Raw genomic sequence first — 144179 nt, forward strand, 5'->3', positions numbered from 1 at the left:
TTCATTCTGCTTCAGCCTGTGTCTATGGTACTACTGCTGTACTACCTCTCTCTCTATGCCATCCAGGGCTTCCCTGAGCTCTAGACGTCCCTGGGTCCCATGGCACCGTCTTGGTTGACTCCCTCATTTTACTGAGGCTGTTTCCCACCCTCAATTACCAGTGTGGCTGCGTAAAGAATTCTAATTTCCTTCACAACTTTAAAGGCATTTCTTCTTTGTCTCCTAATTTCTCAAGTTCTTGCAGAGAAGTCCATTGCCACCGGCATCCAGTCTTTCGTACAGGACTTGTGCTTCTCTCTCTGGAGGCTCTTAAGGTCTTTCCCTTCTCCCTTAAATCCTGAGATTCTATAATGATGTGTCTTCACGTGGAGGTTTTGGTTTTGTTTTTGTTTGTTTGTTTTTTTTTTCATTCGTTGTGCTGCAAATTTTCATCTGAAAATTCATTATCTTGGATAGTGGAGAATTCTCTTTGTTCTCCCTCTGGATCTCCAGTACTCAGATGTTGCAGATCCTGGGTTAATCTTCATTTTCCTCTTTATAGTCTACTTTTATCTTCCGGTTCTTCTCAATATTAAAATATTTTTGCCATCGTATTTATTTCCAGGATCTTCTTCTTGTTTTCCATTTTCTTAGCATCCTATTCTTTCACAACATAGTACCATCTCTCATCTTTGCGAAGATTTTATCATGAGTTTTTTTAAGTTTTCATCTTTCCTTGCATTGCCTCTGTTCCTCCCAAATTCCTCTTTTCTCTTTGTTTCGGTGTGTTTCTTTAAAAGTTTTTCTTCAAAGGTCTCATAATCCTTGCCTGGCCTTCCTGAAATGTGAGATACTATATAGGAAACTGAAGCTCCATGTGAGGGGAGTCTGATGGTTGGCAGGACTTGTGTAGGGGCTCTAGGGACAGGTTTTGAGGGGCCCGAGATAACAGAATCTGTATACATATATGGACATTCCCTTAATCCCCATTTTCAGGATGCTCCCTTACCCCCACCGTCAGCTGGGCCTAGTGTTCCCAATACTAAGCCTCTTGCTAAGCCCCTCTGGGCAGTAACCCACCCATCCTCTGCTGGGCAGAGGGGAGAAGGGGTCTCTGCTCCCAGTACAGAATTTCATCCTCTCCTCTCTGCTCCTACTGTTTTTCGCACCTATGGCCCACGAGTCTGGAGCTTCTCTGATATTCTGGGCACAAGTTGGCTAGCTTCTCGCTGGCTTCTGACCATATAGGGACAAAGGTTTCTGGTTTCTCCAGGCCGCTAAGTCAGTTGCCACTCGTTTGCGTTTTCTATCTTCCAGAATTTTATTGCCCTTTCCCATCTTTTGTCTTTCTAGGACATTGGAGTGGCATTTAGCAGGGAAAGAAGTGGTGGTTCAGGAGCTTCTTGCCTCTTTAGAGGAATGTCAAGAGGAGTTTATGAGGGTACAGTTGACTTGAGTGTGGTTTAGGTCACCAGGAGAAAGCTGGTTAAGGTAGCAACAGCACATACTGGAGAGGGCTGGAGTGGGCTGAAGGGGTCAGGCAGAGGGTGGGGGACATAGAGGAGTACGCTTGCAGAAGGAGACTCCCTTCTGCCAGGCAGGAGCGGAAGGGTGAAACCAGGCAGCAATTCCAGGAGAAGAAAAGCCCAGTGGTGAGAACAGGGTACACAAGGAATGAGACATCCCCCTGCCGTCTGTGAAGGTTAAAGAGAGACAGACTCATCAACCAGTGGCTTCAAACAAATGTGGAGTAAGGAAAGAGTGGGCGAGAGTTCACCAAGACCATGGTACAGGGGACCTGCCTTAGAAGGGACAGAAGGTATGTTCATGTTGGACTGCCTGGCCTTTCCCTAAAATAGGGTGATGTCATCAGTTTGGGATGGGGGGAATGCCACCAGGGGTAAAGACTTGCAAAATGGAAAGAGGTTTAAAACAGGCCTACTGGGAAAAGCCTGGGCTTTGGCGTAAGAGCTGTAGGGTGACAGTATAGAGCAGGTTCTCAGCAAAGGATGCTTGCTTTTACTACTCGAGGGATTCAGTTGCAAAGCCAGAGAAGAAATATTTTGTCTAAGCACGATAGCGGGCTTAGGGAAAGAGGTAGGAGGACAAGAAATTGTGATCAGAGAGGCTTGTGGAGGATGGCATTTCTGAAGTGGGCTGATTAATTCCCAGCCATGACCAGGTTCAAGGGCAGTGGCGCTTAGCAGCAGCTTTGGGTCCCCTGGGGGCTCTGTCACAGCACCACTGAGTGTTACCTGAGTGCCCCTGGCTATGCTAAGTGCTATGTGTCACCTCAGCTCACCGAATCCTTGACACTCTGTAAGAGAGGTGGTGCTAGTTTCCTTATCCGTTAAATGGGGATAAATCAGGTGGCTTAGGTGAGGGTACCAGGCACAGAGCTCCCGTGGGACAGCACCAAGAACTGGACCTAGGTGTGTTGAACTCCGAAAGCCTCTGTGGCTCTGCTATAAAGTCCGACCCCAAGACCAAGTGGAGGCGACCCTATCAAGTACAGCCTAGAATTCAGATTCTGTAGTGGCAGCAATGGTTTGTTTGTAAAGGACCCTACCTCCCTATACTCTTTTTTTTCCCTACTTCATGTCACATTCCCTTCTCGCAGAATTCAAATAAAAATGAATTTTATTTGATAAACCGATTCCTTCTCTATATTCTTTTATTTTTGGATTAAAATTTCGTGATGAAATACACAAAACATGAAATTTACCATCTTAAACATTTTCCATTAAAAAAATTTTTTCAATTACAGTCGACATACAATATTATTAGTTTCAGGAATATAACATAGTGATTAGACATTTATATACCTTATATAGCAATCACCCCAATAAGTCTAGTACCCATCTGACACCATCCGTAGTTACTACAATATTATTGACTATATTCCCTTTGGTGTACTTTACTTCCCCATGACTGTTTTTATAACTGACAATGGGCATATCTTGATCCCTTCCCTTTAGCATTTCTTGTAATACTGGTTTGGTGGTGATGAACTCTAGCGTTTTCTTGTCTGTGAAACTCTCTCTCTCCTACAATTTTAAATGATATCTTCGCTGGGTAATTTTGGTTGTAGGTCTTTGCTTTCCATTAATTTGGATGTTTTGTGCCAATCCCTTCTGGCCTGCATCGTTTCCTTTGAAAAATCAGCTGACAGTCTTATGGAAGCTCCCTTGTAGGTAACTGCTTTTCTCTTGCGACTTTTAAAATTTTTTTGCTTTCAACCTTTGGCATTTTAATTATGATGTATGGTGTGGGCCTCTTTGGGTTCACCTTGTTTGGGACTCTGCATTTCCGGGACAATGTCTATTTCCTTCTCCAGGTAAGGGAAGTTTTCAGTCCCTTACTTCCTCTTTTTCCTTCTTGTACCCCTACGATGTTGTCCCAGAGATCTCATAAAGTATCCTCATTTAAATTTTTTGTTGCTATTTCTGATTGGGTGTTTTCTGCTACCTTGTCTTCCAGATCACTGATTTGATCCTCTGCTTCATCTAATCTCTTGATGATTCCCTCTAACGTGTTCATTTTAGTTATTGTACTCTTCAATTCTGACTGGTTCTTTTTTTATGGTTTCCATCTCTTTGTAGAGGTTTTCACTAAGTTAATCTATTCTTCCCCTAAGTTCACTGAGCATTCTTATAACCATTGTTTCGAACTCTGTATCTGGTAGACTGCTTGCCTCCATTTCATTTAGTTCTTTAGCTGGAGTTTTCTCTCATTCTTTCATTTGTGACATGTTTCTTTCTCATTTTGGCTGCCTCTCTGTGTTTGCTTTCTATGTATTAGGTAGATCTGCTACATCTCCTAGTCTTGGTAGAGTGGCCTTATGTAGTAGGTACTCTGTGAGGCCCACTGATAGTGTCTCCCTGTTCACCTGAGCCAGGTGCTCCAGGAGTTTCCCTTGTGTGGGTTGTGTGTGCTTTTCTGTTGTAGCTGAGCTTTGATTTTTGTTGGCATATCGGTGGATAGGACTGACTCAGGCTAACTGGCCATGAAGGCTGGTTGTGACTACAGCAGAAAAGCTGTTGTGCAGGGGCTGACCCTATGGAGCAACAGTTGCTTTAGTGGAGCTCTGGGGTCAGCCAGGTCTGCTCTTCAGGTATGCTGTTTATGGAGCTGGTTGGTTGGTGCTCTGCTGCGGTCTGAAGCTGGCCACTAGGTGTGTTGGTTCTGGAGCCTCTTGGGAGGGGCTCTGGTGTAGGCCAAGGTTAGCAACCATTTGTCCCTGGCTTGGAGCCACAAAATGAACTGCAGTTGGTTGCCACTTGTACTGGACTTGTGGTCCTTTGGTGGGCACCAAAAGGGGTGCTGAGGCCAGCCACCACTTGTGCCAGGTTTGTTGCTGCTTAGTTGAAGCTAAGCCAACACTGGCTGCAGCTTATGACAGGCTTGGGGCTACCTGATGTGAGTTACAATGCAAGTTGAGACTGGTCATGACTTGTGCCAGGCTTAGGACCATTTAGTAAGAGGTACAAGGCACACTGAAGCCAGCCGCTACTTGTTTGGGGTTTGTGGACCTTTGCAAGAGTTTAGCAAAGTCCACAGTGTAAGCCAAGGCAGGCCACTTGTGTGGAGAAGCCACTGGAAGTGGCTCAGCCTGGGTGGGGTCTCAAAGGAATCACCAGGGCATGGCGAATGGTTAGGTGGTTTAAAGGAGAGTTCAGATTTGGTGCCTACCTGCACCTACCAGTGCTTCTATCCCTGGAGACTGCTGCTCTGACCTCTGCCCCTCCAGCCCTCACCTTGAAGGTAGTTAATTCAGTTCCTCCCCATTATGTCCTTGACACTTTTTCAGCTGCTGCCTCTGTGCTGCGGCCCAGAGTGAATGAGTTTGTGAGCAAGCGAGTCCCTGCACAGGCCCCTAAGGAAAACAGCTGGGATTCCAGCAGTCCTCCGTCTCACTCGGACACAATCCTCACAGAATTTTACAGCCAGATATTATGGGACTCCTCTTTTCTGGCACTGGGCCCCAGTTGGGGAGCCAGGTGTGGGGCTGGGACCTCTTCCTCAGGGGAAACCTCCACAGCCAAGATTGCCCTCCTGATTCTTAATTGTGGGTGTCGGACTTGCTCATTCCATGTCTCCACCTTCCTACCAGTCTCGTCCTGACTTTCTTTATACCCTTGGTTATAGGACTTCTATTCAGCTAGTCTTCAGATGGTACTCAATGATGGTGGTTCTATAATTTAGTAGTAACTCTGATGTAGTCATAGGAGGAGGCAAGCACAGGATTCACCTGCTTTGTGACTTTGACTAGAAGTCTCTATCTTAACCATTTTTAAGTATATACTTATGTAGAATTTCAGAAATTCAGACAACTTTTTTTCAGTAATGTTAAGTTTATTCACATTGTTATGTAACCATCACCACCATCCATCTCCAGAACTCTTTTCATTCTGCAAAACTGAAACTCTGTACCCATTAAATAGTAACTCCCCATTTCCTCCTCCCCAGGCAACCCATTATACTGTTTCTATGAGTTTGACTACTTCAGTACCTCACATAAGTGAAATTATACAGATTTGTCTTTTTGTGGCTAGCTTATTTCATTTAGCATAATATCCTTGAGGTTCATCCATGTTGTAGCATGTGACAGTTTCTTTCCTAAATTATTTAAGGCTAAGTAATATTCCATTGTATGTATATACTACATTTTGTTCATCTATCCATCAATGGACATTTGGGTTGCTTCCATCTATTACACATAATGCTACCATGAACATGAATGTAGAAATAATCTTCAGTCCCCTGCTTTCAATTATTTTTTGGGGTTTACCCAGAAATGGGGTTGCTAGATCATATATTTAATGTTTCTATACTGTTTTTCCATAGTGGCTGCACATTCTTACCTTACATTCTTACCTACAGTGCACAAGGGTTAGAATTTCTCCACATCCTTGACAGCATATATTTCTTGTCTCGCTTTGAAAATGGCTATCCTAACTGGTGTGAGGGGATAATATATCATTGTGGTTTTAATTTGCATTTCTATAATGATTAATGATGGTGAGCATGTGCTTACTGGCCATTTGTATATCTTCTTTGGAGAAATGTCTATTCAAGTTCTTTGCTCCCTTTTTGATTAGATTGTTTTTTCATTGATGAGCTTTAGGTGTTCTCTATATCTTCTGGATATTAACCTCTTATCAGGTATACGATTTAAAATATTTCTTCCCATGCTGTAGGTTGCCTTTTTACTCTACTGATTGTATTCTTTGATGCATGGAAGTTTATAATTTTGATGTCATTAGATTTTCTTTCTTTTGTTGCTAATGGTTTGGTGTCATACTAAGAAATCAGTGCCAAATCTAATGCCATGAAGCTTTTGCCCAGTGTTTTCTCTTAAGCTTTATAGCCTTAGCTGTTAATGTTTAGGTCTTTGTTCTGTTTTGAGTTAATATTTGTACTTGGTGTAAAGTAAGGGTTCAACTTCATTCTTTTGCATATGGACACTGAGTTTTCCAAATGTTGAAAAGACTCTTTCCCCCTATTGTCCTTGGCACCTTAGTTAGAAATCATTTGACCATATGTCCAAGGGTTTATTTCTGGGCCATTGTCTTCTATTGATCTATTTATGTCTTTATGTCAGTACCGCACTGTTGTGATTGCTGTAGTTTTGAAATTAGGAAGTATGAGACCTCCAACTTTGTTTTCAAGATTGCTTTGCTTATTTGAGGTCCCTTAAAATTCAATATGAATTTCAGGATGGATTTTTTTTTTTTCTATTTCTGCTCATTTGGGAATTATAAGAATTGCATTAAATCTGTAGATTGCTTTCGGTAGTATTGACATCTTAAGTCTTCCAAACCATGAACACGAAATGTGTTTCCACTTATTTAATTTCTTTCAACAATGTTTTGTAGTTTTCAATGTACAAGTCTTTCACTTCCTTGGTTAAGTTTATTCCTAAATATTTTATTCTTCTTGGAGTGTTCATTGTTAGTGTATAGAAATAAAATTGCTTTCGGATCCTGCAACTTTGCTGAATTCATTTATTAGTTCTAACAGTTTTCTTGTGGAAATGTTTGTTAGGGTTTCTATATATGAGATCATGTGAACAGAAATTTTACTTTCTCCTTTCCAATTTGGATCTTTTATTTTTCTTGCCTGATTTTTCCAGGTATGACTTCTAGAACTGTATTGAATTAAAGTGGTAAAAGCAAACATCCTTGTTTTGTTCCTGATCTTAGAGGAAAAGATCTGTCCCTCACCATTGAGTATGATGCTAACTGTGGGCTTTTTCTATATGGACTTTATGTTGAGGTATTTACCATGAAATGGTGCTGAATCTCGTCATATTTTTTCTGTATCATTTGTGATGACTGTGTGCTTTTCCCCTTCATCCTGTTAATGCAGTGTGTTACACTATTTTCCTATGTCGAACCATTCTTGCATCCAAAGAATAAATCTTACTTGGTCATGGCACGTAATCCTTTTTGTTAAATTTTGCTAGTATTTTATTTAAATTTTTACATCAATTTTCATCAGTGTTATGAGTCTATAGTGTTCTTATAGTGTTTTTGTCTGGCTTTTGTATAAGGGTAATGCTGGCCTCATTTAATGAGTTTGGAAGTGTTCCCTCATCAAGTTTTGAGAAGAATCTGAGGAAGATTGGTGTTGATTCTCTTGTTTGGTAGAATTCACCAGTGAAGCCATCTAGTTTTGGGGTTTTCTTCATTGGGGGGTTTTTGATTACTGAGTCAATCTATTTACTAGTTATAGATCTGTTGAGATTTTCTATTTCATCATGATTGAGTCTTGGAAATTTGTATGTTTCTAGGAATTTATCCATTTCATCTAGGTTATCCAATTTGTTGGCATTCAGTTGTTTGAAGTATTCTCTTATCCTTTTTATTGCTGTAAACTGGGTTTTCAGCATTTTATAAATGGACGTGTAAAGACACAATGCATAAGTGTAAAATGCATTGTGGCACAAAGAATGGCCTGAATCAAATTCCCATCTCCACTTAGCAACTGTGGGTCAGGCCTCAGCAACCCATGAATATCAATTCCCTCTTCCCCTTGACTCTGTTCCCTACCCCAACTACTTTATCAAGACCTTATAAAAATATCTGCTAACTTATATTCTTCTCAATAAAGCCCCTTAAATAAAAGGAATATTCTCCATAATAAATAGAAGAGGGAATCAAACTGTTGTGGCCGTAATGATTTTTCAGAGCTAAGAATACCTGGGAAGGTGATATTACATAGAAATGATCATGGTTAGGCCATAGGATGTTAATTCCAAGTCCGTAAAAAAAATAAGTTCAGTAACTTTCTTCTACAGAAGAGGATAGCTTGTTTCCATAAAAGAAAACCAACAATAAACTTTCTAGCAAATAATGGAGCCTGCTAGAATGACCAAATTATATTTTACATTTTATCTGCTGAACTGTATCCTTTATAAAATTAGTTTGAGAATAATATTTATGTAATAAAAATTAACATTCTGCATTTCTGGCTCCTTTCACAAGAAAAATATTACCTTTCTGATTGTGTTTTGAACAACACACACAGATCCTTCAGGAAGAAACTCATCCCTGTGGGGATTGAGAAAGGATCAGAGTTAAGCACTGAAACAAGCAATTAATTCCCATTAGAGGATTAAGGCACTCATGTTCACTTTGAATCAGAAAAATGAATTGTGAATAAAATCATGTACAACCAAGAGGTTACTTGTCAAAGTTAATAAATTAGAGAACTGAAGGGCAAACTGGAATGCACAGAAGTTGAGCAGCAAAGAAACTGGTGGTGTTTGTATTCATGGGACAAGATCTGCTGTTCTCAAGACGCCTTAGCAGTGTGCTGAGGGGCACGGCTTCTGCTACAGGATGCTGTCCTTACTCCAACAGATGTACTCTGTGAACAGAAGTCTAAAAGCATTTTCTGTTTTGTCACCATCCCCATGCATGGATTTCCCTACAGTATCTTACTATTAATATACAGAATCAATGAAAGAGACACATGAGTTATTAACATGCAATTTGTTGCATTTTACTTTTGGGTTTTAGAGCCAATTCTAAATGAACTCAAGCAACATCTCTGTTAACCTATAAAGAATTGAGGGGGTGATCACTGCTGTGGTCTGGACTTAGTAACCCTCCACTTGGGAAACAAAAAGCCGAACCCTCGTCCCAAACCCAAATGGCTGAGAATAATGTGGCCATCAGGGGTCAGCAAGGAGCTGGAACAAGCTCAGTTTCAAAAAAAGTTTTACTTCAGCAAAATTTGGCTAGTTTAACACTATCGACATTTAAGAAAACAAAAACACTCATAGAAATGTCCATCTGGCCTGACACTGCTTGCAATGCCTGTCACTTATTCAGCAGTTTTCTTTCTTGAAACACTATAGTTTCATATTTCATCACTTAAGCAAAAATTGAAAGTGCTCATGAGTCCTACACATATTTGTTAGATTTTTCCTGTTTGATATTTTTCTTAGCCACCTGGTGGTAAGAGTATAAAAAGTAGGATTTAAGAGTTTATTATGCTGGTTTACAAATTAGAACTAATACACATGCCTAGACCACATTTAGAAACACACACACCAGGTAAACCAAACAAAACACGAACATTTAACTCTTCTTAAACTTATTTGCAAAAGGATTTAAATTGACACAAGCTTCTAACATGAAAACCTTTTAAAAAAAGATGTCTCCATAAAATTATTCATTCTGTATTAAACTTTAATGATACAAAGAAATGTTAGTAAAATCTGTATGCCATCCCTACAAACTGTTTTCTCTGAGTGATAAAACATCAAGCCACTAACAATGCTTACTGCCTGTTAAGACTGCTTTAGAAGAGACAGGTGAAATGACTGGATTTGGGTCGCACGAAATGAATGCCTCTGGGGAGCTGAGCTGGCTCTGCCATGTGATCAGCGCTGGTTGGACAATGAACTTTTTCAGAACCAGAAACGCCTGCCCCAAAGAACTGCCAGGGAAACTCCTCCTTTCCATTTGCAGTATAAATTAGCATTCATTGTTCAACTTCTTATATCAAGGTTGGCTCCAGTGGAACTAAGGCCCCAATAAATTCATGAGGGGCACCCTGTCACAATCAAGGACCAGTTTCAGTGAAGCCAACTTCTGTCCTAGTCCTTACTTGGCCACCAGTAGCCACAATGGGCAGCGGCCTTTTAGCAAATGCAGACGTTAGTAAGCGTGGACAAATATTAGTAAAAAGCATATGTAATCTTGTACATGACTACTCTAAAGAGGATTTTTCTTATTTTAATAGAAACTTCTCATCTCGAGTAGCCACTTCTCTCCCTACTGTAACATTATTTTCCCTTGAGAAAATGCCTGAGTGTCTGATATAGTTACACATTAATTCCTCAGAAGTTTCTTAGAACTGTAGGAAACAGGTGAAAAAACAAAATCCCTTGAACTTTAAACTGGAGCTCGGCCTGCGAGCATGAAGTGCTTTAAGGTCATGTCACTCTCTCCTCAGAGTGGCTGGTGGGCAATGTGCCAGGAAGGTCTCGGGCGCATCCTGTGGGCTCTTTGATGCTTTTATTCCCTCACTAGTTTCTTTATAGCAATGACAAGGGCTTCCTGCCCAGCCAACCCCACTGAATACCCCGCGAACATTTATGGCAAAATATCTTTCTTACTTTAACCAAGCAGCTCGGGTGAAATGACCGTGCCTTTGAAATCAAGATGTTAGGGTCTCCACTCACAGTCACTCCCTCAAACAGGCACTCCACGGTCCCTGATGTCACACTAGATCCTCTGAAAGCTGCCTTAGCAGACATTCTGTGGGGTTTTGCTCTTTGGCCGACCACTTTAATGACAACTATGTTGCCATCTTTAAAACATACAGTGACCAACAAGGGAAACATGACCGAACTCCTAGTCCTACTCGAAGTCTGGAAAGAACAGCAGGAAAATCCCCAAACACAGACTCAGGGAAAGGGCTTTATGGAAATGGGAGAGAGGTAAACTGGCCAAGCCTGCCGAGGCCGTGGCCCCAAATACCAAGCGCAGCTGGGAGCGGAGGTGCTACCAGCCCCCCAGAGCTCCCAACAGGAGGCACAGAAAGCTCAGGAGGGGCCTGGAACTGCCAGCCAGAGCAGAATGTGGTGGAGACAGTACTCAGTGCCTGCCAATAGGTCTGATACCCAGGAAGAAGGTGCCAAAAGTCATCACAAAGAGCCCACCTGCCCTGTGGGCCTGGCTTTAGGCTCTACCTGTGAGCCCAACTGTGGCTCAGAGGGGAAAATATTGTATGTCCCACTCCATGTTAAATGCTTCACTTACATTTTCAAGTTAACACTGAGCACAAAAAGATCTCCTCACTCCCTAGCATCTCCCCATTTTACAGACAGGGAAATTGAGGCAGAGATAATGTGATTTCCACAGATGGCCCAGTTAAAAGCAGCAGAGCAGATGTGCCTACCTTCATATCTCCTTCCTGTCCTGCAAAGGCTCCCCCCAGCTCTAGGAGCAGGGCACTCCTCACATTGCCTCCTGCCCTGAAACTAGAGAATGGAAACAACTTCTAGCTACCAAAGGGCCCCAGGCAGCTGGTGGCTTAGGCCACTGCCCCACACCAGGTTCCATTTACATCCTCATCTGTAAAATACCCACAGGCATTTTGTGAGCACACACCACTGCAGCCAGACTGGGGAGTCGGCACTCAAAAGCAGACACTGTCCTGGAATTCTTAATAATTTTATCTGAACTTGTGTAAGTGAAGTCTGATAGGACACCAGAGCATACTCGTGAGCAGAGGAGATCCATTCGGCCTCACTGGCACACACGGTTCTTGACGCTGCAGGAGCATGGAATCCTGGTGGACCCATGATGGGTGAGACTCAGCGAGATTCAGTGAGGACAAGGTAATGAGTTACATCTATGACTGGGTCAGCCAGGAGAGGCCACACTTTCCATTCCAAGCAGAACTTGCTACGAATGCAGGGCAAGGCAATGGAGTTCTAAGAAGAAACACTAACAAACAAGAAACTGTCTCTATCCTTCCTCATTTGGGGTACTTCCCCATTCCAGCCAACCACATACAGTGATAGTGATGACAGACGGCAAGGGCAACCCACAGAGGACCCTGGAGTTCCGTTCCTCTTAGTCCTTGCTCCATCATCAGGAGCTGAGGGTGGGAAGTGTTGGTAGAATGTGCACATGTCAAGAAGTGCAACAAATACAGTTGAAACAATTTTAAACAGTTTCCAGTTCTGGTAAGAACAAAATACATATGCATGTATAAGTTATGAGATATCATTTCTATGATTCCACATAGGAGTTAAATGCTATATTTGCATGCAACTCTTATCTGAGTTGCATTTAAATTTAAAATGGACACAGCACAATATAAAGATGAATGATAAACTAACTCAATGTTGAGAATTAAATATAACAGTAAAATATGTATAGTTAAAATAATAAAATAGCAACTAAAAACACCATGACAAATCAAGACAGAGAGACTGCAGAAGAAAAGGAAAAGCTTCATATTTTAGTGCCTTTTAACAGCAATCTTCTCCTGCTTTCTGAACAAGAGAGGCTGCATTTTCATTTTGCACTGTGTCCTGCCTAGAATCATTCTTTCTAAATTGTTTCTCAGACCATAAGCTCAAGTTCACATCTTCCATGCTATCCGGCACAGCTCAGTGCATACAGCAGACACTTAATACTTGCTGCAGTAAAGCAAGTGGTTATCCCCTCTCAGTCCAATTCCCAAAGAGGCCCTGAAGCCCTTCAGTCTTTTTGGAATTTCTCAACTCCTCATCATTACGAAACACAGGTTCAAATACTGCTCTGGGTGCAAATCTACAGGAATCACATCCAGTCCTGTGGCTCTGCCACCATCTCCTTCAGACATCCAGTCAGAAGCAAGGTCTAGGGAGAGCAAAGTGCCCTGGACTGTGAGACTGAGCTGGGACCAGTAGCTCCCTCCCTGCCCCCAGGCTCCCTGGGAGCAGGGCAGTGGTGGGCATCCATACACACTTACAGACATGAAATGTCATCTAGAACCTGCAGAACTAATCTTTAGGGACAGCAGTCAGGTCAGCGGGGGCAGAGGTGGGGGGTACTTTCTGAGAAGATAAAAATGTTATCTTTTGGGGGCAGTAGTTCCACGGGTGTATATGTTTGTCAAAATCACCAACCTGTGCACTTAATGTGTGAATTTTCTTGTAAATTATACCTCAAAGAAAGTTAATCTAAAATAAAGATTAAGTGAGATCATGGGAGGAAAGCAATTTGCAGGCCACTTGGTCTGTAATTATCATCACCAGTTTATAGTCTTATCTGAGTTCAACATACTTCATAGTCCCTATCAACAGGAGCTTATTTTTATTTTTTATTTAAGATTTCCGCAAACATCCAAGTGTTTTTAAAGCATTTCTAAAACTGATTTGTTTTAATCACTTTCTGGAACCCAACATGCAATGACACCAGACAGACTTCTCCGTAAATGCTACCTGGGTTCCTGGAAGAGAAGCAACAGAAAGATAAAGCACCCCTCAGTGTGGTCAAGGGTGGAGCCACCTCGGAGGGACAGGGTCTATGATTAAGGATGGGCCTCATCAGCTGTCATTACCCACGCGGGGCCTGTCTGCACTGGCTGCTGACCAAGACTTCCAGACTCGGATACTAAGAAATGCAGCAAATGCTTTGCTTTCTAGAATATTTTCATAAGCCTGCTCGAGGATAATGCAACTTTTTAACTCACTTGCTGGCAGTTGCTCAAAATATATTTTTTCTGCTTGGAGCGAGCCCGCTGGTTAAGGAGGAAGAGGCAAGAATCTTCGTCTTATCCCAATCTATAGTCCATTCTGCAGGGCATGGAAAGGGCCATTAGGTCTGGTTGAAGGCAGGTTACTCTACCTTGCATGCCTCCAAAAGGTAATGTTTTTTCTCTTGGCAACAACTCAGTTAAGTAATGAAGGGAAAGGGAATGACTATCCATCAGTGTATTGTTTAAAAGGTTTTGGGGTTTTTTTGGAAATATTTTAAGGCTACATTAACTTAAAATGGTTTTTATTTGACTGTTTAGCTTTCTTAGGTGAGAATGGGGAGTTTGGGAACACTAAGTTAGAAGCAGCACAGAATAATTACAAAATATCACACACCTTCTAGGTGGTCTAAAAAATATCCTAGAAAGAGAACATTATCTGTTTAAGCAACTCTTAGATAACCATTTTAGAAGTCAGGCCTACCCAAAAGTGATAAATAACATAGTTACAAATGCAGGTAAAGCCCCTGGCTAGGTCTGGGCCCATGGACCCAATATCTATCATGGCATTTCATAGCTTTGGGGGAACAAGTCTCCCAGAAGGAGCACTAGACAGAGAGCCAAGGGATCCGGGGTCAAAGTGAAGCTACTGCTGACCTCAGAGGGGTTGCCTTGCCCCGGAGAGACGCAGGTGTGCTGGGCTCAGCTCCCCCGGGACCCAGGATACACAAGAGAGCCAACCACGGGCCTCCTCCAGTGACTTTGGAAAGAACGAATTAGCAAGAAGACTCTAGAAGATGACCGCCAAATACAGCTGCTAGATGTCAAATCTAAAAGCTTGCTGGACCACCACCTACACTACTACAAAAGGAACCCTGAGCACTACTCAGAAACCAGGGCACAGGCGGCCTCACCCACTGGTCTGTCTACTGCTCCCAGCCCAGCTCCCCTGCCGGCCCTACAGCCAGTTAAACACAATCAGGAACAATCCAAACTCCATTTCCCATGGGCTCGCGGGCTCTTGAATTCAGGACTCAACTCTTTGTTAACAATGACAGATTTACCTTCAGAATTACTTTTTGCCAAGAATATTAAACAGTTTAAATTTTCTAAAAGAAGTTAGCTATCAGGTAGGTAGGAGGAATGCAAACCTAGAAAGTTAATTGCCTCCACTAGCACAACTAAAGAATCACCCCAAAACATGCACATGTATAACTCCATTTTTAAATGTTTTTTAAAAGAAGACTTTTTAAAAATAAAAACACAGAACTTAAAATTAGCCTGATGAGTTTTTTAATTACTTGTCCTAAAGTATTCAACTCCTTTCAGTGCTTTTCTAATTACTCCCAAGTAAAATTCAATTAAAATAACTGAGAAATACGTGAAAATTCCGAATTACGAGAAGAGGAGTAGGAAAGGAAATTAAGGGCGTGTTACTGAACATGCCTTTAAATACCTTACATAAAGTGGGTCCATTTACTCACATTCCTAAACACACAGCTGCTCACTGCTGACAGCAATCAGAATCGAGTCCAAAACTTCTAGAAAACTGTGTTGGAGTGACAGGGGCTTTGAAGGAACTGGATGCACTGAACTAATTGAATCCAACCCTTTTATAGACTATACTCCCCCCCGCCCCCCCCAAAAAAATTTTCTCATTTTAAAAGCTACATTATGGCTGGGAGTGGCTGAAAGAAGCCAGAGGCTTGGAGGCCAAGCACACCAATCTTCCTCAGGGTTCTCTAGTGTTTGGGGGTGGATCCTAGGACCTTAAGTATTACTAAAAAGCACAATTTGGTCTATACTTGGCTCTTAAAAAGCACTTAAAAGCCAACACACCATCCACTCAGGGAGAGCAAAATCTCTGTTAAAATGTAAAAATCTCTTTATTTGTAGTTACTGCTTTGTGGTTATCAGAGATGCTGCTATATTCAGTTTAAACAATTTTTCAAACTTATTCCAAAATCAACAGAATAGCTTTGTTTTCCAATTTGGGGCTTTTTTTTTTTTTTAAGTTTACAGTGTTCTTTCAAACATGATAAAGAGCTGGTATTAACAGTCTGTTAATATCACAGGAGTTCCCCAAACGAGGAAAAAAGCGATTCTCCCCCGTCCCCACCCCAGAGGGCTATGCTTCACAAACCACCCGATATCTAAAGGTTAACTAAAGTCCTAGTTAAAACTCCGCAGCTCTTTACTGTCCTTCGAATGGGCCCCTAGGCTGTTGTCCAGTGTGAACCTGGTGCGGAGGCAGCAGCGGAGGAGGAAGAGGAGAAGGAGGAGGAGGAAGGCACGTATGAGAGACCAGCCTGGACCCCACCAGGCCACAGTCGCTCAAAGGATTTGCTCCTTAAAAATTCACACAAATTCACCATTCTTTTTATATAACGATGATGTCAATGATTTTTGAGTTAAGGGATTTATCTCTGTCCTCGTCCTGGAACAAAGACAGTTCTCCAGAGAGCTGGTCCATGTCTCATGGAAGGAACAAGACCAACATAGGCCAGGTGGACTATACCTTCTCCCCAGACATTAGCACCCAAGTAAGAAAGGAGAGGTTCCCCAGACCCGTGTCACCCTATGGGCGGGAGAGCAAGCTCTGCAGCTGCGGAGATCTTTTCTCCCTAGAAGGGAGAGGCCCTTGTCCTGTCTGCTCGCCCTCTGGGCTGCAGGGCTGTACCCTTTCTCCAGTGCAGGGAGAGCTGAGAATGCAACCCAGCCCCAACCCAGAGAGTTTGGGAGGACCGATACAGAGCCATGTGGAAACTGACTTGAGCCTAGTTTATTAATTACACCTATTTCTCCAGGAGAGAGGAAGAAAATTCATTGAAGGGGGGCTGTCAGTGGATCTCTAGGAATTGATATGTTCTCTCCAATCTTCCAGCAGCTCTGCAAGGCAGGTGTTACTGTCCCAGTTCACATATGGGAAACAGGCTCAGGAGTTATCTAACTAAAACAGCACAGCTATTAAAAATAGAATGGCCTGGATTTAAAGCTAAAGCTTAAACCAAAATCCAAGTACTTTTGCCCAACGTGCATTGCTATTGACGAGGGGGAAAACAAAGGAGGTTCTGGGTGGTAGAAAATACTGAAGCTCTCACTGGTTTTCATAGCAAATTACCATTGTTTAGTGTGAAATTACTGTTGCTATTGTCCACCGGTCATGCCTGCAGGAGGGGCTGTGCTTCAAGGCCTTCCCTTTTCAACTTTAAAAATCAGAGCCAGATTTAAAGTTTTTGTAAAGCAAAAAGTGATCCACCAGCCATAAATTTCTGTTACTATTATCTGCCAAGTGTTCAGTACTTCCAGGCAAGTTGAAAGGTCATTCATTCACCCATTCAGTATATTTTGAGCATCTAGGATGGGCCTAGTACATGAAGATAAACAAGACAACAGTCCTTGTCTGAAGGAGCTGCAGTCTAACTAGGGAGACAGATACAGTAAGGTGATTATAACACTGTGGAGAGGCCAATGAGAGACATGCATGGGGAAGCAGGGCATCCTGTGTCTCGAGAGAGAGTACTACCTGAGCAGCAGAGTCTTTGAGAAGAAACAGGAAATAGGCAGGCACAGGTGAGGGGATGGCCAGGGAAAAGCAGGCTGGTCTGAGCACAGGGGAAGGGCTGGGCATGCCTGGGAGCGGGAGCATGATCATGAGCCCAGGAGAAGCACTTGGAGGCTGAGCCCAGGTCACCAGGGACTCTGGATTTCAGCTCTATGTGATGGGGGTAATTAAGAGGTATTAAGTAAGCCTGGGAAGTGACATGGTAAGATGTGTTTTTAAAAATTATCTACTGCAACCCCAATGGAAGACTGTTTGACAGGATCAATGAAAGCTGAGCCTACCTACGTATACCCAATATTCCAGCAACTCCACACCAGGCAGATGCTTCATAGAAATGTAAACACAGGGTCACCAAAAAGACACATATAAGAATATTCCCATCAGTACCATATGTAATAGCCCCAAACTAGATACTACCCAAATGTCCATCAACAGTAAAACAGGCTAATAAACTGTTATACTATGGAAAACACCACAGCAAGGAGAACAAATGGACAGCTACACGAAACATGGATGAATCTAGCAATGCTGAGTAAAAGAAGTCAGACAAAAACAGCGCATATTATGTGACTGTATTTATATGAAAGTAATAGCCAAACTAATCTCTGCTGCTGGAGGTCAGGGTAGTGATTACCCCTGGGAGGAAAGCAATGACTGGAAAAGACATAATGATACCTGATCTAGGTGCTGGTTACATGAGTGTGTTCCTATCATGAAAATCCATCAAGCCACATAATTTCTACACTTTTCTGATATACATTCATAAAATGTACATTAAATTTTAAAAATACAGTAACTTTTGTGAGAACAAGGCTTACAAATATGAAATCACAGTGAATAAGAGAAAGACACATAATTAAGTGCTACATATAATTTAGTGAGATTCAGAGGTGAGGAATGCAAAGGCTTCATAGAATTAGACTGGCCTGAGCTGGACAGAGAAGCAGGATATTCCCTGACTTTGAAATGGGAAGTGGCTCACCCTCTTACTGGTTCCCCCGGGGCATGAGAGCTAAAGGCAGATTCTCCAGGGCTGCAGAAGGCTCCAAGTCATAACACAGTCATTCTCAGACTGAAGAACCTCCTATCAAAGAAGAAACAGTTAAATAATATCAACTGAAAGCAAAGAGACAAACTCAGAATGTGGGGCATTCTACGGGAGAAAAGTAATGGTGACTTGCCCTAGATTAAGAGACCTAACTTCAACAGCCCTGGGTATTATGCGGACCTTGTTTGGATTCTGATAATCAGGAAAATCTTATAGGTATATCTAACTAAAAGATGAAACTACAGAATCACAATTAAATTTTTTTAGGTATGGCTAATGGCATTATAGTTCTATAAGAAAATAGCCATATTTTTTAGAGATGCATATGGAGTTATCTAGAGTTCATGAAATATAATGTCTGAGAGTTTAAAATACTTCAGTAAAAATTAATGAGGCATGTGTGGCAAAATTTTGACAATCTGGATTATAGATAGATGGGGATGGGAATCATTGAACTATTCTCTTTTATAGATCCTCATACTCCTACCAAAAATGGTAACAAGAGACAAAGAAAGCCATTAGTTAAAGATGAAGGGGTCGATTCATCAAGAAGATATAACAATTATAAATATATGCACCCCACATCAGAGCATATAAATACATTAAGCAAATACTAATAGATCTGAATAGGGAAACAGACAACAATACAATAATAGCAGAGAACTTCAATACCCCAAATTCATCAACAGATAGATTGTGAAGACAGAAAACCAACAAGGAAACATTGGACTTGAACCACACTTTAGGCCAGATGAACGTAACAGCCATATATAGTACATTCCACCCAACAGCAGGAGAAAACACATTCTTCTCAAGTGCACATGGAACTTTTTTTAGGATAGATTGTATGTTAGGTCACAAAACAAGTCTTAGCAAATTTAAAAAGACTGAAATAAAACCAAGTGCCTTTTCTGATCATACTGGTATGAAATTAGAAATCAACAAGAGGAAAGCTGGAAAACTTATAAATATGTGGAAATTAAACAACATACTCCTGAATAACCAATTAGTCAAAGAAGAAATCAAAAGAAAAATAAAAAATATCTCCAAACAGATGAAATAAAAACACAACATATCAAAACCTATAGGATGCTACGAAAGCAGTTTTAAGAGGAAAATTTATAGCAATAAAATACCTATATTAAAAAAAAAAAAAGATTTCAAATAAGCAACTAGCTCTAGACTTCAAAGAACAAATTAAGCCTAAAATCAGCAGAAGGAAGGATATAACAAAGATCAGGGCAGAAATAAACAGACCAGAAAAAAATAGAAAAGATCAACAAAACTAAAAGGTGTTTTTTTGTTTTTTTTTTTGTTTTTTAAAGATAGATCTGACAAACCTTTAGCTAGACTAAGGAAAAAGAAGACTCAAGTAAATTCAGAAATGAAAGAGACCTTATAACTGACATGGCAGAAATACAAAGGATCATAAGAAACTACTATAAATAATTATATGCCAACAAATTGGATAACCTAGAAAAAATACATTCCTAGAGACATACAACTTACCAAGACAGAATCATGAAGAAACAGAAAATATGAACAGACCAATAATGAATAAGAAGATTGAATCAGTAACCAAAAACCTCCCAATGAAGAAAAGTCCAGGACCATATGTTTTCACTGATGATTTTTACCAAACACTTAAAGAAGAATTAATGCCAATCCTCCTCATACTCAGCCAAAAACCTGAAGAGGCAGGAACACGCTCAAATTCATTTTACAGGGCCAGCCTCTACCTATATCTGTCTCTAAACAGTTATAATCTCAATCACGGCTCTCCCTTCCAGGATCCCACCACCCACCACCTTCCCCCCTAAGCCATACTGAGCTTCCTGAGGCTGAGTTCCAAACCCTGCAGGGGCTCCCAGCGACGCTCAGGATGCCCATGTCCTGTCCAGCTGTTTGGACTCCATCCTGGCTGCACTCCTATCCTGTAGTACTGTAGCCTGAGCCCCACCTACTTGGCCTGTTGTTGCTCCCTGAACACTCCCTGCTTCCCCTAATCCTAATCTTTTACTACTTCTCTGAACCCCACATCTATACTTTCCTGCCCAAATTTAACCCCACATTTATACTTTCCCACCCAAATACAACCTATCCTTAAAATCCCAGCTCAGATCTTGCCTCTGGCCAAAAGCTTTCTCTGGTTGTTTGCATCTTACTGCACTGGTCACATTCTGTCCTACAGTCTGGTTATTTTTTCTATTAAATTCTTGAAGGACAGGTGATGCATTTTAACTTGCTTCCCATAATGCAATATGTGTGGAGAAAAATCAGTGAATTCATGTGTTTGGTCCTGGAAATTCTCAATTAGCCAATTTCTTGTCTCTATTTTGGTCACAAAGAAATAAATGACAACAAAACAACTTCCAAGTAGATATTCAGTTTAAAACTGCCTCTTCCAACATATATAGGAGCTATCAAGGGGTCATTAGCACATTGTAGACATACACGTATTGTACGCTTACTGCAAACGAAGACTGCAGAGGACACTGGCCCAAAGAAGTGGACACTCAGTTGCCTGTACTTGCACTGGACGATGGCAAGGTGCTCAGTGCTTGCTGATGCCGTGAGGACCCAGACACGAGCTATGTTCTCAATGTCTGGAAGAAAACTGAGGCTTGTGCTCAGAGAACTCAACAGTAGAAAATGATGGGGAAACAGTTGTATATAAGATATCTTGATTGTTATGGGCCGAACTGTGTCCCTCCCCAAAAAGTCATATGTTGAAGCCCTACCCTCAACATCTGAATGTGACTGCATTTGGAGACAGGGTCTTTAAAAAGGTCATTAAGTTAAAATGAGGTCTTTTGGGTGGGCCTAATCCAATCTGACTCGTTTCCTTATAAGAGGAGGAAATTTGGACACAGAGACACCAGGGATGCATGAGCACAGAGGAAAGGTTATATGAGGACCAGAGAGAAGGCAGCTGTCTGCAAGCCAAGGAGAAAGGCCTCAGAAAAAAACAAACCTGTCGACACCTTGATCTGGACTTCCAGCCTCCAGAACTGAGAGAAAATAAGCTGCTGTTGCGTAAGCCCCCCAGTCTGTGATACCTTGTTAAAGTAACCCTAGAAAACTAACATGATTCAACTAGTAATATGATTTATGATCTAATGTGGATGAACCTGGAAACTATCCCAATGAAAGAAGCCAGACACAAAAAGTTGCATGTCGTTGATTCCACTGACGTGAATCTCCCAGAACAGGTGAATCTATGGAAACAAGCATGGATGGGTGGTTGCCGGGCGAGAGGAGTTTGGACTGGGGAGTGACTGCCTGCACACCGTGTGCAGGGTTTTCCCTTGAGATGATGAAAACCTTTTGGAACTAGATGGAGGTGGTGATTGCACAACATTATGAAAGTGCTAAATGTCACCGAGTTCTTCACTTAAAAATGGTTAATTGTATGTTATATGAATTTTACCTAAATAAAAAACTCTAAAAAATTCAGAGATGAATTCTTCTTGTGTGATCTGGACCCAGAACTGACCCTGAAAGATGGTAACAGTCATCTTGGAGAGAAGAGGGAGGAGAGTACGAGGGGTAGCATTCCAGGTGGGAGCTGGGGCACCCAGGTGGGAAGGTGCAGGGAACAGGGTAAATGAGGCAGTCCCTGGGGACCTGTGCGCTAGTGGGAGCCTGGAGCACAGCCTGCAGGGGGGAAGACGCCTATGGAGGGGAGCCGGGGCCAGCAGGGTACAGGGCCTCAGAGTAGACTAGATCCTGCAGCTGGGGCTACTTAAACCCAGCTGAGCTCTTGAGGCTGAGAAGTTTGAACATTTCTGTTCCTTAACGGCCCCCCGCCACACCTCCCTACCTCAAGCTACTACCCACCACCACCACCACCACCAAATTCAATCTGGAGATTAACTTAGGGGACAGGAACCTGTATTATAATAGAACACAACATTTTTAAAAGCTAAGTGATTCTGGTGATTAAACTTTTGGGAAACCATTGATTTCCCAATGAGTAAAGGGTCTTTCAGTAGCCCCACCCCAAGCTTTATTGAGGTATAATTGACAAATAAAAATTACATCCATCTAAGGTATACAATGTGATGATTTGATATATGTATACACTGTTAAGTAATTACCACAATCAAATGAACACATCCATCACCTCAGTTACCTTTTTTGTGTGTGAACACTTAAGACACACTCTCTTAGCAAATTTTAAGAATACAATATTTTTAACTATAGTTGGCATCTGTATATTAGATCCCCAAAACTTATTTTATAACTGAAAATTTTAAAAGTTGTACGCTTTGACCAGCATCCTCCATTTCCCCTACACCTCCTGGCAATCATCATTCTACCTCTGCTTTTATGAGTTCAACTTTTTTAGATTCCACACGTAAGTGATATTATACGGTACATTAAGTCCTCACTTAACACCATCGCTAGGTTCTTGGAAACTGAAACTTTACGTATAATGAAACCAATTTTACCACAGGCTAACTGATATAAACAAGAGTTAAATTAAGTTCCTCTGGCATATTTCTGGTAATAAAAACATCACCAAACTTATAAATGAAGACCCAAAATACCTCTAATACTAAACATTGACATAAATGTGAGCTATCCATACATTTAAGAAAAATTAATAAAACAAGTAAGAAAATTCTTTTCCAACCCATTTATTCCACTTCGAGGTTGAGGATGGCCAGCGCCTCTCCCAGCAGTTCAGGTGCAAGGCAGGAGCCAGCACTGGCCGCACTCACTCTGACGGAGATGTGGGAGGAAACCAGATCCCCGGAGAAAACCCAAGCAGGTGTGGGGAGAACGTGCGACTCCACACAGACAGTGGCCCTGGCTGGGAGCTGATTTTTTTTTCTCATTAACTTATAGCAAAATGACATTGTAGAAAAGGACATTATTCAAGGACTTGCTGTGCTTGTCTTTCTGTGTCTGGCTCATTTCACTTAGCAAACATCCTACAGGTTCAAATATCCTGCAGGTTCATCCATATTGTTTCAACGGCAGGATCTCCTTTATTTTTATGGCTGAATAGTGTTTATATATATTTCCATTATATTACATATATTATTCCATCACGATATATATACTATACAATGGCCATCACTTGTGAAATACTATATATATATAGAAAAAGTATTATATGTAAGTATATAATGTGCATATTATATATGTACACACACACACACACACACACACAATTTTCTTTATCCACTCATCTGTTCACAGACAGGTATTTCCATATCTTGACTAATGTAAATAGTCTTTCAGTTTTATACTAATGTACTGAAAAATTATTGACTTGTGAATTAAAGAGGATTTATTATACTCTGTGCACCGTGAAAACGGGGAAAGTACACTATTTTCACAAGATTTTCTAGAAAAGATTTTTGCTTAACTTTCATTTATATGGAAAGTTCATTAACCAGAAAAGTGAATTTTCCAAGTATTAGAGACTTAACATGTATACAAACCTGTATCTTTAAAAAAAAAAAATGCTTCAAGTGCCTAAGTTATATGAAAAGGAAAACAGAACACATAAAAATAATACAAAAAAATCTTAGGATAACTAAAAACTGGCCCTTTCCAAGTTTGATACATATTAGCCTTTTAAAATTCCCCATTATTTTATGTGACTATGAGACTGCTCTCTAAACAATATTGCTGAATGCAAATTTTCTAAGAGCATTATGCTCTCTTATAATTCAAAGTGAGCCTAAATATAACTATTAAGCAACAAGAATAACCATTTTAAAGATGTAAATAAAATAAATTATATTTTTTACTTTCAACACCTGGTGTCACCAGCAAAACACAGTACAGGTTAAAGATGCTCCATGCTGTGTGTGCCCTGAATTGGTGGCAGCCAGCCCTCACGGGGAGATGTGCCCAGAGGCCCTGGTCACGCCTTAAGTGATGGCCTCCTCTCCCCCCGCCCCCCAATCTAGTGACCTTGTGCCTAGTGCAAGTGTATGGCTACTCCCAAAATTCAGTTAATCTTGTTTAGATTCAGGCATGTCATCAGCAAGCCAATTTAAAAATCCCAACTCTCTGTGAAAACATCATTCTTTAAAGTAATTTGTGTTCAGGTTAGACTTCAAAAAAGGGGAGATTTCAAGAAGGAAAGAAAAATATCCTTTAGACATTATGACTAAAGATCATAGTGTTGACTTGCAAGAGGGATGAATAAGAATTGTAAAGCCTTGTCCAGGTCAGCTTGCCTGACAATCTGAACAACTTTCATTTGTGCATTTAGCTACTGACAGCCTAGCCAGAGTACTTCTAAAACAAAAATTTACAGCCCCAATATTTCACAACTTGAAAAGGTGTTTGAAAATGAGGTAACTGCCTAGTAGCTCTTACTTGGTTTCCAGAAGCAAAGGGACCTTGCAAAAACCTCTCTGCAGAAGCTGGTTTAAGGCCCATGAACCAATCTGCTTAACAATACGTAATGAGGAAGCAGCAGTGGTGTTTTTCTGAACAGTAAGCGTCTCAACAGAATATTCTAAAGATGAAGTCCACTGTGGCTGGGTGCACACATGTAACCTGGGAGGCTTTTGAACCACCTAGTGCCCTTCGCCTTTCCTCTTCCTGCCCTGACCACTTCCAGGCAGATTTTTATATTGACGAGGCCTCTCCCTTCTTTCCTCCTTAACTGTATCTTGGATGACCATCTCTCAAATGGTCTCACTGCCTCTCACCCCACCCCCTGAATATGCATGTAGGACCATGCCCCTACCTGTTCCTGGGGCATGTGGGCAGCATCTCAGATGGCCTGATGATCCTGCCCCTCGGCATTTGGGTCTTTGTGTGATTCTTGCCCCTTGTGCAAAGGCTGGGTTTAGTGACTTGCTTCAAACCAACAGAATACAGAGGAAGTGATGTAACCTCACACACTGGGTTATAAAAAGACTGTGGCTTCCATTTTGGGGTTCTCCAGTGCTCTCCCTGAGATTCCTTGCTCTCAGGAAAGTCAGCTGCCATGTTGTGAACCTCTTTAAGGAGACACCCATGTGGATAGGAAATGAAGTCTCAGCAGCCAGCCAGGAAGAATTCAGGCCTGTCGGTTGTCCCGTGAGTGAGCTCAGGGCCTCCCCAAGTCAACCTGGAGATGACCCAAGTCTTGGCCAATGCTCGCTGCAGTCTCATGAATGGCCTTGAGCCAGAGCTACTCAGCTAAGCAGCTCTCAGATTCTCACCTGTCGAAACTATGGGATGTATGTTTGTAGCCACCAATGTTGGGGTAACTTGTTATGCAGTGGTGGATAACAAAATCAAAAGGGTCAAGTCTGAGTTTCTTCATGCTGCTCACAAACACCAATCACTGTCCAGCCCCACCACCTCTAAGCCATGCTGGACACTGTTCTGTGGAGGGAGTAATCTGCTGTCCTCTTTGCTCACAAGGTTGCCAGTGCCTTTAAGCCCCTGCCCTCTTCATAACTCAACATGCTACCTGGCAAAATCCTCCTTATCCTTCAAGGTTTCCAGGTCGCTTCAAACATCATCTCCCCTGTGTAATTCTCCTTGTGGGCAGAACTGATCCTGCCACCATGTTCTCAAAATGTGAAAGCCATCTGCTCTTGCCTCACAGCTGCTGAGGCCTCTGTCTCCCTCCATTTACTGAGATGGCCCAGGCACCAATGTGTGGAGTTCAACTTTCAGCCGTAGGACCTGGGCTGTGGCAGATGTCCAGCAGATGTCTGCTCAGAGAGTAGGCTGTCTGTGAGCTGCCAGCTTGACGCCCCTTCCTCTCACATGTTCGTGTCTGCTTCCTGCCAGGACATCATTACAACCCTAACATCAGAGTGTCAACATAGACTTTTACTACTTTCTCTCAGACCCCTTTCAAGTTTTTTCACTTGTCCTAATAATGTTCTTTATTCCAAAAAGACCCAGTGCACTGGGCTGTCATGTCCTTTAGTCTCTTCAATTTGGATTAATTCCTCAGTCTTTCTTTGACTAAAGATTTCAGGCCATTTATTTTGCTGAATGTCCCTCAACTTGATTTTTTCTGACGTTGCCTCATCATTAGATTCAGGCATCCTTAGCAAGACTCTTTTAGAAATGATGCTGTGTTCTCACTGCCTCCTATCAAATGGCACATGATTTCAATTGGTCCCGTTCCTGATTTCACCCTGATCACTTGATCCAGGCTGCTCCACGGTGAAGTTATCTTTCCCCACTTTATAGCTAGTTTTTCCGAAGGCAGTACTTTGAAGCTCTGTAAATAACTCATTCACAGTCAGACTTGCCACTTATTCATTTATTTGTATCTGTATGGACTTATAGTTTCTATTTTATTCGGTGAGTTATAATCCAATGCTATCATTTATTTGGATGCTCGAATTATCCTCAATTTGGATAATGGACTAATTCCATTGAGCTTCTCTGTCCCCTTGACCTGACTGCATCATTCTTGGGGTGCTTCCTTGCTTCCTGGCACAAGATATTCCAGGCTTATCTTGGACCTTCCCTATCCAGGCCTGGAACCAGCCATTTCTCCAAGGAGCCTTGGTTTCCATTTATTAGAAAATAATATTTAGAAGCCAATCCAGTATGAGGTGTGCTTATTGCTCTTGGGTGTTATCTCCCCACAGGCTCTCTCAGTGGAATATATACGACAGGTCCTTGATTAATGTCATTTCGTCATAATGCTGATGAGACGCCAAAAGAACTTGGCTCTTGTTTATATTAATTAACCTATGGCCACACTGGTTTCATTATGTCATTTCACTTAAAGCCACAGAAACTATGATGATACTAAGTGAGGACTTACTGTACATGTATATCCATATGCACATACGCACGTACATAAATACATAGACACGCATTTATATTTGCAGAAAACCATGAGTTCACACCAATACACCTAACTCGATCCTCACAAGGTTAATTCTAGTTTTCTACATTTCTGTATTTGTAACTCCCTTCTCAAAACAGTGGGAAACCTGACATATTTAGTACAGTTACTTACTTGATCAATCCTTCCATATGGAACTAATTTCCAATCTCAGCCATCACCATCTCCCCTGCATGTAAGCCCTCTCCCTGCTTAGGCTCCGACACCCTACATCAGGAATGACCCTCCAAGGAATGGCCTACTTACCTCAGTCAGGCTGGGGCTCCTCACACCAGACTCAAGGGGTGGAGACAGTGACTTGATCTCTTTATGAGAGGAGCTACAAAGGCACACCGCACATATGCATGCATAAGAGGGTGGGAAGAATTTGTTATCATTTGTGCAAATGAGCACACCAGGTTCCCCTGTGTCACTGCTAGCATGAGGCTTCCTTCTTCAAGGTCTCCTCATTAGAGAAGATGGCAGAACACTAGCCATAATATCTGCATGCAAAGGAGGAGGATTGATGAAGGGCAGGGTGAGAAACACGAGCCCTACACTTCCAAGTGAATCAAGTTCCTTCCCTTGCAAAACTTCCCAGAAATTCCACACATTTCTGCTTCCTCTCTTTTACCAATAACTTGAGACACATGGTCACTCTGAATAAAACTGAGAATCAGTAATTGAAGATGAAGGAGAGAATGGATATTTGGTGGCGACTATAATTTCTGCGACTCACACTTTTTATATTTACTGGCCAACATCCTGCTTCTGGGGGTTACTGAAGGCCTGAAATGAATCTCTGGAAGTATTCTTGACCTTTACCCATCTCTGCATTTATGAAGTCCCAAGGCAAATGTTCTTAGGTGCACGGGTACTCTTAGAGAAGCTTAAATGGCTTTTCAAATGATGTATCACCACTTCTTTGTTAATCTAAAAATCCTACATGGGAGAAAATGTTGCAATGGGCCGCTCCACGAGCTTGCTGGGAGCAGACCAAAGCTCTAGTACAAAATGCTATAGCATTCAGAGAGGTGGAGCAAAGAATAATGAAAATGGTCTAAGCTCTCTTGGTCTAAGAAATGGGAGTTGTTGAGTAGTGGGTAAAGAGTTTCAGTTTTGCAAGATGAAATAGTTTTGGAGATCTGTTATACGACAATGTGAATATACTTAATACTACTGAAAATGGTTACGATGGTAAATTTTATGTTGTAGGTTTTTTTTAACCATAATTAAAAATAAGAAAATTATTTTTTTAAATGATGTAACTTGTAAGCTGTCATAATAAGGCAGGGTCATCATACTGATCAATTATAGACTGTGCTACAGATAGAGCTGTGCCGTGTGCTGCCCAGAGCTGAATCCACATCAAACTTCAGGAATTACTCTAGAGCTTGCTTTCTAGAATAAAAATCTGAGGTTTTTTTAGGATTCAGCTGCTAAAGGGAAAAGTGGAACTTCTTCTGCTATATAATATTCGCTATTACTACTGGAGAATTAGATGTTAAAGCTGGAAGAAACTTTACAAATTATAAAGTTGAAGAAAGAGAAATCTGGATTTTAACCTAATGAAATGATTTGCCTAAGGTCATACAGATAGTAATTATGAGAAAAGCTGGAAAAACAAAACTATCTCCTGGCTCCATCTACAATTCTTTTGTACAGTTTGTACAATGGACTTAGCTCTTTAGAATTCCTCACCTCTGAACTGCACTGTTTAATACGCTGCCACCAGGGGGCAGCAGGTGTATTAGTCTGGTATTCTAAAGCCCCAGATTTAAGGCCCCAGTCCATTTCTTGCATCCCTTCCTCCAATCCCCCAAAATATACATGGACATTTATAAGACTTTTTAAAAATATCCACAAGCATAAAGTTTAAAGAACATCCACAATAACTTTCTAAACAAAACAAAAACTTGGATCCAATGGAGTTAAGGTCCTTTCTAATCCTTCACTATTTTTTATTTATTCCAATTCTAATTGATGTAAGGGTCAATTAATATTGGTTTTAAACCAAAAATGACCACATAAACCCATAAATAACCACATAAACCAAAAATAACCACATAAACCCATACCATTTCTTTACATTTTTAACCAAATTTTCCTAGTACCAGGCCTGTGAGGCTTCAGACTACAACTTCAAGCCTATCTGGCAATTCGTCCTCAATCTTCCTTTGTCAGCTCAGTTTTTCTTTTTAATGCCCTATGTTACAAAGTCTCAATAGGTCTAACCACCCAGCGACTTTTCAGAAATAAAAGGAGAGAGATCTAATCACAAAGTAAAACTTATATGGACACCATTCTTCCAATTAGATCACAGTAATTTCCACTGTTTTTAAATGTAATACTACCAAATGGAAGCTCAAACCATAGCAGCTTATGGGTGAGATTTGAATTTAAAGACAGGTCCTCCCTTAGCAATGACCTTGTGGACGACAACACTAGCAGTGACATTTTGGTTATTAATCCAGGAGTCAACACCCTACCCTCAAGCAACAGTGACCATGACCATGATCCCTAAATCTTCCAAAGAGAGGTGCATGATCTTTATTTCACAAATAGAAATTTCAAATAGTTTTCTTCTTTGAGCTCAATGTGCTTTAACATGGAAAAAGGTATTCAAATGGAAGCTTTTACTACTGCCTCAGACACACAGGAGCAGTCCATTTAAAATGACAAGTGTTGATGGCAAAAGCAGTTATGGCACTATTGGTCACTAACGGTAAAACAGGAATGAGACATGCACAAGATGCATATAATGAATGAATTACTGCAAAATGCATCATGTATTCTGATACTATTTTGTAACCCTTTCCAAATATGATGTGTCAACTGATGAGATTTAAGATCTCCTATCTATATAATATTCTAGTTTTAATTTTTTCCAATATAGAGTATTTGCCATATTTAAATGTAGAATATCACCAGAAAAACAAATATTTATTTTTATAACAGGTATATAAATTTAATTCAGTAATTTATTCAAGAATTATTAAAAACAAATTTTATAGTTCTCAAAAAACTGAAATCAGATAATTAAATTTAAAAACGACCTACCTATTAGGATGGCTCAAATGAAAAAAACCTGACAATATCAAGTACTGACAAAAATATGGAGCAACTGGAACTCTCATACATTGCTGGTAGAGATACAGATGATGGGGTACAGCCACTCTGGAAAACAGTTTGGCAGTTTTTTAAAAGTTACAAAGACACTTAACCATATGACCCAGCCCGCCCACTCCTGGGCATCTGCCCTAGAAAGATGAATACTTTTGATCAAATAAAATCTATATACAAATGTTAACAGCAGCTCTATTCGTAATCACCAAGAACTATAAAGAATACAAACGTCCTTCAACAGTGACTAGATATACAAAGTGTGATACATCATTCAGCAAGGATACACACTTAGATGAATCTCAAAGACACTGAGCGAAAAGAAGCCAGTCTTAAAAGTTCCATACTATATAATTTATGTGATATCCTAGAAAAGGCAAAACTTATAAAAATGGTGACCAGGTGAAGAGCTGTCAGAGATTAGGGGTAGGGTGAGGGTTTGACTACAAGGGGACAGAACGAGGGAGAGGTGGTTTGGTTTTGTTTTCCAGGTTTTTTTGGTGGTAGAACTGATCTGCATCAAGATTGTGATGATGGTTACATGAATCAATTTTAAAAATCATATAATTACACAACAAAAAGGTCAATTTTACTTTATATAAGTTCAAATAATAAAAAAAAATGAGAGCATGAAACTACTCTAAAGTGAGGTAAAAATAAAAGATAAAGGTAAGAATAAAAGAACTGTGAATTAAGCTAATGCCTGGCATACATCACTTATTATTAAAAGACACTTAAGAGAGATATAAACCAAATAAAATGGGCTTTGTTTTGATCCGGATATGAATAAACAAGACTTTTTTTCAACAATTGTGGAAATGTGAATACAGTATTAGATGATAGTAAGGATATTTTGTTTATTGTTAGATAGAATTGTAGTTACGTAAAAACTAAAACAAAATTCATACTAAAATATTTAGAGGTGGAATGGTATGATTTCTGATATTTGCTTCAAAATTCTCCAGAAACACCAAATAAAAATTCAAAAACAGAGGAGGACTGTCGAATGCGAGCAGCATGGCAAAGCCAGGATGGTGCATGGATTGTTGATGCTGTGTTGGTACATGAGGGTTTCACTGTCCTCTACTTTTCAGTGTGGCTCTAAATGTTTATAATAAAATGCTGAGAGAGAAAAAAACCGATGACGTGGTTTTCATAAATACTCCCAAGTGTGCCATCTAACAGTTCTTTATTCATTTATATGATATACTAATTTCCTCTAATGATTTTCATTAGGCTTTTATAATGTGCATCTAACTTTACAGAAAACCAAATCATGGGAGAAAGACTAATTCAAAGTAGGCAGTTGTGATTCTTTTAGAAAATAATGGCTTAAAGAATGCTTTTCAAATCTCATTAATGCTCATAAATTAGTAAAACCATCATGAGATGTAGAAATATTAATAATTTTCATTAACTTATCTGCTGCATACTCTTAAGTACAAATGACAGCAGGAAGAGGTTAATTAATGCTCAAAAAGTTTAAAAGCAGTTGTAATTTGAACAAATGGACAAAAGTACAGTATAGTATTGAAATATCTAATTTAGTCTTCCTCACTCAAACTTTTTCTGGCATAACTCAAATGTAAGTTCTATAAAAACACTCCCGACTAACTGGAAATGAGCTCTGACTGGTTGCCAATTGTATGGAAGGCGCTACTAGGGAATCAAAATGAGGAAGGCCCAGTTCTCATCTGATCGGCATTAATAGATAAGAAAATACTAAACATTTTAGTATGAATTTTGTTTAAAATAGTCTAACAGTGTTTAAGGTTAGAGTGCAAAAACAATTACACAGGTAAAAATAATGGAAAAAACTAAAAGTTTGTAAAATAGCTGCAGTAGCAAAAAGCCCATCAGAGTGCAGAGGTGGGTGTGACCTGTGGGGAGGATGGGGGCATAAGAGTGAATCAAAGGTTTCTGACAGCCCATCAGTCAAGCTCTGAAGAATGGGTGACACTTCACATGTAGAGCCAAAGTCACTCAGAAGCCTCTCATACCAGTGCTGACGGAGGGGTCCCAAGAGTCTAGCATAGTCTAGAGCAGAGTCACTGCCTCATCATGGAAGAGCAGTGGAAGCAGGCTGAGAATTATGAGCACCTGGCAGTAATGCATCTGACTGCCCCCAAACATCCGAGGAGTTGCCCTGATCCTGCAGCAGCTATTTCATTACTAGGCAAAGTGACTATATTTCGGCTGCCCCCCGCCAAAAGATGTCCATATCCCAATCCCCAGAACCTATGAACATGTTACCTTGCATGGCACAAGAGACTTTTCAGATGTGATTAAAGTTAAGGGCCTTGAGATGCAGTAATTATTCTGGATTATCCAAATGGGCCCAGTCTAACTGAGTCCTTAAAAGCGAAGGAGGTTTCCTGGCTTGGGGCAGAGAGGGAGCTGTGACCACGGTGGAAGGGTCAAAGGGATGCAATGTGTCTACCTTTCAAGGTGGAGGGACAAGGCCAATGAGCCAAGAATTGCGGGCAGAAAACAGACTCTCCTCTAGGGCTTCCAGGTGGGGCACAGCCCCTCTGATGCCTTGATTTCAGCCCAGTGAGATCTGGCAGCACTAGGAAACATACAAAAGCAGACATGCTTCTCTCAGTCGGTAGCCTTTGCCTGTGCCCTTTCTCTGTTGCCCCCTTACTTCATCAACGAAGGGCTCATTCATTGTATTAAAAGACGTGATCTTCCATATCTCACATTTCCAGATTCTACCTAACCAGCCCAGGTGAGGTCGTGATCCTTACTCCATACATTCTCTTAGCACCTACACCTTTCCACCTTAGTCCTTGCTTGACTGCAATGATTCTCGTTTAAAGTTTACATTTATTGAGCATGTACTAAATGCCAAGTACCATGTAAAGCATTTTTCATGGGTTTTCTCAATCTTCCCAACAATCCTATCAGGTAGACATGATGGTTATGCCTATTTTTAAAATTAAAAAGTTCAAAATCAACTGGCTAGTAAATGGCAGAGCCAGGATTTGAAGCCAGGCAGTCTGACCCAGAAGATGGTCCCATTAACCCTGGCAATATCTGTCTCCTAAATGAGAAATAGAAGTTCCAAGGCCTTGTGCATTTATGAACATAATACCTCCACTGTTTAGCACAGAGACAGTGAACAGTTCTGAATATGAACAAATGGAGAAGATATAGATTTCCCTATCTACTATTCCTTCTCTTTAAACTTATTATGAGAAGTCAAGTATATACAAAAATAATGATATAATAATCCCCCAAATACCCATTTCCAACTTCAACACTTATCAACGTAGGGCCTGTCTTAATGCCAATATTTAATCAATTTAATATTATATTATTTGGTAGAAATATCTGCCTTCAATATTATTCTGTTTCAGAATCACATGTTCTTAGCTCTTATCATACGTTCATTTGTCTACGTTAACACAAACTTAAAAAAAATAATCTTGTCTACAGCCATGCCACCCTGAACAAGCCCGATCCCATCTCATCTCGAAAGCTGAGCAGGGTCAGGCCTGGTTAGTACTTAGATGGGAGATCACCTAGGAAGACTAGGTGCTGTAGGTGTAAAAAATTTAAAAAAAAAGGACTGTAAGCTGACAAAGTCCTTGCAATCTGTGAGGTCAACCAAGGGTTGCCTCGCCTAAAAAAATAATCCTGAAGTGGCAGGTCTAAGCAAAACACAAAGCAAGGAAATTGTGAAAGGAGATTGATATTTTTCCCTATATAAAATGAAAATTTTCTGCAGAGCATAAGTAGAATAAACAAAGTAAAAAAAAAAAAATGGGGAAATAGTTGTAACATACTATATGACAAAAGATTAGCATCCTCAGCGTATAAATAATTCTTACAAATCAATAAGAAAAAGACCACAAACCGATGGCATGTTATATGGAAAAAATGGGTACAGGGATGAACAGTTTCACCTACTGTTCTTAAGTGACAAAAAGATAAGACTTCCGCCTGACAATACTTGTCAGCATACTTTCTCTGGTGCTCTACAATTCAGAACAAACATTCTAGAACAGCGGTAAAAACAATTCTCACCTGTAAGCCTGTTTCTTCAAAACCGTGTAGCCCTGGAATCCAGCACCATAGCAAGTCTGAGAGTCTGAAAAGCCTCTGACTTCAGAATCCTTCTGAAAAGGACACCAGGACAAGTACTCCCACCTCACAGCACAACCAGAAGCCCATGGACCAGGTATCTCGTTCTCACTCCTGCTGGGGGGTGAGGTGAAGAGGAAGGTGAGTAAAGAAAGTTGAGTGTTTAAGTGTCAAGGAACTTAAAAACAAATCACCCAGCCTCTGCTGGAAGGCATCTCAGTCCTTAGGTGTGCGCCCCAGGACGAAAGGTACTTTTATTCAATGGGAAAATGTGTTCCACCAGCCTGCGAGGCCACAGGGTGCCTTGAAGAAAGTTCCCACTAACCTAGCAGAGGAGTTCAAAGTTCTCAACCTCCTTGGGAAATAGCAGTTATATCCTCTCCATAAGTAAGGAAAATAAGATGAGAAAGGGAAAACTATATTCTGAGCCATCAGGCAAAGACTACTTTAGAAAAAATGAGCTTCCTAGATGAGGGCTCCCCAGTCTTTTGAAGTCATAAATTTATATTTTAAAAAGGGGGGGTCAAATATATGGTGACAGAAGTTTTGTTTTTGGGTGGTGAACACACGATGCAATATATAGATGATGTATTATAGAATTGTACACTTGAAATCTATATAATTTTATTAACCAATGTCGCTCCAGTAAATTAAAAAAAATTCATACCACACCTGACATATATTTGCCAAAAATGGTGAACCTAAACCTAATTAAGCCTTTAGATATAACTTCCTGCTTACAGAAAATATAAGTAGATGAGCAAGCTAAACCATACTATACAAAAAGCTGAATAAATTCAGAATGTGAGGGATCTACAGGCAACCAAGTGACATCAATACGTCACTAAAGAAACCCATGCGGACTGCTTCAGACAACGGTTTCAGAAACTATGGCCCTCTGGTAAGTCCAGCCCACCAGTGGAGTTTAAAACAAAAAACTCTGAAAACAAAATGTTATTGGAACATATCCATGCTAATTCACTTACACAGCGTCCGTCATCTTTGCAGTACAAGGCAGATAAGTAGTTGCAACAGAGGCCACAAGGGCCACAAAGCCTGAGTTAATGTTGGGCCCTTTTCCGAAAAAGTTTGCCAAATCCCTATCGTAGATGAAAAGACGTTTGGCCCCCGTTTGGATTCCGAGTCATACAAACCAAAAGTAAGTATATTTCTGAGGCAATCAAGGAAATGACTGTAGACTGGGTTTTAGAAAACATTAAGCAGTTACTGTCAATTTGATTAGGTGACAACGGTATTATGGTCACACGAGAAAAAGCCTTTTTTTTGTAGTGCCTACTGTACTACCTAGAGGTGAAATATTATGTTGTCTGGAATTTAAACTGCTTCAACAACAAAAAAATATGGCCCCCAAAAGAAACTGTTTTAACCAACTATTAAATCTACTTGGATATATGAAAGTTCATTATACTATTCCCTCCATTTTTATGTTTGCTTTAATTAAAAAAAAAAAAAATCAGAACTTTGATCAAATAGTTGAGTTTATTGCCAGACAGCCTTTGTCTCCAGGAATGCCTCCCACCCCCTACACCGATTCCAGCCTCAGAATATCATTTGCTTCCATCTCTGAACACAATTACATTTTAAACTTATCTTTGCTCTTGGTGTCTGCCACAAGGAATGCCCCACTCTGCCCATAAAAATTCTACTTTCTGGCCAAGGTCCATTGCAAATGTAACCTTCCCCAAGTCTTTCGGTGAGAATTCACCATTGTGCTCCAAAAGCACACTGCCTCTTTAGCATTCATTCCACCCTTAACTTTTAGCTATTTACCATGTCTGTTACCTTATAATGCCATACAAACCCAAGAGTAGTGTAGTAACCAGGTCTTTTCTGTAAACCCATTGGGAAATAATAACCCACCTTACAGAGTTAGCTCTGCCTATACAGCTCTCAGCTCCAACCTAAACCAAGCTTTCTTGCCCTGAGGAGTTTCACTGAGAGAGGCCTTCAACTGAGTTCCTGTTAAGCAAGATGCTGGTCATGTTTAACCTATATTATTAATAAAATCTCTAATAGCTAAGGATTACCCCTAACTGAAGAGTGTTCTAGAGAAGACTGAGATTGCTTGATTTTGTCCTCTTACTGTCACCTTTCCTTGGGACCTATCCCTCTGCAAACACTGCTGCCTGCATTTCCACGCCAGCCTGCAGGGGTGCCTTATGCCCCTATGAAGGCCCTGGCTAACTGTGGGTACAAAGCCTTTCAATGACTCCACTTCGAACAGCTGACGCGGGTTGGAACTTTCAAGAGCTCTTACTAGATAAAAAAATGAGCAGATAATCTTAAAACTTAATATCAGTTTCTATTCCTGTTCTAGTCTACTTCTCGCTGCCTATGATTTAAGGCCAGCATGAATAGTCACCCTCTCTAGGACCAGTGTTAGTAGTTAGAATCCTCATTAGCAAGGTCAAAAATTCACCAATTAGAAAATTTAACTTTACAAACTCAGCTTTTGAAATACAAATGCTGTCCACCAGACAGTCTGCTTAGGAGCTTCCAGTTTCTTCTTCGGGGATTCAATTCAGGAAAACATGGCATTTGGGGAAAATAAGGGCAAACTGTAGGAGCTCTTCATATTAGCATTTCAATAAATTGAATGAGATCAGGGAGAACAGTCTTTAATTATAGGTAGAAATATATAAGGACGTGTGTGTGTTTAAGACCTACACTTTACATAGGTCAATCTAACTGACTTAGAGACACCTTTTAGTTTCTAATACATGATTTCTCTGGGACATTTAGCATAAAAAAAAGAAAAAACAGCTACAAGTCTCACGAATTTTCTTTATCCGTTCGATATTAACAAAGTAAGTTTGGCGTCAAGGTGTGTTTAAAAAAAACCATGCACCAATTTAGGGTTTCCAGTGCGACTGTGGTATTAACCTTTGGTCAACAAAGTGAAACAGTAACAACTATATTTCATAATCAAGACAGTAAAAAGGCTCCAAAATCTCAGATGTGTCACTGATGGCTCCAAAGAAAACTAAGCTCAAGAATGGGTAAATGCAGAAGGTGGTTTTAGATTTCTCTTGTAGCTTTTGGTCTCCTCACAAACAAGAATCGCTAAAATTTCAAAACAATTCCGAAAAGCGTTAAGACTCATTCGACTGAGAAATCCTTTTAAAATTACCTTCTGAAGAGTCCTTTTTCTCTTATTAAGAACAAGCAGCGTCTACACCTGAAGGCCGCTGACCTCGCCCGCCCTCGCCCTTTCGGGCAGCAGCGCCTGCTTCTCGCAGCGCGGAGATACTGAGAACGCTTTTAACAAACCAACGCCCCGCCCCCAGTCCCAGTCCCAGTCCCAGTCCCGGTCCCGGTCCCGGTCCCGGTCCCGGTCCCGGCCCCGGCCCCGGCCCCGGCCCCGGCCCTCCTCCCTCCCGCCGCCGCGCGCCAGCCCCGCGCCCCCAGCTCCCCGGGCCAGCGGGCCGCGCAGGCAGAGACGGCCCGACTCTCCGGGTCTCCGCGGTGCGCGCGCGGAACAGACGGGGCCGGGGGCGGGGACAGCGCCTCACCTGCCGCGCACTGCGGAGCCGTCGGGGAGCGGGCCGGGCGACCGAGCGGAAACCGCCGGCGGACACGGACGCGGCCGCCCCGGAGGCCGCCCCCGGCGGCGCCCCCTAGGGGCGGGACGCGATACCAGCCCGCCCCGGCCACGCAGCTGTCTGCCCCACGCCCGGGCCGCGCGCACACCTGGGGTGCGCAGTCGCAGGCACGTACCCTATAACACGTCTCACCTGGGTGCTCATGGCCTACCTTGACTCCGTATCTGACGCAGACACACCTGGGGACACACCACATCAGCTGTGCACGTGCACACACACGCTTAGAAATAAGCCCATGGGGCACGTAACACATCAGTAAGGCCTCCACAGTCAGCGCCGATAACCATGCTGGATACTGCTAGTCATATAGTCTTGATACTGCCACATAGGACCAATTCTCCCTTTTAAAATAAAACTGTGGTTGTAGGAGACAATGGAAGAAATGATTTACTGACTCTTCCCTGGCTCCCAGGACTAAAATTGAGCCCAGAAATTAGAGGAAAGACCAAAACTGAAGGAGAATTTTTATCTAGAGACTTTTAATTCTGGGCTTAAGGAATGGGTCTTTGGGGACGGACCCAGGGGACAGAAATGGCACAGAAATAGAGAGAGGGCCACTTCTGTCTCCTCTCCCTCAAAGACAAATGTATAAGTAGTTCTTGGCAAAACAATAATCTCCCTTAATCATTTTCTGCCCCTTCCACTTTCTCATGTAGGTGGACTGGTTGAAATCTTGTTACAATCTGGTTTTTATTTAGACATTTCCAATAATGCTGCTGTTCTTATAAATAGATGTACCATTCCAAAAGAAACATAAAAGATCAGCTTCATAAGCCATAATTTTCATAGAATTCTTGTCTTGGGAAGTTCATGATTAAATTGAAATACATAAAAAAAATCTTGTCTAGTATATATTTTAAAAGAGTAGCAGCAATAATCTTATTCTTTTCTAAGAGAAGAATGGTTCTGTTTTTATTTTGTTTTTTCTTTTCTGAGGGAGGGAGATCATGTCAACAAAGGAAAGTGAGGCATATGCATAAATAAATAATTCCTCTGGTAAAGGAAAAGTAAAGATGGTTTCAAGGTGAGTGTTAAGTAGCATTTACCGCCACGTAAGGCTGGGAGAGTCTGATTCAACAGATTAGGCTATGTGGGATGAAGTCTTCAGTTTTTTAACTGCCAAAATAACAACTACAACAACAACTCATAGACAAATATTTTAAAGTAGTAGTTTTCAAAGATGGTCCCAGACCAATAGTATCAGCAGCACCTGAGAATTTAGAAATGCAAACTCTCAGGCCACACTCCAGACCGGAATCAGCAACTCTGGTGGGAGGGCCCAGTGATGTACATTTTAACAAGTGCTTCTGATGGATTTTCAAGTTTGAGAACCATGGTTTATTGAAGATTTGCTCTAGTTATTCTCAAACTGTACTGTGTATGTGAATCAGCTGAAGATCTTATTTAAAAATGCAGATTCTAGTTTGGGTAGTCTGGAATAGGACATAGATTCCACAGGATTTACTTGCATATAGGCACACACAAGGGCATGGTCACTGTGAACATGGCTGCCTAGCTAGCAAAGACGGGATAGGGACTATCCTTAGAAAGGTAAAGGCACAGGTTTAAGGAAACTAAACAGTCAGTTTAGAAGTCCTTGGCTTTTCAGTGTAGGAGTGGGGGGTTACAGAGGAGCCCTTTGTAAGCCAACTGCTCTGATGAGTTTAGGAACTCTTCAAGGAGGCTGTCAAGTTGCATCCCAATGGTACAGGTGAGTCACTCCCTGATAAGGGTTCCACCTACCATCAGCTTTTTTTCTCGTTGTGGTCTGTTGCTCTGCCATCTTTAATCTGCCATATCCTCCAGGCTCAGGGTCCTGCAGCAGAGAAATAGCCATGCCAGGGTTCAAAGCTCAGCAAATGTTTTCTTTATCAACTCAAAGAATTTAACCTAGCAAATTGTCTTTAACAAGAATTATCCAATTTGATCATTTTTGTTATTTAAATCTTAGCAGGTAATTGCCAAGCTCTGTTTTCCAGACTTTGGTGTAATAAGGTAGATGCCTAATGACTAAATATACTACTACTTAGTGTTACGTAAGAGGCTGGTCTCATCTCCTTGTTACCTCTGCTCCATGCCTTCAGCACTGGAAGCACCACACAATAGATGGGAAAATATCTTCCGCATCCCTTGAAACAAAAGTTGCAAGTAAAATGAACAAAAGAACAAGGAGATAATACAAGGAGCTTGAGGTCTAACTAAATAACACTATAAAATCTGCTGAAATATTTTCAAATGATTCTAGTAAATCATCTTGAAAAATTATCTTTGGCCCTAAATAGTACAATCTAAATCCAATCGACCACTTGTTTCATATGGCCCATGAGCTAAAAATGAGTTTTACATTTTTAAATGTTTAAAAAGTCAAAATAAAAAATAATACTTCATGACACATTCAAATTATATAAGATTCAAATTTCAGTGTCCCTAAATAAAGTTTTACTGAAACCACAGTGTCACTCATTCACTTATGAATTATCTGTAATTGCCACTGAGACTGTGAGCCCCACAAAGCCTAAAATATATACCATCTGCCCTTTTACAGAAATTGTTTGTTTACCCTGCCCTATATTCTTTTGATCCAGCCTCTGTTACAATCCCTATCTCCCCATTCCATAATAGTTGAATTATATGACTGTTTACCTATGGACTGTTTTTCATGAGGGCAGACCTGTATTCTTTGTATGAGTTTCCAACACTTTCCACCAAGGTACAAAGAATAGGTATTCAATAGTATTTACTTAATTGAAGTTTACTTTTTGATCACTGTCCTGATGTAAATCAACATGAACTTAACAAAAAGGCTTTACAGTTAAACACAGGATCCATTAACTAGACTAATTTAGAAAGTTTGTGTGTAAAAAGTAGAAAAACATTCTGCAAATAATTGGATTCTTTACTTCCATTTCTAAATCTAGTTCTAAAAAGCTATTGTTCAAATTGAGAGCAGCAGGGTTATTTTTTCTTTCTTTTCATTCTTTCAAGTTATTTTACTTAGTGTAACAGGTCTCAATGCTAAACAATTTCCACGGCAAAGAAATTAATGAGCAGATAAAACCAAACGCATTAAGCTAAGTTCATTCACATTAAATTTAATGCTGGTATTTCTGGAATTAATGTTTCAAAAGTGATGTGCACTGCTGTCAAGTATTTAAAAATAAGACTGACCTTTTCTCCACAAAAGATATGCAATATCTTTTCTAAAAAGTCTATGGAATTTTCCGAGCAATTGCAAGTGAGATGGCCTGTGCTATTCTTGTCCATTTCTTATAACTTTAGAAATAACAAGCAAAGACTGGAGCAAAGCACTATATAAATAATAAGATTATTTCATTACTTTTGGTGAATAAGTCCTTGATCATGAATAGGGAATAATTGTAAAAACTCCCTGAAAAAGTAGTCTGATCAGCCAAATATGCCATCTATCATGAAGGAAGATAATTACATTGCAAAGAGACCACAAACAATCTCTAATCCTGTAACAGGGCTGTCACTGTTCTTCTGAAATCTAGGATCAAGTTATTTGGTCCTGCTCTTTAAACAGTAACTTTTAAAAGGAAATAATGCTTTCCTAGTACCTAGAAATGTGAATGTTACAACATGAAATGTGGCTTGATTCCTGTTAGCTGTCGATGTAGGAAATGAACACATACTAAGTGTTCTTATGTGCCTGGCACAGTACTCTTTCCTCATTTTATCCTTTGAATAGTAATATGAAGCAAATATTATCATTTCCATTCTACATCAATTAAATGGCTCCAAGGGGTTCAATAACCCACTCGAAGGCACACTGCTAAAAAAAACGAGTGTCAAGATTCGAACCCACATCCAGCTGAACCGAAAACCTGTGCTTTTTAACATGAAAGCTAAACACCTGGATAGTATATGCTGAAATGTATGTCATCTGGACTAATAATTTCTTTTACATTTGAACCTTTGTTGAAAGTGCTAGTCCCAAGGAGATAAGAATATACAGTGGGGTAAAGACAGTCTCTTCAATAAATAGTGCTGGGAAAAATGCACAGATACATGCAAAAAAAAAAAAAGCTGGACCATCTTACACCATATGCAAGAATATACTCAAAATGAATTAAAGACTTAAATGTAAGACCCGAAACCATAAAACTTTTAGAAGAAAAATAGGCAGTAAACTCTCTGATATTGCTAACAGCAATTTCTTTTCAGATATATCTCCTTGAGCAAGAGAAACAAAAGAAAAAAATAAACAAATGGGACTACATCAAACTAAAAAGTTTTTGTACAGCAAAGGAAACCATCAACAAAATGAAAAGACAACCGACTGTTTGGGAGAAGATATTTGCTAATGATACATCTGATAAGGGATTAATATCCAAAATTTATAAAGAACTTATACAACTCAGCAACAAAAAAACAAACAATCCAATTAAAAAATGGGCAGAAATCTGAACAGATACTTCTCCAAAGAGGAAATACAGATGGCTAACAGACATATGAAAAGATGCTCAAGGTCACTAATCATCAGAGAAATGCAAATTAAAACCACAATGAGATATCACCTCACACTTGTCAGAATGGCTATGATCAATAAATAAAAAAAAAACAAGTGTTGGTGGTATTGCAAATTGGTACAGCCGCTATGGAAAACATTCTGGAGGTTTCTCAAAAAAGTAAAAATGGATATACCTTTTAACCTAGTAATTGCTCTTCCGGGTATTTACCCAAAGAAAACCAAAACAATAGTTCATAAAGATCTATGCACTCCAATATTCATGGCAGCACAATTTACAATAGCCAAGATATGGAAGCAACCTAAATGCCCATAAACAGATGATTGGATAAAGAAATTATGATTCATATATACAATGGAATATTATTCAGCCATTAAAAAAATGAAATCCTACCATTTTGCAATGACATGGATGGACCTAGAGGTTATTATGCTGAGTGAAATAAGTCAGACAGAGGAAGATAAATACCATATGATTCCACTTATGTGTGAATCTAAGGAACAAAAAGAACAAACTAATTAAAAACAGACTCACGAATAGTGTGGACAATTTGGTGACAGACAGAAGGGAGGGGGGGTTGGGGGCTGGGAATGGGTGAAGGGTTAAAGAAGTACAAATTAGTAGTTGATAGTTGGGCATGGAGATGGGGTGCACGGCTGAGGGCATGCAGTTAGCATTAATATGATGGCTAAGTGGAGGGCCAGGGGAGGGAGGGAGCAATTTGGGGGATTGTTTTATGAACAATATAGATGTTTAACCAATATTCTGTATACTCGAAACTAATTTAAATAAATTTATATAAAAAAAAGAAAAAAAAGTGCTAGCCCCAGTGAAACCCCATATACATGTTCTACCCATGAAGAACTTTTGTATACATGATCACATTTGATCCTTACTCCCACTTTGTAAAGGCCAGGCAGAGAATTTTCTCCACTTTACAAATGAGGTAAAAAGATAAATGGCTCCACCAAGGTCATATGATTAGCATGTGGCCTGTCTTAGCCCAGAGACCTCTAGCACAAAACAGTCATATTTATTGGCTCGTTGCAATGTGGGAGACTGAACATCAGAGAAATCCTGAGATGCCTCACCAAACAAAGATGAAGTTCAGGGATTGGGGTGGGGTGGTGTGGGGAGGAGGTTGAGTAGAATTTAAAGGAAATTGTGTTTAAAAGGATTGAGGCAAAAGAGGGCTGTGTGGAAAGGGTCAACATCAGATCTGAACTGCAGAATGGACCCAGGGTGGACAGGTATATCCAGAAACCCTTTAAATGAAGCTCTGTACATTGGCTGGAAACCAAGGCTGCTTGATTGTGTCTAAGTGATTTGGAGCCTCCAGGTAGAGCAGGATGTTTCATTCTTACCGATGATTTCAAACAGCAATGTTTCTGATAGTCGATTCTAGGTTTCTCAGTAAGAAAGCAGCCGTCGCCCCCAGAAGGGGATTATTTGATGCATTACAACTTCAGTGTGTCCATGGGAGAAATGTGGTTTCCTGTTCACTTTGCAGTTGTTCTGATCTGTGCTATCTCAGCCTCATGAATGACAGAGCAGAATTTTATTTTTTCAGTCTGAGCTACTTTTTACCTTATTAGGTCATATCAGGATTATAAACTTTCAAAATATTTTATTTCCACAAGTGTTGGAATTTCAAACATGCTTATATTTCACAAGTTTTTATGAGGATTTATATAAGCATTCAAAGCAGCTCACTTTTATATCTTTTAACAGTGTACTTCTGTATAAAATTTGGTTAAAAAAAAAAGTTAAGCATCTAAGGATGTTTAATGACCGCTGGTTTAGTACAACCCTCTCATTGTAACAAAAGCAACCACCAAGCACCACTACCATTATTTTTATTAGAAGCAATTGAGGTATAATTAAATGACTCATTCCAGGTTCCTGGTAACTAATGGCAGGATTGGAAGTGTTGGTATTTAATTGAATTGTTGAAGCTTGAAAAACTGACTTCTGCCTGTGAAGGTGGCTCTAGGATAGATCTCACACTCACGGACTCTGTTCTTTCTACCTTATCACATAGTTTGCTGATGTCTGCAGATTCCTAGACGAGCACTGTAAAAGCTGCCATCCATATATTGTATCAGAAAGTTCTAGAAATGAGCAGTTTTGATATTCCTCAAGATAAATTTCAAATCTATTCAGCAAGATTAATGCTATCAAAATGAAACTGCTGAGACAAAACTGTTTTTAAATAATGGATAAAAGTCCAATTTAAATCTACAGGGAAAACATTTTCTCCAACACTTATCACAAGTAGGAAGCAGAAAGCTGTATCGGTCCTTGAAAAATGCTATATATTTAAAAATAAAATAATTAGAAATGCAGGATGCTCAAGCTAGTTCGTTTCGATAAACAGTGTAACAGTTTTAAAGTACTTATTGAACTAATCAGACTTAGAACGTAAGTGATAAAAATTTAAATCTGAGGTTGTTTCTGAGTCACTTAATTACAGAAGAAAAACCTCAAGAAAAGTGAGAGTTAGTCTTCCTTCAATAAATTACTGAATATTTTTATATGCCAAACACTGGTCTAGGGCTTTATATACCTTTTCTCATTTCAACCACCCAATAATTCTGTGAAAAGAGCAGTATTTTATAGACAAGGAAGCTGAGGTGCTGAAAGACTAAGTTCCTTGCTGTAACAGCTTTCTAGAGCTGCCACAAATGACCACAAACAGTGGCTTTAAACAACAGAAACATTCTGCAGGCCAAAGTCCAAAATGAAGGTGAGGGGAGGGCCACATTTCCTCTGAAGGCTCCAGGGGACGGTCCTTCCTTGCCTTTTCAGCTTCTGGTGGTTCATGGTGTTTCCTGGGCTTGAGGCAGCATCACTCCAATCTTTGCCTCTATCCTCAATGGCCATCTTTTCCGTCTCTGTGTCCTCTTCTCTTTGTATGAGACACCAGTCATGGGATTTAGGGCCCACTCTAAGTCCAGGATGATTTCCTTTCCAGATCCTTAACTAATTGCAATTGTAAAGACTCTGTTTCCAAATACAGTCACATCCTGATGTTCCAGGTAGACATGAATTTTGAGAGGACACTATTCAACCCACGAGGTCGCACAACTGGTAAATAGAACAGGATTCAAATCAGGCAAGGTGTAACAGATTTTCCATTCAAGCTTTGCACACCCAAATGCCAACTATTTCCAGAGAGCCACTAAGAGAGTCACACAGCATATAGAATTTAATGAAGATTTAAAGGCATGCTTCGGAAAAGAGTCTGTATTGCACAGTAATAGTTCAGCCAATAATCTGAAAACTGTGCTTCCCAAGTTCTTTTTATTCGGCATTGCTTTGGGGCCTCCAGTGTCCCCAGCTTCTCTCTCATCTGTTGGGCAAAGCAATTTAGCAACCACCTTTGGTTACCTGAGTTTCCCTATGGTCTCTCTTTCCCACCAGCGTACCTCATCACAGCTTTATTACAAACACATCCACGGCTCTCTTGAATAAAGGTTTCTCTGTGATGTCACATGTTATTTAGAAAGTAAAATTATTTCAAATAATGTAGAGATTTGCAAAGTAGAAGGTGAAAAGCTTTTTTCTTCCTCACTTATTACTCAGAAAAAGCCAGTGTTAAGATGAACTAATTCCTATAAGTTTAAAGAAAAGATTGGAATATGAAAGAACAAATGAAGGGCCTTAATATTCGATAGCCTTCTCTTGGCTCCTGTCTTCATCATTCTCTTTCCCCGTCTGTTTTGTTCCAACCAAACTGTCCCATATGGGCCCTTCGCTCCTTCTACTTTGAACTAGAAATCAGCCTTCGATCTGCATTTTGTGAGGACCATTATCCTAAATCAGGCCATAATCAAAATTAGTATCTTCTTGGTAGAAGTTAGAGGTGGGAGAGACCATTTAAGACAAGACTCTGTGGGATTTTAAAATGTGGCTGTAATATTCAATACTCATATTTGGTATTTATTAATGAGTATTTCAAGTAATATTAAATGTCTCACTTTGTGAAAATTAGGGTTACTCAACTCTTGGAGTCTTTATTTAGGTCAATATAGTAAGTGCATCCAGTTTCCCCTTATCCATGTACGATATGTCTGACCCTTCAATAGAGTTTGTGTCCCAGTAGAACTCTTTGTTCCCCGCAGATGGCTGGCAAAGTTTTTTCCATAAATATGAGGCCCAAAGGTGAAGGCAGAAGCAACCGAATCAATACGTGTTTCTATGAAGTAGAGAGAAAATTCTACTTTATTCTGTTTCACTGTCTTCAGGAAAAAACAGATTCACCAACTGATAGGAGAATTTTGAACATCTGACAGCCTGTGATACTTGGACAGCTGCAGATGTAAAGTTGTGAATGAGTGACCGAGGGGCCTGGTTATTCCCCAAGAAGTCCCCTGGAAAGAGGGCTGGTAACAATGTTTAGTCCCAGTTGTTTACACCCAACCTGGGTGTACATGCCACAATAAGGCTGAGTTAACCTAAACATTAAGTTCCCCAAGGGCAGGAATCCCATCTGTTTTTACTTTCCATAGCATCTACAACAGCTAGCATACTGCTAGTACACAGTTGGTGCTCAAGAAAATATTTTGGAAAAGTAATAATATACGAGTAGCATAAGGGATCCTTGTGTTGGAACTATTCTGTATCTTGACTGTGGTGACCACACAAATCTACATGTGATAAAAATTGCACAGAGCTAAATATGCAGATGAGTACATGCAGGACTGGTGATGTCTGAAAAGGTTGGTGGAGGTATCGATGTCAATTTCCTGGTTGTGATAATGTGGTATAATTATGCAAGGTGTTACCACTGGGGGAAACTGAATGCAGGGTCTATGAGATTTCTGTATTATTTCTTATAACTGTATGCGAATCTACAATTATCTCCAAATAAAAAATAATATGAGAGAAAGAATCTCAGATTGGTAACATCAATCCAGAATGTAGCAAGATGAGAGTCAAAATAGACTTTGAAAATAGCTTTGAAAAGCTGGACTTTGCTTAAAAGAGAGAAACCACCGAGGGAGGAGGCATGCGAATCAAAAAGACACACTGTGTGGAAATTCTAGGGTAGAAGCACCCTGAGGAAGATAAAAAGAGAAATGAAGAGCTGTGATATTATTGCAGCAGTTAATACTGTGGGATAAATGAATAATGGATCTCAAAATACAAAATACATTAAGAAATGATGTAAGATTGCATCTAAACAAGGAAGAAACTGTAGCAATAATACATGTGAAAAAACAAAAAACGACCCCAAACGCCTTCTTGGTTTCATGATGCTCACTGCCATGGAGGTGAGGGATGATGATGAAGCATCTCAGATTCCCCCAACCGGCAACTCACCCCATGTTTGTTTTGACACCCCCCTACCCAACCTCCTACTATGATTAGTAATAAAAACATTAAAATGAAAAATATATGCCAAATAAGAGAGGAACTAGGAGACAGCCTTCTATTTAAGTCCTCTTAGGAGGGAAACCAAGGAATGAAGAGGGTGGCCACCTTCGGATGGAACAAGGAGAACAAAAAGAGCGCCGTCAGGGTACACTTCCAAACTCTGCAGAGATCAAAGGCATCCTGAAATGTCAATCAAACGAATGATTGTTTTCTCTGGAAAGAAGACTGCACTGGAAATCCTGGGAGGTAAAATGGTGAAAGCTGAGGGGATTTGTTCAGTAGGTTGGGATCCCACCAGATTTGCAGGTCTTGCTTTGACACTCAAGTTTTAGTATCAGAGGAAAAAAAGTGAATCCTATAGGGGCTTTTACAAAAAATATTTTTTCTTTACTCTCAAAAGACAAGTACTGTTTTAAATAAAGAAATTTGCCTTAAAAAAATCAACAAGCATATAGTACATCTATTATCTGCCAAGCTAAGCACTATAAGAACATAAATAAGAGGAATACAGCTCCTGCCCCTAAGAGATCTACAAATTGTTACTGTTATTTTAGGACTGGACCATTTAAGAAAGGTTTGAAACATAGCACTTTTCTGATGTATGTCAATGACCAGCACTTTCTTTTCTGATGTATCTGAACCATCATAAGTTACAACTACTGATTTACAAATCGACACAGATGTGCCCCCAAAAAACTAAGTGTAAAAAATCAGATTCATCTCATTGTGGGATCTATTCGTCCTATTCTCTGAGCCAGTACAAGCCACATACCAGAAAGGATGGACTGGTCACTTTGATTTCATTTTAAGGGAAAAGAGGACACAAAGTTCATTAACTTGAAAATCATCTATTAAGAAAGCAATATGACATTTTTATACCAGTTTGTGTAATATTACTGCATAAGAAATTACAGAGTGCATAAATCATTAGGTCAATAGCATATATAGAAGAATGAAACAAAAGGAACATGATTATTCCTATCATATAAAATGGAGAAAATAATCTAATTCACAATCTAAATCTAAATACCACAAACCCCCAACTGTAGCTTCTTCTGAGAGAAAATTTACCATTTGCATTTTCTGGATATAGTAATGACTGTGGTTCCATTAAGCCAAATGAAAAACTGCTTTACAGTTAAAAACATGAAGAAGCAACTTACATAGATGTGTAGCCCTCTTAATACTGGATATGACAAAATAAAGACATCAGGCTACCTGCTTTTGCCTAAAGCATGGCTTGAATTTTCTATTAATAGTGACAGTTCATGTAGAATACTACCTAATTTCCTACAGTATAAAACTGCACAAGTTGGAGAACCTAAAAAATATTGCAAGAGTGAATTTCTTCCTATGGGGGAGAAAGTATATAAATATACTAGATGTTAACATTTCTATTCTTCATTCGATTATTTGCCCTGTTCAAAACATAAAAATACAAATAAATATATTTTCTTATAAATGAAGGTCATAGAATATTGCTTAAAAAAAGATTAAAAAAACAAAAATCTTAATTTATCCTTTCTTGTCATTAAATAAGAAGTCTAATATACAGACATATTCATTATTTATATAAATTGTAGGAGTCAGTTTGTCATTTCTTGTTCACAGTTGATATTTAATAGTGCTAGTCTCTACACAACACGGCTCACATCCCAAATGCAGGTTTAATTCTACTGTAAATTGCTCAAGATAATTTTTTCTCTTTTTTCATTTTAATTAAAAAAAAGACTTCATCCTTGGAATTTTAGAATTTACATTTGAGTGGTCTGAAAAAATACAATTTCAATGCAAAAACCACATCGAGCATTCAAGAGTATACTGCTGGTGCTGTAATCTTTTTGTATGATTTTGTTTACATAGAAAAAACCAATAAAACAAACAAGAAAGATTTTTAAATGTTTAAATTTAACCACGTAATATTAAAGATGTGCCTCATGCACACACACGCACACTCGAAAAATGAAGGAAAAAGGATCAGACATCTTTCTTTTGCATTTGTTCTAGCTTTCTTCTTAGGAGACCATAATTCTCCTTAGTTCCTGATGCAGTGGGGTCAAGCTGCAGAGAGATTTCATAGTGTTTTCTGGCCAAGTCTAGATGTCCCCAACGATGATAAAGCACAGCTGAAATAGCAAGAGACAAATTTCATTGGAAATGCTTCTGAATAACTTGTGGCATTCCCGACCGCTTGTACAAAAAACTGCTAAAGAACCTCTGCAGTTTTCAAAAACTATTGTTTAAAATAATATTGTTTGTACCACAAACTTTATTTATTGTAATCACATTCCCTCAGGATTGTCCGTTTCACCACCCCAGTTAGTCCTTAGGTTCTTCATATCATTGGGCATAACCCACCCACAGTAACATTATTACATAAAGAAATAAAAGGAAGAGTACACTAAAAGTTACTCAATGCTGCCGTGAAATTTCCAGGAAGCCAGGCTGAATGGGGCTGGGGCCCCATGTTGCTTAGGTCCCTCCCTGACTATGAAGAGGTCCAGCTGTTCACTTTAAATAAACATTCCCCTATACCTCATGGCAAAATAATAACTTGTTTATTGCCAGCTGGAAATAAGGGTTCTAACGTCAAGATCTGATCATAAAATGATAGTTAAAATAAATCTAATTATTAAAGTAATAAGCCTCTGATGATTATGATTTTGTAAGTAAAGCTAATTTTCTACATGGGCAAAAGAATAACTCTCGATGCTTCATGACTTGTGATGAGAAGCTACAGAGTCTGTAGGAAACAGATTTGGTGAAAAAATATTCACAGGATTGAGCATTCTAAACATCAACATGCTATGCTCTAAATATCTTAATTATTGAGATGTAAAAGTGGAAGAAAGGAATTGTAGGGAAGAAATCAATGTAAATGTATTTTTAGCAAAGGCATAGGAGCACGTAAGAAAACAGAGAAGACCAAGCTAGAATGGAAGGTCCACTACGGAAAAACAGAGAAGGACGTAAGTTAAATAGCAAACTTCTAAAGTACATCTCAGTTTAACATTCTAAGATCCTTCGCACAAAGAAAGAAAATTTGAGTTTTATCATCAGAAGCTGTTACATTGAGTCGGGGATTTTGGGGGTTGTTTTAGTCACACAATTACAATTTGTAAATATGACTATTATTTAGTGTATAATCCCTTTTTAGTGTAATAATTCCTTTTTTAAACCTATATTTTGAAACCAGATTATAAAAGACAATAAAGGCTAAGTTTGAGAAAACTGTTCTCCCAACATTGATTTTACAGAAATACATCCATTTCATTAAAATTACACAGAATTTCAATATGGTTCTGCAAAATTTCCTTACCCAAATTGCCATGGTAACTTGCAGTATTTGGATGAGCTTTAATTGCTTTGAGGAATAAAGCTTCAGATTCCTAAAAAATGAAATACATAAAAAGGTACCGCAAATGATGCAAAACCAACACAGTTTTATTGCCTATAGTTTTTAAACTTTTAATGTGCTTGTTTTGTTTCACTGTATCCTTCTTCCAGAACCGCTAGGAAGGCACAGCAGGGCCACACCCTGTTAAGAGGCTCCCAGGGGAGATCAGGGAAGTGAGCGACAGAGCAAACACACAGGGTGTGAGGGGCAGTGGAAAGAGATGGTGGCTGCAGAGAGAAGATAAATATGCTAATGAGCTCTGCCACCTGACTCTCTAAAGTGGCTGAAGTTCTGTGACTTCAAGCAAGTAGCTCAGTTTAGGGTGCAGTGGAGAATGAATAAAGGTCATAGATAGAAAAGAGCTGGGCTGTGAAGACACCATGGGAGTGTCATTTTCAGTCAGCATTGATGAACTCATTTCCAGAATTCTCAAGGTAGAAATGAGGGCCTATTTAATATCCCCCCAAAACCCACAACCCTCTCTGTGCCCCAGAAGCAGCCCATGCAGCTGGAAAAAATGAGCAGAGAGACAGCACCGCCCCCGCTCCAGCACTTAAGCCTTGAGGTATTATATATGACCATGACCAAATGCCCCTGATATGAGTGAATTGATTTTTACGTAGACTTGCATTTCCTTCACATAGTACTCACTTCCAATGCGGTCACTAAGAAGCATGACCAAGTGTTTCCTTGCCTGATCATTACTGGCCATGGCTGGCTGGCTTGACCCTTTCTACCACATTGCTGAGAAATAAAGGTGCCTAACAGTTCTCGCCGATACCTGCTGGGGGCAGCTAGTCATGCTATCTACATTCGTGTTCCTCAAGGGCCAAGCATCAAACGCTAAGCTTAAATAACCAAAGTTGGTGGTACTGGGGAAGGTTTGCTTCTTCTAGCTGCACCTTTTGTGAATTTTTCCAGGTGGGCTTCCTGCTCCAGAATTATACATTTTATAAAGTATAAGAAGACCAGTTTCCTTATCCCATGATGGCCTGTAACATTCTTAAGAAACAGGTTGGGAATTTGGGTGAACATCTCTGAAACCATCACTTTTCAGACAGAGCTGGAAGAGAACATTTGTATTTTAGAAGTGTCACCCAAGAGGGACTGAATAAAGATATCAGAACAACATATAGGATGCCATCAAACATCTCTCTCAGAACTCATTTCAAAGTCAGCGCCTACATTCCAAGTTTCAGTAGCTGAAACTCCATCAAGGAAGCCTAAGATTTTCCCGCCATCTTAGATATGTTGGGCAAAAAAATCAAATGGATTATACAGATTTGTAGTGGTTTCTAAGTTGTAGTGCTGCTTCTGATGATTTTCAAATATTTCTATTTAAAACCTAAAATTTGAGAAATAGGAAGCCCAAGTAATCTAAATCTACTTTAAAATGCTCCCTTACGTGCAAATGTATTAACTAGAGAGAACTGATTTAGAGATAAAAAGCAAGTTAGGAGTTTGCTAGGAGATGCTAGATTCACTTTTTGATTCATTTAACTAATTTCTCAAATTTCCATGAGTGTGGACATCGTGCAGGATGATGTGGAGTTGCAGTCAGGTTTGGGGGATGTACTGGTATTCAGGGCAGTGTGCACAGGGAGGGGCTGCTGCTCTTGGCCAGGCAGGGCCTGAACCCTGGCTGGGTAATGAGGAGGCCGGGTGGCATGGAGTTGGAGGAATGAGAGGGTGGGCAAAGTCATGGGGGAGGAAAAAATCTGTCAGAGTTTCCTAGCCTGGCAGATAGAAAAATGTTGACAAAAGAAGAGATGTCAAAAGAAAGAGCTGGTTTGGGGAGGATGGTGACTGTGGGTTAGACATGCTCCCTCTCAGGTAACAGTGGGGCAGCCCTGTTCTGGAAAGCAATGAACTGTTCACAAGCTGATCTTCTGTGGAGGTGTGTGGATGCTTAGAGACTCAGGTAATGAGCTGATATATGCCAAAGAACAAATACATAAACTCACATTTTAAACTGGGGATATTTTTTTCATCAACAGAAAGAGAAAATAATATATTATTTTCTGAAGTGTATCAGACAAAATGTATTTGACAGAGGTATAGGACATCATGTGAGACAGAGAAAGGACTTGCAAAGGGACAAATAAGGGTCTTAATATCTAGGTAGAGGACGAGGCAGTTGGAGGTTGTTTGAGCCACACTGACTGGCGGGGTAGATACACCACCACACCGGCATCCTTAAACTAAGGACAGAGTTTCACAAGGGACACCCTGCAGCTTGCTCCAACTAGGGAAGGTGATACGGGTGGTCCAACACAAAGTTGAAACCATGTATTGCATAGGAAGAGAGTAGTTCCCTTTTCAACATGCCTTCCTTTCTTCTGGTTCATTCTGGACAAAAGTCTCCATTTGGTGGTGATTTGGGGGTCACAGTTTCATTGCCTGCCAATCTCCCTTTGAAACTAAAAGAAGGCAACCCCCAGGCTCAGAGCCTTGGCCAGCAATAGTATCTACCTGAGACTTATAAAAAAATTGTTTTATTTTCAGTTACCTAATATTTATAGCAATAATATGTTTCTACTTTATTTATCTGTGTTAAAATTCTAAAGAAAGATGTCAAGTAAATAATAAGAAAAGTAGTATGTAGATGTGGCCAAGAGAAATTCATGAAGGTGTGGCATAAATGTCTGGAGCTGAGGAAACTGCTCTATAAACATAACCTGCTTTTAAACTTCAGGGCCAGTGGAAAGAGAAATTAGGATGAGAGGTAACAATTTAAGTACTAAAAACATTACTTTTGTATTTTTGCTCTATCACATTAACCATAAATTAGAAATTAAATGGCAATAAGTAACAAATTCTAATAGGTTTTAATGATCCTTAGAGTTTTAATTAATGATCGCTAAACTAAAATTATTATTATTGCATGTATATATTTACCATTTAATAGCTATAAATTGTGCATTTTTTCTTATCACCATCTCCATTTTACAGATAAATAAACGGAGGAGTGGTTAAGTGCTCTTCAGCATAAAGGGCTGCTTGCATAAAAAGGTTCCCAATAGTCACATGGGTATAATAAGAACACTCGCTTGGCACATCAAAATCTCAGAATAGATTCTGGAAGCTTGAACATTTCAGAGCCAAATATGAGATGCATTCAGCCATTTCACAGCTCCTGTGGGGGCACTTAATAAATGCCCACCAGTATGCTGGACAGCAATAGAGATACACAAATGGTACTTAAGACTCTGACCTCAAGAAGTCTCCAGGCTCACTAAAGAGATTCATCAAAAATTGATGATAATTTAAACAGCAAATACTTAAGTGGGAATACTCCTGTCCTGACGGGATGATGGCTGAGCTGGAGGGACCACTCACTCTATCTCTATAAGCCTTGTTGCCTCCTCATCCTCTCAGGGCTGCCCCACTGTTATCTGAGAGGGAGCATGTCTAACCTACATTCACCATCCTCCCCAAAACAGCTCTTTCTTCTGACATCTCTTCTTTTGTCAACATTTTTCTATCTCCCGGGCTAGGAAACTTTGACAAGTTACCTTCCTCTCCCATTACTAGGTAGGAGTATTCCCACCTAGTGCTCTGCCAAGGACAGGCCACAAGTAGCTAATAGCAACAAGTATCATTTTTTCTACTACAATAGAAAGAAATAAATAGTGGTTTTAAATTCTAAATCTTGAATTTAAAAAATATATTAAGGGAGGGCTGGTGGCTGACGTCATGGCTTAGGGTTTAACATCATCTCCCTCCTTTTGGCAACTCCTGAAGAGCTCATGGTAAGTTCCTTAGTTCAGATTTCATCCTCTGTTTCCTTATCTTAGGCTCAGTGCCCTGGCCTAGCCAATTAGGATGCAAAATGTGTAGAGAAATAGGAAACTCATTTGTCAATTTTGTTTTATGGAGTATTTTCTACTTTATCTGAGAAAAAAAGGATCAATGTGAACTGGAAGCCAGATGAAACTGAGGTTCTATCACCTTAATAGAAATTCTAGCTTACAGGCTGTGGGATGACAGAAAAATCAATACAATGATTACATAAGCTGAATTCTGAAGACCTGCTGTAGCTGGTCCCTGGACACTCCCGACCTATCCCAGAATGACACAGATGGCAGGAGAGGTCATTAGACCTCCTTACCTCCTTTCTCTCTCTACACAAGTAGATCCATAAAAATTAAAACTTAACCCCTCAAAAAGTTATCTTTGGAGCAAAATCTAGAAATGCTAAAATGTAGATTGAAGCTATTAAACAACTTGACATTCAAAAATGAGAGAAAGGCTTGACATATCTTACTATTATTATAGAAAAGTACACTGATAATGACATCTAATGAGCAGAACAGGAGAAGTAAATAACATTAATCATTACCTTTAGGCCTAGTGTCATCAAGATCAGATAAGGCCCCTGACTTGGAAAGAAAATATTTCTCTCATAAAAGGACTAAGGCGCTGCTTCTAAAAGTATTTTCTGTAATATCTGTGTTAGATACCTGGGATGCTGGTTAAACTGCATATCCCTTGACTTTAGGCAACTGACTAAGATAGAATCTCTTGTGGGAAGGATTCTAGGCATCTATATTCTAACATACTCCCTTGGTGATTCCAATATATCAGATTAAAGCTCAAGATCACCAGTATTAGGAACATTGAGTCCCCTTCAATATACAGGGAATTATGCAACTTCTGATTCACAGTCTACTTCTAGTCAACCCTGAGAGCCCAGTTAGATAGAGCTCAGATTAAATATCTTCTGTTCTTTATTGGTCAGAAGCTTCTAGGGCCTTGCAGATGACCTATAACTTAACTCTAGATGAAGAAAAACTTGGAAGCAATGAGAACCAGCCTTATATTCTCCACAGGCTGTTAGTCCTTTTGTAAGACAGTACCTACAGAAAAACCCAGAGCTCCAGCCCAACTGCAAGAGGCGGAATCAAACGCATCTGCTAGGATGTGCCTCATTTTTGGGCTTCTCCATTCCTCCCCATGTTTGAGCAAGGGTAGTGAATTCTGATGAGAGCAAACACGGAGTCTCACCCTGCAAATCCACCTTTTGGACAACTTCTCCAGGAAGCAAAATGACCAAGCCACACTAGTATACTGCTACCACTATTTCGGCCTAATTCTGAATTTAAATGGGCAGAAGTAATATTTACGGCTTCTGTCAGATGCTGGCATTAATTGCAAGAAATCACAGCTATAGCTTACATACCTTGTATTTCTGGGACTTCCCCAGCACATTTGCCAATGAGAACATCAGAGAGTGATCATTAGGTATTAATCCCAGTGCCTCTCTTCCAACTGCTTCAGCTTGGGCTAAATTACCTGAGAGTAAAAAAAAAATGTGTTACTAGTATTTTGGTCTCTCTCTAATTAACAGAGCTTATGTGGATTATATACAATGATTATAAATTAACTACTAAAGAAAATCAACATAGAGTTCTAGCTGAGATGGCAGGGTGGCTACTCTTCATCCAAAAATATAATTTTCAAAGACTGCTTAATATTGCCATAAGTGGAAATATCACAATTCATTGTACTATTGCTGAATGTTTAGATTGTTTGTTTTTTACTATTATGTATGATGCTGAAATAAACATCTTCATGAATATAGATATCAACAATTTTGTTAAAAAATAAGAAAATCATGCTATATTTTGTTAAAAAATAAGAAAATAATGCTAAGGAACATGCATAACTTGAAAATCCCAAAGTTATTAATATGTTCTTTCATTTACTTATCATATATACATAATACATACATATTATATATAATGTTATATATATATATATATATATATGAGAGAAAAACTGTCCTACTCCCTCAGTGGTAGAAAAGTAGAGCTTTTTCTTGGGTAGAGAAAACATACACAAAAGAGACTCGCAAAACAAGAAAGCATAAGTACCATGGGAATATTATGAAAGCAACACAAGATTTCAATGTGGGTAGGGAGTAAGAATAAAAAGAAAGAACAGGAAGAAGTCCTTCAAGAAGAATAACTTCAGCTAAGCTCTGGGAGAGTGGCTGGGAAAAAAAATCAACATAAAATGTGTAATACACACACGCGTAACACACACGTACACAAAGGATCCTATCAGTTGGGAAGTCACTGCAGCTCAGCACAATTCTGATAGAATGTATCAACACTTCTGATTACATTTCGTAAGAGCATATAAAACCTAGTTTTAATTGTTCTCCAGATACCAATTATATCCAAATTGGAGAAAACAGGTCTGAAGAATATCATAGTAACATTTGAATAACAATATTTATTATATTGAAGTACACATTCTATACTTTTATTTGAAACAAGGGCATATCTCTTCTCCACATGGCTTAGATGGCTTACTAGCTTTAGATGCTGCCAAATTAATACTACCACTTCTTACAGGATGCTTGGATTTTTAAAACTAAAAGAGCAGAGTAACTCCTAGTTGAAAGAGTCTGCTATGGGCTAAGAAACCAGATCATCGAGTCTATTAGCAATATATCTAAAATAAGACACTCTGAGTGTTGGTTGGAGGGCATATCCTTTGAGTGCAGTCCATGAAATTTAAAGCATGGACCTAGTACCATCCACTTCCTAAGCTCAGAAGCCATTCTTGCTCACTTTTGGGTACCTCTAGTGTCCTAGGTGATGGGCAAGGTGGCTAGATAACAGGCTTCAGAAGAAATGAAGTATTAGCATACATCTTTCCCATTACTCAATGCAATTTTAAGTGGTGTCATTTTCCCAAACATTCCCAAAATGTCAAAGGAAACTCCATTTTCTAGAAGAATAGACATTTTTGTAATGTAAAATATTGAATCCCATAATAATTTTTGAAAAAAAATTCTAACATAAACTAGGAAGAAAACAATAATCTATATATTTCCTAATTATTCAATGGTTCTGTACCATAAAATAATTTCCTCGGATTTATTTAATTCACTTTTCTATACCTGTATTATCAAGGAGTATGATCATGTTGTTCCAAGCCAAACTGTGTTCTGGTTTCAGCACAGTAGCATTTCTCCACGCGTTTAATGCATCCACGTGACGATTAAGATCTGCATACTGAAAATAAAGCACAGACCCCAAGATATCAGTATTCCAATGTTTTTTGCTTACTATCCAAGATTTACCCAAACCAAACCAAAATCAAACAAAACCTAACCTGTATATATTAAGCTTCTAATTTTTCATATTACTCATTTAATCCTCAAAATAATCTGAATGAAGCACATAGCTATCCCCATTTTACAGATGAAGCAATGAGGCACAGATAAATTAACTTATTCAAAGTTATACATCTAGAAATGGCAGAGCAGGGTTTAGAACCAGGAAGTCCAGCTCCCGAGCCTACAATCTCTTAACTACAACCCATAACTTAGCAATGCCAGGTGTCAAATTGTATTTCAGACTACTGAAGAGAGATAAGTTAAAAACCTAATCATTAGTATTTTTCTAGAAAGACCACACTGTCCATCTTTGGTAAATTGTAATTTAAGGGTAAACGAAATATTTAATGTGATTACAAGCTAAATTTGTCAAATTCACCTTGTGAAGAAGTCTAGTAGCTTCCTCCTGCCTACAACCAAGCTTCATAAAAATCTATCAGTAGATGAGACATTGCAAACTTCTGGGAAAAGTCTTACGTGGTTGATATAAAAGCTCTGGACACGTGGGGCCTATTTGCCTCCCTTAGGAAAGAAAGAGTTATCTGTCGCTTTCTTTTTAAAAGGAATGCTGTTTAACATTAATAACAGAATACAAAATGGCTGGTCCTCAGTTTGCATAATTAATAAAAGCCTGCAAAGGGAGAAAGTGATAGATTTTTTTAGCAGGTGACCCTCGTGCCCTCTTTAACTCAGTTCAAATGCACATCTCATCTGAATGAACTTTAACTCTGCAAAAAGTACAAATGATAACAATTCATCAGAGTTTAAGGCTATTTCCTTACTTACTGTCAAATCTGTCTTTTCATTACACAACAGAAACATTTTGACTTGTCCTATGACCCACATAGCAAATAGGTGGCATATTATGCACAAAAGATTTAATGAATTATGGAAACATTTACGAATATCCATTTGCTAAAGATGTCAGAATTTCTCATGAGACTCAGAAACTCAAGTTTCTATATTTTAGTCCTTAAATAAGGAAATGGTATGAAAAGTTCAAAACCTTAAAATAATTTAGGCTGCTAATTATATCAACATTTAATTGTCTCTATATTTGATGTTCCCACTGATTTCTCAGTCAATTTCTCCAGAAAGTGACATAATTTTGAGTAGATACTATCTGTGGTTACGTTCTTTCTAACAAGCCCAAGAAAACCAACATAGCTTCATTTATGCAACAAAATTCTTTACATATTTTGCCATTACTATTATTATTATTACTATTTATTAAAGAATAACAAGAGACTAAAATTTACTTTTATTTTCTGTTGACCTTCACCCTTCTTATAGCTTTTATACAAAGTGAATAAGCACTGTAAGGGAAGCAGAGAAAAAATGGTGATTTAGCAAGAACTACCCATCCAGAAAGTAGATGGGTAATGTGCATATTATTTACCGATTGGTCCCATGCCTGTCGTTCTATATTCTGCAAACTACATTTCCCAGAGTCCTTTGCTACTTGGCTCCTTGTTAAGTTTCTGTCAATAGGAGTCACAGGTGACCATCAGGTGGTAGGAATAGGGCAGTAACGCCTTCCTCCACTTCCCCACCCTCAGTCTCTCCTTTCTGTTCCTTGGCAGTGTCTCTGAAGTAGCTATATCCCCTCCTCCACATTCCCAAGGCAGAAAGCAGTGGCCTTCCTTCATGATCTAAGCTCTTAAGGTTGTTGTAGGTCCTGAGATGGTGGCCCCTTCTCTGAGCTCCTAAATTCTGGTGGCACTACTTCCTCTCATTTGTTCCCCCAACTCTACACTACAGGGTTTCCTGTTAATCTCTGAGCTAATATCACCTTTCTATTTTTGTTCTTCTAGCCTTCCACCAACTGTCCAACCTATTTCCTGTACTGAATCTTCTCTATTTAAAATACTTATTAGCAGGGTTTCTGTTTTCCTGAATGGATCCTGACTGATACAATTAGTCCTTGCAAAATGAATTGTCTCTAGTAATATTTCCAGTCACTATTACTATAGTTCTCTAATATCAGTTACGTGTCCCAAATAAACCAGTTCTTGCCAATTTCTATTTCACAAGAGAGTAGCATTATATATTCCCTTCTTATTTGGGTCCAAAAATCAAAACACATTTCTGTCTCCCATTACTAAACAATGACTAAGGATGTTTCTTAAAGAGAAACTTTTTTTAAAGTTATTAAGTTCCCCTTATTCACCAATATATAAATGTGTTGGTTGAGCTGTTAAAGATTAAGCTCTTAAGGCTTTTAAGCTGTCAAGCAGGCAAAAGCTGGATAATTAAACAACAATGGAGAGCAAAATCTTTCAATAAGCAAGAACAGTTGGCAGAAGGGAACATAGGAAGATCATTTCACGGTAGCATAATTAGTAAACAATATACACACAGAGCAGTACAAGCTCTTGAGCTATTTAATACTACACATTATCTTCTGTGTGAAAGTAGGAATGAATTCCAGGACTGGAGCACAGGATGAAATCCTGTATTTTATATTCCATCCTCCTTTCTTGGGTTATAGCTCTTACGGAAGGCTCATTTAACATAAATTCTCTATATCCAAATCTCAAGGAATTGCAGTGACAGGCAGCTACTAGGGGAAGGAATAAGACTGTTAAAAATTAGAACTTTAAAGCATAGCTTAGAAGGCTGCAGATACAATCACTTTTCAAGAAATGATCTAAAAGAAGGGCTACCTCCGAAGAAGAAAAAAAATGAAAGAATTCATGTGGATATCAAGTATATGCCATGCAAGTACTAGTATAATAGACACAGTAAATAGAGACAGTAACACCTGCAGTAACCACCAATGCAAGGATTCAGATAAAACCCAATTTGCTCCCATCCCCCACCTAGTCCTTATTCTGACTTCATTAACTCTGCAAGGGTCCACTCTACTTTGCATGTGATTGAATTTTTTGGTTTCTACTTATATCATATGGTGAAGTTTTACTGTCTTTCCACCCTCCCCTCCCCAGAGAGAACAATGTAGGGGATCAAAATATGTCACTCCAAATATACCATTTTGGCATAAAGAATATTGCACTGAAAGCATTTGAGATTCAACAGATACAGAAAGAAGCTTTACTAAAGCCTCCTTAATCTGACTAAAAGTAGCAATTTTTGGGAAATGAGGACTGCCATAAATCCTTTCTTCTGGGGAAGCTTTAAGGCCATGAGGAAGACATACTTATACAAACAAACCTCATTTCATTAGTTTCCCCCATATACTTATGCCACCCTTGGGAACCTAAAATCTCTTTGTCTTGTCACTTCTCTACAAACGTATTGTTCTTTGTTAAGATGCTAGGTACGCCCAAGTTCAGACCATCCTTTTGAGTTACTCATCACTGAGTTTCTCCAGAGTATGGACGCTCACTGCATATGTTAATAAACTGTTGTTTTGTTAATCTGTCTGTGGTCAGTCTAATTTGCATCACTCCAGTCAGAGAACCCAGGAGGGTAGAGGAGAAAGATTTTTTTTATCTCCTACAACGGTTTGTCACTAGAATAGTTTTACCTCTCTTCAAAAATTCAGGTTTCATAGAGAAAGCTGTTTCAACATCAAAGTATGTAACTAGATCATAAAGCACACATAAAACGTAAAAGAAATGCATACAAGGTAAGTGGCTTCAGAGAAAGCTACATGGGACAACAAGAATATCAATCTTCCTTGTTCAAACATTGTGCTGTTCCAAGGCTCAGTCACATTACTGCCACCTTCCCTCTGTTTCCAGGGAGAAATAATTTCTCTTGTTCACACAAGTATATAGAGATGGTATCTTTCTACGATATATCATAACTGAACCATATTTTCTATATTTTGAATAAAAACGTGCAAGCCACTTCAAAATTTATAATACAAGCAGCATCTACCCATTTAAAGCACAGAGTGTGAGAGGCAAAATTTCATCTTTAGCCACCTGTTCTTGCCACCTTGTGTCCTCCATTCACAAAATTCTACCTTCCTCAATTCACACAATCATGGCTACCCAGTCTAGAAACAAGCAGTGAAGACCAAACACAGTCCCATCATGGTACAACTGAAGACTGGTTTTCCCATAAACTTAAAGCAGTTCATGTTTTCTAGGTTGCTCTCCCCAGTCTTTCTGCTCTGACCTGGCAGTCAGTTCAATGTTCAGACAGATCTGCTTTCCAAATGCAGGGCCAATAACAGGGTACTGGAATCACTCAGGGAATTTTGTTGGCTTGTTTTTGTAAATACAGATCCCCTGTGGGGCTTTTGATTCCCTAAATCTGATGTAGGGTGGGATGACTTGGATGTACAACCAGTTTTTGGAACCACTGGTCTTGATAACACAAGACCATGAGGCTTCAGGTCTCTAAAATAAGGATAAATAGGCATCTCTTTAAAACAACTTTGGTGCAATCCCACCTGTGAGGTAGGCTAGATAAAATCTGGAAAATTATATACAAACTTCTTTTAAAAATCACATCACTATACATATGTTTTGGTTTGGCTAAAATGAGCTAAAAGTTTTTCCCTTAACAATTTTATTAAATATAAAAACTAAATATATTAGGAACATATATTTGGCTTCTTGTAGTCAAAACTAAAGGGTTGATTGAAGGGAGACTATAACCATCTTATTTAAAGAATTTTGCTATTTGTGGCTAAGTCATTTTCCCCTCAGTTTTATGGAGATATAATGGGCAAATAATATATGTAAGCTTAAGGTGTACTATGTGATGATTTGATACACATATGTTACAAAATGATGACCACAATAAGGATGGTTACCACCTCCATCACCTCATTGGTATGTGGTAATTTTCTTTATTAAAAAAATCAAGAGCTATAATAATTAAGCTATGTATCCTCGTAGAAGCTTTTCAAAAACAATGACAGAATCTGTTTCACCATCATTTAGCAATGTTTTCAGATTTTAAGGTTATTGAACTTAATGTATAGTTTTTGCTATAATATTTATTTGAATAAATAAATAAATAATTAGAAAAAGAAAATCACAGAAATCGTATCTTTATATTTTGTCAATAACTAAAAAAAAGAAAGTCACTATGGAACACATTATTTCCTATTTCCATTGAATAATCTCAAAACTCTTTCATATAAATCTTGTGCCTTCCTCAGAATTCTTTTTCGGGGAGAACAGTTATCACACAGGAATAACCTGGGGTGCAGGGAGCTGTCCCTGGAAGAAGATGGAAGTTCAGAAATCACGTTATGTGTTTGTTTTGTTAATTTCAGTTTTTATTTGTGTTTTAAAAACAGAGAAACTGATGTTTATCAGGAAGTTACCACTTGGAGTACTGTTTTACAGGGCACAAGGGACTTTAAAAATTGTAATTTATTGCCTGGTTTGACCTATTGCCTGTGTGATCTCTTAGCTAATTCAGGTTGGACTGTTCTTTAATTAGACCTTTAAAAGTAAAATATAAGGAAATCAAACAGCTAATTTCAAATGATTCAAATGAGATAAATCTATGTGAAAGAACTTTATACGATGGAAAGTGCTAGGAGGGGTGTTACTACCATAATTTTATTATAAATAAAGAAAAATACAAGCTTTTCTTTTGCATCTAAAGGCCATCATACACTTACCAAACGCCCGAGGTTGTAGTAACAATCTGGGTATTTCCTCCTGTGTTTGATCGCTGTCCGGTAACTTTGCTCGGCTGCTTCGAACCGTTTCAGGCTGTTCTGCACGATGCCTAAATTCATCCATGCAGCAGCAAAGTCAGGCCTGGAAGAGCATTTTAAAAAGGCAAACAAAGAAAAGAAAGTCTTAGACCCCAGAATGTAGGAGCTCATTTCTTTGCCACTAGCATAATTATAAAAACAATGCTTACTGTATTTGTACAGCCAAAGACAGCAGCTCCTCTGCTTCCTGTAGCTCGTTCCTTTCTTTTAAAATATTTCCAAGATTGTTCATGGCATGAACGTACTTGGGATTTAATCTGAAAGTGGAGAGAGAAACCAAGCTGTCTGTTAACACTCAGTAGTTTTTACTAAACCCTCAGAAATTGGTAAAGATATCTTAAACTTGGAGTCTTTAAGGGGACAGGTTTTTAACCCTAGAAAGTTAAAACAAGACATGTATATAAATGAGACAAGATGCTTGCAGTACCTCACAGCTTCCCGGTAATATCTGATGGCAGCAGTTTGATTGCCTTTATCTGCCAGGTTTTTGCCAACATTGTAGTGAACCTGAAAATATAGATAAAAACTTGGCCATCAGCTGATAGACGTCTTTGTTCAGAGCAGTGATACCTATCATATCTTCTAACTGAAAACAAAAGGTAATGGTATTAAAAAAAAAAAGGACCACCCACCAGAACTTTAGGTAAAGCCCTACAGAGGCTCTGCCAGGGGCTTGCTTGTGCTTTAATTCCCACTCTGTAAGAAAAGATTCAAAGACAGCAGTAACAAGCAGATGATACCACTAAAGTATAACAGAAGGGTATTTAACTAAGGAACTTAAGAGAGAAAACTAGAAAGTTAGGAAGCTACGCTGGTTTTGTTGCTAAACCCTTGAGTCCCCCTCCTCTCTTACACATCTGTCCCCCACTAGGGCTGGGGGTGACCACCATTTTGCATTTTGTTTCTATGAATTTGACTACTCTAGATACCTCATCTAAGTGAAATCATATAATATTTGTCTTCTTGTAGCTAGCTTATTTCACTTAGCATAATGTCCTCAAAGTTCATCCAAGTTGTAGCACGTGTCAGAACTGCTTTCCTTTTTAAGGCTGAATAATATTCCATTGTATCGATATATCACATTTTGTTTATCCATTTATCTGTTGATGGACACTTAGGTTGCTTCCACCTTTTGGCTAGTGTGACTGATGCACTATGAACATTGATGTTCAAATATATCTTTAAGATCCTGCTTTCAATTCCTTTGGAGATATATGTGTGTATATATCCCCAGAAGTGGAATTGCTGGGTTATGTGGCAATTCTATTTTTAATTTTTAAAGAACTAAAATGATTAATTTTATGTTATGAGACTTTTACCTCAATTTTCTAAAGAAGAGAACTTTTAATAATTGAAGAGAGTGTTAAAGAAGACTAGATGAAATAGGACTCACAGCTGCAAACCGACTAGAAATTGTCAGGTCATCTTAATGTGAAGGCACCAGGGTGGCCAACTTATGGCATCTTCTCAGGAGTACATTGGCTCAGAATAAATTACAAGGAAAGGAGTTGGGGCCTAAACTAAGACCAGGGCAGCAAAACTGACTCATAAGAACTATTATCAAAAGTATTTATTGATCATAAGCTCCTCCTGGAGGCTTACCATGTAAAGGCCAATAGTAATCTCAGGAGAGATGCTATAGAAATTCTATCAATTGAGTGTGTTAAGCGTGACTAATAGCAATAACAGAAACACCAGCAGTGAGCAGGTGCTGATGGTCACCATGAACCAGTGCAAGGGTTAGCACCGAATACATATAGTCTCTCCTCTTCAGAGCAGTCCTGACAGGATGCTCTATCGCCCTCCCTTCCAAGTTGAGGGGCTGCTCCAGTGTTGTTAGGCAGCTTACCTAAGTTTCTGGTGCTGAATCTGAACACAGGATCCAAAGCCTATGTTTCTTCTCACCCTTTTATTAGGGTGGTTATAGATGGACCAACTAATGGTGATTTCTAGACTTACTCAATCATACCATCTATTACTTTTCTTAAAGTAAAATGTCTTTTTTGTGTATTACGGGATGAATCGTATCCCCACAAATTCATATGTTGAAGTCCTAAACTCCAGCACCTCAGAATGTGACTGGATTAGGAGACGGGGTCTTTAAGGAGGTCATTAAGTTAAAGCGAGGTCCTTAGGGTGGCCCTAATCCAATCTGACTGGTGTCCTTACAAGAAGAGAAAATTCTGACCCACAAATATCAGAAATGTGTGTGCACAGAAGATGGGCCATGTGAGGATACAGCGAGAAGGGGGCCATCTGTAAGCCAAGGAGAGAGGCCTTAGAGAAATCAACCCTGCTGACACAGTGGTCCTGGCCTTCAGGTCACCAGAACTGTGAGAACATAGATTTCTGTTGTTTAAGCCACCATATCTGTGGTATTTTGTCATAGTGAACTAATATATCGTGAAATACAATAATTGTTTGAACATATTCGACTAGCATTACTCGGAACACTACAAAATCCCTTCTGAAAATATCACCATACCCTGCCTCATCAATCTTAAGCTACAGTTAGAGCACATTTTCGAAAATCCTAATATTTCTGGAAGGGTATGGAGCAGTATGAGTGATATTCTTTAAGTACATATGTAACAGAGATTTGTTTTTAACTGCCGATTTTAAAGGCTACATATTTATTTTTACCTTATCTAACAAAAGGAAGCACAAGCAGGGATACTACAGGTGATGGAAATGTGTACTACTGAGCAGCACACTGCATAATTTAAACTGAACCAAATTATTGTCCACTCATAGGTATTATCATCTTCAAATTATAGCCTGGAGACTACTTAATGCTATGGTCGAATACGCGTTTTGGAAAGTATGCTCCAAATGGTTTGATTTATGCCTCCCCTAGCCCCAGACTGGAAGTGTTACTTCACCTCCTCTCCCACACACAAAAGAACGGAATTGGAGAATCCGATCTGTGAGTGATGCGCTTGTGGTCCCCAGAATACAAATACAGCTCTGCACAGACTTCAACACTCCCGCCTCTTCCGCCCCTGAGCTCCTGCTGCTTTCCTTTGTTATGGGGAAATTCTGTTTTCTCAATAAAAAGCTCACACAAAGAGTTCAAGTGCCCTCTGCAGCACAGACAGTGTTCTGTTATACACCCTCTGTTATATACCCTGAAAGCCAGAGACCAGAAAATCAGGGGAGACTCTGGAAATTCAGACTGCAGTTATTTCAATGGAACTAGTTAAAAGTCTGATACAGCCCAGAAGGCAAGGTGTCCAAAATTAAGGACTGGTAAAGAGGTCTGTCCAGAGGCCAGCCTTAACCTGTGGATTATATGAAGCAAAGTATTTGAACAGAAGACAGCTGCCTAGATAACCTATTGTAAAAAATATAAAACAAACAACCCTGACAAACAGTTTACTTAAAACAGTGTTCAAAGAATGAGTGATTTTTGTTTCCATGAAAGGTAAAAGATTGAAAAAGCCTATTTATTCCTGAACTTTCCCTCTAGCCTTTGTGATACATGCCAAAGCAATGAACCAGCACAGAAGCCACAGATAAAAACACCACTGCAACCCAATGACATGTAAATGCAAACAAAGTAAAAGCATCAATAATGGAGGGTACTTTTAACACCAGCACTAAAACCAGTTTGTTTCAAATATTCTACCGACGGTTGATGTTAAACTTAAAATGTTTTAAACATATAAACATGGACAAAATCCTCTAGTCCATTCTGGATCACGCCTTAAGGAAATATCTCATTGTGGAAATATCTCACTGTTAAAAGACCTTAGAATTGTATCACAGAGTTGATATAAAGTGCCTATACTTTAAAGCCTTAAAAAACTAAACACGACTAAATATAATTAGATTCTTGGTATCTCATCTATAGTAGGCTCAAGGAATTTAATTTCCGTTTGGCTTGATTAAATCACCAATATAGAGCACCTACCAAAGTAAGGCACTGTGGGTAATTGAAATGCAGACCACAAACCAGTACTACCTACATGGATATTGCAATCTTTTGAGAAAGACAAGTCTCAGTTTGTAAATCTGGGCCTAGTCTAGAGCCAGGTGTCAATTGCTTAGTTAATATTCAATGAAATGTGTCTCCTGTACTGGAGTTGAATGAAACCAGTGTCTTCCTGATGAGATCTTTTCCCTGAAATCAACATTATATTTTCCAAAAAAAGACGTAAAGATAATTTTACTTCATTTCAGTTTATAGAGGAAGTAAAAACAAAACAAAACAAAAACTCCATTTTGCTCATGCTGAATGGTATTCCTGAAAAAATTCTTAGAACAAACTATTATCACTAGGTCCATTTTGAACATGAGGTCTCCTAAGTACACCTGTTTTAAATTAAAGAGAGAAAACTACAGAAACAGACATATAATTGCGTGCATGCTCTTTGTTTTCTAGCCTACAACATATGAAGTCACATTACTAGGGCAGACGGAGAGGCTCAGTCATCATATATGTCCCATTGCCATCCTCCCCATTTACTAGAGTAACCTGGGCACTGCGCCATAACAGGCCTCTATCTAGCCACATAGATTACTAACCTAGATAACCTCGGTTCCATTTTTCTATGCCTCAGTTTCTCCCATTTGGAAAAATAAAGAAAATAATACCCTCTCTCTAAAAACCTTAGAGGGAAGATAATGGAGATTAATTATAGAGCCTCTACAAAGAAATCTGAGTTCCTTGTGGGGAAGAACTATATAGACAGAAGGGGTAATTACTGCTATTCAAATAGAAAAGTAAAAATAAAGCAAATCTATTAACATTTATGAAATTAAATCATAGGCAATTTAATTTTAGTAGCATAAAACAAATGGATAGGTTGGCAAATCAAATTAACCACAAAAGTTTGAAGTAATTCACTCTTTCATTCAAGTCTCTTAACTATAAAACATGAACAAGGTTTTTTAATCCAAGAAAAAGACAAACAAGGAGTCAGTACTTTTAAGACTATTCTTTGCTTCAAAGTCACCATGTCGACTATTCATTAGATTTATCTATATAATTTTATCTAAGAAAAATTATTGTTTTTTCTAAAATTTAGAATGTAAAAATGAGACTGCCCTCCAAAGAGCTCTTTTTTTAACCCCCTGAAGATCGCGTATGTAGTATCCACTTCTGACAACCCAAGAGAGAATGAATCATTGTTTAGTAATAATAATGATCTATATTAACAGAAATTCTACTACCTAGCCCCTTGGCATCCCATTTTGAGCAAGTAACATTCCCTTCTCATCATTTAATGCTACAACCAAGACTAACGTGAGCCTAAGAAAGCTAACATTTCTTCAGCACATACTATGTTCTAACTACCTTGTTAGGGCACTTAAGACACCATATTTCATTAAGGCCTCATAACAAACCCAGGAGAGAGGCATTACACTTCCCTTTATAGGCAAAGACACTGAAGTTCAGCTCGTGTTTTGAAAAATGTGCTTTAAATAGTTCAACTGTGTGCCCCAGCCCCCAGCCCCAGACTGATGTGTGTTGTTAGCACCTCAAAAGGTAAGCAGACCAAATGGAAGATGAGTAAAACCTCATCTAAGTAATCTGTTGTTTCACTGACATTTTCTGGTTTTAACAATTTCTTTTGAATTATTTTGGCTAAGGAGCATTTTAATAAATTTTATCAAAATCATAAAACAAAAAACAAAGAAAAACCCAAGTATGGTATTATGCTAGATTCTGTCTGAAGGTAAACCTTCTTCTTCAGTGGTTGAACTCAACACATTTCCTAGTAAGGTCTTTCTAAAGAAACATGGCAGTTAACATACCTTAGCATTGAGAGGACACACAGACAGGGCACTTCTAAAAAGCTGTTCTTCACTCCGCCACTCACCGCTACGAATCATGCATCTCAGCATGTTTATGAATAAAATCCCCAGTATGAGAGCAGCAATTAGTTTCTTAAGAATAGAGAGAGATGCTAAATGTCAGTAGGAAAATCCATCTAAACGTCTTGGTTATGAATGGCACCCCTCTTGGCCAGTACCTTTTTCTTAGTATGTTTACTGAGAGCTCCAAATCCAAGAGTCAGCAGCATGCAGTATCCAGCACTGGGGAGGTAGAGAACTCTCTCCGCCACCACAAATCCCACTCGAAAGAACAAGTTACTTGCAGGAAGAAATGGGATAATGAGAAATCCCAGGCCCAGTGTAAGGATCCTGGAAAATGAAAAGTACTTAAAATGGCTATTTCAGACTTCTTAAAAAAATGTCCTACTGAACATTAAAATAATATTAAAGACTTTTCTTCCTCAAGCCATAAGTTGAGAAAAGGTATTATCGGCAGCAAAAAGTTGTCATCAGTAGAGAGGGTTTAGCCTGGCAGTATTAGGATAAGACATAAAAACCTTACTAAGGCACTTAACATCATAGAGAAGGCTAAAATTTATAAGTTGCACTATTTATATCAATAAGGTTAGAATGATGACATGTGTGAGGCCTTATTAATTCACTTACTCTTAATTTCTTAACTACACTTCAAACCACATAGGTATTGAATAGCCCAGTGGAAACTGGTCTTAATTAGTCCAACATAGTTTTCATGGGGACCCCCACCTTCAAATATAACAGAAATAATAATACTTAACTAGTTTAAACTTTTTAAAATCTGAAATAAACTAATATCATTTTGGGGACTACGTCATCTCCAATTTCAATCAAGTAAAAAGAAAGCTAGCAATGAAACACTTTTGGAACTAGGCTATCATTTCTAATATCCCTCATGACACAAGAGGATGAACTGGGAAGCTAAATCAAATTTGGCGGCTCCATCCTGGACCCTGTGTCTACAGTATTTTAAAAATAAATCCTTATTGCACATGTGTAAGTGAACTGGGACAAAAGTTTGTTGACCTTTTAGAATTATAAATCAATTTTAGACATAGGTAGATCTAAAACTTAATTTATTTTGAGAAATTACTAAATCTAATTCCATAAATACTTACGTGTAAAAGAAATCACCTTAAATAGTTTTCTTTCTCATGAAACGCATTTGTTTTCCCCCCAATTATTTTCTCAATACCTTTTTTTCCTCTTATTTTGGTGAGAAAGAATATAGTCTCTTTGGGGCAGCAGTTTATTTTGTACCAAACAACAACAGAAGGAATCACTATAGCATCCACCAGGGTTTTCTGAAGGAGAATTGTGAAATAATGGGCACAGCACACATCAATTACACTCTGTTCTGACCATAAATTACTCTTTACCACCTACCGAGAAAAGGATCTCAAAATGCTACTTCACAGAAAAGGGGGAGGGGGAGATAAAGCAGTCATCCAATCCCCCCTCTTCCAAGTTCACTCCCTACTAGTCGAAGCCAGCAATGGATTCTAAATGGATGAACTCATCCTAGGCATAAATGTCCTTAGACATTACTTCTGCAAAATCGTTAAAATGATCAGTGCTGCATTTAGCAAAATGCTTCTGACTCAACCCACTGTGGAAGTTAAAATTCAGTGCTGCCTCTTACCTTCTCTTGTGACTGTCTTCGGAGCATAGGGCTTGGCATATTAGGCCAATTAGGCAGAACCAGAGTGCTGCTAGTGCAATTACCCTCCAGTCACCGACTGACTTAATGAGGGGGATGCAGCCCATTGACCAATCAAAACACAGCCACCAGGGGCACAGCAGCAGCCAGGCATTCAATGAATAGTAGTAATTATAGTTTATGGCCTGTCAGTCAAAAGGAAAACAAACATTTATTTGATACTGAACTTGAAAAAATACATATATACCCTAACTTTACTTCTGAGGCATCCATATGCTTCTGTTCTAGGGAAGAGGAGTTGTATAAAATAGTCACTTTGTACATTAGACATGGGGCTACAGTTTGCAATTTATTAAATGAATTCAGATTTTAATAGAGAAAAATACAGCATAGCCACCAGACTCTGCTATATAGTTGTTACATTTTTGGTCAAACTACGTCTGATGAGTGATATCCAAAGTCTGTGACCCAGGCAATTTGAGGCGCAAGGGTCACCTAAGAATAGGATTCTATGATGGTTCTCTTGATTTCTGTTTCCATGAAATGTACCACTAAGAATCTGTGGCTTGACACACTTGTCTTCAAAAAAAGCAAAGCTTTATAAGAGTCTTGACACCATTAGAATTTTAAAGATACCACCAATATTGTTATGTTTTGTTTTAACCTTGCCACTTCAATTTCCTTTATGACAAAAGTAACAGGATTCGGGGACACTTTAACGAGGTCGGCAAGAAACCTGACATTAGAAATTAACCACTCTTTAATTGTGACTATCATGGAAATACAAGGGGCTAATATCCTCTCATTGACCTAATAAAAAGGGGGTTCCATTCTAGAATATCCCTCATGATAGCAAACAAACACAGAGACGTTCCATTTACTAGGGATTTTGTGGGTGTGCTGGGAATGAGATGAGGAGGAAGGATGAAGAATCTAGGAATGTGGCCGAAGGACTCAGAACTCACCCGGACCAACATGCTGTCGGCAAAGGAGGCGGGGTTGTCTACCTCTGTGAATGCCGGCGGGCCAGTGCCCATGATTTTCCAGCGCATGTAGAGCACCCCTGTGCCCCCCAAGGCCAGTAGGGTCATTCTGAAGAGGAAGCCCCCATTCCTGAGCACGCCAGTATTCTGAAAGGACACCGCAAAGCCCCTGATGTCAAAGATTTTCAAACAAAAGGGTGGCCAAGCCAGGTACAAATGTGCAGCGATTCTGCCTGAATTGCGTTGACTCTGTGCTTTAAAAGGCTGGCTAATTTAGCATTCAAAATCGCAAGAAAACTTCAAAAATGGCATTTTAAATCAGCTGGTACTTGACATTTTCCATGTCTGGGTGGAAGACAAAAGTATATACTCACCTCTAATGACTTGTCTTTATGTAGTACCTTCTGGACAATTTCCAGAACATTTAATTTGCCTATCACCAAGATGTCAAAGACTGCATTTAAACCCTAAGGAAGAAAAACAAGGCAATCAGTGGTGGGAGCGCCTAACTGATTAGGTAAGCAATTATACTTCACAATTTTATTGCTGAATCTAGACAAGGAATGTAGATTAGATAATTATGGGAGATCTTCAGCTCTAAAAAACCCCCCCAAAAACAACAACTTATTTTTCCTATGAAATCAGCCCATGGTAATATATTATAACAAATTTATTAGCTAGTAAATTTGTTAGCCATAATTTCATTGTCTGCATGTAAGAGTACTATAAGATTCAGGATAGCTAGAAATTAGGACATCAAAAGGGATATTTCCTTCCTTTTGTTTCCCTCTTACAGTCCCTTGATTGGTATAACAGAGTGGTTACCTACGCAGTTACTATGCCTATAACATAAAGGAAGCCATCCACCTCAGAAATCCAGCCACATAAGTAATTACACCTCAAAAACCTCAAGTGCTGACTTCAGCAAGTGTAGCAGAAGTAGAAGCAGAACATGTAGAATAGTCTGTGATGGGCCTTTGCATATCTCTCAAGTTCAGACTCTTAATTGTCTATCAGCTTTCTGTTCTTATTGGGCACATGGCCAGATTGCATTTCCTAGCCTTCCCTGCAGTTAAGCATGGACATGTGACTGAGTTCCAGCCTATGGAACGTGGAAAGAAGTGATAATGCCTCATCTCAGAGGTCTGGTTACAAACCTGCACATACTCCGCCACTCCGTTTCCCCTTCCAGCTGGCTGTGATGGAGACAATGGAGATGATCGGAGTGACTTTGGGAACCACGCACTGAAGGTGGCAGAGCCTTTGCCAGCCTGGGTAACTATGTGGAGGACAGCTACCTCTGTCGTGTGAAGCCCTTGCCCAGGACTGTTAGGGTGAATGATAAATAACTTCAATTATGTGATGATGCCACTGCATGCTGAGTGTGATACTGTAGCTCCACCCATGCTACCAAGCTTCCAATACCACCGTGATAGCTTCTTTCCAGCAGGTGAGGGCTGTTTTTGCAGCTACTACACCTATAGTTACAGGCTAAAGGCTAGATGAGCCTTGGGGTCTATTGTCTAATCTGCAATAGACTTTCCACAGATGTCACTGCTGCAGACAATGTCACCTATCACAACTCCCTGCCCAATAAAGTGGTCAGATTATGAATATACATATAGCATATTTGGATAACCCTGCCCCCGAATGACTTGGGTCTTTTTAATATGGGGCTTTGTGGCAAAGAAGATCATAAATCATCAGAAACCAGTAGTAATTCATGGCTTTCAGAGCAAGGATGACATTCCTACTTAACCCTCTCCCAGAAATGCTGGGAGCCATTAATTATCTAATACATGGGCCAGTGCTGGGTTAATCATTTCGAAGAATCCTGATTTTATTCACCCACACGAAACATGATTTTAGTGGGTCACAGAAGACCATTTCTGCATGGGTTTAAACCATTTTCTAGAAGGCAAAAGCTCCCTGTTGAGCTGCCGCCGTCTTTTTACACTGGTTGCTTTTCTGCCTGTGAGCTAAAGGATAGTCAGCAAAGGGTGATGGGGTAATGTCGTCATGACGACTAAGTCAAATACAAGTTTGGCACTTACTTCTCCTTCTCATTTAAATAAATCATTCAAATGTCCACATTTTAATCAATTCTTGAAAACAGCTATATTTCACTGTATGTTTATTCATAGAAATTCAACCTAATTCTTTAGTGCTTTTCAAACATTAATGGGAGTCACCTTGGGACCTTGTTAAATGGAGATTCTGATTCAGCAGGCCTGGGGTAAGGTCTGAAACCTTTCTAAATGTTTCTAATAAGGTCCCAGATGATGCTGATGTTACTGGTCCTCAAACCACACTTTGAGAAGCAAGGTTCAGAGCAGTGATTCTCAACTGGACAACTCTGCCCCTCAGCAGATGCTTGGCAATGTCTGGAGACATTTTAGGTTGTCACAACTGAGTGGGTCTTACTGGCATCTAGTGAGTAGAGGCCAAGGATACTGCTAAACAACCTACAATGCGCAGGACAGCCCCCTAAAAGAAAGAAGATCCAGTCCGAAATGTTGATAATACCAAGGTTGAGAAACATTGGTTTCAAGCAAACTTTTAAACAGTAACTCATGAAATTCAAGTATCTTTGCACAGTAAGTAATTCTTTCAATACCATTTCCTAGCTAGCTAACCTTAACGTTACAAATTGAAACAAAACACTGATCTTTGCCTTGACTTCTGTCAAACCCTGGATAGCTCTTACTGCTCTTTCTTTCCCAAAGTATTCCAATAAGAGCCATTCACATCTCACATCTTTGTTTTTTATTTCTCTACCTCATTATTAATTTTCTGTTAATAAATGTAAGGCAGAAACTTGGCTAGAATGGAGAAAAAGAAAAGTGGATTTCAATGTCTCTCCCTTCCTGGGGCTTCAATGCAGATCACACCATGCAAGTGTGTGCCTCTACTCTTCAAAGGTCATCTCCTCTCTTCTTTCATATTTCCGGTCGAAGCCAAGTATAACATAACATACACTCAATGCCTGTTTAATCAGGACCAGAAGCATCAATGGGGTCAGTTCACGTATTTCGGACTGCTGAAATATGAGAGGATCTAAGAAAATTCAAACCGTTCTTTTATTTTTTTTCTACATGACTTTGCCAAGAGAAAAATCTCTACTCTTTAAGAACTTCCCTCTCTTCATTTCCACCAGTTGCTAAGGATAGTCAACTGAGACAGTCAATTCCCATATGAGACACCAGGATTGTGAGAGGACAAGTAATTGGCCCAGAAAGGTCTACAAAGGTAGGCCAGCAATGGGATGCAATAGAGGAGGTCACACGGGCAGGGCCAGACCAATTTGTTTATATGGGAGAAGCAAGGGTGCATATAGAGCAGGCCCTGACTGTCTTGGGTCTTACCAGCACAGTGATCCCTTGCTCTTTGCACAGCATGGCCACAGCTCCCAGAATGATACTCAGCAACACCCAGAATGTAGAATGTGTTCCCTCCTTATTACCTGCCAGTTAAGAAAAATGACAAACATGAAAGTCATGCAACACATTTATTAACCGATGTCACCCCAATAAATTTAATAATAAAAAGAGTCATGCAATACAGCTCAGTCTTGTCAGCACCAGGAACTAATTTTTTTTTTTTTTTTTTTTTTTTTTTTAAGGAACTAAAATTTTGAGCATGCACCTTACATAGCCACAATTTAAAAACAGAGTTTGGTCTTCTGACAGCCTTTCTCTGTGGGAGAGTGTGTTAGACCTCTGCATTTCTGGTTAGACAACATCCCTTCTTAAGGTGTACCTTAGCAGGTGCCCAGAGCTTTTAAGGGCATTGTAACGAAGCCGTTAGCCACAAAGACATTTCATCGCAGAGTTCCCATGGGTCAAGCTCCTTCTTCCCAACCTGTCAATCACCTAATAGGCCATCCTGACGAGTTATGTTGAGAACTCCCACTGAGAGTGTAAGCACTACATCTGGTTGCACAATGACCCCGACAGTTACTGCTGCTGTCACAATGATGGGAGTGATGGGAATGACTGAGCAGCTCTGAGAACCTCTACCACTCTGGGGATAGAAGTCTGGGCTCTCTGAACATCAGGTGGCATAAGATGGGTCTGCTCTGCTCCCCAGTGTGGAATAGCTCTGACCTGTGAAGGATGCAGGACCACTGACAGAGTGCTGGCACCCACCCAGCACCTGAGGCAAGTAAAGGTATAGGTCAGGTTGGGCTGCCAACTTGCATGGGGACTCAAGCACCAACAGGAAGCTGAAACATCACTAGAAATGTGAATGCTATAGTAAGAAGTTTGGATGGGGCTGAGCTCGAGTTAGCAACCCAGGGTCCCTACGCTGCCTTCTGGGGAAAAAGGCTATATACCGTTTGGTGGGTGGTATCTGCAATTTAGGGGCCAGAGCTAAACTGCTTGGGAGGAGAAGAAAGGCTACATTTAGTGCTTATCTCTGTTCTTCCTTTGTGAGGCTCTCACCTCCTCATCTAGATAGATGGTAAACTAACGATTCAAAGAGACAGGTTTGAAGTGGGTCAAAGAGAACCCTCTTGGAAGACGCAATCATCAGCTTGTCTGGGGTGCCTATGAATCTTGATTCAGTTTCACTTAACACCAGAACTCCTGGTCTAAATTTCAGACCTGCCATTTACTATGTGACCCTGAGCAAGTTAATTATATTCAGTCTCAATGACATCATCTATAAAATGGGGGCAACTCACCTACATATTCCCTATTTGAGAGGGAAAATTATGTAGAAATATCTAGCCATTTGTGTTAAAAATTACATAAATATGCTTGTAAATTGCAAAACATATCTCTGGAAAACACGCAAAAAACTACTGTAGTTTCTGAACAATTTTAAGAAGAAAAATTCAGGTAGTGGAGGGAGGAAGTCTTACTTCTTATTGTATAAGCTTTCACACCTTTAAAAGTTTCTTAACTCTGTGCATGTATTAAAAACCATACATTAAAAAAAATCATTTGGTATGGTGCTGGGACCATAGAAAGCATTCAATAAATGTTTGTTGCACATGAATCAACAAAACTGCCCCTGATTCCAGAGAGATAGATTTCCAATGGGGCTTTGAAGTAGTGGCGAAGGCTGTCACTTTGTCACAAAAATGAGCCAAGCTCATTACGTAGTGAAAAGATACACTTTGGTTCTCATTTAAATGGCTTGATCAGGAACCCAACAATTACATGTTTGGGGATAGATGGAGAAGGTGAGAAGAAGGAGAGAGAGACAGAGAGTGAGAGGGCGAGAATGGGGGTGTGTGTGTGAGAGACAGACAGACAGAGACAGAGGGGGACAGAGAGAGAGAGAGATTGAAACCAACACAAGTGTATTTAGGGGTGTGTGTGTGCGTGTGTGTATGATGAAGATCCTGAATGAAGTGATATAAAAAGTCCTGTGAGTACTTAAGAACTAGTCAGCAAAGCTTCATGATGGAAGCCCAAGGCTTCCAGTCCAGGAACAAGCACAGGGTCTGGGGTAGGGGGCACCCCTCACCTCATACGTTCTGCGTGTAGGTGGTGACTCCTCTCAAGATGAGGAGGGTCTACACCCAGCTGAGGCCCTGGATTCTCAACAAACTGAGCAGGACTAACCCCCAGGATGGCCTACCCCTGAGCTGGTCCTGCCAGACTGCTAGAGGGCCCAGTCAGCTCTCTGGGAAAGTGTCCTCATTCACGAACAGGCTCCAGTACAGGAGGCATTCGGAAGTCAAGCAGAAAAGATGTACGGGCTGATATTTTCTGACCTTTTCAGCTGTTTTTGGGAATTTCTGTTTGCCAAATTTCCAGGTTTAGTGTACAAAGAGGCAGCATAGATATAATACATAAAATGTTATTTGGTTATTATAGTTGAGGCACTTTAAAGCTTTCCACGAGGCCAACTGATCAACAGTAAAGCCTCATTAATTTAAATTCCATTGTCTCCTAAAACACAATGAATACTCTTGTTTTAAGTTTTATCAATCTTTCCTGTTGCCTACAGGGTAAAGGTGACTCTTCTGAGAATGGCATTTAAGGCCTTGCTGACCTGGCCACATGGCTTTTCTGGGCCAAGATTCCAGGCACACCTACCAGATTGCTCTCACTTTGCTTTGTGTATTCTGTTCTCTTTGGCTACAATGCCCCTGGCAAAATCATCTTATACAGCTGTCAAATGTCAGTCTGCAAAATCCCACCCTCCCAGGCATCTTCCTTTTTCAATACACTTGTTTTACTCCACAGTTGGAATAGTAAATAGTCTTACATCTGTGTATCTGGTGCCCCTGAGGACAGGGTCTGGCTCACGTACCTCGGTGTCCCTAGTTGACCCCCTAGATTAAGTTAGGTCTAGCTGTAGCACCCTAAACTGCACTTATCACAATCTATCACTACATTCTTCACACAGTTTATTACAAATACTCAATGTCCTGAATTTTCCCCCAGACAAGGGGAAGGGGAGATAACTCTCAACCTCAGCACTACTATTTGGGCTGGTTAATTCCTCGTTGTGCAGGTTGCTCTGTGCATCAGAGAATGTTTAGCAGGACCCCTAACTTCTCCACATTAGATTCCAGTAATAGTCTCAGCCCTCAGCTGTGACAACCAAAATGTCACAGATTATGCCAAATGTCCTGGGGGTGGGGGGAAGAAATCACCCCCAGTTGAGACCACTGCCCTAAAGTGTGGTCTATGGACATGCCCTTGGATCCTGTTAGAAACAGACTCTCAGGCCCCTGCCCAGTCCTGCAAAATCAGAATCTGCCTTTTAACCAGGAGATTCTGATGCAGCTAAAGGCGGAGAAGCATCACCCTAGATAGGAAGCTTGTTCACAGCTCATCCCTGCCACCATGCCTGGCTTGTAATAGCAACTCAAATTTTTATTGATAGGATCCACAGCATCTGCCTGACTCTGGAACAGCAATACATGGTCAGTGAATGAAATGAGGGTGTCCTGTCTACCAAAAAGGGCAATAAGCCCACAAATCATAGAACCACAGTAAGAGCTGCAGTAGTGCTTCTGAGAGGTTGTACACATAATCTCCCTTGCAGCGATGGAAATGCTGAAATCCTTTCCATAATGTTTCCAGCAGGGGGCCACGTGGCCTTGACTTCAGTAACTTCTGAGATGGGTATTAAGTTTCCATGACAGCCCATTTCATTTTTAAACTTTGGGCTGTTAGAATATTCTTTCTTGGAGTGAGCCCAAGCCTGCCTCCCCAGTCTTCTGGTCTAGAGCAGTCTCTCTCCAATTGTTCAGGTGGCACAGTGCCCAGAAGCCAAGATCTTTACTGAAAACCATTATATATCAGAATATTGAGTTCCATCAAGTAAACTAAGGATAATTTTACTTGCAGAAATTAATTACATTATACATACCGAATACCAAAATAGCACAATTACGAGCAACAAAAACAATAAAACCCTGTTTCATTAAACATGATCGCATCTGAGTGTTTATATTTTTATTGGAACATTATTTTCTTTGGGCATTTGCTAGGACTCATTAGCAGACAAGTGTTTGTAGACACCAAAGCCTTTCAAAAAATTATGGCCCAAATAACCTTAAAGCTAATGTATTGTTTAACACCTTTCAGGATATGATTTTAAGAAAGGCTCTACATGTTTTAGCAGCATAGCGCAGGGGGGTCCAGCTGGCAAAACAGAGGTGATCACAGTTCACAGTGTGCCATACCAGAGCATGGGAGAAGGCTATGCCTTCTGACATATGACAGAAATGGATGGCAGATAGCACCCTCAAGGCTTGTCTCTCCATCTTGGTGTACGTATGGTTCATTTAGCTCTTTCTCCCGTAATACTTCTTCCTGAGTCTATGTCATACTTCTCTCAGGATTCCCTCATGTTAGAAGTTTATATGTAGATAGATACCTTTAATTATAAACAAACCTATTATTTACCACAAGGTCTCCTCTGCAGATAAACAGGGTAAAAGACACCCCGACTCTGGCTCCCGTGCCCCTCCAGGCCCCACACCAGGCCCTGCTCCAGGCCCGGCATGAGGAGATGGCACTATGGCCCCTGGCCTCAGCCTGCTGTTTTCATGTCCACTAAGCATTAGGATTAGTGAGTTCGGTGGAAACAAAATGGACCTTTCATCCCATTGCCTGGATTTGATTTTTTTAAGCTTCCCCTACTCCCGTAATTTGTGTTCTTAACTCTTAACAAAACATAATGTGATATCCCAATGCTCCCTGTTCTTAACATTAAAAGTAGGTCCCCTGATCATTTTACATTTCTTCCTAGAAAAACTGAATTAAGCTTCTATTTTGCTTGACTGTAACATGGATTAATTTTTCCCCCATGGACAGTGGCTTTGGATAGGAAAAAAAATTCCCAACTCCTTCTTTAAAACACCCAAAAGACTGTTCTTAAAAGCATTCCATTAACACAAAGTTAAATTACTACAGGAATGCGAAAGTCATGGGCTCATATTCCACTTGTCTGGAATTCAAAATGGCTTTCTCAGGTGGCTAAATCAGAGATTTCACTGAATACAGAAAAAGTAACATACAGAAAACACAGTCTTCAGATTTACTGATAGCTTTCTCCCTACTCACCCCATAATTTCATCACACTTCTCAAAACCAAAATTTCTGTAGGGGACCAAGTTTCCCTCCACCTCTCAAATCCTCTATCACAGTTCTTGTGGAAGAGTCCTACTCTTTAATTTTCTCTTATATGTCTGATTTTTGTTCAAACATATGCACTATGAAAACATATGAAAGATGAAGACAATGCCTCTTTGCTCAAGAAGTTTCTTCAGTTTTAGTGATTATTAAATATTAAGTGTTGCTTCTCAACAGTGGCAATTTCAGAGCAAAGGCAAAATTTCAGTGGTCAGACACAAACCTAGTGATGGCTCACATTCAGAAAAGCATTCCAGACTGCCACTGTCCAGAAGAGGAGGCATTATAGCTAATGAGCACCTGAAATTTATATAGTTACTACTGAGACATGTTGTAAGTGTCAAACACACACCTGATTTTGAAGACTTTGGTATAAAAAATGTAAAATGTTTCATAATTTTAAAATATTTCATAATTTTAAAATATTATAATTTAGAAATTATAATATTTGTGATATATTGGGCTAAATAAATTGTATTGTTAAAACTCATCTCACCTATTTCTTTTTATAATAATAATAATGTAGTTACTAGAAAATTTTAAGTTACATGTATGGCTCACATTGTATTTCTACTGCACAGCACTGTCTACATCATGTGCTCAAAGACCCAGCTCACAGATGAACTTTGGCACATGGCTATGTTTGTATTCCAAGTCTGCCTTTGAAAACTTGGAAAATATAAAATGAGTTTGTCTATTTAAATCCAATTCTTTCTCCCCTCATCCCTACCAGATTAGCCGCTAGATAGTTTATCAGGAATCATAAGACTAAGCATTCACATACACTTCGGTTTTTCCAGACTCTCAGCTGGAAACTTAAGTAATATTTATAAACTATTTTATGTAAATCAAAGGGGTCTCTTTACAAATGTGTGGTATGTATGAGCATGATAAACCAAAGCCAATGTACATGGCACTGACAAAGTGTTTCGGGTACTGGGGGTGAATAAAAAAAGACTCATAAAAATTAAATCATTAACTGGAAAGCTGATCCTGAGTTTGGAGACAGCCTAGCCTAACAGACTTCTTGTAATACGACCTGCTGTAGTATCATTTTACACATGTAATTCCCCTAATTAGAATTTTCTTTCAGTCTTGATTTGTCAAGGTCATTAATGCTAATAATTGCCAATATACCGCATAATCTAGGTGAATTTGGATTTTGTGGTTTTGTGACTATGTTCTTATTTAATAACTATGCAAATCATTCTTTTATTTCTAAATTTGAGCATTTTAATAAGACAACTGTAACAAATAATGGCAGGCCACCTTGCATATAGTTAGCATTCAATAAAAATCTGTGCAATCAGGAAATAGTTTCATTTATACCATGTCTGTCTGTCTTATTTAATTGCCATATTTTTATGCAATTATGAGATGTAATTTAATACTAAAAAGTTGATAATTTGTTTAATGTGAACAAATACAACCAAAAGTCAAGTATTTTCATTTTAATTTAGTCTTTGAACCTCCTCACAATGGAGTAATTTCCATCACGTAAGAGATTCTTTTTTAAAATATAAATTATTTTTGAAAAATTACATGTGCACTATTAAGCATAGGAATGAAAATTAAAACCACAATGAGATATTACCTGACACGTGTCAGAATGGCTATCTATCATCAATAAATCAAAGAACAACAAGTGTTGGCGAGGATGCGGAGAAAAGAGAACTCTCATACACTGTTGGTGGGATTGCAAACTGGTACAGCCGCTATGGAAAACAGTACAGAGGCTTTCTCCAAAAATTAAAAATGGATATACCTTTTGACCTGGCAATTTCATTTCTAGGTATTTATCCAAAGAAAACCAAAACAATAATTCATAAAGATCTATGCACTATGTTCGTGGCAGCACAATTTACAATAGCCTAAATATGGAAGCAACCTAAATGCCCATCAATAGATGATTGGACAAAGAAGTTATGGTTCATATATACAATGGAATATTATTCAGCCATTAAAAAATGAAATTCTACCATTTGCTATGACATGGATGGACCTAGAGATTATTATGCTGAGTGAAATAAGTCAGACAGAGAAAGATAAATACCATATGATTTCACTTATATGTGGAATCTAAGAAACAAAAAGAACAAACTAATCAAAAACAGACTTGCAAATATAGAGGGCAATCTGGTGATGGCCAGAGGGAAGGGGATGTTGGGGGCTGGGAGAATGGGGTACAGGATTAAAAAGTACAAATTAGCAGTTGATAGATGGTCACAGGGATGGAGAGCATGGCAAAGAGGAATGCAGTTAGCAGTAATGTAATGGCTGGAGAGCCAGAGGAGAGAAAGAGCAATTAGAGGGATCATTTTATAAACTATATAAATGTCTCACTAATGTACTGTGTACTTGAAACTAATAATAAAATAAATTTTTAAAAAAAAAAAACATAGGAAAAATTGATTATTTTAATTTAAAATTCAGAAGTAACTGTTAAAAAAGAGTAAAAATAAATCCTGAGAGGCAGATGTCGCCTCCAGTGCAGTTGCATTTATGAATATTTTTATTCAAAAAAACTTCCCAAATATGGAATTCTAACTGGTGTAGAGCTCTCAGGATGTTACCTTTATCCAGAGTTCTCCATCTCATCTCCACTCAGTCTGCTAGATTTTAAGTACCAATGACCCAGGAGAAAAGATAAAACAAAACAATTTTTTCTACCATGCAGCATCTCTCATCACTTAAGACAACAACTTGTTCTAAGATAATTATACAGCATTAGCAAACATCGACAGTTTATGATCCAAAACTTAATAGAGACTGGCCTAGAAAATGTTTTCTTTGTTTCTGTATATGTCTCTATTATCTAAGAAAATTCAGTCACTTAGGTAAATGGAGGCAAAGGCTAATGAAGTGGAGGGAGCACAGGAGTAAAAAAAAACAAACCATAAAATGCATTAACAGAAAGACACTTGTCAGTGCTAACACCCACAAGTGCCAACAGATGTGATCAATTTAATGAAGCATGTGCCTTGGATTTGGCACTGCTTTCCAGTGGGAAGATCTTTCAGAAAAAGCATCACATTGTATGAGCTACCCTCTTCACCATTCAATGCCTGGCATCTCTACCGTCTTGAAACTGGCATGTCAAGTTGTGTGTGGGAACCACGCCACCCTGACAGGTGGCCCGACTCTCTCTGCCAGAGCGACACAATGAGCATCAGATTCTCGTTCCAAAAGTTGGAGCCAACTAAGCAGTGCTTCCACCCACAGAATGAAGAAGTCAGACATTACCGGTCTACATTACAGGATCATTTTGGGAAAATCGAGCAATGCAGGAACTGAAGAAACACGAAGGCAGAGAAAAGAGAACACACACGAATACCACTGTCACAATTCAGCAGGCAAGGGCCCCAAATCTAAAAACAAGGCTCCTACACTATGTTAAGTTACACAATTGCCCTATTTTTTTTTTTAAGTTAGCATGATGCTAAGTCAAGGAAAAACAGGTGTCTTAAGTCAGAATGAAGATATGAAGAAATAATATCCCAAGAGTAAGAGTCATCCTGTTTTAGTTCCCTAAACTATAAGGAGAGCAATACAGCAAAGGAAGTTCAAGAATGTAAAACAGTTAAGATTTAAGATCATGTCTTTTATAATAGATTAGAATTTAAAATGGTTGTTCCAGGTATGTAGCAAATTCATTTCCCTCCTAAAAAGATTCTGTCCTCCCCACTATAAGTGATACTAATTAAATTTCTCTTTTTAGTTCTAACTCCCATGAAACAAGTACTTTAAGGTATTAGTTTAGAGAAAAAATTATTCTGGCTATTCTAGCAAGTGTATCCTGTGGAGAGATTACCTGTTTCCAAGCCAAAATACTAAACTTTAAGAGGTATAAGTTCTGACAAGATGTCACATCATAAGAATAATACTTTTTGTTTTGAGCATTCAGAAATAATAACCAGTACACCATCAACTTCATCTGACTTAGGGTTTTTCTTTTTTATAAGAAACATATGCTTCCTTTATAAGGACATTTCCTTTTTAAAAAAGGATTGTATTGCAAAAGATCTTGCTTGGAGATATTCTACATAAGCATGCGCGTGCATGCGCGCACATACACACACACAAGCAGACAAAAATGTTATGTTAGTATGCCAGGATTCCGGTGGTTAGCATAGAATTGCTTGTTAATAGACTCAGATAGTTAAATATTGTCCAGAGCTTTCTAATATAGATATCGCATCTACAAAGAAAGCTAATGAGGTTACCAAAAAGAAATGTATCCTCTTAAAGAGCTTTTAACTCATTAAATTATTAATTTCTGAGTGCATAATTTTTTGTTTCCTTATAAAAAATATTAAATCTGTTCCTCTGTAAAAATCTCTCTTGAACTTCAAGTTTATATGTAACTAATGTTGGACCTTTCATTGAATTTATGTTCAGATCCAAAAAGAACAAAGACCAGGTCTCTTTAAACATAAGTTTAAACAATAAATAGCATCATTATTGGTATCCAATAAATATTGGACTGAATTTCCACCACAAAAGAGCTTTGATTCTCAGCTGAACACTTAAAAACATGTGGACGACATGAGCAACGGGAACAAGGAATCATCATTACCATGACACGTGTTTACCACGGCTTTTTGTACAGTCCACACTGCCTAGATGGGGGAAATAAAAATGTATGACTATTTCTTAAGGTATCTCAAAGTCTAGATGAAAATATATACAGCTGAATGTCTATTAGTATCAAGGGCTCTTCTCTACTGGATTCAGGGAAATTTAATAGAGAGTAAATAAAATAAATTAGCAGTATAAAATAGAAATACCACATGATCCAGCAATTCCATTTCTTACTATTTATTCAAAGGAAATGAAATCACTATCTCAAAAAGATATCTATATCCCTATGTTTATGGCAGCATTACTTACAGTAGCTAAGACACGGAAACAATGGAAGTGTCTACTGACAGATGAATGCATAAAGAAACTGTGGCATATTCATACAATGGAATATTATTTAGCCATAAAAAGGAAATCTTGCAATTTGTGGCAATATGATGGATCTTGAGGGCTTTATGCTAAGATAAGTCAAAGACAAATACTGTATGATCTCACTATTATGAGAAATCCGAAAAAAAAAAAAATCACAGAGTCCATATCGGTGGTTGCCAGAGGCGGGGGTGGGAGGATGTGAGCAAAATGGATGAAGATGGTCAACAGATACAAATTTCCAGTTATAAAACAGTCCTGGGATTATAATGTACAGCATGGTGGCTGTAGCTAATAATACTATATTGCATTTTTGAAAGTTGCTAAGAGAGAAGATCTTGTAAGTTCTCATCACAAAAAAAATAATTGTAACTATGTGTGGTGATGAATGTTAACTTACTATGGTAATCATTTTGCAGTACTTACAAATATCAAATCATTATGTTGTAAGCTTAAAATGAATATGTTTTATGTTATTTACATCTCAATAAAAAAGTAAACTATATTCCAGGGCAAACAAAGAAATTAGCAGTACAGAGGTCATAGTTATCTATTCTGTATAAATGCACCATGAAAAGAAGGGGTTACTTATTAAGTGCCTGCTGTGAGGTGGGGACAGGGAGGGAAAGGTTAACAGGGAAGTATGGTAAACCAGAATATTCTGCTCCTTGAGCATTCTGAATATCAGAAGCTTCATTTTAATCAAAATATACTAGACTCTAAGCCCTTTAAGGGCATGAACTGTGTCTTTCTAGTTTTTGTATCCATAACACTGGACACAGGGCCTGGTTCATAGCAATGCCCTTAATGTTTGATTAATTATTGGTGAAAGAATGAATAGCCAAAACTGATAAGCCTCTATGGTATTTTAGAACGGAATCAGAAGCAGTGTCTTATCAAGAATTCCTTAACCAGAATTATTTTTGTATATAGAGTTCTTATTGCTTCTTCTCTGTGAAAGTATTATTAGTTTGTGAAAACCTTGCTCCTCTTAAAAAAGACTCTTAGCCACCACCATATTTATGAAGTTGCACATTAACATGATGTTTAAGAATTATTCCAGAGAATTATTATCTATAAACAAAGAAGTAGCTTCTATTTTTAGCATGTTTAAAAAAAAGTATGGAAAATCTGAAACAGAAGAGTTGCTGAAAACACTGTGCTGCTGTCAACGGATTTTAGGGAAGGAAGGCCCCACTGGACTTCGTCAGCTCTAGTCCAGGGAATAATGAGACAAAGGGGGATTTGGGAGTTGTTAGAGAGAGGGGAGAAAAGGAGGAGAGTGTGGATGCAGAGTGAAGGGGCTGTTCTGATGCTGCCCGGCCAAGTGGAGCAATAGGGACAAGGCTGGACATATAGTCACAAAGTCTTGCTCTAAGGGTCCTGAGGTTACAGCCAGTAGGGCTCAGGGCATAGAACCCTGTTGGGGAAGGGTCAGAGAACTGCCTTATGTGTGGGACACAGGTCTTCCCCCAACTAAGCTAATCACTGAGTGTAAGTCCCTCTCTTAAGAATCCACATTGTTCTGCGCCTCCAGACCGGCGACAAGCTTGGCAGGCAGAGATCAATCATTTCATAGGTTGCCTGTGAAAACAGGAGTAGGAACTGGAAATAGCAGTGAAAATCAACTCGAAATGATGGTGAGTGCAACTTGAGGGATGGGTGTTTTCAGTCATCCACTCTAAACTCCTAAGAAAAAATATTCTGATTTATAACTCAAAGCCTGCATAGGCAGGTGGATACAGTCAGAGGACAGAAAGGACACAAAAGTCTGTGGCCAAAAATAACTTTCAGGGTCAAAACCCTGAGGCCCGGATGCATGTAGAGGGGCAACCTCCTACAGCTTTTTATTTTCCAAAGACTAAATAAGCTGTCGGTGACTGCAAAGGACCATCCCAGTCTGGAGGCGGGTCCACAGGTTCCATTTCAAGTTACTCTTTCCCTTTCCGAAAGAGGGTTCAAGTGAACAGAAAAACAGAACCTGGGAAGGTCGGGCGGCCTGTAGACAAGAGGTCAACAGGATGGCTTCTTCAAAGGCTTCTGTATCCATCCATGTGTCTTCTAACTGTTCTAAGTAACTTCAACCAAGTGAAAATCTATTCATATTCTTAAAAGGGTTTTCACAGAAGCGAAATCTACCACTGCTATCGTGCAAACATTAAATATTTCAAGTTAGCTTTCTCGAAAGCTTTTGCATCCTTAACATTAAAGGCCTATAAAAATCTCTTTATAAAGTCTCTTTCCAATTTTAAAGTAAGCATACTATAAATGTTAAAAGAATGCTACTGGACCAAAAAAATTATAATGCTACTAACAGGTAATAGAGTTCCACTAATACTGAAATATACTTCACTAATTTCTCATGAATCAAAGTATTAATTGAAAAACCATCACACATTAAGCACTTTTACCTTGCTATTAGTTTCCAAAGGCTTCATTAAAAAAACAAACAAACAAACCCAAAAATCTATCTTTCCTATGGATGGCTCTTGGAAATAATTTTATAATTTACAAATAAATTAAAAAGATATATATATATATCAGAATATATATAAATGTGAAATGGAACAGAGAATAGGTTAGCAAAAGGATCCAGGAAAACAATATAAAATATCTTTAGTTTTAATATAGTTGTGAGAACAACTATATTAAAGGAGGCTAATAAATGTATTGATTCACTTGATAGAAGAATTTTTAGTCTCCTGATAGTTTTCCCATTATTTTATAAGAATAATCTTTAGAATTAATGAGGTTTTATTATACCTCCTAAACAATGGGTCCCACATATGTTCAACCTATCAATATTTAGTACTACCTTCAAAAAGCACTTCCGATGTCTTTGGAATTCATTCAGAATAGGGAGTAGTTACTTGAAGAGAAAGATACATTAAAATTAATGATATTTCATGAAACTTTAGAGTTATCTTTGAGAAAATCCAACAGACTGAATTTTTAATTTTCTTCAGGAAAAATAAGACTACTGATAAATTGTAATCCTACCGAACTGCAGATTTAGATTTAACTGACAAGCACACGAGATACCATGGTTTGTAATAAACAGAACAGGGAGGAAGTAAATGGACCCCCTCCCTCTCTCCCACTCACAATCTTATAGAATAGCCACACCAAGGCCCTGAATGTTCTTTGAGGCTAGGGCAGGGGCAATTCCTCACCCTGCCAGATCTCTGGGGGCCATGTGTCTATTGGGAGTTTTATAGGCATTATAGGTGGGGAAATGCCAGCCCCCGAAAGAGCTGGACATGCCTTATTGCTAAGTTAACGTTTGGTCTTGGGAAAAGTCACTACCACTATTCTCTGTACTTGAAGCTGTTTTATTCAGCTGTCCCCAAACTCCCTGCTGTGTCAGAAAAATGATGAGTCACAGGAAAAGTGGTGGTTTTATCTGGGTAAGATCAAATAATAATAAATTGGAGTGGGAAATGGTTAGGTATAAATGAGTCCTGGGTGAACATGGTACACAGTCTGGGCCAGCGGGGTCACCTTTTCACTGTGTTTTTGTAGAGTCACGTGTGTTTGAGAGAACATGTGCTCTTAGACATACAACCTGAGCCCTGTGGTCAACCTGTACACGGCAGGATGGAGGAAGGGCAGTGGGTTAAAATATCTCACAGGCCCTTCCCAATCTACTCTCAAAAACTACTGATAGGTCCTATATGGATATTCTGGGCATATAACTATAAATACCTAGAACATCAAAACAATACAGCCTGTCCTAGAAGAGTTTTCAGTCCTGCCTAGGTCTTTTTATAGAGGAGAAAAAAAAAGGTTAAAAGGAAGCTGTCTATTGCTTTTTAAAGTTTATTGGTTATACACATGTTTACAGCAACACTATTCATGATCATCAAAAGTGGAAAGAACCCAAATATCCATTGACAGATGCATAGACAAACAAAATGCGTAGACGAACTTTGAATACATTATGCTAAATGAAATAACGAGACATAAAAGGACAAATATCACATGATTCCACTTATATGATATACCTAGAACAGTCAAATTCATGGACAGACAGTGGGATGGCAGTGATCAGGGGCTGGGGCTAGGAGGAAATGGGGAGTTACTATTTAATAGGTTTTCATTTGGGAAGATGAAAAAGTTCTGGAGATGGATGGTGGTGATGGTTACAGAACAATATGCATGAACTTAATGCCACTGAACTGGTACAATTAAAAATGGTTTAAATGGTTAATTTTATATTATGTACATCTTACCACAACAAAAATACAGGAAAAAAGTCTACTGAAATTTAAATAACATAATTAATTCTTTGTTTTCCTGTCTGCTAAGGGAACTCCCACTAATTTCTAAGACATTAAAAAAATCACAAGAGAAGAATCTAGTCTGTATGCTATTTTCATCCTAGGATAGCATTTCTTGAAAGGTAAATTTGTTTAGAAGCTCTTCTAGAATCCTTGAGAGCAAGCAGTAAGGCAAGTAGCCTTACTAACATTTATTTTGGGGACTGACACTACCTGGGAGTTGTAGGGAATGAGAGCAAAGGAAGCAGATGCTGTTTGGCCTTCTAAGTGGTTGTCTCCCAAACCCAGAGAGAACTCAGGGAGAAGGAAGAATCTCAGGCCTCAGGGATGATCCCATGTGGGCAAAGGGTTAGTGATGAGAGGCAGTAGGGGAAGGGTGAGAAAGCAGGAATCTTGAAATTGTTTAATTTCAGAAAAGGTGACTTCTTTTAAATTGGGAGATGAGTTCACAGATGTTCATTTTATTAATGACATTTTTATACTGCCTATGTTCTTTTGTATCAAATATTTTATAAATTTATTCCAGTTACTTATTCTAATACTTAAAATTTTTCATGTTTAAATGCTAAATTATATTATTACATTTTAGTTTTAAATTTTTTTTCACAATTCCATAACAAAATTATTAAATCATTAAATAGTCACTGGTTTTCTGTAATGTTGGAAAGAAAAAAAGGCTTAAAATATATATAATCTGGTTGTCTTAGATGAACACAATATTTTAAAGATTAAAAAAGTAAGTCACCAAAAATCTATTGATTCTTAATCTGATGACTCACCTGGCTATTAAAAAAAAAAAAGATACCTCTTAGAAAAAAAACAAAAAACAGAAGTAGAGATGCCAATATAAGAGCCCTTATGTCTCTGTCATTCAACTTATATAATTATTGACTCCTGGCCTGTCTGGCTTCATCTATGCTCTTATACACTTTCTGCCTCTTCTCAGATTATTTTGAAGCAAATCCCAGCCATCATACCATTTCATCTATAAATATTTCAGCAGGTATCTCTAAAAGAAAAGGGTTATTTTTAAAACATATCTGTGATGTCATTATCACATCTAACATTTTAACAATTTAATAGAAGTGAATGTACTTCCTGACTATTTTTAATGATTTTTTTGAGAAGCTTGCCTCACAGTCCCTGAGTACAGGGAATCAGACCAGCACAATTGCAGTTGGCATTGCCTTTGAAGTTAGTAACACAGATACAAGCGTGAACCCAGTTCTGCCATAAATAGCTATGTGACTATGGGAAAGCTACTTAAATTCTTAGTTCTGTATCTGGAAAATGGGAAAGTAATTCCACCTACCTTAAATACTGTCACATAATTAAATTAGAAAAAAAATAAACATAGACATATGTCGGCAGATAGTCACTAAATGGCAGCTATTATATTAATAGCAATCATCTATGTTCATGAGTAAAAAACTTCCTGCTGGAAACCCTTATGAATAGTTGCTACAAAAAATGTTTGGAACTACTCAGATGGTGACAGCTATTCTGTGAATCATCTGTCTCAGAAGTAAACAAACTTTGTAAAGGATCAGGCCAGTATGTATCTTAGGCATTGCAGTCCAGATGACCTCATCAAAACTATTAAACTCTGCCATTGTAGGGTAAAAGCAGTATAGACAAAATGAAAACAAGTGGGTGTGCCCATGTTCCAATAAAACTTTATATATGGACACTGATCTGAATTTCATGTAACTTTTTACATGTCACGAAAAATTATTCTTTTTTTTCCTTCAACCATTTGAAACTGTAAAAATCATACTTAGCTTGTGGGCCATATGAGAGAGTGGGCTGGATTTGGCCTGTGGGTCCCTGCTCACGCCCCCGAGCTCTCCTATTTCGCGAGCCCCAGCACACACAAAATCCTGAATGAGTGGTCTGCTCTTCATCATTAATAAGAGATTAATTCACAGGAGACATCAAGACATCAAATGTAAGCATCAGTATATGACAATAATGTTAAGGCCTTGGCAGCCCAGAAATACACCTAAGCTTTGAGAAACACTGTGGAAAAGGCACAAGAAAGCCAAAGTACAATTGCTTCCACTTCAATCGCTCTACTCAAGCATTCCACAGGAAATCACCTCTCTCACTTTCCCTTCTTCTCCTCTCTCCCCATGCCAAAATATAAACAGTTGATTGTGATTTATAAAAAGAGAATTCTACAGTCCATAAACCTCTAACTTCTTCAGATACAGAAATTCAATGTATAACTTGCTGGAATTAGCATATATAACAGCTATATAAGCTAAATGTATCAATCCAATTTCCATGATAAACCATTTGGAGGGTATGATTTGACTTGGACATGATCAGAATCCATATAATGAGTAGAGTTACACAGGGATTCTGCTGTATCTCAATAAATGGTGCTAATAATCAGGCAATCCCTCTACATACAACCCGCCCCCCGCCACATTTGTCATTTCAACTTCAACAATAATGACTTTCTTTGTAAGTATTAGTGCCACTCCAACGAAAATACAAAAACCTCACAGTCCAGGTGCATATTCACAGCTATACATTTGGGCATTTTTCTATTTTTTTTTCTCTAAGAGGTTTTAATTTTAAAAAAAGAATCAATAGTTTTGTCCTCCTACACTTTTGCTGGAAATGAAATGACAGAAATCAATCACAACTTTAGTAACAAGAGCAAAAACTCTTGGTTTCACCACCCAACAGGACACTCCCATGTGAACGCAGATGTATGAACTTTGTATTATTAAAAAAGCAATCAAGCAAACAAGATATCTACAGAGAGCTTACATCTTTTGACCCACATTCCCTCAAAGTGATAAACTTATATAAATGAATATTTTCCCATCTCAAAACTAAGAAGGCAAATATCATGCTTACTTTCTCTAAATGCTTTACAGTAGCCCAGGAAAGATAACAGAAAGAACAGAGCACCCAGGAGGTCTGCACGGCCGACAACACCAGCAACCTTAAAAGAAGGGAAGAAAAAAATTTACATTAAAAAAAAATTTAAACAAATCATACGCTTAGGAAATACAAAAACTTCCTTAGGAACAGAAAACAAAAACCTCATTAGACGCTTGCCATCTATTAAAATAATCTGTGTAACCATGTAGCATCCCCGTGGTCTTATCCTACAATTGATTTCCTTATCACTTTTGGTCTAGAACTTGAGATAACTGCTATAATTCCCAAATGTATGTACAAGCAACAGCTAAAAAGAAAGCCTTTTAGGAGTAGTTTTCCACTACACTGGTTAGATATGAAATGCTGAAGGTGATTTCCATTCTGATCGTGAACTGCTGACGCAGATACATGTGGCAACCCAAGGTGTCACACATTTGCTAATGCTGAACAAGCTGATGAATCCAATCTGTGACTGCCACTCGTATGAAAAAGCCTCCCAAGAAGAATGCTAGAGACAAAGGTTCAACAGGTCTGGAACAAGTATACCAGTATGCCAGAAGGTTAAATTGTACAATTTTTTCATGAATGAAGTGAATATGCAATGAGAGTTCTTGAATTCTCTGGTCTGTAACTCAATCAGGGATGCACTAAAATCAGGGATGCAGCAAAACCAAACAGAGCCTGGCATACAGTAGGTGCTGACTCATTGTTAGTTCCCTTCATGAATCCTGAAGCATGCTTTTATACACACAAGGAGAGAAAGGAATGGAAAAGGACACAGATCAGGGTGAGGCTCTGTAGCAGCCTGGTGAGTGATGGAGGAAGCAGCTGGTCCTGTAGGCCTCCTGCCAGGATGATGAGAGGGAAAGGAGGGGCTTCTTCCAGCTGTGGTTTCCTACAAGGTCTGAGCGTGGTCCAGAATCCCAAACCCTTACAAAAGACAAAATAGGGAACAGGGGCTAAGGGATTTGGGGCAGAGGGTGGGGTCAGAGAACAAGGTTCCTTGAAATGAGTAAAGGGGAAGGAAGTTGTTTGGATAAATACCAGGAACAGGGGCCAAAAGAGCCAGCCTAAACCACTTCTTATCTGGGTGCAGTGAAGGATTTGCACTAAAATGAATGTTAAACATCATAAACTTATTTTTAAAACAAACATTTGGCTAATTGGTGAAGATACTTCCAAGTCGTAAGCAATGAACATTACATTGTTTGACATAAAGAAAAATAAGCTTTAAAAAGTATGGTGCATGTTTTAAAGTAAAAACAGCAGTTAGTACTTACAAGGAATTTTTGGCACAGAAATTATAGAGATTCCATAGAAAAAAACTGTAACAGGCTATCCAAGCAGGCATCACATCTGTTTGGGTAATAGGCATGAGTATGAAGAGACCATTTTTCCTTTCTAACATTTGTATAATATTTACTTTCAGGCAACGTTCTTTACAAAGGTTATCTTTTCCCCCTTACAAATAACCTGAAATACTCATATCAGGATTTTTGAAGAAGTCCAGAACAAACCTCCCCAACATGTGTCACTTTGGAATGTGGATTATCTGGAGCTGAAGGCAATTGAGTAGGGCTCAGGAGAAACATCTGCTCCTTCCTTAACTACCTAGAAGAATCTAAATTGGAAGCCATGACCATAATGAGTTATTACCAAAAATAACTTTTTATGATCTATCTAGAGGGCAGGGCAAACTTCTAATTACCCAGCATCCGTTTTTCTTATCATTCATAAGAAGCCCCATGGCATCTTATGTCATTCCTTGGCTCAGGATGCCATATATATCTCATTTTTCCTTTCCGTCTCTGAATCTCTCATGTATGTGGAATCGCTGACTCTCCTACACATGCAGGGTTCCTGTATGTATGTACATAATTAAATTTGGTCATTTTCTCATTAACATATAATCTCATGTTGATTTAATTATTAGACCAGCTGAAAGAACCTAGAACGTAGAGAAAAATTTCTTCCTCCCCCACAGTTTTCTGGAGAAATCACTGCAATTGCCCCAAATCCATAAAGCAGGTGGCAATTATTGTTTCTCTGCTAGAAACAATGTGCACAGGGGCCATAAGAAGGAAGTAGGGAAAGGGGATAGGGAGAATGTTTCTCCATCCAATTCCTTCAGTATTAAACTCCGGGTTTATTGGATGGGCAAAATTACTAAGGAGGCCTGAGCTGCCCTCTTTGATACCTGAATTCAGGTAACTTGAAATCTTCACCAATTCTCTGAAGACAAGGAAAACTTACAGTTGCACTGGTGTCCTCAGGGAACCTCTGAGGTCTCCATCTTGGTCTCCAATGAGACAAGGGGCTTGGAAACCCCCTTCCTTAGCTCTCTTCTCCTCTTCTGGTGACTAGTCTGTCAGAGGCTTTATACACCTACAAATACCCCAAAGTAATTTGGGGTCGCATATTTGAAAATGAGAGACTTTCATATCAGTTGAGAAGCAAAAAACACCTAATTACAATTATTTAATTACCAATTGGGGACTGGTAGGTGGGAAGTCTATAGGGTGTGACTGACTCATCTCAGTTTGCCTGGGACTGACCCCATTTTAAAAAGGAAAGTTCTGTGTCCCAGAACCCCTCGGTCTTGGCAAAGTCAATGGCTGGTTACCCAGAACATTGGAAAATGTAGGTTCTTATTTGCAGTGAGCAAAAACAGTCTCAGTGTCAAGACACAAAACACATAAATGTTAATACAAAGATGTTTACACTACTAAAACCTGGAGGAGCCTACACTGCCGCTGCTTTCCCATAATAAATGTAAACGGAAGCAACAAGATCCTCAATCATCATCTAGGATCATGTTCGGTGGGGTGGGCAGTGGGGATGCTGTGCCCAGGGCTGTTATTAGAGACCCTGGCCAGGCCTACAGCCCAGAGCGCAGGGCTGCTTCCTCTGCATGGGCCTGGAAACCCCTGGGAACTCTCCTTCCAACTGGTTCCCTGGGTGGTCCTGCTCTTTGTTCATTTTTAAAGAGGGGTTAAATGTATAGTGAGAAATAACAGGAAGGTGTAGATAGGAGGAAACTGAATACTATTTGTCAAAACAATGAAAGGTGAACATACAGATTATCTATTTTAGGAATGCTAATTTTTAATGACCCATAATATTTCCTTGCAATATGAATTTGAATGGCTTTCATGGAATGGAGGAGATAAAAAAAAAATTTCAGATATTCCCTTTTTCTCCTATAGCTAAACTTCCCTTGGCTTATGTTTAAATATCTCAAATGTAAAATTTTGCAGTTAACATGTTCCCAGATTGCATTTATCTGGGACGTATGTGTGCACCCACGAATACACTCATCCAGTTATACTTGTTGGCATTTCAAATTCTTCTATAAATTAACTTTTCAATATTTAAAATCAGAATTTTAGAAAAATTTCTTTGGTTAATAATTCAAATATTTTGTTTTGCTTTTAAGATCACATAAAGTTAGATAAGGATCAAAACAGTAAATCAGTACTTTTGCCAGAAATTCCTTTATTTCTGATCAATGCATATATTATTTCTAGGTCCCAAAGAACATTTAGACCATAAGAGAACTCACACAGAAACAAAATCTATTTGATCACAGTTTATATATAAACTCTTCTGACCAGACCTCGGACAAACAAACTTTAAGGTATATCCCTACATCCACCAGCTACATGACTGACTAAAGGTAAGTCCTTTATTTGTCTTCCAAGGCCATTTCCTCTTTTGTGAAGTGGAAATTGTTATGTTGCTCCATCTGATTCCAGAGTCTTTGTGGCAATCATGATAGTATGAGAAATTATTTTGCAAATTATAAATCTCTCACCTAATGTAGGAAATTGCATCAGACCCTTTGCTGACGAAAGGTAATCTTAGCCTCTGGCTTTTAGACCCCAAAGCCAGGCAACATTCAACATTCATACCTTTATAGTGTGGTCATATAAGCAAAACAGAAAGTATCACCAGAGATCATACCGTACCATCATTATAAAGTCTTCACCAATCTGAGACTCTTCATGCTTCCATATGAAAGACCTAATGGACCTACAAACAATTGTTTCAAATGTCTGGCAGGGCATAGCAGCGTATACTTTCTACAGCTCTATAAGCATAGAAAGGAAGCCTGTTTTAGGAAACAAACTGACATATGGACGGCTTCTCGTCCTTACACGAGTGCAGATGCCACAGGTAGACGATACTTACACACTCAGTGTGCACCGGATGCACAGCAAACAGCAGTGCGGCCAGCAGGGATGATCTGGGGGCCAGGTTTAACCTCCGGCCCTTACTGGTGTACTGAAGGCCTCCAAACAGCACCGAGAAGACATCCACCATGAGAACGGAGACGCCACCGTGAAGGAGGATGTTGACCATGTGGAAACTCACAGGGTGGAAGCCTCCCGACAAATAGTAGTTAACCCTGGAGCAAACAAAGGGTGCTCACAACAGATGCTCAGAAGCATGTGAAATAAAATGCAAATCGTCTGAAGGAAAAGGCTGGTGAGTGAAAATATTAAAAGGAGAAGAGGAAGACTTTGTGCAACTTAGGTAAAATACCACGAGATAAATAATGCCTGTCAAGCTCAGAAGATTAAAGAAAAGGTAAGAACGTAATTAACTGCAGAGGGGGAAATGGACGATATGGGGATCTCAGAGGTGTGGCACAGAAAATACTTGGAGAAGGAAAGCAAAAGGAAGGCTCGACAATTTTTTTTAAGTGCAAAAAAAAGCAAGACTGCATTCCAAAAAGACATAATACATTACTCAAGGCTACCCCATAGGGACCTAGATTTAAGTTAGTCATAACTTGCTTATCCAAAAAAAAAAAAAAAAAAAGTACTCCTGTATAGTTTGTCCACCAGCCTTCTGAACAATGAAACACTTTCTCATTGTCAGGGGTTCTTGTTTCTGATTGCTTTTCAGTTACCAGTGGTTCCGATTCATCATTTCCATGCTTCTTTGAGAAATCTATACACAAGTATTTAATGCATCCAAGAAATGGCTATGAATGGGAACTCTGTGCAGTGAATACATCTATTTAATGCAAATGGCTCTCTGATTAATGAGGGCAGAGACTGTTTTAAGCTTCATTTTGTTTTTGCCTATTGACTTGGTAACAGTAGAAAGATTTATACTTTTTTTGTCATGAAAAAAAAACATAATTTCATTAAATGCCATATGTTGCCTTGATATATATTGTTTCCTCAGTATTAATCAGCAAAGGGTCCAATCTCCAAGAACTGTACAAAATGAAACACTTCACCAATTTGCATGTCATCCTTATACAGGGGCCATGCTAACCTCTGTATTGTTTCACTTTTAGCACCTGTACTGCCAAAGTGAGCCTTGTAATAAAGTTTCCTTGTGCATATCCTCTCTGTCTTCCTGTGACTAACTCTCAATGGTTGAAATTATCAACCTATATGGGAGACCCATATAGGTGAGTGGCTTATATTTCCCTAGGAACCACTGACTTGACTCATGAACCCTGGGAACTTTGTCACGTATAACCCAGTGCATTATCATGCACAAGCTTTGGGTGACCCTCCCATACAGCCCACACTGCCATACCTCACCTGAAAGTCAGCACGGTGAGAGGTCGGTAGGACTTGTGGCTGGTGTTGCTGCTCAGCCTACTGCCCCAGAAGTCATGATGCCACAGGTCCCCAAGGGGAGTTTCTGCTCGGAGGTCCTGCAGGAATACAATCAGGGGACATACAGAACAAAGGAGTCATGACTCCTCCTCCCATATCTAAGCCCTCGCCATATCCTCTTCTTTAAAATTCCTCATGTCTCTATTCACCATTTCTCCCATCAATCCTAGGCCAGGCCACCATCATCACTCACCCAGGATATAGCCAGGCCTCTACTGTACCCTCTGACATGTTTTCATATTGATCTCTACAAAATGCAAGTCAGCTTATTCTACCTGCCCCTGCTAAAAACACTGCGACCATTCCCTCTCCTCCCAGAACAAAGCATTCAAACTAGAAAGGTTTTGCAGCTTATAACAACCAGAAAGTGGGGAATAGAGGAAGTGTGTCAAATCATGGCCGGCCCAAGAGAGCAACCAGCATCCATGACACACAGTGGAGTTCAGTGAGTCCCAGCTACTTAAGTGCTTCATGACTCAAAGGGAAAGGCTTGAGAAAAGAGATGCAAATTTGGTCACCTGATAACCACTTTGAGGGTAGATTTCACATCCATTGAGTATCAACTTCAGAGGCTTTGAGTGTACAAACCCCCTCTACAAGTCTATTAGATATTTGCAGAAGGTTCTATAATCCACTTGCTAACTGAGTTTATTCAGAAAAATGGAAGCCCAGTTTCTTTTGCATTGTCTCAGGAGTATTTGTTTAGTTGTGAAGGGGATGGGCAAAGGATTTTCCCTTCATTTGAGCAGAAAATGAACACCAATAAAGCTCTAAATATTTGATTAGGTGTAGCCTACACAGAGCAGGGCATGCTACAGGAAGAAAGGTCAATTTTTTCCTAATAATAATTTATGAGAAAGATGTGTTATGTATGAAATTCCTGCTAACTCCACTGTCTCATAGAAAATCATCATCTCAATGAAAGAAGGCAACTCAACACTACAAGCAAGCATCTGGAAAACAGTCTTTAACACCAATAAAACCCAATAACAGGCTGTTTCACATTACTGTAGGCACAGTGCCAATGAATGGAGGAGTGCCTTTCATTAAACAGGAAAAAAAAGAAAGGGAGGGCTAGCAAGTTAACAAAGGGGCACAGTGTGATACTCTACAAAACACTGCCAAGACAAAGTACAGTAGGGCCACAACATGGCTTCATCTGCCTTACCCCACACAGAAGGAAAGAGAATTACACTCATACACCAGGGTACTCCATATACAAGAGAACTCATGTTTTCCCCTGCATCACTCACCAAAGTTCTTCCACATAGCTCTTCTGAGTTAACATTTTATATGTTTTCTATTTAATGAAAGTGGAAGAATCAAGAAACTCTCAATAAAATAAAGAATGAAATTTCAAAAGTCATATCCTCAATCCCTGTTAGAAAAGCAATTCTGTAGATATTAAGCCAGGAATGTGACATAGTTACTTATAGCTACAAACTTACTTATTTTTATTGTAAGCATAGTTAAAAAAAAAAAAAAGTCGAAACAGAAACATCTGCAACAACTGCTGGATGAACCTGAGGAAAATTACAAGTGAAGAACTTGAATGAAAAACAAGCATCAATAATGCTGTTTTGCACCATTAAAATAGAGAAAATCAACTGCAATATATTACAAATAAAATATCTGCAATACAATAATTTCCCCTGCCCCCGCAGGAAAAAAATGTCTGTCATAGAGAATTTTTTCTAACATTGTCAATATGAAAATGACTCATTTGGTAGAATCCATGACTTCAAAAATTTAAGAGCATTATTCAACAACAGTGTTACAAAGTTTCTATAGTTGCATTAAGAGAGGGAGTGTGGGAGAAGGGCCGGGGGGAGAGAGAGAAAGAGAGAGAGGGGCAGGCATTAGTATATGCCTTCAAATTCTCTTCACTAGTTAAGGGACACACATAAAATATCTGCTGAGTAACTAGTAACAAAAGCTCTAACCTGTGTCATTTCCACGTTCTTTCTCCTCTAGGCCCTCCCTGCCTTCAAGTTTCTTGTTCTGATTTTCTTTTAGCACCCTTAAATCTTTTTCTTCCCTTCTCACAAATCTATTTCTTCTTCCCCTATCTCTAGTTAGTGAGTGAAACGGAATATCATTTTTCTTGCACCGATACAGTATCCACTGATGAGCAAAACCAGCTGGGATTTTGCGAATTCAGCAAATCTGAGTCTCCAAACAGGAAATGAGCAGGAACTGCATCATCCACAGGCAGCACACTCCCCGTCCTTCAACAGCTGTCAGCAGGCTGTCCTGATGCTATTAGTGAAGGACAAAGAAGCAGCTAGCTTGCTGCCTGCTGCTGAGGACGGATCTTTAGGCGGGTGATCAGACTCATCCATCACTGTAGCAAAATGCATGATTTTGAGGAGTTATGGGGGTGAAGGGGAATAGTTCTAGCCTAGAGTTCTGAAAATTTTGTCACAAAACCTGAAATACTTAGTCTGCAATGCCCTTGCCTTGTAATCTTAGAATAACAGTCTCTCTGATACGTGTCTGGAATAGGGCCTCATGTGAGGTACATGGGGAGGTAAAGCATGAAGTTAGGCGGGGGCTGGAGACTCTGCTGCCAGCAGGAAAAGGGGCCCTAAGTCAAGGAGATGCTAGGCAAACAAGGTGGGAAATCTGGAGCACAACTGGGGCCCAGACAAGTTTAAGCTTAACACAAGTTTAATAGAAAGTTATTCAACACAAATTTAGATCATTTTTGAGATATAGGCAAGTGGTTAAGTTTACTAGAAAAAAAAATTAAGATACAAACCTTATTGTTAACAATAGCTTCAGAGTCATCAAAGACGAAATCTCCATCATAGCTACGTGCAAAACACAGGAGGGAAACAAATCCCACTACTAACTTAGCCCAGAAAGGAGGAAGAACCGAAGATGGAATGATGTGATCCAAATCGGCCTCCAACTCGGCCATTGTGAAAACTGCAGGCTGCCAGCCTCTGGCTTCAGCATTATGCTGGTTAGAAATCTAGAAGAAAAACAACATGATATGAATATTCATCAGTGCATTGTTAGGAATGTTTCTGCAGGGGACACATTTACTTAAATGAATAAGAGTTAGACAGTCATTTATGCTGAGATTTTAGAGGATGCGCTTATTAAAAACTTTAAGTTGTGGTTTTTCAACTCTAGTGGGCAGAAAAGTCACCTGGGACACACACAGATTCTCCCAGGCCCAACTGCAACCTCCCGAATTGGAAACCCTTGGGTGTCTGATGCTGGACTGTCCTTGAAAAACACTGATTTAATGGATTGCTATATTTACCAACCCCATAAAGGAAATCACTTTTTATAGTCCAGGCACCAGTTTACAAAGTTAAAAAAAAAAAAGTTACCATCTTTGTCTAATCAAGAAAAACCAAGAAATACTCATCAATGGGTCTTAGGGCATTATATGTAGGGGGTGGGGTATGAAACATGATTCTGATTCTGAGAACTCATGACACTCATGCTAGTCAGATGAAAATCTGGGAGAAAGTTTAATAGAGATGATGAGGCAGAGTACGAGATCGATGGCCAGGTTAGTGGTTCACATACAGATAGACAGAAGGAGAGAACACTGTAGACTAACTGGTTTGGGACAATTATCTACCCAGAAGGGATCCAAAAGAAAAGGAGAAGCTATTTTAGGTGAGGATATAACCTTCAATATTGGTGAAAGAGTCAGCTTGAAAATATACACTTATTTTTAGCTTTTCTTCCAAACAGGCAAAATATTAAAGCCAGAAATTTTTGTCTCTCAGTCTTGCCACTTAGCTCTGTGGCCTTGTATGTGTCACCTATCCTCTCAGAGTCCACTGCCAGCACTACTCTGCAAAGCATAGCATCCCAGCAGGGAGCAGCTGGAATCTGTCCTTCCCCTTGCCACACTTGAAAGCATGCATGCCCAACAGCTTCCCGCCTTGGAATTTGCCCAAATACCAAACTACCTCCCCAAATCACATTTTGTGTGTCCCCATTCCCACCATACCCTCAATAGGTGCTTTCTTTGGATTTACCAGGATGTTTGGGTCAAATGCTCAGTTTCCAATTCTATGTACTTTTGGAGAAGTTACTTAACCCCTCTGGGCCTCAGTTTCCTCATCTTTAAAGTGGGGATGATTACTGTGCCGACCTTACATGGTTGTGAGGAGGGTTAAACAAGACATTCACCTAAAGTGCTTAGAAACACTGTTTGGCTTTAATAAATGCCCAGGGGAGGTTAGCTTTATTATAAGTACTTTCTTCAAGGAGGGTGCAAGCACAGGCTCAGAACTATTTTCTTTTAAAAATCTCCTTTAGTATTTGGTTTATTGGTATTGAGGCTGTCTTCTCTAGTCAGAGACCTGTCCCCATTCCTTTCATGCTGAGATGAACGAGAATCCCAGACCCCTTGATAGGGAAAGCAGTTTGGATGCATTTGTTTCCAGGTTCCCAAGAGAATACCCCAAGTTATGGAATCAGTAAGTCAGCCAAACAGGCCATCTGAGATCACAAGCATCTTTTCGATAAGCTTCTATCTGCATGAATGTGGACAGATCCAATAGTCAATGGACACATTATCTTATGATGCTAAAAAGAAATCCAGATTTTCAATGGAGAGGGGAAATGCTCTACAACTTTCACTGCTGGTCTCTTGACTTTCTCTACCCCGTGTAAATGCATGCTTTCAAGTGTGGCAAGGGGAAGGACAGATTCCAGCTACTACCTGCTGCCTTATTTTCTTTTCCAGTGAAAGGATAAACCATTGGTCAACTCCAAATTACAGATGCAAACATAGGTCATCATGCAGGCCATGAAATAGAAAGGGACATGTTCTATTTTTCTCATGATGAGCCCTTGGCTGCAAGGCCCTATTCCTTGTTTCTAGGTGATGTCCTGCTTGGGAGCCCTGGCTCCTGGGTGTGGCTGGATGGTAAGTTTGACACATGGAGTGAGAAGGAAACGCACTGTGGTCTCAGACTCGGCTCAGTCTAAACAGCGCTCTCACCAGTTCTACCAGTGATAAAGTTGGTGCTCTGACACTATCTGACTCCTGTGCCCATTTCACACCGTGTTTGGAATTAAGCAGCCTTACCAGTACGTTGAATTTGGAACAAAGCAGAAGTTTCTTTATTCTCAACTTCTCAAACCTCTACTTTCAAGGAGTTAAAACAAATTAATCAATCATCAATGAAAAGGTCAAAAAGACCTCAAACAAGGAACTCACTCTGCTCCCTCAAAACAAACAAACCCCCAGGACCAGTGACAGCTTGACAGCTGAGGGCAGCCTGGACTGCAGGAAACAGGAATGGCAGATCAAACCTGGACAAATGAGCAGCAGCTATCTATTACAGAATATTCTTCCACATGCATTGAAGGGCCTGCGGGCCTCAGGATGGCCTTTCTACCTCATCAGTAACCACCCATTCACACACCAGTTGCCCTTTGCCAGGCTGAGATGAGACAGTGCCTCTGGAAAACAGATTAAAGAACTCGATAGTTTCTGACCCAGCATCTGGAGACGTGAGCTGACTGCTCCTCCCTTAGGGCCCTCAAGGTAAAGGCGACTGTCAATTCCACCTCCCTCCACCTCGCAGCAGCGAGGGGGAAAAATGCTACTCAAAGTGCTATCTTCTTTCTGTGATCGCCTTCCCGTTTTTTAATTCAGTGACACACGAAGGCCATGCCTGCCTACAGCAAAAACGACTGTGTTTGGCTTGTCATTCACAGTTACACTGTCCCAGAAAGTTTCCAGCTCACTAGCTTGTAGCCATTTTCCCATCGAAGTCGGTCTGCATCACTTTACCCCACTTTCATCTGGGGCGCGCCAAGCGCGGTCGGGACTATAGGGAGAGGCAACAGGGAGGGTATCCAGTCAGTCGTTAATGTAATTGTTTCTCAAGGAATTCTCCTCATCCATCTGCACTCCCAGGGAAAGAGCAGTGTGAAATTCACAACGCGCTGGCTAGATCTTTCCTCTAACTCCTCCTTTCTTTTGTGTGTGGTTAAAAAAGAAAGAAAACACACACAGCCCACAACCACAACATCAACAAGCCCAGAAGCCCCACAGAGTTCGCAGAGGGTGAAGCTGCGGTTGCGCCACCTGCTCAGCTCCCCCAAACTCCAAGCCCGCGCAGGGAAGTGGCGGGGTGACCCCCGGCGCCCCGGCCGGTGGCACGCGCTTCGCTTGCGGCTCTGCTCCGCAGCCACGCGGAGCAGCTGTCACTCGCAGCGCGGCAGGGGAACCGCCTTAACCCAGGGCAGACGGCCAAGCGGCCCGGCTGAGCCAAGCCATTGCCGGCGCTGCGGCCAGGCGTGGGGTGGCGCGGCGCCCCGAGACCAGGTGTCGCAGGCGCCGGGTGCGCTCAGGGCCGAGTGAGCGCCCGCACAGCTGGGGCAGGCTGGGTGACCACGGCTCCGGGAAGAGGGAGCGCAGGAGCTGCAGCCCGGGGCGCGGGCAGGCGGAAAGCGCACCCTCCACGCCTCGCCCTTTGTCCCGCGTGCTGCTTACACCCGGGTGCCCGGAGTCCGCGTCTGCCGCGACCCCGGCCCCGGCCGCAGTCCAGGTCCCAGCGCCAACTACTCCAGCCGCGCCGCCGCCGGGCCCGCGGAGCCTGGGACGCGGCAGCAGCGGGGACCCCGCGTCCGCTCCGCGCCCAACTCTGCTCGCTTCGCGGTGTGCTCGGCCCCGCTCGGCCCTGCAGGGGCCGCCCCGCGCGTTACCTGCAAGGAGCCCGAGCGGCGGCCGCATCTCCCTCCCGGGCGCGGAAACTCCCGCCGCTCTGGTTGCCCGCCGGGAGCTGGGCAAGGGGAGGGGCCACCCGCGCCGTGCCCCCCCGCCCCCTGCCGCGCCCCCTACCGCGCCGCGCGCTGCCCGCACCGCCCGCAGCTCCCCAAGCGTGCGGGCGCTCACTCACACTCCCGCCTCGGCCCGCCCCCTCCTCGTGGCCATTGGCTGTTTCTGCCGTCTCTTTCACGCTGCAGCCAGACCCTCTTCAGACCATTGGCTGACGAGCCGGTGACGTCAGGACTGAGGGCGCTAGTCGGCGGCGAAAGCGGCGCAGGGTCGGACCGCCTCGGCGGGAGAAGAGGAAGCGGTGTTGTTGCCGCGGAGTCCGGGCGGGGCCGGGGCGGGAAGAGGCGGTCTCAGCCCGGCCCTGCGAGGCGGGCTACGGGAACAGGACCTCGCGGTTCTTCGCGAGCCACCACAGGCTTGTGCTTTTTCCTGTCGTCTGCCAGCCCCAGGCCATTTCCTGGCCTGTCTCGCGCGTCTTGCGCTGTCCGTGACCCTCCGTGGAAGGACTGCAGCCTCCCTGCAGGAAAAGGAGGTGGATCGGAACAACCAGAACTCTAGCCTTCTTCCTGTCTGGGAGGAGTTACTTCAAATGTGTCTGTCCACTTTCTGCCTCTCAGAACAGAACTGAGACTGCTTTCTTCCATCTGAGTCCGCGGCGGCCCCGGCTTTTGTTTTCAGCAGATCCTCTTTCACGGCCCAGGGTCTTCATTCTCTTGTTGACCCCAAAACCCTGCTGTGGCGCTTCTCCTGTCCAGATCCGCCATCCATCGTTCATTCATTAATAGTCACTTTGCCCTAAACGTCTACCCTCAACTGGATTGCCACCTGCCTCCCCCCCTCACCCCCCTGCCCAACCTACATTCTCAGATTACTTTATTCCTGCTTCAAGAGGTGTGTTGGGAAAGTTTATCCACTTTCCACTTGCTGCCAAACCTACCTCTGAAAGAGAACATTACAGCCTTCCCCTCTCTGGCCTGCCTCTCTTTTTTGTTCCCCAGTATTGCAGAGTCCAATCTAACATCAACCGCTACCTCTTGACTGAATCCGTGTTATCATCAGCATTTAACCATTCCCAAGGTTCCCTGTAGCCGCCGTACCTTTCCAGCTTCCACCCAGCCTCCCTGCTACTCTCAGCTGAAGCTGCCTGCCTCCACTCTTCTCGTTTCCCAACTCCCATTCACGTCTTGGTTTCCACACTCCACTGAAACTGCCTTTGCCTGTGATCACCAATAACACTCACAATCACTAAATCCACAGGACACTCTCCATCATTTTTCCTGATCTCTCAGCAAAATTTATTCTTTTTCCTTAACGCATGTACTTCTTTTGGTGATAGTGATACTCCTCCTGCTTTCCCTTCTTGGCTTGCTTAGCTGCTTCTTGATGACCTCCAAATAGCATTGTAAAGGTCTCAGCCCTTTCCTTTCAGGCCACAATTTTTCCCTGTATGATTTAATCCACTGCCAAGATTTCAATCAATATATCCCAAATTTACAACTCTGATCCTTACTTCTCTCATGTCCAAACCCATTTATCTACCTTCCTATTCAGCTTCTCCACTTGGTTGTGTCACGCAACCACTTCGAAGGGAACACATCCCCCAAGAGATGTATGCTTTCACTGCCTGCTTCTCCTCACGTCTCCCTGTGATAGTGATGGGTCCAGTATTTCCCGAACTCTGCCTTTGCTCTTGGCATCTAACAAATCACCAGATTCTACTTGCTAAAAGTCTATGGAATCTGTCCACTTCTTTCCATCTCCACTGCTGCATATAATGCTGTGCTACTGTGTCTTCCTAACTCACATTCAGTGATATCACATTGGTAGATTGCAACAGACCACTGTGGAATTATATACACCAGAGAAAGTGACAAACATTATGAATCAGAGTTTGATTTGTTGTTTTGCCAATTGTCTCTAGACTTAAAGTAATGGAGAAAATGTTAATGATGCAGATTAAACTTAAAATGTGTTATGCTTAGTGCTAAAACTGAAAGATTTTAGTTTAATGGGTTTAATTTGTACAAGCTTGAGAAATAGTTTAATAGATCACATATTAGATTGAATGACAATAAGTTTATTGAGAAAAGAGTAGGTTGAGATGCAATTCCATTTCTGAAATCACGGTTGAATTACAAGCATCAATTGGATACAGGTGCAAGCCTTTAGCAAAAATCTACAAAAGCATTTCATGAGAATCCATCAACTATATGGAATTTGCAATAGAGAATTTGCAATAAATGTTTTATTTGTAAACTGTGTGCTACACATCCTTTATATCAGTAACATTTTATATATATATATATATATATATATTTATATATATATAAATAACTGGTTCTCTCCTGGGAACCAGTTGTTAACATTTACTAGCATATTGCTGATTGACATAATTAGAATTGCCAGTGCATGGTGAAAATAAAAAGTTCTATTTAGTTTTGCTATTGTTCTTGCATTCTCTATGGATAATGCACTCCTTATTCCCTAACTCCAATTTGATTCACTCTCACTGTGGGTCCTCTTGCTTGGCACACCACTGTTCCCCATTGCTCTTAGACTGAAGGCCAAAATGCTGCTGCATGACCTTGTCCTTAGCCTACTGCTCCTGAATCATCCCATGCACCGTCACCTTCATTTCCTAAACTCAGCCACATTGGCCTTTTATAGTCCTACAGTGTGCTGTGCTCCTTTCCATCCCGGGCTGTTCACATAAATCTGCAGCAGTCCTTTCTGCTCTCCTTTGTGACAGCTGGCTAATTCTAATTCACCCTTCAAGTCTCTGGCTCAAATGTCAATTTCTCACAAAAGGCTTCCCTGAATTATCTCCCCAAACATCCTTAGACCCCTCTGTATATACTCTCATAGTCTTTATCAAAATTGTAAGTAACCATGCGATCATTATATAAAGTCTGTCTCCATCATTAGAGGCAAGGACGGTGTCTGTCTCAACTACTGTATCCCCTGCAGCTGCCATGCCTACCACAGAGGAAACAGTAATGTCTCTCTGGGAGAAGTACATTTCTAAAAGTCATTCTGCATATTATTGGCAATTCTGGAGTTACAATTGGAATCTCCTGACTTAACACAGTGGTATTCTATTCTGTAAACTGCTGAGTCAGCCATGATCAAAACAGGGCTGGCTCTGTGGAGAATATAAAGATAAGTGGTGCTGATTCTGGCTTTCACAATCTTACGGTTTAATAAGAAGCATAAGATGCAGAGAATGCCTCCCTGCTGCTGATCCATACCCTCACCCCCACCTCTTGGCCTCTGCCCCTTAGACAGGAGCTCTGGGGTTACCATCACACACAGAAAGCATGCTGGTTGAGTGCTTAGTGAATGCCAGGCACTGTGATAGACCCTTTGCACATGTTATTTTAAAAAATTCTCAGAAATTTCTATTACTATCATTATTTTCATCCTACAGATGAGGAAAAAGATGCTCAGAGGTCCAGGGTCAAGCAACCAGTATGTTTTTTAATGGAGCCAAGACTAGGTGTACAACTTAGGGATGTAGCTGGAGATTTAAAGAACTCTAAAATGCCCAACAAGGTTGATACTTTGGGCTGGAAAGAACTGGAACCAAGAAGATGGTAATGTTGTCTCTCCACCCTCCCACCCCCATACTTTCTCCTTTTCTCTTAGCAGCAGGTTTCAAAAGCTATTGGAAGGAGATGAGCCATTTGAGCCTTTTGGGAGGCAAGTACATAATTTCTTGAGGACAGCTGTTGTGCGTCCCTTGCCCAGCCGCCACTTTTTAGTCTGTGATTGATACACCATGGAGGATGTTGCTGCTATTCAGTGCACATACTGTCCTTGATGGAACTTCAAACTGGGATGACAAGAAAGAAGGAAACCTCAGAGTCCCCTTACACTTAACACTCTTCCCAGGGGCAAGGGGATCACATCAACAGAATCCTCCAAATCAAGAGATGCTGTGTACATCTGTGAGAGCTGTGTCCTGTATAACTCCAGAGGAGGGCTCTATTCTCACAAATGGCAATGCACCCCATTTGTACACATTTCCCAGAAGCCAAAACATTTCATCCACTCTTTCCATAAAATCTGCAACTGAACCAGATGAAAGCAGTTACCCTCCAAAGGCTCAGAAGGCTCATTTTGCTCCAACAACTTTTGATATCTGCTGCTGAGACGAGAGAAAGGCATTTATTCTAACCCATATCAGCCTGCGCCACCCCCCGCCCCCGCCCCAAGTAACATACATGCACTTAACAATGACTGCCAGAGCTAAAGCAGAGTACACCAATGGGGGAATTTCAAGGCAAGTCGGAGATAGAGCCACCTGACAAGTGAGTGGAGAAAGTGTTTGTGGGCAGGCTCTAGTATAATAAGACTTGTACCACATTGTACCACATCCTATAGGTAATCATGTAATTTAATCATGGTACATCCATGGGTTTGAACTTCCCAGATATTCAGATGTATTTGCCCACTAACTCATCATTTGCAGCCACACCATACTTTTTTACCTTGACCTTTCCATACTCTAGAGTAAAATGTAGTAAACCCAACCATGTTGTCCTACAAAAAATGTCTCTGCAATTCCTGTCAATGCCAGTTGTAGCAAATTATATTTCCTCGATATTTAAAACGTGTGTTCTTTAATTTTAAAATCTTAAACTTGAGTAAAAATGTCTACTTTGCAGATTCAAATAGCGTAATGCTCTTGTGTATATGAAATGGGATTTACTTAAACAATGGGCTAATAATTTATTTACTTACCTCTATTCATTTAAAAAATTTTGCTGAATGCCAGTTATCTCCTAGTTACTCTCTTGGATACTGAAGTTTCGAGCTAAATGGATCATGCCTTAGGCATAAGGTATAGAAGCATAGAGGAAATAGATAAATAAACCAACGGTTACAATCAAGTTAATCAGGGTCTGATAGAGGAACTTTTAGGGATTTGTGAATGTGCCCAAGGCTCAGCTGGTATGGTTGCAGAAGGGAGGAAAATGGGAGTGTGGCAGAGCAGTGCTGCTCAGAAGCATGGTTCCTAGGCCATGCCAAACCATGAAATGTTTGTTGCTGGTCTGCAACCTGCAATGAGGTAAGTATAGACATTCCGAGTCATTAGAAACTGTAGCAATTTGATAATTCCTGGGGAACTTATTAATAACAAATTTTGACTTATATTTTCTGTGTCTTTGTTTAAATTTTATTTTTCTTGTCATTTACTTTTACTATATTTCAAATAAGTGTTGGTCTATGATGAACTAGAAATAAAAACCTAGGTCTTCACCACAGATAGTTTGAGAAATCCTAGGCTAAGGCATGTTTCCTAAAAGAGCAGATAGCTATGTTGGTTTTCGAAAGATGAGCTAATCAGAAAATGTAATCCAGAGTGCAGGTTGGAATAGATCCTTTTTCTCTTTTGAGCTAAAGTTAAGGCTATTAAAGAATATAAACCTCTCATTCATGTATCGTTTAATTTTTTGGCAGCAAAGTAAAAAGTGGATTGGAATGGGATAAATATAATACTTATATTTTCATCTGTTCACCCAAGTTCAACAAGTTAGCTATCTACTCTACCTTTAAATTAGCTATCTACTTACTTCTATTTCTTCTAAGTTTTCCTCTTTTCAAGAGGCCCATGATCATCTCTATTTTTAGAATTCCCAGATTTCTCAAGAGTTGGTGAGAACTTTTGTAGGTCAATCAATATTTGCCAAGTGTAGATATTTTTCAGTATAAATATATGAAAGTCCTTGGAGAGAAATGCTAAACAGTTTTATTTGCTTAATCTTAAAGCATAATATTTTACATAGTATTTCCATAAATTTTCATTTTAATGTGCATTTTCAACACTAGATGTGTAATAATAAATTAAGCAAACAAACTTGTGTAGGCTATATAGTTATATTTGAATCTAAACTTTAAGTCTTGAAACGACTGGAGAAAACAGTGTGATGTCAGAAGAAGCAGCAAAAAAGTAACACATAGAACTTAACTCTGTGCCAGTACTGTCCTAAGAACATCATGTATATTAATTCATTTGGTCCATAGAACACCTTATAAGGTAGATCTATTATTATTGCCCCCCACCCCCTTTATAGATGTGAACATTGTGACACAGAGAGGTTAAGTAACTCTCTATGTGGTAGAGCTTGGCGGGATTCAAGGCCAGGTAGCCTGGCTGGGAAAGGATCATGATTTAACCAGTTCACTCTCTTGCTCTTATATGGCCTAGGGTGTAAATCAAGAATTACAGAAACTCCTTCTCAAAACCTGCATCTTTATCTCCTAAGAAAATGAGTGATGTCCACACTGTCCTGTCCTCAGCAGCCCAGCTCCTGCAGCCTCATGCCTATGGCTTCTTTTATGGAGTCGGTCCAGCTCACATTTGGTCTTCCCCTTTTCCTGCTACCTTCTATTTTTCCCAGCATTACTATCTTTTCCAAAGAACCCCGCCTTTTCATTATGTGCCAGTAGTAGGCAGCTTCGCTTTTGTCATTTTTGCCTCTAGCGATGTTTTAGGCTTAATTTGCTCTAGAACACACTTGTTCACATTTCTGGAAGTTCAGGGTATATATACAGCTCTTTTCCAATGCCATGTTGAGGTTAATGTCCTACAGGGCAATAAAATTGTAGCTTTTAGGGTTATCCTTATTACCAGACAAATTATGTGCATCTCTACTGGATAAGGTGTACAAGTTAACATGTAGCTTCATAGAGATGGAGCTTTTACCTAAGAGTAAGTAGATAAAGCAAGTAAAGTGACAGTCCTCTAAACAAGTTGATAATATTGGGATGAGTCCATTATACAATGCCCAGTGTATTAGCTTCCTAGAGCAGCTATAATAAATTATCCTAAACTAGATGGCTTAAAACCACAGAAATTTGTTCTCTCATAGTTCAAGAGGCTAGAAGTCTGAAATCAAGATGTCACCAGTATTGAGTCCTTCTGAAGGCTGTGAAAGAGGATCTGTTCCATGCTTCTCTCCTAGCTTGTGGTGGTTGCTGGCAAGCCTTGGTGTTCCTTGACCTGTAAACGTATTACTCCAATCTCTTCCTCTATTGTCAACATGGTGTTTCCTCCATGTGTCTGTCTGTTTCCCTATTTTCTCTCTCTGGTAAGGATACCAGTCATACTGGATTTAGGGCTTACTTTACCTCAGTATGACCTCATCTTTAATTACATTTTCAAAGGCTCTACTTCCAAATAAGGTCAGTTCTGGGGTTTTGGGAAGGACATAAGTGAGGGTAGAGGTGTAGAGGGGCACTACTCAACCTGACATAACCAACAAGACAATAAAAGGACATGCCACCTACTTTTCCCCCCCTTATTTCCAAGTTTTAAAGACTTTTTCTTAAATGACATTCACTTATTTTCCTACTCTCTCCACTGATGTCTCTTCAATTTCGATAGTAGCTGAGGCTGGATGACTACTATTGATACAATGCAAAGGGAGATATTGAGTATGTGTCTAATAAAAAAGCAAGGTGTAGATCACATATGAATACTTAAATGTGATGATACAGTAGGCTTAATTTCCAGTGCAGGTATCAGGTCACTCAGTTACTATTTTTGGAGAAATCATTTTCATGAGCTGTTTTGGTACATAACATGTGCCTGAAATTATTAAGGCTGATTCGAGAGAGTGGGTCTTGGTACAGATTAAGAACACAGGAGGGAATTTTAAGTTATACAGGTCACTTCATTGCCTTCCTTTTTACTGTTGTTGTTTAAATGAAAGTTTTTTAATAAGATGTCCAGTTAGCCAGAATTTAGGATTTCAGAACAGAGAAGCTACCAGCCCTTATCTACATTATCCTCTTTAGCTAGTGTCTTTAGAGTGGATGTTTTGGGGCATGGGGTGGGGTGGGGTGGGGAAGGGATTCATTTAACGGGCCCTCTTGGTGATACAAATGTTGGATGAATAGGGATCCATTACCCTTGGGGAAGGTTTCATGGCAGTTTAATAGGAACTTTTTTGGCTAAACTTTGTTCCAAAAACCTGGTTGGCAGTGATGGTTACTGAATTAGGAGGTTGGTAGATTTTAAAAGAAAGAGACTGAGATTTACCTCTCACCCTTTTAATACTGACATTTCATGTTCTTGAAGCTTTTTCTGATGAGTCAACATGCCTTGACCTACCTGAAGTCAACTCATAGGGTCACATATGAATTAAATAAGAACTCTATCATATCTATCTATCTGTCTGTCTATCTATCTGTCTATCTATCTATCTATCTATCTATATCCATATCATCCATATCCATCCATCCATCCATCCATCCATCCATCCATCCATCCATCATTATCTATCTATCTACTTGGGCGGGGGATATCTGGGCTGGTGAACTAAGCTCAGTACAGTCTTTAAATATTTATGGCCTTCCTAAATCTAACTAGTCTGGCAGAGTGTTATGCTGAAAAAAATGGTTGAGTGGGTGGTTGAACTAAAGATGTTGTAATCTTAAGGTCCAAGTGTAGGGCACAACTGTGTCTGCAACCAAGAAGTCATAACTACCCACTGGGCATTCATTGAGAGAGATGGTGCCGGGCTTGATCTGAAAAACTCAGGTAGTCTCTTTCTGGTCCTCGGGGCTGAGCAACTGAACCTTGAATTCCTGGCACTGAGATGGTAGATATCAGGAAGGTTTCTAGAAGGAGACAAATAAAATTTCCAATAAATAGGGCAGGGAAGGGCTCAAGCAAGAAATTAGAAAAATAAAAGTGATAATGATCTCAGTTTTCTCCCAAGTTGATTAAATGGCTCCACTAATTACAAAACATTTAGTGACATTTTTGCCTGATTTTTTTCTTGCTAAAGGTCAACCCCAGATAAGTGAATCTTTCCTTTTTCTCTCTTGATATGACAACTCTGGCTTTTGGCCTATAATTCTGTTATTCTTATCTCTGGAAAAACATTCAAGAGAATTAGATAGAATAATCTCATTCAAAATAGATGATGACACATACTGTTTATTTTCTTTTGGCATTTGCCAAAGTGCACTTTGTGTTATTCTTTATGGTATTTGTTTTATAAAATGCAGAGGTACTGTCATCTTTCCCAAGTAGGTGATATACAAAAGGCTTAGGTATAATCTTGAGATGTTGCCAATGCTGTTATTATTGTTTTTTTGGTAGCTTTTTTCAAAATGAGCTTTATATTTTAAAGTCCTGCTTATTTTATATTTTAAATGCTACTTATTACAAAGCAGAAAAATAAAGAGAAAACGCTGGAAAGTCTGCCCCACAGTGATGACCATGTTGGTGCACACAGACACACTTATGTGTATGTATACAGCTTTATATTGTTAAAAAGAAAACGAACAGTCCAAAAATGATGTTGCTTGTGGTAAGCCCTAGCAAGACTTAATACCTAACCTAATTGTAGTTTCGGTATCTCCCAGGAGTAGAATTTTAAACCAATCATCCTGGAATTTGTTGAGCAACACTAATGTGGTAATCTGCTTGATAAGATCCCTTGCCTTCCCCTAAAAAAAAGGCGACATTGCCGGGAATAATGCACTCTTTTAACTTCCTTGTCTCACCTTCCCTTTAGCCTCCAAAAACCTTCCATTTTGTACAGTTCCTCAGAGCTCTCTTTATTTGATAGATGTGATGCTGGCAAATTCACAGATCTTTGATAAAGACCATTAGATCTTTAAATTTACTCAGGTAAATATTTGTTCTTTAACAATACAAATACATATAATACATGTTCTGAAAGCATCATCATCACTCAATAATTTATCATGGTCACCTTTCCATCTCCATAAATCTAGATCTAGCAACCACTTATGATGGTTATCACATTATCTGTACTATAATTTACTTAATTAGTTCCTCATTGAAGACCATTTAGGTTTACTTCTGATTTTTCATCACTATAATGCTAAACATCTTTGCATCTACATTTTTCACATTTTTGTAATTATCACCTTAAGATAAACTCCTTGAAGCGGAATTGCTAGTAACTATATGCAAGCATTTTGCAAAAACATTTCTAGAAAGGTTATGCCCATTTATGTTTCCTGCAACAGTCTGTAAAAGCCTATTTCTCAATACCTCAAAACAGATTTTGTCAATATATTTACTCTTTGCTACACTGATAGGAAAAGCTTAATTTTGTTTTAAAAATATTACAAATAAAGTATTTAAAAATTTTAAATTTATGCTTTCTGTACCACCCTAGTGTTCAGTTCTACTCCCTAAGAAGCCCTATTTTAAATATTTCTATTTTTATTATTCATACTGACTATTTCTGTAACTTAAACTAATACTGTTATATATACGTATTTTTCAGCGTTAGAGAGCATACTGACTTCTATTAAATTATCAAGGACGTGTATTTTCATAGTCCTTTCTGCCTCTCTTTTTCTGTATCTACTCTTGCTGTATCTACTTTATCCCACATTGATCTAGAGGTAAAAGTCAATATTTGTTTAGATTTTTAAGAAAAATCTACTCACGCAAAGCTTTTATAAACAATGTACATTCCCCAAAGAGATTGGAGATTAGTTTATGTTGAAGCAAAGTAAACAATTTTAATGGGTTCAGAAGACATTCCCATTTTTAAAAGCCCCATCTGCTGCTTGTGGTTAATTAAAGATGGCAACCAATTCTTTGTCATCCTCCCTGCTGGAAAATGGAGTTTTTTTCCCTTGTCTTTGATTCTGGGCTGGCATAATGACCGCTTAACCAATTGAATTCAGTGGAAATTAACCAGTGTCAGTTTCTCTGAGGACTGGCAGCCTCTGCTTCCTCTCTCTTAGAATGCTTCTGGGGATATCCCCTTTTTAACTCAGCCATCATTATGTGAGAAGCTCCAGAAGATGTGTGCCCACCTAAACGCCCAGAAAACTATCAGCATCCACTGTTAGCCATGTGAATGCACCATCTTGAACATTCCAGCCTAGCTGAGTACCCAAATGTTTACAGCTCCAGCTGCGTGATAATGTGGAAGTGAAAAACACACCTAATGAACTTATGGATTTGGCTAAGGAGATTTCAATTGAGCTTCAAGATGTCTTCAGACCTAGCTCACATCATGTGGGGCAAAAGAAATACCCAGGTGAATCTAGACTTAGGGTGGACTATTAGAGAGCACTATGTATACCTGAAGCAGCTGTCCAGCCATTGGGTTTGTCCTTCATCTCATTGCAACATCACCCTCTTTTGCTGGCTCCTCAGCCATCCTCTCTCATTTCTAGTTCTCCTCCATGCCACCACCATCATTAATCTTCCTTTCAAGAGGCAAACTAGCCAAACTCGTCTTCTGGTTTCATTTAAAATGTCTTTCCCCATTCTGAAAACTTTATACCTGCTAAGCCAAATTCCCAGTGGGCAGGAATTTACCAAGGCAATCTTTCAAACAAAGTTCTCTCTTGAAGGAGAATTGTGGCGGGTGAAAGTTTAGCTGCTGATGAACATAACAAGCTACACTCACTGCTTCTCCTGCACTGACGGCTGAAACAACTTCTTGTCCTTCTCCTTTTCTGTGTCCTCTTCCCTCCTCTCTTCCTCTCTTCTTCCTCTTTTTCTGCTTCCTTGTTCTTCTCCCCCACATTCCTTTATGCACCACGAGGAGCTAAAACTGTCGATGATGAGATGCTCTGTTGCTCTTTCAGTCCAATCACCATTCCAGTTCCAAAAAACAAATTACCTCACTGCAGAACTGTGCACCCAGAGTCCATAAATAAGTGTTAGACGATGATGGAAATGAATTAATCAGTTAATCGACACATTTGTTAAGCACTTGTTTTCTGGAAGGCACTGAGCTAGTCGATGGGGAAGAAATAAAAGATATATGACATCAGTTCCCACTTTATTTTCTCTCTCATTGTTCTCAGCACTGTGTGTATATTGTAGTAACTCATTCTAGTCTATCAATTCAAGTATATTTATTGAGCACTTCCAGTGTACCAGGCACCATAGATGTGTGTGCCTTTGGGACACTTCCTTCTGCTCTTTAAACCCTCTTTTTGTGTTAGTTTCCTAGGGCTGCTGGAACAATACACCACAAACTGGGGGGCTTAAAATGATAGGTATGTATTCTCTTGCAGTTATAGAAGCCAGAAATCTGGAATCAGGCCTTGGAAAGAGCGTTTTCCTTCTGAAGCTTCTGGTGAAAGATTCTTCCTTGCCTCTTTCAGCTTCTGGTAGCCCTAGGCGTTCCTTGGCTTGGGGCAGCATCACTTGTCTCTGCCTCTGTCTTCACAGGGCCGTCTGCCCTCTGTGTCTGTCTGTATCTAAATGTTTTTCTTTCTACAAGGACACCAGTCATATTGAATTAGGGCCCACCCTCTATCCAGTATGACCTCATCTTAACTTATTACATTGTTTAGAATCTTATCTCCAAAAATGTCATATTCACAGATTCTAGGGGTCAGAACTTCAACGTGTGTTTTTTGGGGGGAAAAGGGAAACACTTCACCCCACAATACACCTCTTTTCTCTTTCTCTTCTACTCTGATTAAGCTTCTTGTCTACTCCCCCTTCCAAAATTTCTTCCCCTTTTTCCCACACATCTGTATCCTCCATCCTCATGCACTACCTTTGCGTTCCAGTTGCATAGCAAACACTATATTTCTCCCAGTGGTGATGCTGGCTCCCTTGGACATGGGTCATGGAGGCTCAGAGGTGTACAAAGAAGGGAAAGGAGCTTAGGCCAATGTCTTTAGAGTGACAAATGTCTCAGCAATTGCTTTCTCTCTCCCAATCTCTCAATGTCCTGCAATCTTCAATATACCACCCACCGGTAAACACTCTGGAAGGAAAGAGCTGAGAAAAAAAGTAGGGAGATAATGATGAAGAAATTCTCTAGATAATTACAGCAAGCAATTCATCTAATTAAGCGAATATTATTCAACCACTTTATAATACCTGTCAGAATATTATTGGATTTCCATAAAGTGCAGTAATATATTACTAAATAAGTAGAAAAAGATTATAGCTCTTAACTTTGGCAATAGAACTGTTAATAATTCTTCAGCTCCATCTCACCCATTTTATACTTCCTCCAGTGGGTCCTGCCTTTACCAACATGGGGTTTACCATTGGACAGCACATTGTTGGTTTCTAATAATTGAATGAGTCCAATCAGAGCAAATGGAAGAAGAGCTGATGCATATAAGTGCTGATGAACATACTTTACGAGCTTCTGATATCGAAGAGTTAATGCCTCTGGGGTCTGCTTTCCCTCAATCACACAAAAGAGTAAGGGCTTTTATGGTCACATCTTATTGGACACTGGTGTATTACCACAGTTGTTGATCATCTATCCTCCAGTGTCTCTCTTCCACGTAAAAGGACAGTAGTGGACTCCTCTTTACTGATTTATGGTGTCCTAGAAAACAAAATGAGCCCTATTGTGATGACGTATTTCAAACCAACTTCCTCGGGCTGTGAGCCAAATCTGAGGCAAGTAAGAAGGGCTGGTTTATTAGTTTGCTAGCCTGCCATAACAAAATACCACAGACTGGGGCATGAGAGGTTAGGGGGTAAGAGGTAAGCAACAGATATTTATTTTTCTCACAGTTCTAGAGGATGAGCAGTCTAAGATCAAGCTGTCAAGGTGTCATCTAATTTGGTTTCCTCTAAGACTGCTCTCCTTGGCTTGCAGATGGCTGCCTTCTCACTATATCTTCATGTGGTCTTTCCTCTGTGTGCAACTCCGTCATCTCTTTTTGTGTACAGATTTCCTTTTCTTAAACAGAAACCAGTATTATTGGATTAGGGCACACTGTAACAGACTCATTTAAACTTAATCACCTCTTGAAAGGCCTAATATAGTCATATTCTGAGGTGCCGGGAGTTAGAGCTTCAACACATGAATCTTGAGGGGACACAATATGGCCCATAACAACTGAGTTTTCCCAGACTGGTTGGTTTGGGAAGGAGTCTATGACTCCTACCATGGTTTTATTTACTTTTTTTCTGTCTTTACCCCCGTCATCCCGTCTGTCTTGATTGTGTACTTCACTGATGAAGATTCTATCAAGAGACCAAACATTTTCTACCTTCCTTGTTTACCCCTGAGCTCATGGCTTTCATTCTCATGGGCATAAGATGGCAGTTATATTACCAGCTACCAATATTTGCAGTCCATGCAGATAAAAGGGGAGCAGAGAAGAGCAGAGAGGAGCCTTTACCAAGGACTTTTACCTATATTTTGGTGGCCGGGCGTGTGGCATGTGACCACTTCTAGTTGCAGAAGAAGCTGGGAATTTGAGTATTGTGTTTGTCAACATCTACTGTAGAAGGACTTAATGTTGAAAATTAGCAAATAGATACTATCCTCTCTTTTGGCATTTCAACTCAAGAACCTCAAAAGCAATCTCTTGGATCCTTGAGAGGCCCAGGTTGAGTTTAAGCGCTTCTTCAACACTCCTGCTTGTGGGTGGAGGTCAATATCTGGTCATCTGCTTGGTCAGCCTGATCTGAGGTATGGTACCTTGGCTGGCCCTTTTGGTCATTTCCCAAGTGGTACCTTTAACTCTCTTGTCTTTTCATCCCTACTGTCGGTCCCAGTTCATAGAATGTTACTTTTGTATTTGGTTTTCATTCCTGGTTTTATTCTTTCCTCCCAGAGTTGTACTATGCTCCAGGTAGGGACTACCCTAAACTCAGTGGAATCCTGCTACTTATGAAGAGACTTTTGTCATCCAACCACCTGGACTTCAAAGTGTCACCCACCCAGGGAACCAAAGTCACTGAGCTCTCTGCCTTGCTGGGTTGCCTGCTCCCTCGTATGCCTCAGATGCTCACCATATTCCAGGGCTGGGACTGGAGATGATTTACACCTTGTGCATCGGGGCTTTGTTCATTCAGCTGATTAGTTATTGTTGTCTGGGCCCACTTCTCTTGTGTGTGTGTGTGTGTGTGTGTGTGTGTGTGTGTGTGTGTGTATTGGTTAGAAAAGGATTGTTGAAGCTTCTGAGCTGGGCTATGAAAGATGGTTAGAATTTGGGCAATTGGAGATGAGGTCTTTCCTAGTTATCTGAGTAAGACACCAGGTAGGAAAGTAGTTGCGGCAGGCACCATTTCACTCAAATCCTTTAGGTCAGTGGTCTAGCCTTTTTGGCACCAGGGACTGGTGTTCCTATGAGACTCTAATGCCTGATGATCTGAGGTGGAGCTGAGGTGGTGATGCTAGCACTTGGGAGCAGCTGCAAATACAGATGAAGCTTCGCTGGCTAACCTCCTGCTGTGTGGCCCGGTTCCTAAGAGGCCGTGCAATGGTACCAGTCTGCAGCCCAGGGGTTGGGGACCCCTGCTCTAGGTCTTTTAACCTTTTCTCTCCTTCCACCCCCACTCATCCATCCCTACACAAACTTTGGTGTGTTTTGCTTCCAACAGCTCTGCACCTTTGACTCTTGGAGGACCGTCCTTGGACTACTGGGGCAAGCGTTGCCTCTTCACACAGAGATCCGGAAGTATCTGGAATTTACATCTCATCTTTTCTGCTCCCACCCACTCAGCCCTTAGCCAATGACTGATTGGTGTGGGAGTAAGAAGGCCCAACAAATTTTACCTCTGAGGCTCAATTTAAACTTCAGACTTCCCTGTTGCATCAGACCCATACTCCCTCTGATCCCCCCCTGTGGGCCTGTGTCAGAAATCATACCCCTTCTTGGCTTCTCCCTTCCCTATCTGGTTTCCTCATTAAGTCACCTGCACATGAATCCTTATCTCAGGGCCTCTGCAGAACCCCACCTAAGATAATAAGAATGTGTTTGGGGAACAGAAATAACTCACTTTAGCTGCAGTGAAGAAATGTAAGTCAGGACAAAGTTATAGGGGGCTTTGAATGTCAGGCAAGCCATCAATAATTTATTCTATCGGGAACAGGATGTCACTAGTAGTTTTTCAACTGTGAATTAGCCTATGTATGAAGGGAATTAATAAATGAATTAAAGTGAAAGGAATCTGGAGGTAATATGCTGGCTAGAAAGCTATTTTAATAATCCTGAGTTACTAAAGTCTTAAAATAGATTTAAAGGATGTGGCAGCAGGAGGTGAAGGATGGGGATACTTGTAAGAGGAATTTTGGAGGCTTTATTGGTACAATGTGTAAACTAACACTGAAAGTGAGAGAGAAGACATTGAGCTGAGTCTTGGTGTGCGAGGAGATGGGGTACCATGTACAGAAATCAGAAACACAGAAAGAAGGTCTGGTTTAGAAGGAAATGGTGGATTTAGTTTTCGTTTATGGGCTGACCCTTTGAAATCACATATTTTAACCCAGTATTAATATTTCTTTCCCTTGCATGTTTCACAATTTATCTTTCAGGAGCAGACAATCCTTTCCAAGACATCATCTTGCATAATTCTTAGATCATTATGGCATAATTGGTGTCTGATCATTTTTAGCTTCAACTTTTCAACATCAAGAGAGAGTTTACAGGGGAAAAAAAGATCTCATTGTGATGACAGCAAGTTTCACAGGGCTCTGTGCTGTTTTCTTTTATAGGTTCTTGAATGGCATGCATTGCATTTAGATAACACCTAATGCCAACTGCACAGTGAGCTGTGAGAATTTAGATGGTAAAAGGTTATATTTAACAGTGGGGCTGAGTTTATTGCACATCTTAAAAATTAACGATGTCCTTCATGATCCTAAGATAACTAATCATTCTGCAGAAGCAGAATGGGTGAACTTTCAGGTCCAGAAAATCTGAACAATAAAGACACAATATAACCAGTGTATCACTGAAACCATTTTTCTTACAGACACAGTACTTAGCTTTATTGTCAGTGTTATCTGAGATTGTATTTTGCTTAAGATAATGAGCCTTTGTATTAAGAAGTGGTAAATACTCAAAGACCCTCACTTTTAATTTAAACACAGTTAAATGTACCATCCCAGAGTGGAGCTATTGCCATCATTGTTAGCACATCTGGGGTTTATTGCTTTCCAAATTTACATGTCTTTGTGTTTGTGAGGGTGCTGTACCATATCAGCAGCTCTCTGTGGAGAAAAATCTTGCATTTAAAAAACAAGGACCAAACCACTGAAGGATGATGCCTTAATTAGTTTAATCATTCATGAGTTGATTTAGACCCACCAACATTTTTGAGCAACTACTATGCGTTAGGTGTAATGCTATAGACTAAATGCTGGCAATACACAGATGAATAAGGAGGCATATCCCCTGCTATGGAAGGACTTGAAGGCCAGTTGGGATTACAGACATCAGAAATGAATAATTTCAGCACAGCATGGTGTGGTGCACGGGGAACCTCATCAAGCTGCAGAGAGGAAGAGATGCCACTGGAAATACAGAAAGCCCATTCCAGTTCTCCCTCCCAACCTTCATGTTTCAATTGGGCTGAGCACTCCTTACATCTGGCAGTTTAAAAGGGAGAAATTTCCTCAAAAATTTAAATATAGAATCACTCTGTGACGTAGCAATTCTACTTTTAGGTATACCCAAGAGAAATGAAAATATACGTCCACACAGAACTTGTAACGGCATTATTCACAATAGCCAAAAGGTAGAAACAACTCAAATGTCCATCACTTGATAAATGGATAAACAGAACGTGGTCTGTACAAGGGAATGTTATTCATATATAAAAAAGGAACGAAGTATTGACACATGCTACAACATGGGTGAACCTTGAAAATGTGATGCTAAATGAAAGAAGCCAGACACAAAAGATCACATATTATATGGTTCTATTTATATGAAGTATCCGGAATAGGTAAATCCATAGAGACAGAAAACAGATTGATGTTGCCTGGGACCGAGGGGAGGGGACATGGGGAGTGACTTCTTAATGGGAATGGCGTTTCCTTTTGGAGTGATGAAGATGTCTCAGAACTAGACAGAGGTGATGTTGTACAACTTTGTGTATGTACTAAATGTCACTGAATTGTACACTTAAAATGGCGGAGAGGAGAGGAGAGTTGAATTGAGGAGACAGGAGAGAGAGACCTGGTTATTTAAGTGTCTAAACCAAAGCTAAAGGGACACCATTTAGGCATTCTTAATTCTCTCACTATTAATAGTGCAGAAAGGACCTCTTCAAAGTTACCATTGATTTGTGGTAACTTTAACGCCAAAATATACTCATTCTTTGAAGCATAAACAAAGGTAGTCTGTTTCTCACCGTTCCTTTTGCAGGGGAAGAAATGTGTAACAGGCTGACCTCTTGCTCTCCATTTTTTATCCTACCTTCAATTCTAGAAGAATCTCCCGAGCAATGGGGTTTCAGAGGAAGCTTTTCAGAGAAGAAAGTTTCTGTCTGAACTGAGCATTGAAGGATGAATTGGAGCTATTTAGATGAAGAATTTGAGACAGAAGATGGGTAGAAGGTATTGCAGTAGGAGGAAACAGTACGAACAAAATAATGTAGCAGGAAAAAGTATGATGCATTTGAAGGAACTACAAGTAGGTTATTAGTACTATAGGGAAATGTGAGATAGAGATCAGAAGATGGGGTTGTAGAAGCAGAAAAGGAAGACTCTGTGCGATGCAAAAGTGATTGGGAAGACATGGTGCTCTGAAAATGCTTGTCAGTACACAAGCTGATTGTAAACATCTCTTAACTCCAACTTCTGTGATACCACTTTGGTAGACTGAAGTTGTCCAAAATGAGGGCTCCACAGGTATGCAAACTGTGTATTTGCACAGGGCTCCATGTTTGGTTTAGTGCTCTCTTATTGCTCTCTTGAAATTGTGAATCGTTTTTTAGCAGTCGACCTTACATTTTCATTTTGCACCAGGTCCTACAAATTATGTAGCTGGTCCTGGGTGGGAGAGTTTACACTATAAAAATTGGCAAATGCTACAAATCAGGGCTTTCTCCTCCAGGAGAACCAGTTGTCAAACATTGATCAGCCCACAGCACTGTCTGGAGGGAAGCCACTGGCAGATGTGGTTTCCAAGGTGTGATTGGATGGGGAGCAGGAAGTTAAGGGACTGAGAGAAAAGACATCAAATGAGTTTATGATTTAGAACATAAGATGATAGTGAGTTGTGGATCCATTTATTTCTGTATTGAAGAAATATGTGGTGACTCCCTATTCTGCCTCAGGTACTTTGCTAAGCACTAGGAATTAAAGACAATAGAACTCAATCTTAAGGAAAGGGCATTAGAAAGAGTAGTCATTAATTTGAATCATGAAATAGAATAGAAATTATGTGCAAAGGCAAGAATGCAAGAGATTCTGGGTCCTTTTAGAGAATGGCACTTAGTTCCATGAGGCTGAAATTAGGTGCTTCTTGGAGGATGGAGAAGAAAGTAAAGAGAGGTCAGGTGGATGCCAATCACTAAGACCATGGCCACAATTTTGATTTATTTGGCAGGTGGTGGGGAACCACTATGATATGTAAGCAGAGTAGCGATGTGCCTAGATTGTAGAAAAATCCTCTTTGCCAATGTGGGGAGTACATTGGACAGGACACAAGCCAGGATGCATTTATAGCCATACAGGATGGGCCTGAGGGCTGCCTGCCATGCTAAAGTGATAGCAGTGAGAAGAAAAAAGGAAGGAATTGTTTGAAATATTTAGGCAAAAATGGCAGAATTTGATGTCTGGATGCAGGCAATGATGGAGGGGAGAGAGACTAGGATTACATCCAGGTTTCTGACATGGATATTTATGTAGAAAAACAAACAAAATTTTTTTTTTAATTATTAAAACATCTCTTTTGTTCTTGAAAACCATTCTATCTTATTTTGCTTAGATAGGGTATGTTAGTTCCACACAGGTAATCAAAATCATGCCATAAAAATGTGTAGTTCAATGAAACCAAGCTACAGAAAGGAATTATACCAAGAAACTGTTGGTTCAATGCAAAAGCATCTTGTTTTTAAGCCAACTTGGGGAAAGTAGACACAATTCCATTTCATACAAATAAAAATAAATACTGACTGATGAACCCAGTCAGCTGGTATTCAACCTCTCATAGTCTAGACAAAATTCAGGCAAGTGAAGATATAAGAAGATGGTGAACAGATCGAGTTGTAAGTAAAGGCAAATTGGTCATAAATGTAGTTTGGAGAGTTGTTAGAATGTGGAGGAAGGCTTGCTTAAAATGGAAGAGTATATATAGTGTCCATTTAGAATTTTGTGCTAAAGGGAAAAATAAACCCAATGAATGAAAATGAAATATATTCAATTTACTTCTATAGACATGAACGTGAAATGATTCAATTTAATTTTCAAAATGTGTTTATCTTATTCTGTACCTTAGAAACAGAAATACAAAGATTTGATCTCTGTCCTCAAGGAACTTATAATTATGAACATAAATATCCAACTATAATATATGAGAAAGTGAATATAAAATGGACAATGGCAAGACCTATGGAATAATGTTTATTTATAAAAAAAAAAAAATTCTGACACCAAATCTGTAGCAACCAGCTTAGGAAACCAATCCAAGATCTACAGTAACCAGCTCAGAAAGCCAGACTACTATCTATAAGTCAGACTTGTAGGAAGTTAGACTATTATCTCTAGCAACCAATCTCGGAAGCCAAACGACAACTGCTGTAATGATTGGCCTCAGATGGACAGGACTTGATTAACATCTGACAGCTTTTCTAATTTTTTTTTTTGTGTGTCTTTGTTTCTACCTTAGCACCAACCAGAGAAAGCCAAATATGCTCCCCTGACCAATCACACAAGATGCCCTGTTCCTATTAGCTCACCTCCTGCTTCCCCAGGCCAGCAGTCTCCAATAAAGGCACACCTCGAGCCTTCCCTTTTTCCACTATAAAAGCCTTCCCACTCCTCTGCCTGCCTTTGAGCCTCTGTGAAATGCACGTGATAGTGGCTGCCTCCCTCGTCACAGCAAGCTCTGAATAGCCTTTGCCTGTTCTCACTTGGCTGGTCTTCGTTTATTTCCACATAGAGAAGGCCATGTAAAGTAAATACTAAAAATATCTACAAATTTCACACTGTGTGAAAATAGAGGAAAGAGTAAAACATTCTGTTGGAGAAGGTGGGAATGCAACCTTGCAGTGACTAGCTGAAAATCACCCCTCCTAGATGACTTCTCTTTTAAATTTTTGTACACTAATGCTAAGATAGTCTGTGGACTTCACAAAGGGAGAGATGCTGTTTGACCTCCAAAAGCAAGAGCCGTCCAGCTGGTTACCGTTCAGATCTCCCCTCCAAGTTCAGGACTCCAAGAAAAACTCGAATCACTGCAATGGGCAGAGACTCATCTAGACTTCAGAAATTCTCTGATGGACATGGGCGTAAACCAAAACACTCACGTTTGAGTGAGAAAAGGTATATTTTCATTACATTTGCTAAATAGCATTTTAAGATATTTATGATTTTTCAGCCCAGTTTTCACCCTTTATTCCCTTTATTCAAACAGATAATAGATGCCGATGTTCTTTATTCAGAGAAGGCTGCAGCTGACTGACTTGTTTCCAAAACCTAAACCCACAGAGGAGATGAGGCTGTAGCTTTCTGAGTGGAACCTCCAACAGGAGGCTTCTGCTTGGAGAGCTGATGCCATGGAAAGAAAGGAGGGAGAGGTGAGATGGAGCTTCCCCCTGTTCGTCTGAGCCACTTCTCCACCACAGATTAGAAGGAGTTGAAGTAAGAGGAGAGAAGAGGCTGGGGGTCTTGGAGGAGGGGGGTCTTGGTTACAGTTTCCCAGAAACACCTGGAAACGTTGAAGGACTCAAGGGAGACGTGGCAGTTGCTACACAGTCCATTTAGGCAGATAGGATCCTGTGTGTGGATAGCAGCAGCAGAGACTGATCACAGAACCATGACAAACCTCCATAATCTTGTGATAGTCCCAGGGAGCCTTCTGGAAAACTCTGAAGTGATTGAGATTACATTTTCTACCAGCCTTGCATTACCGGCATTGAAATCAGAAATCAGATTGATTTACATAAAGAGAGGAGGGATTTCTTGCACCTGAGTTTGTGAACTGTGATTCATGGACATTTATATGAAGTTAATAAAAATAAAAGGACCATAGAATAAACATTTATAAATTTTCTCACATTGTGTGTCTGTGTACTCATTCAGGGTGGAAACACTCATGACTTGGAGGGGATGGAAGATCAGGTAGGGGAGATGGATCAATTATCTAGCCACCCACTAGATGGCGTCAAGGAGCATGCTCGTTTACATGTGTGCACAGGTTTCTTTGCCTTTCCTTCTTGTCCCCTTTCCTTACAGATTTTGCGGCTGTTCTTTGTGTCAAGATTCTTTTTGTGACTTGGGTAAGAAGTTAAGACTCCCTTTGGAAAATGCATTGAGAAGGAGCTGAAAGCACAATAGAAATTATGAGTTAGTTGGGAAATATAAAATCTTTATTAAATAAATGATTGGTGCTGTTTATGTTATTTGAGTTTATAAAAAAAGAAAACTAGAACATACTTCCTTTTGGGAAGATATGTTTCAAAACAAGTGTGATTTAGGAGACTATGTCACCTATATCTACAAATTACAAAATGTGATTTCATTAAAAATATTTACTGGATTTCCAACAAAAATACTAACTGATCCTAATTTATGCCTTACACAGGTGACCCACAACTTTGTAGCCCATTATTGTTCATGCACTTCTGCCATCAGCTGTAGCAAGGGAGAGTGTCTTTGGAGGTCATAGTGGGGAGAGAATGGAAGCTGATGTTTGATTATGGCAATTGCTGGTACCAGGTTCTAGGGGCAGGCCAGGGCATAGTGGAGGCTAATTCACCAGGATAGAGGATATTTTTTGGGGTTGGGGGAGGTAGTCAGTTTCTAGAGTGCTGTCCAATTGAAGCATGCCATCAGCCTGTGGGCAAGAATCAAATTCTCAGATAGGTGCTCATGTCATAAGGAGGAAATCTGAGTTCCTGGCACGATAATGGGTCAGACTGAGGAATCAAAAGGGGAATAAATTCCATGCTTCGTCTAGCAGAGGAAGCCATTCTTGGGTACAGAGGGCTTGCCCTTGGCATAATAGGTTCTGGTTGTGCTTGGAAGCAAAGGCAATTTGAGCGGTGGTGGTAGATAGAAGGGCTCCCAAGAATGTCCACACCCTCATTTCTAGAGCCTGTACATATATTACATTACATGGCAAAAAGGACTTTACAGATGTAATTAAAATTTGTAATTGATAATCAATTGACATGAAGATAGGGAGATTATTCTGGACCGTGGGGGACAGGAAGTTAGGGAACCAAAGTGATCACACAAGCCCTTAAAGCCGAAAATTTTCTCTGGCTAGGGTCTAAGAGAAAGGGCAGAAGAAGAAGTCAACATAAGATTCTAGGGTGTGTAAAAATCTGACCTCCCTAAAAATATCACCTGGGATGATCCTCACCCTATTCTAAAAAGGCCATTCTTTAAGTTTTATTTATTTATTTAGATGTATACACTATTTCCAAGAGCCAAAAGCCAAAAGCCTTATAACAGAAGAATGAAAAAGAGGAGGTGGTTTTTTTTTTTTTGTTGTTGTTGTTGTTGTTTTAATCAGAAAACCAAGAAGAAAACGAACTGTGCGCTCTCTGGCTCAGAAGAGGACAGTCTCAGTGCAAGGCAGAATATACTAGAGATGCGGCATCTGGGGTAGATAGGAGCAGTCCTAGGAGGAACTCCCGAGTCACTTGGGAATGTAAGAAATTCCACATTATTTTCTTCTTATTTTAATGTCCTCTTTAACTCGAGAGCTACTCAGGTGTATGTTTTGGTAAATTTATTTTTAATTATAGTTGACATACAAAATTATATTAATTTCAAGTGTACAACATAGTGATTCAACATTTATATACCTTATATCAGGTGTATTTTTAAATTTTCCAGCAAAAATATTTGGGGGTTAAAAATTATATCGTAGGCAATGAATGGGGACTGTATGATATCAATTGTTTGAAATGTATTGAACTTCATGTGGTTTATTATAGACCTAATTTTTAAAATGTGAAGTGGCTATTTAAAAGAATGTCCATCTTCTGCTTTGAGAATACATACAAAGCAATTTTCTAAATCTCATTAATTGGATAATTAAAGCCCTATGTATTCTTGCTTGCTTATTATTTTTTTTTAATTTTTGATCCGCTTGAAGAATATACTTCAAAAGAGGTGTGTTAAGACTATTATCTTCAAAGTTTTTTGCTCTAAAAGAACTTTCAGAAAATCGCCTCTCCCATTGCACCTTTTAAAGTTGGCATTTAAAATTACTCACCATGAATTTAAATAGTTCCAAAGAATGTAATTTCTAACTAATAGTAAATATAAGTACCCCTCACTATCTAAATCTATTTAATTTCCAAGGTTTGGATGCTGAGTAGTGAGAGTTCAGAGAACGAGGGATTCATCTAATACCTGAATCCCTTTGGTTTCTGAGTTCAAATGGTATGAGTTTGGGTAGGGGGTATCTGTATTGATATTGCTAATAATGATGTTACTAAATTATAACTAACAAACAGAAAAATGAACACAGCATAATTGTACAGTTCATGAGTTTCTACAATGTGAACACACCTATATAACCAGCATCCAGATCAAGAAAAAGATCATCATCAGACTCCGAAGGCCCCTGCACTTGCTTCCTGTAACTTCTTGCTCCATCCCAGGAATGGCTATGCTGGCTTCCCACATTATTGACTAGTTTGTTTGTTTCTGAACTTCATATCATGAAATCATACAGCCTGGCTCCTTTTGCTTGACAGTAGTTTGTGAGATTCAATTGTGTCAAATTTTAAAATAAACCTGTTAGTCATACTTTTAAATTTATGCATTGGAATTTAAGTATCATAATGATTTTGCTGTATACTATCATCCCTTACAAATACACACTCAACGCACCTTTCCTAAACATGGAAAAATTTATACTTCTTCTTTCTCCTTGACGTGAATTTTTTTTCCATATCTCCCACTGAATTTTATCCTAATACAATACAATTTCGTGCTTGAAAATCTTTAAATCTTTATTGCTCACTTTGTTATACTTTTTTTTGCAGTAAAATTATTTCTACTGATTGAAAATCTTGTTTCCTATGACTATCAGACTTAGTGATAAGTTTATTCTATATTTAGTTATAATTTAAATTAGAACATAATTGATCAAAGTAATAATACATTATAAATTATAATAAACATTAAACTATATTTCATTTTCATTGTTTCTTAGTAGTTGCGATAGGCAGAATAATGGCTGCCAAAGATGCCCGCATCTTAATCTGCAGAATCTGTAATATGTTAAGTTACATGGTAAATATGAATTAAAGTTTCAGAGGGAATTAAATTTGTAATTAGCTGACTCTGAGACGAAGTGATTATCCTAGATTGCTCAGGTGGGCCAAATATAATCACAAAAGTCTTTATAAATGGAAGAAAGAGGCAGGAGAGAGAGAGAGAACCAGAGAAATAGCTTTATGAGAAGGATTCTACCTGATGATGTTGGCTTTGAAGATAAAGGAATTGGGCAAGTCTGGAATATGAACAGTGGTTAGAAGTTGGAAAAGCAAGGAAATGGATTCCCCTCTAGAGTCTCCAGAAGAAATTTAGTCAGCTCTGCAGACACCTAGATTTTTATCCCAGTAAGATCCAGTTTGGACTTCTGACCTCCAGAACTGTGAGATGATAAATTTAATTTGCTGTAAGCCATTAAGTCTGTGGTTACTCATTACAGTGGCAATAAGAATCTAATACAGTAATTGAATATAATCTATTGCTAAAATGAGATTGGATGCAGCATCAATTTATGTTTAATTCTTTTAATAGGAAGTAGAAAAGTTTAAATATTTTATAAGATAAACTGGTATGAGGAGTGACTATAGTTGAAATAAAAATTTTATGGTATGACTAAATGAAATAATTTTGTAAATGCTTCAATCGGCAAGAAATCGAGTTAATTTTACCTATAGATTTTGTCAGAAATATCTTAAAATGTAATATTTCCAGAAAAATTCCAGTTATATTTTAAAAATCCCATCACTTACAGCTTTCACTATTTGCATGTTTTTCTTTCCAGCAACTAAACTATCTTAGGCACAAGTATTGAAAACAGCTGAAAAAATTGCTTATGTTTAAAAATATGAAAAAAGCCTCTTTTTTTTTTTTGTATTCAATATTTCTTATAAAAGGTCTTTGCTTTGTTCTTCTAAGAACTCTCCAAGATTGATACATCCTTGACTATGGTCTGGGACGTTAGAGGCAACGTGGATAAAAAGGAGTTTTATTGCCTCCCTTCATGCCACTCCACTCCAGATCTAAATCCAGAACATCCCAACAGGGCTTAAAATTCTTACTTTCTTACAAGATAACAGTTAACAGAAATGTATATAGTGAAGGAAAGACAGGGGTCCTACGGTGTGTGGGGGGGCGGGGTGGGGGTGGGGGTTGGTTAGGCACCTGATTATCATTAGAGAACTCTCCTCTTTTGTTTGGCTCCTGGAGGGATGTTTGGTTGGGTAACAACCCAAGTGAGGCATCTGTAGTCAGCATTTCTCCCAGAAAGGGAGGCAAGGCATGAGACGGAAAAGCCACACCACGCTGTGGGTAGGCGCGCCAGCCTGAAAGGCTCCGTGTGGGAGTCCCATAGTGTCCACAGTGCTTCTCTTGTAAACTGGTTACAGTTGATTGTGTGCCTGTCTGTATGTATTTTAACACAAAACTGAATATTTCTTATAATACACCTATTTAACCTGACTCCTTCCTGACCTCTCATAGATTCCATCAGTAAATCCTGTCATAATTCTCTTTAAAATCCCACCTCCAAATTCTATCATTTGCCTTTGCTTCCACAAATACTATCTTAATTTAAGCCCCTATCACATATTGTCTAGACTGATAGAATACTCTCCATGGTGACCAACTTGCATCATTCTCTAGCCTTTGATCTGATTCCTCCCCACCCCTTTTAAAATAGATTATATAACATACTTATTGGTTTTTGGTCTGTTTCTTTACTGGAACATAAGTTTCATAAAAGCTATAAATTGTTGTGTCTCCAGTGCCTGTAATAATGCCAGCCACAAAGTATGTATGTAATAAACACAGTGTTGAACAAAAAAAAAGTACCTGAGTCATATCTATTAAATTTACTGATATGTTTGGGCTTATGCTTGCCATTTCAATTTGTGCTTCTCTTACTATACTTTCTAATTGCCTTTAGCTAGCTTAATCTGTATTTTGTTTTTTTTATTTTTGCATTTTTACCTTCTATAAATTTGGAAAGGAATACATCTTACATCTAATCTTCTAATGCTTACCCTTAAATACTTAATATTGTCTAGAAAGAATAATTATCTAGACATACTATAGAATTAATAAATTTTGTCTGGAATTATCTTTACCCCCTGCCATCCTCATTGGCACTAAAAAGATAAGAATTTACTGCCCTTTATTCCCCCCTGCCCAACTCAAAATCTCACCTGCCTCCGTGGAATTTCACACTGCATGGGATAATTTATTTAAAACTTAAATATTTAATGCTTATTTTAATGTAACAATAAATTTTACTACTTGTTGTAAACTTATTGTAACTTGTTACTTTACAGATCTCACCTCTTCCTCCTGGAACCTCCCTTTTCCCCACCTCCTTAAATTTTCATAGTGGTTCTTCCAAAGAGGGTCATTGGATAGTAAACTTTATGAGATCTTATATATGTAAATGTCTTTATTTTATAGCAGTTCTCAGCAAACTTTTTTTAATGGTCAAAAAAATAAGTATTTTAGGCTTCCAGGCCATATGGTCTCAGTTGCAGCTATTCTGCTTACCATCGTAATGCAAAGGCAGCTATAAACCACACATATAAAGACAATATATAAATGAACGAGCACGGCTGTGTTCCAATAAAATTTTATTTATAAATGAGGTGGCTGATCCACTAGCCAGAGTGTGCTCACCTCAGTTTTAAATGATAGCATTGTCTGGGTATAGAATTTTAGGTTCAAAGTTATTTTCCTTTAGATATTGAAGATAATTGCTCCCATGTTTTTTTGTATCCACTGCTGTTGCCAAGAAGTCTGAGGCCAACCAGTCTTTTTCCTTTATAGATAATCACTTTATTTCTCTCTGGAAGATTCTAGGGTTTTCCTTTTATTTTAATGAAGTTTCTCCATGGATTTTCAACTGCCAACTCCTCAAAATGTCTATCGAAAGTAACTTTTTGATAAGGCAAATCTATATTTGTTAAAACTATTGCAGTAAGGGAGACCATCACCTTCACAGAATGTTGGCAATGTCTGAAAAAGGATTTGGGGATCAGGGCTCATGTGATTTAAGGCAGATCTTTCAAGGCAGGGAAAAGACTAGGATTGGGCACAGTTCCTAACAGTTTAGGGTTGGTGGACACAGTGAAGCTCAAAGCAAATGTCCGTATGTAAACTATTGTTTGATAAATGAGCTGTTTGCTCAGACGAAAACGCTATTGTCCAGAAAGGACAATTGTTTGCCCAGATGGGCAAACCATTTATCAAGACAAATTGGTTTTCAGGAATTTCCTGAGTTAAACGAAAATTATTTATTGATTTACAGCCTTATCTTACTGAGCAAGGATTTCATGGAACAATTAAGTCATGTTAAAACAGACGGTCTTAATTCTTGGTCCCAATATTTAAGCTAGGTGGACATGCTGTTCTCTATTTTTGTGTCAGAATAATTTTAAAAATTTATCCTACTGGATAATGAGTTTAGAGACTTTACATTTTACTTCAGTTTTATAAATTTCTAGTCAATTGTCTTTTTAATTTTTATGTACTTTTTATTTTCTCTAGATTCTTCCTTTGTAATTCCTATTATATGGATGTAAGAACTAGGTTTATTCTATAAATTATTTTTTAAAATTTTGTCCTTTGAGCAAATTCTGTGGCTTTATTTTCTAATTGACTTGGGCCTCAGCTATGCCCATTCTGTCTTTCCACAAACCATATTGTTTTCAATTTCAAAACTTACAACTTTAACGCCCAATAGATTTTATTGGTTCTTTTTAGTCTTTTGATTGCCTGCATTATTTCCTTAAATCTTTGATATAATTATGTCTTTTTTTAAAAAAAACCAAACCCTTCGATGATGGCGCCATTCAATCTGCTTCTTTTAAGTTTTCCCTTTCCTACACATTTATACCTCTCTATTTTACAATGTTAGCTCTCCTGAAATATTTGATTCTTGATTATGTACCTTAATTTTAAGGTTTCCTGTTACGAGATCTGCTGTAACAGTTTATGCAAACTGGTTGAGAAGGAAGTTGGAACTGCCGCTGAGGTTTGTCCCTCACCTTGTCTTTAGTGAGCACGGCAGAGGCTTCCGTGATGTCAGGATATCTCACAGCTGGTCTTCAAGGCATGCCAGGACACTGCCCTTAACCTGTCACTCCTAAACCACCTGTACCCACTGCTTTGTGGAAGGCGAGATCCTATACCACTACTCTCTGCGGCCATGCCTAGAAAGGAGGTGTGGATGCCCAAGGGCTGCCCTGTCTGCTGCTCTCACTTTGGCATCTCTGAGCCTCCTCTTCCTTTTGAATTCCACTCCCTCTTGGTCAGGCGTACCCTTGAGGCTTATAGCAGAATTCTCCCACCCTTGATCTGGACTGCAATTTTTCCTCTTTAATCTATTCTTACCTACTTTCTAAATTTAAAGGATTCTTTGTAGTCTTCGATTGATCCAGAGTTTCTCTCTTTTCAGCTATGACATATATTTCCATGAATTTCCATGAATTTCACGTAGGAGGAGATTGGCAATCTGTCACGGAACAGTTATTTTCTTTATATCAAATTAAATTAAACTCCAAGCCACCATCTTATCTGGTTGGCAAAAAAATTCATTCAGTTATTTTGGGATACCCTCATTATATAGCAAAGTCTTGGAGGCATCATACATAGAGACAGTTGTCCTGTGAGCTGATCTTTGGTCTGCCCTGGTTACCCTTGAGAAGCCCATTGCCAAGGCTTATTGCCAAGGCCCATTGCCTGTCCTGCCAAGGCCCATTGTCTGTCCTGCTACTTCTGTACCACTATGGATTCAGAAGTCTTTGCCAGTGCTGTGCTCCGTACCTGGGGTTCAGTGTTTCTGAGCACAACAGCAGCCTTTCTCCCTGAGGTCTAGCCACCTTCTTTGGCCATTATGAGGGACTTGGTGGTGGTCTATAAGTTCCTGTCTATGCCCCGGTTCTAGTTTTCTAGTTTAAGGAACTCACTCTTTAAAAAAAATTGTCCCCATTCCTTCTACAACTCTCCCTTTTCCTAGACACTCATTTACTCCTTTCCAAGCTCAGGATGTAATCTGCAGAGGGATGGTAGGGTTCCAGAGAAGTCTTTTTTAAGAAAGAAACACAGAGACTTTTTTTTGGAAAGGGCAAGGAAAAATCCAGTGAATAAAACACACAGCTTTCATTTCCTATTACCAGTTACTATTACCTCATAATAAACCACAAAACTCAGTGGTATAAAAAAACCATTCTATCATGTTCATAGATTCTGTGGATCAGGAATTTGGGCAGGGAAAAACAGGGATTTGCTCTATGATATATAAATCATGATATATAAATCCTCCACTGGGAAGATTGGAAGGGAAGGTCATCCAAGGCTAGGGGCTAGAATCAGCTGGAAGCATCCTCACTTACATGTTTGGTGTATGGTGCTGGCCATCAGCTAGATGATCTCAGCTAGGTTATCTCAAACACTATATGTGTCCTTTGCACAACATCTCTCCGCATGGGCTTCCTCACAGCTTGGTGGCGGGTTCCAAGCGCTAGCTTCTCAAGATAGCAAGGCAGGAGCGTGCAGCATTGTTAAGACCTAGCCTTGGAAGTCACAAAGAGTTACTTCCAGTTACTATATTGGTGAAGGCAGTCAAAGATCTATTCAGGTTCAAGGGAGAGGACAGAGATGCTTCCACCATAGGAAGAGTGCTCTAGGTAACAAAGAGCACGTGGATTGGGACATGCCCAGGTGGCAGTGTTTGGAAAACACAATCTGGCAGAGGCCACCCTTTGGCCACATGTAAGATATTCTTTCCCTTCCCCAGGAACACTCATATTAGTGCTTCCACAGCATTGTCAAAGCGTGGCTTGAGTAGGGTAGCTTTTGCCTGCTACATAAATCATCACCTTTCTCTTGACACCCACTCAAAATATACATGCTATCAAAGTAAAAACAGTGAGCGCCTCTGCCAATACTAGAAATGTTTTCATGAGATTAGAAGAAAGACAAAGCTTCTATCAGCAGCCTCAGAAAGGCCCCTCAATAAGCAAACAATCAGATTAAAACTTGTGTACAAGTGTGATGTCAGGTCTGTTCCCAGCCTGCTTGTTCAGCCACGTTGTTCCTCCTGGGGAGACATTCTGGAACTGCTGCCACAAAGCAGTGAAAAAAACAACAACTTAACATATCAAATTATCTTGCCATACATTACACACTGGAAAGATATCTGTGAGTGGTGAGATTATTAATATCTTTTTTTTGTGTTTTTTTCAAATGTCCTGAGTGTTCTAATTATTCAATTTTCTATAGTAAACAGTATAGAAAACCACCTAAGACACCTGTGTCAGACCCCATGGATTTCTGCCCAATACCCATCCTTTTTCTTTTCCGCTTTTCCCCCTTCCCTTCTCTGCTCTCTCTCTCTCCCCCAGCCCTGGGGACTGACTTCTATATACTTGGTCCTCTTGCCATCTGGCTTCCAGTTGGGTTTGGCCAATGGGAGGAACTGGCAGGAGGTCAATGGCCAAAGGAGAGAGTGGTGGCTCTGGGATGACTGTGTCTCCTATGAGTACACCTCCTGCTGGGTGCCCTCCCTCCTGGTGCTAGGTTTCATTGGACTGAATCACACCATTTCCTCTCTTCTTCTTTAGGCCAGGGTGGTAATTGCTTCTCACTGTTCTTTCTAGTGTCTTCCTGTCCTTGTGGATTCCCTTAACACTGCCCATGCCTCTGTAAGTAATTCCTACCTTAAGTTCTCTCTATTATTTCAGCAGAATGGTTCATGTTTCCTGCTGAGCCTCTGGCTGACTCACCATGGAAGAGTTGTGTTGTATTGTACAAGTCCTTTACTCCTTGGGCTTCCATTTCTTCATTTACAAAATGGTGGATTTGGACTAGACTATATTTCTCAAACTTTGTTCCATGTTAAGTGTTCTTTAAAAAAGAGGTTCCACCCCAGCGCACTGCTGATGGGAATGTAAAATGGTGCAGCTGCTGTGGAAAATGGTATAACAATTCCTCAAAAACTTAAAAATAGAACTTCCGTATAATCCAGAATTTCTACTTTTAGGTATATGTCCAAAAGAATGGAAAGCAGGATCTCAGATATTTATATACTCGTGTTCATAGTAGCATTATTCATAATAGCCAAGAGGTGGAAGCAGCCCAAATGTTCACTGACAGATGAATAGATAACAAAATGTGGTATATACATATAAAGAATATTATTCAAACTTACAAAGGAAGGACATTCTGATACATGCTACAACATGGATGAAACTTAAGGACATTATGCGAGGTGAAATAAGCCAGTCACAATGAAGACAAATATGATTCCATTTACATGAGGTACCTAGAATAGTCAAATTCATAGAACTAAAGTAGAATGGAGGTTATCAGGGACTGAAAAGAAGGAGAAATAGAAAGTTGTTGTTTGATGTGTGTAGGGTTTCAGTTTTGCAAGATGAAAAAGTTCTAAAGATTGGTTGTATAACAATGTGAATATACTTAACACTACTGAACTTTATACCTAAAAATAGTTAAAATGGCAAATTTTATGTTATATGTATTTTACCATAATTAAAAATACAGCATTTTAAAACTACATGTTCCATTTCAAAACAAAAGGGGCAGGTATTATAGTTGTGTTGTTTTTGTTTTGAGATTTCACAGTATATAAGATCCCTGAGAAGTCTTGAGTAGGAAAACCTGAATTTACTCTGTATGAAACCATATCCCAGAATAAACTGACCACTGAGAACATAGTTTTGGATGTAGTGAATGAGATAATCTTTAGGATCTGTTGTGGTTTTAAGTCCTATGATTCTTTTCTGAGTCTGAAAAGAGTCAACCCGAGACACTATTATTTCTGACACTTTGCTGCCTGTTCCTGAACTCAGAGATTCACTTTGCCATAGATGTGTCTGGACAGTGACAGATAGGAAATAATCTTCTTCAGTGACTGGAATCTATGCTGACAGCCTTGGGAGCCTGAAGTAAGCTGTGTTTTTTCCTTGGGCCCTCCGAGTATTGAGTGGAAGAGGCTTCTCAAAATATTTGAGGGTTGCTTGAATACATTTTGTGTGTAAATTGTTTTCAATTTTCTTTAATATTAATGTAGATAATGTTAATATTAATGTAGATCAAAACCCATAAAAATATACTCCTAAGAACCATTCACATTCCCTGTGGAATTTTATTGTATTTATTGTATTTTATTTGAATGTTCTATGGACTAGGGAATTTTTGCAATGGATTTTTTTTCTTCGTAGTTTTGCTTATTGTACTAGGAATCTGGCTTGTTATATAACCTGATATAATTCAGTCAAATTGTATATAAATACTTAATCTTTCTAGATTTCCTTCTAAAGATAATTAATTAGTAATCAGGGAGAATCACTATAGATTTTATTTTAGAGCAATACTACAAGGAACTCAATAAGAACAAAATTCCAGAGCAATGATTTTACCTCATTCAGAAGAAGACACTTGAAACAAAATAAATATGTGTACTACTTGATTCCTAGCATCGAATTGGTCTGGTAGGCAACCAGGGAATTATTTGACTGTCATAAAGACACCCAACCTTCTTTTTCTTTACTCATCTCCCATTACAGAGTCTGAAAAAGAGGTCACTGGCTTTCTCTAACTCCTTGCAGCAGATCAACAGGAAAGCATTGTTGGAGGTATTTCTTATAGCCTTGTTACTGCTGTTTCCTTCCTTCCACATTGTGCTGTGAGAGTATGATGTTTGTGGCTGTGGCAGCCACCTTGTCAGTCATAAGGAAAAGACCAGAACTTCACAGACTGGTTGACCCACTGTCTTAGATAGATCAGCTCTGGAACCACCTGCATCTAGACTTCTCACAATGTGTGATAACTACATTTTAATAAATTCAATTCGACAATGTTTACCTATAATGTGTTCAGCACTCTTCTAGGTACTTTAAAGACATCAGTTAAACAAAGATCCTTGCCCTCATGGAGCTAGATTTTAGTTACCCTTAGTTGGATACTGTTGCCTGAAGTCTAAAGCATCTCCAAATGCAGGTAGTGTAACCTAATCTGTTATGGGTTGAGTGCAGCAGTGGTATTCTGGGGCTGGCTCCTACTAGCTTGCAAGAGTTGATTGTTAAATTTTTGGAAATTTGAGAACCATTTGTGAAACACAGCCATTATTTAAAATTATATACATGTATAATTAAATTATTTATTAAACAAAATGATCACTTCCTACTTTTACCATCTTTTGAGGTCATTTACATTATTGTTGTATTTATATTATACAGATAGTATATAATGATGTGCTACTGTGCATCTCTTCTCAAGTCCACATTCAATGCCACTTTGGGAGCTTGAAATCTTCCATAGTGGCAGTATTTATGCCATGGAAGTTGACAACTGCTCTGCTGCAAATTAAGGCTTGATTTATTGGTTTAATGACTGTCTAGACTTCAGAGTTGGAGAAAATATTAATAATGTAGATTAAAATTTAAGACTATCACATCTGTAGGCAATACATTGTGAATTGCACAAAAATTTGAGAAAATATTCTTCCAGCATTAGACAATTATTATTTGACTCAGCAAAGGAGTTGATCACATAATTGATGACTGATTGAAACTTTGATATATATCATCATTTCATCTTCACATTACTCATTAATGTAAACAAAAATATCAACCAACATTTTTGTTAAATTTATACTCATAAGTTGCAACTCTGGATTAACTACAAATATAAGAGTTTGGCAAAAATTGAGGAAAGCATTCTGTGAAAATCAATTAGCTATATGGAATTTACAATGAAGAATATAGTATACTTTATTAACATTTGTAAATTGCGTGCTAGACATCGTTTAAAACTGAAATTTGTGTACCAAATCATCTACTTATGTTTCTTTTTTCATTTGTACCATGTCTTCAAATAAAGTAATTTGGTTCCCACCCAAAACAAACAAACAAACGAACAAAACAACCTTGGAATTTAAAAATTGGTAATATATGTACATATATATTTGCAGCTTTTTTGGAGAGTCGGTTCTTAAACATTTACCGGAACACCAGTGGTTGGGTTGGATAAAGGGGGAAGGAGAGTAAGAAAATGAATAACGAGGAGAATTGCCTGATCAACCAGCCCAAACCGTTTTGCAGTGTTGCTGTAGAATTCCTGTTCTTAGAAGCCCACACATGAAGCAGCCTTTGAAAGTGGCACTGTAAGCAACTGTTCAACCTGATCAGAGAAGTTAGTCTCACTCCACTGATTACTGAACTCACATAAGTGGTCCCTCACCAGAACTACAGAAACTATGAACTAGATGATTTTGATATATCATGTGTGATTCGGACTATAAAACTATTCAGAGTATAAGACCTTAATCATTCAGAGTTGGGAACATGAGGTCATTCTGGCCCTCAGGGTAAAATATATCTTCCTAACATGCTCTATATGTGCTTTGGTGGGCTGTGCCCCATGGAGCCACTAGTATGCTGAGAACATAAAGCACAAAATAAAAACACATAGACATAAAAAGCTGTTCTGAGACTTCTTTGGTCAGATTCTCCTTTATAAACCAAAGACTTCACGGACACGTTCTATGAATGTGAATATATTTTTTTTCCCATTGGGGAAGAAAAGATGGACTGAAAAAAAGTCTAATTATGAAATAAGTTATCACAGGGTTCTATATGCCCTTATTTTAATAGAGAAACATCTCAGCAAGGGAAGAACATGTAATATTTACAAAATTCCTTAGATAAATTTCTTCTTGGTGACTGATGGTTAATGGAGCCATTGGAGAAAGGCTGCCATTGAATCTCATTAAATGAGGTAAGAGAGAGATGATTGAATTCACCATAGCCCAAGTTACCACCAAGGGAGAATAAAGGGGTCAGACACCTTCTGGTTGTGAAGCAGCCGTCTGATAGTGTCAGTGAAACCGGGCTGTTACTTGTCTACAAAAGCTGCTTTGTCTACTCCCAAGAATGACACAGGGCTACTTGGTTGTTTGTAAGAGAAAAAATTCATTTCACCAGCAAAGGGCTGAAACCAGTGTGGATAATCTGTGAATGTTGTTATTACTGTTTTAGATTGAGAATTAAAAAAAAAAAAAAGAATAATTAACTGTTTTTCAATCTCTTGGTGTATTGAAACCTCCATCTCATAACCTTTTCCCCATCCCATTTTTTTTTTTAATTTCATGTCTTTATTACAATTACCATGAATGGAGCATATTGACTTGCATTCTTATCTATTATGTAATACCTATTTAATTTATGTGTACATAAGAGATTAAAACACAATATTCCTTTCTGATCAACATTAGAAAACCTTAGTTAAGACAATAATTTTTAGCTTATATTATCAATACTAAGAGGATTTCCATCAGTGAATGTGTAAAATTGAAGCAATATGAAGAAATTTGCCCTGATTACGGTTGTTTTTCCTACCACTGAAGATTGGAAACTTTTTTAAAACAATGCATAACTTCATTGAGGACATATTACTTTATTAAGCTTTTGGTAGGCAGAGTCTAACCCAGAGATCTGATCTCCCTTGATTTTAGCAAGGCCTAAAATAAAAAGTTAGGGAGTAAGGGAGAAAAAAAGTTTAATGGAGACATACATGAAACTTTCCAAATGGCAAATTTCTACCTCTTGGAGGTGAGCTTGGCTCACTCAGATGTCTCATTGGAAGTAATGCTCCCTACTTACAGAGCACTTATATTTCATTTCCACCTTGATGGAGAAAGGAATCATGGTAAAATGGAAAGAAGAGTTGGCGAGATCCAAGTCTACATTTTCCTTCTTCCACTTGCTGTGTAAACTTGGGCAAGACATGTGATCTCTCTGAGACCCTCTTTCTTCATCTTTGGAATGGTGATAATAATATCTACCACATTAGCTACCATGTTTACTACATGAGAAAATGTTTTTATGGCCTGGGACTGTGACTTACTCTACAAACATTGCGCCAGACTCAAAGCTGAGTAAAAAGTGACACTTACCTTCAGATAATTTACAGGCTAGCAGGTATTTGAGAATGATTTAGGCATAATTTATGATTTCTTATTTACCCCTGATGAATATTATTGCTTTATTTTAGTGAGAAATAGTATGGTTGGAGCTCTATGAAGAGAAGAAAGGAGACACATGTTCTCTGGGACAGGATGCATGTGCTTAGACCTGATCAAATGAAACATTTTGAGATGAAAAACCTAGTAATAATCTTCCTCTTTCTTATTCTACTATTACCTTCATCCTTCCAAAATAAAAAATAAAACAAAACACTCAACATTGAAACTCATAGTGGTTACAACCCTATTTGAAAAAATGGGCAAAGGATTTAAATAGACATTTGTTATGGGCTGAATTGTGTCCTGTTAAAATTAACATGTTGACATGCTAACCCCTGGTACCTCTGAATCTGACAATATTTGGAGATAAGGTCTTTAAAGAGGTTATTAAGGTTAAATGAGGTCTGTGGGGGGTGCGCCCTAATGCAATAGGACTGTGCTTATAAGAGTAGATTAGGACACAGGCAGGCACAGAGGAAAGACCAAGAGAAGACGCAGGGATAAGACTGCCATCTACAAGCCAAAGAGAGAGGCCTCAGAAGAAATCAAACCTGCTGACACTTTGAACTCAGACTTCTAGCCTCCAAAACTATGAGAAAATTTCTGTTTAAGGCACCCAGTTTGTGGTATTTTGTTATGGTAATCCTAGCTAACTAATGCAACACTTCTCTAAAGAAGATATATAAATGCCCAATAAGCGTGTGAAAAGATGCTCAACATCACTAGTTCTCAGGGAAATGCGAGTCAAAACCATGATGAGAAACCACTTCACATTTAATAGGCTAGCTAAACAAACAAACAAACAAACAAAAATGGAAAATATGAAGTGTATTAGAATCCTCAAACATTGCTATTGGGAATGTAAGCTCCTGTGGAAAAAGTTTGGCAGTTCCTCAAAAAGCTAAATTAACGTATGTTACAGCAATTCCACTTTGAGGTATATACCCAAAAGAGTTTAAAAAGACTCAAACAGACACTTGTAGGCCAGTGTGCATAGCAGCATTAATAACAATAACCAAAGGTGGAAACCACTAAAGTATCCATCAACAGATGAATAGATAAACATAACTTACCATGGAATATTATTCAGCCAAAAAAAAGAATACAATTTTAATATATGCTACTATATGGATCAACCTTGAAGATGTTATGCTAAGTCAAATACACCAGACATAAAAAGGACAAATATTGTATGATTCCACTTAGACAAAATATTTAGAATAGGCAAATTCCCAGAGACAGAAGATAGATTAGAGGTTACCAGGAGTTGGGGGGAAGAGGAGAGAATGGGGAGTTATTGCTTAATGAGTAGAGAGTTTATGTTTGGGGTGACAAAAATTTCTGGAGATGGATGGTGGTGATGGTTGCACAATTTGAACGTACATAATGGCACAGAGTGTA

General features: G+C 39.4%; 2 protein-coding genes and 2 pseudogenes across 11 annotated transcripts in view; 1 reads left to right on the forward strand and 3 right to left on the reverse strand.

Annotated features, from left to right (window-relative positions):
- The window catches only part of GGACT (gamma-glutamylamine cyclotransferase), a 42086-nt gene extending 4112 nt beyond the window's left edge, over positions 1 to 37974 (reverse strand). The window contains exons 1-4 of one of the 10 annotated variants that reach the window (XM_039849229.1): positions 37869 to 37974; positions 34279 to 34452; positions 18237 to 18338; positions 8480 to 8534 (exon numbers count right to left, since the gene is read on the reverse strand). The gene's annotated coding sequence lies outside the window, so the exon portion shown is untranslated. Of the gene's footprint in view, positions 1 to 8479; positions 8535 to 18236; positions 18339 to 32686; positions 32816 to 34278; positions 34453 to 37486; positions 37635 to 37868 lie in introns of those variants that run through there. The other 9 variants (XM_039849228.1, XM_039849231.1, XM_039849227.1 and 6 more) reach the window with 9 other exon arrangements.
- On the forward strand, positions 33680 to 33798 carry LOC120592019 (uncharacterized; annotated as a pseudogene).
- Positions 37975 to 48659: 10685 nt separating the features above from the next.
- TMTC4 (transmembrane O-mannosyltransferase targeting cadherins 4) lies at positions 48660 to 105695 on the reverse strand. The gene is made up of 18 exons (XM_039849554.1): positions 105539 to 105695; positions 101607 to 101822; positions 98768 to 98883; positions 97395 to 97611; positions 93177 to 93264; positions 75835 to 75932; positions 72844 to 72936; positions 72452 to 72616; positions 71469 to 71671; positions 69988 to 70159; positions 69770 to 69901; positions 64437 to 64516; positions 64159 to 64266; positions 63911 to 64052; positions 58138 to 58252; positions 56407 to 56519; positions 51147 to 51216; positions 48660 to 49953 (listed from the first exon to the last, which is right to left on the reverse strand). Exons 2-18 carry the CDS (start codon positions 101766 to 101768, stop codon positions 49805 to 49807), a joined length of 2223 nt encoding a protein of 740 aa, XP_039705488.1. The 5' UTR covers positions 101769 to 101822; positions 105539 to 105695; the 3' UTR covers positions 48660 to 49804.
- On the reverse strand, positions 98435 to 98534 carry LOC120592074 (uncharacterized; annotated as a pseudogene).
- Positions 105696 to 144179: the final 38484 nt, after the last annotated feature.

Source organism: Pteropus medius, unplaced genomic scaffold (assembly GCF_902729225.1).
Source record: "Pteropus medius unplaced genomic scaffold, Ma_sr-lr_union100, whole genome shotgun sequence".
NCBI lineage: Eukaryota > Metazoa > Chordata > Mammalia > Chiroptera > Pteropodidae > Pteropus > Pteropus medius.

What these genes read in the sequence shown, in the direction of transcription:
- TMTC4 (XM_039849554.1), bottom strand. Translation starts at nt 101,768, where the DNA reads ATGGCCGAGTTGGAGGCCGATTTGGATCACATCATTCCATCTTCGGTT. An exon ending in CTCACCGTGCTGACTTTCAG is followed by an intron (nt 97,612 to 98,767) that starts GTGAGGTATGGC and finishes TGTTTGCTCCAG; the next exon opens with GGTTAACTACTATTTGTCGG. An exon ending in GTAAACATACTAAGAAAAAG is followed by an intron (nt 69,902 to 69,987) that starts GTACTGGCCAAG and finishes TCTATTCTTAAG; the next exon opens with AAACTAATTGCTGCTCTCAT.